The sequence below is a fragment of the Lynx canadensis genome, chromosome B2, assembly GCF_007474595.2.
Source record: "Lynx canadensis isolate LIC74 chromosome B2, mLynCan4.pri.v2, whole genome shotgun sequence".
Classification (NCBI taxonomy): Eukaryota; Metazoa; Chordata; class Mammalia; order Carnivora; family Felidae; genus Lynx; species Lynx canadensis.
The window spans coordinates 105,918,968-106,063,146 of NC_044307.1; the positions used below are offsets into that span (position 1 = coordinate 105,918,968).

At 36.6% G+C, this 144,179-nt stretch overlaps 4 protein-coding genes, 1 long non-coding RNA gene and 1 pseudogene across 8 annotated transcripts; 4 read left to right on the forward strand and 2 right to left on the reverse strand.

Annotated features, from left to right (window-relative positions):
* Nucleotides 1–11,520: 11,520 nt before the first annotated feature.
* Nucleotides 11,521–26,753, forward strand: RSPH4A (radial spoke head component 4A). Of its 2 annotated transcripts, XM_030316219.1 has the most exons (7): nt 11,521–12,325; nt 15,572–15,806; nt 20,493–21,233; nt 22,606–22,756; nt 23,840–23,957; nt 26,268–26,518; nt 26,727–26,753. In XM_030316219.1, exons 1-6 carry the CDS (start codon nt 11,649–11,651, stop codon nt 26,506–26,508), a joined length of 2,163 nt encoding a protein of 720 aa, XP_030172079.1. In that variant the 5' UTR covers nt 11,521–11,648; the 3' UTR covers nt 26,509–26,518; nt 26,727–26,753. The 2 variants fall into 2 exon arrangements, with proteins under 2 accessions (XP_030172079.1, XP_030172080.1); XM_030316220.1 differs by lacking the exons at nt 22,606–22,756; nt 26,727–26,753 and having other exon boundaries at nt 26,268–26,290.
* A 2,440-nt stretch (nt 26,754–29,193) lies between these two features.
* Nucleotides 29,194–56,102, reverse strand: ZUP1 (zinc finger containing ubiquitin peptidase 1). 3 transcript variants are annotated; one of them, XM_030316223.1, is made up of 11 exons: nt 55,849–56,102; nt 53,725–54,300; nt 48,292–48,369; nt 44,958–45,068; nt 43,225–43,346; nt 41,158–41,326; nt 39,465–39,653; nt 38,657–38,822; nt 34,658–34,809; nt 33,380–33,600; nt 29,194–29,425 (listed from the first exon to the last, which is right to left on the reverse strand). In XM_030316223.1, exons 2-11 carry the CDS (start codon nt 54,284–54,286, stop codon nt 29,378–29,380), a joined length of 1,818 nt encoding a protein of 605 aa, XP_030172083.1. In that variant the 5' UTR covers nt 54,287–54,300; nt 55,849–56,102; the 3' UTR covers nt 29,194–29,377. The 3 variants fall into 3 exon arrangements, with proteins under 3 accessions (XP_030172083.1, XP_030172081.1, XP_030172082.1); XM_030316221.1 differs by lacking the exon at nt 48,292–48,369 and having other exon boundaries at nt 55,849–56,101; XM_030316222.1 differs by lacking the exons at nt 33,380–33,600; nt 48,292–48,369.
* Nucleotides 45,618–46,318, forward strand: LOC115514640 (annotated as a pseudogene).
* Nucleotides 56,103–58,651: 2,549 nt separating the features above from the next.
* KPNA5 (karyopherin subunit alpha 5) lies at nt 58,652–102,285 on the forward strand. Its single transcript, XM_030316224.2, has 14 exons — nt 58,652–58,873; nt 64,841–64,974; nt 66,396–66,497; nt 66,617–66,716; nt 68,228–68,322; nt 69,288–69,419; nt 71,569–71,657; nt 81,675–81,774; nt 87,913–88,076; nt 89,898–89,976; nt 91,588–91,713; nt 92,298–92,425; nt 95,453–95,631; nt 98,718–102,285. Exons 1-14 carry the CDS (start codon nt 58,870–58,872, stop codon nt 98,903–98,905), a joined length of 1,620 nt encoding a protein of 539 aa, XP_030172084.1. The 5' UTR covers nt 58,652–58,869; the 3' UTR covers nt 98,906–102,285.
* Nucleotides 102,286–107,647: 5,362 nt separating this feature from the next.
* Nucleotides 107,648–113,218, forward strand: LOC115513402. The gene is made up of 3 exons (XR_003968681.1): nt 107,648–107,734; nt 108,325–108,457; nt 112,992–113,218. It is a non-coding gene; the product is annotated as an uncharacterized LOC115513402 (long non-coding RNA).
* Nucleotides 113,219–117,808: 4,590 nt separating this feature from the next.
* FAM162B (family with sequence similarity 162 member B) lies at nt 117,809–125,741 on the reverse strand. The gene is made up of 4 exons (XM_030316225.1): nt 125,576–125,741; nt 125,298–125,409; nt 121,644–121,752; nt 117,809–117,907 (listed from the first exon to the last, which is right to left on the reverse strand). The coding sequence occupies exons 1-4, from the start codon at nt 125,739–125,741 to the stop codon at nt 117,809–117,811; spliced, it is 486 nt and encodes a 161-aa protein (XP_030172085.1).
* Nucleotides 125,742–144,179: the final 18,438 nt, after the last annotated feature.

Sequence of the window (144,179 nt, forward strand, 5' to 3'; positions counted from 1 at the left end):
AGAATTATAGACCAATTTCCCTGATGAATATGAATGCAAAAATTTTCAACATACATTAGCCAACCAATCCAACAATACATTAAAAGAGTTACCACGATCAAGTGGGATTTACACCTGGGATGCAAGGCTGGTTCAATACATACAAATCAATGTGATACATCATATTAACAAAAGAAAGGACAAGAACCACATGATCCTCTAAATAGATGCAGAGAAAGCATTTGACAAAAGATAGCATCCCTCCTTGATAAAAACCCTTAGGAAAGTAGGGATAGAAGGATCATACCTTAAGATTAGAAAAGCCGTATGTGAGGGGCACCTGGGTGGCTCAGTCGGTTGAGCGGCCGACTTCGGCTCAGGTCATGATCTCGCGGTCTGTGAGTTCCAGCCCCGTGTCGGGCTCTGTGCTGACGGCTCAGAGCCTGGAGCCTGCTTTGGATTCTGTGTCTCCCTCTCTCTCTCTGTCCCTCTCCCGTTCATGCTGTGTCAAAAATAAATAAACATTAAAAAAAAAAAAAAGCCGTATGTGAAAGACCCACCACTAATATCATCCTCAAAGGTGAAAAGTTGAGAGCTTCCCCCTAAGGTCAGGAACACGACAGAGAGCTCATTCTTGCCACTGGTATTCAACATAGTATCGAAAGTCCTAGCCTCAGCAATCAGACAACACAAAGAAAGGCCTCCAAATCAGCAAGGATGAAGTCAAACTTTCACTCTTCGCAGATGACATGATACTCTATATGGAAAACCCAAAAGATTCCACCCAAAAACTTCTAGAACTGATCCACTAATTCATCAAAGTCTCAGGATATAAATGTCAATGCACAGAAATCAGTTGCATTTCTATACCCAATAATGAAGCAACAGAAAGAGAAATCAAGGAATTGATCCCATTTACCATTGCACCAAAACCCATAAAATACATAGGAATAAACCTAACCAAAAAGGTGAAAAATCTATACACTGAAAACTGTAGAAAGCTTATAAAAGACATAGAAGAAGACACAAAACCATGGAAAAACATTCCATGCTCATGGATTGGAAGAACAAATATTGTTAAAATGTCAACACTACCCAAAGAAATCTACATATTCAATGCAATCACTATCAAAATAACACCAACATTCTTCACAGAGCTAGAACAAACAATTCTAAAATTTGTATGGAACCAGAAAAGATCCCGAAGAGCCAAAGCAATCCTGAAAAAGAAAACCAAAGCTGGAGACATCACAATCCCAGACTTCAAGATATATTACAAAGCTGTAATCATCAAGACACTATGGTACTGGCACAAAAAACAGAAACTTAGATCAATGGAACAGAATAAGAACCCAGAAATGGACCCACAGACATATGGCCAACTAATCTTTGACAAAGCAGGAAAGAATATCCAATGGAATAAAGACAGTCTCTTCAGCAAATGGTGTTGGGAAAACTGGACAGCAACATGCAGAAGAATGAACCTGGACCACTTTCTTACACCATACACAAAAATAAACTTAAAATGGACGAAAGAAAACCTAAGAAAACCTTAGGAAGCCATCAAAATCCTAGAGTTGAAAACAGGCAACAACCTCTTTGATCTTGACTGCAGTAATTTACTCAACATGACTCCGGAGGCAAGGAAAACAAAAGCAAAAATGAACTTTTGGGCCTCATCAAGATAAAAAGTTTCTGCACAGCTAAGGAAACAATCAGCAAAACTAAAAGGCAACTGACGGAATGGGAGAATATATCTGCAAATGACATATTTGATAAAGGGTTAGTGTCCAAAATCTATAAAGAACTTTTCAAACTCAATACCCAAAAAACAAATAAACCATAGAAGAAATGGGCAGAAGGCATGAGTAGACACTTTTCCAAAGAAGACATCCAGATGGCGAACAGACACATGAAAAAATGTACAACATCACTCATCATCAGGGAAATACAAATCAAAACCACAATGAGTTACCACTTCACATGGGTCAGAATAGCAAATATTATTAATTCAGTCAGCAACAGATGTTGGTTGGTGAATGCAGAGAAAGGAGATCTCTTTTGCACTGCTGGTGGGAATCCAAACTGGTGCAGCCACTTTGGAAAACAATATGGAGTTTCCTCAAAAAAATTAAAAATAGAACTATCCTACAACCCAGCAATTGCACTTTGCTGCTCTCTGAAGTCCACTATGTTGGTGTGGGGCAGAATATGGTGCTACTCCAATCTCTCATCCTTGGGCTGGGAATCTTGCAGCCCTCACAGAATAGCAAGGGCATTCAGCTCACCCTGGGCCACACTCTTCTGTGTTATTTCTTTGATGCGGTTGGGATTCAAAACCCAAAGTCTGTGCATGGCACAGATCCCCTCCTTTCCTCCAGAGTGGACCCTCTCCACCCTGCTGATGAAAGGCCTTTAGCTGGCAACTACAAGATCTTTTGCCCTTGGGGAGGCAATAAACCCTTTTCCAAAAGTACTCCAGGAAGGCTACTATTCTCTCCCAGTGTACCCCAGAGATCACGACACCACATTATGCACTCCAGGATCAGCTCACTTCTCTCCAGGAGCATGCGCCACAGCTCAAGCCTAAGAGTTTGAGCTCCGAAACCTGGTTGCAAAAAAGAACTTCTGACGCACCCCGCCCCCCGCCCCAGTCCATGGTCCAGAGAGGTTTTCCTCCTGTGCTAACTCAATGCTGCAGTATCTCGATACCTCTTTCTCTCCCTTTTGTCTCTCCAGGGAAAGGATTCCATCCCCTCCATAGTGCCGCCATTTTTCTCTCCCCCAATTCACATCCACGCACCTCACTCTTTCCAAGCTGTCTTCCTCCAACTGTGGAGATCCTTCTGCACTCTGCAGATCGATTTCATGGGTGTTCCAAGTGACCTAACCATGGGCAATAAAATCTATAAAGACTGTGGAACCTGTGGGTAGAGTATATTCTGCTTCTACAAAAAAATGTCCCCTCATTACCACACTGTTGCCATCCTGATGTCCTTCTAACATGGCAGCAACAGTCTGCTCCTGAATCACAGAAATTAAGATGAGTAAACAATGGTTATAAATTAAATGAATAGTCAGAACTATGAGAAACCCAAGATGACCACTTGGTCTTTCCTAACTCTCTGGCAAATCCCACTTTTGGTTTTTGCATTCCTTTAGTGACCTTGGTGCATTTGAAAAAATTAGTTTGGTCCTCAGAGGCCTCAGACCTCTCTCTGGACTTTTTAAACATCTGCAGCTGGACTTCATTCAACTATCACTTACTGTGGGTTATCAAAATGTATTTCCTGGGGTGGACTTTCACAACATCCAAGTACCCACTTCACTGGGCAAACTATATAAGCCTCAATGAAAACCTTACAAATTTCTTAAAATTATCACTGTCAATAATCAGGCAAGGTCAACAAAACTAATGAAAAAATTATACTCAAGCAGAACAAGTACAGATTACATAGGGCCGATGTAATTAATGAACTGATGAATATGGATTACACTTTTCATAACTTGTTGTCTAAAGTGTTACTGGCTTTTAACCTTCTGTTTTTCCAGATTTAGGAAAATTTCTTCTCTTTAAAAAGTTTTTTTCAATGTTTATTTATTTTTGAAGGAAAGAAAGACAGAGTGTGAGTGGGGGGAAGGGCAGAGAGAGAGAGGGAGACACAGAATCAGAAGCAGGCCCTAGGCTCTGAGCTGTCAGCACAGAGCCCAACGTGGGGCTCGAACTCACGAGCTGTGAGATCATGACCTGAGCTGAAGTCAGATGCTTAACTGACTGAGCCTCCCAAGCGCCCCAGGAAAATCTCTTCTCTTAAGCTGCCAACAATTTGGTAAGATACACCTTTGTAAACAAAGATGAAACATTTATCTTTTTCTCCTACCTAATCCCTCCAAAATTTAAACAATATTGTTAGTTATTTACATAAATTCACTGAGAAATTGTTCCCCTTATCACAAGACACAATTAAAAAACAAATGCCTATCTTGCCAAGGCTTTGACTAAAATGTCATCTTTGAGAGATAGGTACATAGACTCAGGTGTCACCATACAGGTTTAAAGAACTGCTTCCAAAAATTGGCCTAATACCTTGCTTACAAAGCTCCAACAAAGCAATCTTTTAAAAAGTTTACATACCCAGTCACTATTCTTCCTGCTTTTACAAAAATAACCAGGCCAAGCTTAAACAAATTAGGCTTGTCATGATCGTTGATTTAAAAAAATGGGAGTTGGGGCGTCTGGGTGGCTCAGTCATTTGAGCATCCGACTTCGGCTCAGGTCATGATCTCACGGTCCGTGAGTTCGAGCCCCTCGTCGGGCTCTGTGCTGACAGCTCAGAGCTTGGTGCCTGCTTCAGATTCTGTGTGTGTCCCTCTCTCTCTGACCCTCCCCCATTCATGCTCTGTCTCTCCCTGTCTCAAAAATAAACAAACATTAAAAAAAATAATAAAAATAATAAAAACTGGGAGTAATTGTAGAGAGAAAAGTTACGTTTGTACCTTTGTCTACATTAGATTCGAATCCTATTAATTGTCTTTGAGATTTGGTTATACACCAAAGCTGGACTGGACTGGATCCTAAATTTGTGTAGTTTCTTCAAACATCTGGCTATGACTCTCCAAACTAGCATTTCCAATTTTCTCCCACCCTTGTAATTTGGAATCAATAAAAATAATAACTGCTCTTGAATCTCCTTGGAAGAGACTATATCAGGGCATCCTCACTGTCCAGATGGCAGTGACTTCGGGGACTCAAGCCTTAGATAGACACCTCACAGCTAAAGAAGGCTCCACATGGCGTCTAGCTCTATACAAATGCTGGAGACCTCTGAATCAAATTGATGAAGAAAACAAAGATGACAGCGAATGTGGACAGCTAAGTCAAGATTCCATACCAGGCCCGCATACTCATAAACATTATTTTGATTCTGGTCTTAATCTATTTCACATTAGACCTCCTTTACAACGCTGGCAAATCCCTTTGCTTTTGATAACTGAACACTTCTGACATGGCCAGATTATCGACATTTTCAAAACACTGCTACTCTGTATCTCCTTTCTTAAGTTAATTTCCCTCCTAAACCATGTCTACCCTACTGTTGGAACTACAGTCTATAATGACTCCATAATTTCTGCTTCTCCCGGGTCTATTTTTACTCGTGCTTGGCAAAAACACTACCAGGAACACACTGATTAAGTCCCTATTGAAGTAAAGGTTGTTGTGCAATTGGATTATTGGTTACACCTATTTCATCTGCGTAATCAATCAGAAACTTAGCACTGGGCACCCCTTTAAGTTTACTTCACTGACTAATGTGTATACCGGCTGCACACATAGTCAAGGGTGTTCAACTACAGGTGGTGCCAACTCCAGCAAAGCTGCTAGGTTTGTAGATTTGCCTGATCTCTCTAAAATCCTGAGAGATATTGCTAAAATGTTTTGCTAATGCAATAGCCGCCCAAGAAAACTCTTTGGACTCCCTTGCACAAGTGTTAATTAATGGAATTGTTCTTGGTTACCTCCTAGCTGAACAAAGTGAGGTTTGTTCTGTGATAAACACCTGTGGCTGTCCTTAAGTAAACACCTCTGATGAAGCAGAAACCCCTTGCTTTTACCCGACAGGCACAAAAACTATTTGGATTTCTAGTTGAATCTGTGACCCCTAATTGCAATTCTGGAATCTCAGATAAACTCTCATTTGAGTCTCATTGTGACTTTTTGTTTTCAGGTTGACATTCCTGTGAAGACCATGCTTTCCTTATTTCTCTTTCAAGTGGTGGCTATTTTTTCTCTCATAAGTGGGGGTTTATCCTTTTTCCTTCTTATTGCTGCTTTCAGATTATTATCCCACCTTCCTCCATAAAAATACCCAGCTTTGTCATGGATATTCTTATCATCTACCCATATCACTCATTGTACATCTTTAGTATAGTCATCTACCAACTCCTGCGTCAGTTCCCTCATTCTTTGAAGATTTTGGTTCTTTGATCGCTGAAGGATATCGTAGGCATACTCTTCCCTATTACTTCCACTAATTACAACTAAAAACTCTGAATAAAATACATAAAGCAGGGTCACCTGGTGGTTCGGTTGGTTGAGTGTCTGACACTTGATTTCACCTCGGGTCATGATCCCAGCATCATGGGATCGAACCCCATGTCGAGTTCCATGTCAGGCTCTGCACTGAGTGTGGAGCCTGCTTGAGATGCTCCCTCTCCCTCTTTCTCTCCGCCCTCCCCCCCCTCCCCCGCCCAGTGTGCTCCATCTCTCTCTGAAAAAAGGTTTTGTTTTTTTTTTTAACGCATAAAGCAACTATTAGAAGATTCTGAAGCGGGGGTGGGGTGGTGGAACAGACTAGCCAGAGATCACAGGACTCAGGGGATGACCCAGTGGTGATTTCTTTGTTGTTTTTGCTTTTTTCCTCTCACCTGTATCCATGCCTGGGTGCTAAACCAGCCCACACCTAGAACTTCCAATGGGCATACTTTTAAAAGACCTGAGAAAGTTCTGTTCTTCCTAGACTCGGAATAGAGAGACCCCACAGAACAGAATCTTTCTGACTCTACTCACTCTATCCCAGGCAAACACAAAGGAAGAAGCCCCATAGTCTCCTCCACACCTGTACTGCACAGTGGGTGGTTTGCTGCTGTTGACAGTCCTCCCCTGCATGAACAGGAGCAGAGATGATCCCCCCTCCCTCTCCCCTCCCTACTGGGCACTGCGTTTGCATCCCTCAGCAGACAAGGAAGAGACACTTCTCAAAGTGATAAAAGCAGTGTAAAAAGTGAAGTTGAATCTCTCATTCATTGTTGGTAGGAATGTAAAATGATAGTTTTTCTGAAAAACAATTTGGTAGTTTCTTATAAAGCTAAATACACACTTATCATATGACTCTGAAATTCTACTCCTACTATTTGCCCTACAGAAAGGAAAACTTTTATTCGCATAAAGCCTGTACGTGAATATTCATAGCAACTTTATATGCTATAGTTGGATGAATATTCCACTAATATTCCACTTTATATGATATAGTTGGATTAATATTCCACTAATTTTTGGAACTGTTTTCTATTTAGCCTTTGTTTCTTCTTTTTGCCTTCCCCTCTTTTTTCTGCCTTCTCCTATTTTACATGACTCTATTTTTTTTCTTTTTTTAGCACAACAATGATACTTAAAATATTTTTAGTAGGTGCCTTAGAGACTGCAATAAACATTTACAACTATTTAAATCCGCTTTCAAATAGCGCTATACCACTTCACAGGTAGTTCAGGTATTTTAAAAGATTATTCCCAGGTTCTCTCATCGCTGATTGCATTACTGTCATTCATTTTACTTAAGCATAAGCTATATTCATCCAACACATTATTATATTATTATTTTGATCAAACTGTTAGGTTAGATAAGTTAAAAGAAATAAAATTAAACGTTTTCTTTTACCTTCATTTATTCCTTGTCTAACACTTTTCCTTTCCTTGTGTAGATTTGACTTTCTGATCTATATCATTTCCCCGATCTCTGAGGAACTTCTTTTAACATGTCTTATCTACCGGCTGCAAATCTTCATCTCAGAAAGCCTTATCTCCTTCACCTGTGAAAGATAATTTCATTGGACACAGAATTCTAGATGAGTGCATTTCTTTTCTTTCAACACTTGCATATTTCACTCTACTCTCTTCTTGCCTTAATGGTGTCTCTTGTTTTCTGAGATTTATTTATTTATTTGAGAGAAAGAGAGAGAGAGAGAACATGAACAGGGGAGGTGCAGAGAGAGGGGGACAGATCCACAATGAGCTCTGTGATGCAGGCAGAGGACCTGATGGGGGGCTCAAACTCATGAACCCTGAGATAATGACCTGAGTTGAAGTCAGCCACTTAACTGACTGAGCCACCCAGGCACCCCTTGCTTAAATAGTTTCTAAAGAGAAGTCTGATGTAATTTTTATCCTTGTTTCTGTAGAACAGGTAAAGTGTTTTTTCCCCCTGGCTTCTTTCAAGATTTTCTCTTTGTCTTGTTTTCTGAAGTTTGAATATTATATGCCTAGATACAGATTTTTCAGTATTTATCCTGCATGTTTCCTTAGTGTCCTGAATCTGTGGTTTGGTGTCTGTTAGTAATTTTGGAAAATTCTCAGCCATTATTACTACAAATATTGTTTCTGTTTCTTTCTTTCTTTCTTTCTTGCCTTCTGCTATATTATACACTTACTAAAATAAGTGTATTTTACACCTATTGTAATATTCTCACAGGTCTTGGTTATTCTGTTCTTATTTTAATTCTTTTTCCTTTTTGCTTTTCAGTTTGAAAATTTCTATTAACATATCTTTAGACTCACTGATTCTTTTCTCAGCCATGCCCATTAAGCGGATGAGCCCATCAGGTATATTTTTCATTTCTTTTACACTGATTTTGATTTCCAGCATTTTCTTTTGATTTTTAGAGTTTCCATTTCTCTGCTTAGAGTATCCATCTGTTCTCCCACATTATCCACGTTTTCCTTTAAAGCCTTTGTTTATTTTATTTTATTTTATTTTATTTTATTTTATTTTATTTTAAAGTAGCCTTCACACCCAGGTCAGAGCCCAATGCAGGGCTCGACTTATGACCCTGAGATCAAGACCCTGGGCTGAGATCCAAGAGTCAGATGCTTAACCAACTAAGCCACCCACGTGACCCTATCATAATTATTTTATTTTTTTATTTTTATTGACTAAGTTTATTTATTTATTTTGAGAAAGAGAGAGAGTGAGAGAGTCCCAAGCAGACTTTGTACTATCAGCAAGGAGCCCAACGTGGGGCTCAAACTCGGGGAGTGTGAGATTTTGACCTGAGCTGAAATCTGGCACCTAGCCTACTGAGCCACCCAGGTGCCCCTATCATAGTTATTTTAAATTCAGGTCTGATAATTCCAAAATCTCTGCTATATCTGAACCCGGTTCTGACGCTAGTTTTGTCTCTTGAGACTATGTTTATTGTCTTTTAGCATGCATTGTAATTTTTTTTGTGAAAAGCTGGAATGTTGTATCAGGTAAAAGGAACTGAGATAGACCTTTAGTGTGAGGTGCTGTATTTATGTGGCTAAGAGTTAGGCTGTACTCACTGTTTGCTGCAGCTGTGGTTTCAGAAGATAAAATCTCCTCTAATGTCCCCGTTTTTGTGTCCCTGTTTTGTCTCTGTTGTCTTTTGGTTCCTCCAGAGAGTCCTTAGTAAATGGGTCTCAGGTTTGCAGTTCTTCCAGTGCAAGCTCCTATTATTACACAGAAGCCCTGTTGACAGGGTGGTGAGATGCAGGGAGAGAGGGGAAGAGAAAGGGGAAGCATTCCAAGATCCTATAATCAGGTCTCAGCCTTTTATAAATCTGTGTCTCTGGGTTGTGAGTTTCACAAATGTTTCTCAGCTTCCTTCCCCCTGTCCAACCTCAGGGGATATAAGAGGGCTAGAGGGGGCTAGATTTGGGTATCTCCCCTCAGGTCAGCTAGGCTTTAGTAAAAACCCCAAACAAACCCTAGTAAAAATTAGTTTCCCTTGAGGGCAGTCCTTGTTAAGGAGAACAGGGAGCTCTGGGCATTTTTCAGAATGGTTACTTTCCTTTGTCTCCCTGCCAAAAGCAGGAGGGCTTTTTCTCCGGTCTTGACAGAACCTAGGGAAACCTCTGGAGGGAAAACTCAACAGCAGTTCATTACAAGGGCAAATTGTATCAATGCTAAGAATGAAAAGTACAGGGTACTATGATAGTACATAATAAGGGAAACTGAGAAAGTCTGTGGGAGCAAGGAAGGTTTTCCTAAGGAAAATAACTTTTCCTAAGGGAAAACTTTTTTGGCAAAAGAAATAGCATGTGCAATTGCTCAGAGTTAAAAAGGAATATGGAATATTTGAGTGAATGAAGGAAAAATCAGGGTGTCTAGGTTGCCGACAGAGTGGGGAGAGTGGCTCCAGATGAAACTGGAAAGGTAAGGAGACCAAGAGCTTTGATAGTGATTCTAAGAACAATGAGAAGCAACTTTAGGATTACTGGAGTCAAAGACTGGCAATGAAGCAGGAAAAATAATGGACGTTTTCTGAAGGTTGTTCCTTTCAGTTGCCCTTTTCCCCTAATTTATCACTTTAGTTTTTCTTTCACTTTGAGTCTATGCCAAGGGTTCTAATCTAGGGAGTTAGACTTCAAGGAGTCCCTGAACCAGCAGAAATTATATGCAACATTTTGTGTGCACAGACACGTGTATTTTGTGAAGGGTACAGGTTCACAGTTTTATTGAAGAATTCTGCAATTCTCCCACCAAAATTGAGAGTGAGCGATATTATGTTCTTCCATGAAGTTAAAATTAATAACCAACATCTTGCTAAATGGAAGTTGTATCAATGTAAAGTGTCAAAACCAAGTATTAGTTCATTTAAAAAGAGAGGGATACAGGACAAATAAACGTTAAAGACTAATTAATATACAGTTTAGGGGAGTCTGGGTGGGTCAGTCGGTTAAGTGTCTGACTTCGGCTCAGGTCACCATCTCATGGTTCACGGGTTTGAGCCCTGCGACAGGCTCTGTGCTGACAGCTCTGAGCCTGGAGCCTGCTTTGGATTCTGTGTCTCCCTCTCTCTCTCTGCCCCTCCCCTGCTTGCTCGCTCTTTCTCAAAAATAAGCATTTAAAAAATTTTTTAAAATATATATACAGTTTATAGTCAAGGCCAGATATTGTCCCATCCTTTATACCTTCTTCAAGTTGGAGGTAATATAAATTAATAGTACTAGTCATGACCTTAAATATTGCAAAATTATGAATTCATACTTACATTATCAAAAAAGGATTAATTATGCCAATATAGTCTTAGGGTTAATTTGAATTTCAATTATTAGAGAACAAGTAACCCATGAGCTGTATTATTTATATAGGATAACCTTCTGCGTTGCCTTCGCCTTCAAGGTGATATTCTCTCTACTCTTCTGCCACACTACATAAGAGGGGGAAGAGCAAAAACCTGGACTTCCTTGTTTATCCTCCAGTCTCCTGAGTTTGGTTGGCGCAGATGAGACACATTTGCCTTCTAAGCGCGAGTCTTGAACTCTCCTAGTCCTCCCATCTCATTCATACCTGCACCTCAGGATTCCCAAGGTCTGTCTGTGCCTGGGTCTGGGTCTCTCTGCCAAACACACACACACACACACACACACACACACACACACACACAACACACACACGCGCGCGCGCGCGCATTCTGTAAATGCATTCTTTCTCCAGGAATGCACGACTCGCCCCTTTCCGAGCAACATTCAGATCCTGAAAGTTCTCCAGCGCTGAATCAGGACTCGAGGCTCCTCCTTCTTTGTTCCCGCTGCGCCAGACCGGTTCTCAGGTTTCCAACCAAGACTGGTCAACTGCAGGTCGGATTGGCTGCGATAGGAAGAGGAGCAGATGCTCCACCAAATCACAAATCTAGGATTTTAATTTTACTTGGTCTCCTCCCTAGAATCCTGGCAACTGGTGTGCTTTGTTTCTCTTAGAGGAGAAACCCTTCCTTGCCTGGGTTGCTAAGGAGATGGGACGCTGTAACTTGCTGAGCAGTTGGGACCCTGAAATCCTTTAACTGACCTCAGCAAAGCGACTGCCCTGCATTGCCTCTTTCCATATCTGCACTCCTCCTTCATCCAGAATTTTTTTTTCTTGACTCTTTCCATGGAAGACTCGACGTCCCCGAAGCGAGAAAAAGCAAACCAAGATCCGAGGGAAGCAGGGCAGCCATGGGAAGAAGTAACAGCAGCTTCTTCCCAAGGTCTTGAGTCTGGGTTATCTGAGCCCTTGGAATTGGAGCAGGGGCTGGAAACTGGACCCCAACCCAGAAGCCCTCCTCAGAGCCCACAGTCCAGAGCCAGCATCCCTCTGGATGACCTCACAGGACCAGGTGCATCATATCCACCTTCCCCTCCACAGGAGGCCTCTTACACTCCTTCTCCCCCGGCTCTGGCCAGACAGGACCTTGCAGCGCCATGGCAGTCAGACAAAACCACTAGTGTGAATCCCGAAGCTGGGACACCTCACTTCCACCATTTGGAACAATCGTCTGATAAAGGAGAATCGACTGCTTCTCACACATTCCAATCAGAGGGAAGCACCTTCCGACAGTCTCAGCAAACCAAACATGACCTGTATGGACCAGAAGATGTGAACTATAACAACTCTAAACAAAAAGAGCTGAGATTTAACATCTTTCAGGACGAAGACTCAAACAGTAACTATGATCTGGATTACGCTGAACCTGGGGTCTCTGAACTGGCTCCCAGCATGCTTGAGATCACCATTCAGAGTGCTAAGGCTTACTTACAGAAGACTAGTAGCAAGTCTGGCTTAAATTTGTAAGTCCTAAAGGGTTAAAGGGGTGTGTGTGTACGTGTGTGTGTGTGGATTTGGCAAAGAAAAGGGGGTGTGAGTATCTGTGTATGAGACTTTGTTTCTGTGGGTGAATGGAAATGTATTTGAAAAGTTTGCATTGGTAGGAGAGAGTTGGTGGCTTAATAACTCTTTGCATCACAGGACTCAAAATAGGTCTTTGGTGGCAATTCTTTTCATTTCTTTACAAACCCTTGGCACACAGAAATAAAACCTAGGAGTTATGGAATCTTGGGTTTACAGAGATGATGAAGATAGTGAAGTCCAAGAATCTCTCCAAGATGCTTATAAAAAGTAATTGTCTACCAGTGGTAGGGAGTGTGCATGGCTCTACTCTGAGCATCATGGTAGTTATATGGCTTGGTTTTGAGTTCCCCTGCAGGCCGGCGGGGCGGGGCGGGGCGGGGGGGGGGGCGGGGGCGGGGCGGGAGCGGGGGGGGGGGGCGGAGGCGGGGCGGGGGATCACCAATTATCTCACTTATCTCAGAACTGTCTTGATTTGAGCACTGAATATTCTGTATCCCGAGAAAACCCCCAGTCCTGGATAAACTGGAAGAATCGATCACAATAATTTTAAGTCTGAAGAATTCTTTATTTAATGTGAGAAATCTTGCCCCAAACCTGAGATTGACACTTTAAAATATTTTTTCTAAAGTACAGTTTTTAAACTATAATTTACTAAGCTTCAAGGATGTGATTTATCCTTAGTGGTTATTCTACTTGAATTTCTCATTTGAACTTATTGTCATAATTGTCTGGGTTAAATAACAAGCATAAATTTACAAACTTTGTTAAAATTCCAGAAAAAATCATACATACTTGAGAGTTAGTTAACTAAAATTTAAAACTGAACACAAACATAAAAATGGAAAATTTTCCTTTATGGAATTATTTTATAACCGATATTAATTAAATATCAAATTTTATTTTATTTCCAAATGCTAAATCTCTGAGGTAATAAATATCTTCTATAATATTCACTATTGTCTTCTAAGTACTTTAGAGCCTGCAGTTAAAAACCATTTGGTAAAAATGACTTTAACTCTATCTCTTATATGCAATTCTTATTTGACAACCATGAAAAATATTGTTTTTGTTGCAATTGAAACAGTCTTTTACTAAAATACAAGATCTGACATTGGTTTTGCTCTGTTGAATAAAATTAGCCTACAAAAAAGAATTCCTTCCTCCTTTTCTGCCATTCTATTAAAACAAATTATTAAACCTCCCAAATTGAAAAAGCTGTAACTATGAATTAAAATCCACATTTTATAATTTGACACAAAGGCATTTTCAGATGTGGACCTCTTAAAAAACCAATGCAATATCTTGCCTGAAGAACTATAAATAAAGCACAAGCAGACATTATATTAAAGCCTGAAAAATAAAATAAAATTTGGACTTAGAGTCCTCAATTCAATGGCATATATGGTCCCTACTGGAGCAAATCAAGAACTCCAGTTACAACCCAGCTGCCTAGTAAGCAATAATATTTTTATCCTGACTCATTCTCCAGGAGTTTCAATACTGAACAAATATTAAGGAAGCATGATGAAGTTTTAAACAAACTCCATTTCTGTTCACCTACAAGAATAGCAATATTTTGGGAAAGAAGGATTTATTCTTCACATGTATTTTTAAATGGCCCTTCACATTGGTTGCCCACATAATCTGCATATTTTTTCTTCAATATTCCTGAGACCCATTAGATAAATAAAGATATAAAGAAAAAATGAAAAATAATAGCTACGGGCAACTAGTAGAAAGTGGGCAGTTATTGAGTATCTATTTTGTTTCACTCTAATAAGGGAGAGGATGCATTAAAACAACAACATCAAAAACTTAGTTTTGGCCACGTAAGAACCTAATACAATTGCTGAGTGGGAAATATATCATCTACACAATTGCATAGCAGTGGATCGGTGATCTCAGAGAAGCCCATTGAATGGTTTTCAGGAATGACTAGAGTGATAAGTCCTCAAGGACAAAATACGTTTTAAATGATTTCTTGAGAGAAATTATATATATGGCACATAGCAAGCAAAAGCTCTCAGGTTAGGACTTAACAACTATGTGAAACTAATTTTGAGTAGATTTACCTCACTGGGGCAGACATTCTAATTGAGCTAATTATTAGAAATGAAATTGGAGACATGTAATCCTTATCTGCCAGAGGAGAAATTCAGGCAAGTTTGCAAATTGGACAAAAGAATTTCTATCTAACTGAAGAGTACTTTGACAGACATTTTTTGCTCTTAAATAGTAAATTCACACAGAAAATCTGGTATTTGAAAAAAACACACCTGAGCAGTATAAAATGTAATGAATTAACCACTTTTAGGCAGTTTCACTAATTCAGTTATGAAATAAGTACCTAGGACAGTGTTGTTGTTGTTGTTGTATTTAAATGTTTGTTTATTTTTGAGAGAGAGAAACAGAGTGCAAGCTGGAGAGAGGCAGAAAGAGAGGGAGACACAGAATCTGAAGCAGGCTTCAGGCTCTGATCTGTCAGCACAGAACCCGACGTGGGGCTCGAACTCACCAACCGTGAGAGCATGACCTGAGCCAAAGTTGGATTAACCGACAGAGCCACCCAGGTGCCCCCTTAGGGCTGTGTTTTTAATAGAATAGGACAAAAGTGTTAGAGTACACCACATTTTAATAAAGATGAATAATATTTGATGACATTTTTCAATTGTGTGTGGGGAAGGGTTGCAATATGTAATGTATTTCTTATAGGTCTAAAAACCACTGAAGTAGATAATTGGTCCAGGAAATGGAAAGGAAGAGAACATATTTAAGAGTCAACAGGATTTAGAAATCAAATTGGATTTGATGAGTGTAGGGGAAAGGGGATGAAAAAGAAGTTAAGGGAAAAAAATGTAAAATAAGGTTAATCTCTTAAATATATAACTAAGAGATTTCAAATCAAATAAAATGTGAAAATGTATCTGATGCAAAATATGTACCTTGCCATAATATGTGTTTTAATAAGTTAAATATTCATATCACATTGGAGGCATTTCTTAAGCAAAATTCTAGCATAGGTTCTTTCTGGCAGTGGTGAAATTAACGGTGTTTATCCATTTACGATATCTGAAGGCTTTGATTTCTTGAAGTTTCCTAGAAACCAACTAACAGAGTCTGCATGTGATGCTTCTTCAAAGGCTTTTTGACAAGGATATTATCTGGAATTTTCTCTTTTCGGGTAGGTATGATCATCTTTCTGATATGCTTGCCAAGGTCTTAGATGAGCGTCCGGAAAATGCTGTGGATATCATTGAAAGTATCAGCCAAGATGTGAAGATGGGACATTTTAGGAAAAAATTAGATACACTCCAAAATGAGAATGAGATGCTTCCAACATATGAGATAGCAGAGAAGCAAAGGGCTCTTTTTCTCCAGGGAAATTTGGAAGGAGCTGACCAGGAACTAGAAGATGAAATAGTAAGTCACTGCTGTAAATTTGAATAGCTCAGTCTTAGAGTTTTATTTCAGATGAGTGGGTGTGGGTTTAAATTCATATCAACTGTCTTTTATAGTTTCCTAAATAGTATGTGTAACCTCATTTCACACCATACACTTCCCTGTTACACTTTCTGATTTTTTTACATTGTGTTTCACAGGATTAGTTGTTTGTTATATGTTTGTGGGGTTGAGCTCCTTGATATCAGAGAAAATGATCTCTTCATCTTTTATATCCTCCAAAGTACCTGGGACAGATCTGGGTCTATAGCTGTTTCTTATTAATTTATTAAATGAATTAATTAATGTCAGATAGTTTAAAATTGGACTTTAAAACAAGTTGCATATTTTCCCCTTTAATTTACTAGAATAATTAGAAGTACCTCTAATGTCATTTGCATTCTTTTCCAAGGCAACTTCCTCATATTATGTCTTGATATTATGCATGTTACATCAATGGAGGCATGATACGAGGGGAGAGGGATAAGATAGTTATTTTAATCTCTATAGACAAAGCGTTGAAAATATTTACAGAGAAAGCTGGTGACAGAGATAAAAGATTATCATTAGAGAATAAAATTAGTTGTACTACAGAAATTTTAGCTCCAAATATTTTTAAATAGTATCAAGCATGCTGTTTCCTGTATGTCCATATGCTTGTCATTTATACTACTGAGTAATTTACACTATACATCTACTGAGCTTCCATGTTTTGTTAACCACTAGACTACTTAAATCTGCCTATATACTTGCAAATTTGATGTTTGGTGTAAGATAGTTTCAGAAAAGGATGGAAAGTTCAGTCAGGAAAAAGATAGGGGGGAGGGATCTAGACAGTAGGTACACCATCTAGGGCTCTGCAACCTTTGTGTGGGGATCCAACCTGACACAGTGGGATACAGGGTACTCAGAAGGAACAGGTGATGGGTGCCAAGGAGTTGACATCGGCTGCACCTTTTCTGAAAATATCTTATGCCAAACATGTGGTTAAATAGCCACATACAGTGATGATAAGTCTGGGGGCAATCAGCATGTAGGGATTAAGCAGATAGGTAGACACTGTTATGGAGGAGCTTATCAAAGAGAAGTCAGACTCCACTATTAGAATGGGGCATTGGGCCATCTATAGGCACAGTATTACAAAGTAGGGGTCTGCATCCTAAGACTAGGGAAACTAGGGGTGAGAACACAAACAAGGTGTTTTGGTCCTGGGACTTGAGCTCTTTAACCAGATTTCATAAATTCTTCCTAAGGAAGAGTAGGATTGGTTTTAGGGCCAGGAATAGCTGAGCCATGAGATGAAGATTAAAAGTTCTATCTCAAAGAGTAGAAAGATGAAGGAATAGAAAGACACATAGGTCTTGGGAGCACTGAAATGTGAGCTTTGTGACCAACTCATTAACTCATTAAGTTGGAATGCCGACTTAATGTTTAGAGTGTTCGTGCTTCTATTCCTGTCTTCGACCACATCAGAATTCCTGTTCCTAGTTTTAGCATTCATTTATTCATTTACCCATTAATTCACAAACATTGTGACTACCTACTGCATGCCAGGTACACATGAAAAAGATACACACATGAAATGATATGCACAGAAATGTATTTAAATGTTTATTTATTTTTGAGAGGGAAAACACAAGCAGGGGAGGGGGCAGACAGAGAGAGGGAGGGAGGCACAGAATCTCAAGCAGGTTCCAGGCTCTGAGCTGTGAGCATAGAGTCCGATGCAGGGCTCCAATTCACAAACCATGAGATCATAACCTGAGCCGAAGTCGGATGCCCAACCAACTGAGCCACCCAGGCAACCCATATACACAGAACTTCCTGACTTTAAGTTGCTCACGGTCTACTGAAACAAGCAAAAAGGACTGTAAAGGTATTTAATTAGTGCAATAATAGAGATAGCCTCATATGGTGGGGCAAACAGAAGATTTCATCTGAATTAGGATCCTAGCTCGATTACTTACTTGCTGTGTGACTATGAGTAAATGATTAAACCTTTACAAGCCTCAGGAGTAATCAGATGGCAACAACTCAAGGGGAGAGTACTATTTATGAAGGGTTTGGCACATACTGGGAGCTCAATGGATAGCAGCAATTGTTATTATGTTGTTTTGACAATCTATGAAACAGAATGGAATGACTAACTCCGCTACTGGGAATTGTCCTGGAGGTGGTATTTCATTTGGATCATGAAGGAGAAGTAGAAGTTCATGAGATAAAGACTGTAAGGAATAAATTCTAGGCAAAAAGAACAACAGAAAGTCAGGAAACATTATTTAATATTTGGGAAAGTGAAGCATGAGGGAACAATGAAAACCAAGCAAACAAGATGCATAAAGCCAGACTGCTCTTGTGCATTGTGCATTGATAAGAAAGTTTTTTTCTTCTCCACAATGGGAAGTCAGTAGAAGTTTTTACTAGAAAATAGCATAGCCTGTCTTGTGGTTTAGAAAGATAACCCTGGTGATAATGTGGAGGAGAAAGGAAGGAGAAAGATTAGAATAGGGCATTCAGAGCCTTCTGTGGCAGGACAAGTAGTCAGGATGGAGACTCATATGGTAGAAATAAACTAAAGAGGAGGTAAGAATGCCAACAGCTTTTTAGGTGGTAGAATCAATATGACTGTAACTAATTAAGTACAAAAGAAGAAACAAGGATAATGGAATTTTCTAATTTGGGAAACTGAGTGAATGGTGATGTTATTGGCAAAGATAGGGCATATACAAAAAAAGAGAAGATTTTGAGAGATACATGACTTCAATCTTAATTTGAGGTATATGTAGACTATTTAACTGAAATTTCTAGAAACTGGCTAGAAACATGGGTGTAGAACATGGGAGAAAAGTCAGAGTAAGAGAGTTGGGTTTTAAACAACCCACATAACACTTGAAGTAATGTGGGAGGAATATGCCAATCACAAAGTACTGAACGATGGCTGAAATTTTGAAAACAGCAATGTTTAGGACCCAAATAAGGAAAAGGAACCAATTAGAGACTAAGAATAAATAGTTACAGAAGGCACAGTAGGATCATGAGTGAGAGCCAGTGTAAAAACAGTATGGAGATTCCTCAAAAAATTAAAAATAGAAATACCATATGATCCAATAAGTCCACTACTGAGTACTTACCAAAAGAAAGCAAAAATACTAATTCAAAAAGCTATATGCACCCCTATGTTTATTGCAGCACTATTGACAGTAGCCAAGGTATGGAAGCAACCTAAATGTCCACTGAAAGACAAACGGATAAGGACACTGGAATATCACACAGCCATAAAAAATAATGAGACTGTCCCACTTATGACAGCATGGATGGACCTAGAGGTATTACACCAAGTGAAAGAAATCAGAATGAGAAATACAAATACCATATGATTTCACTCATATGTGGAATCTAAAAAAAACCCAACAGATTTATAAACAAACAAAAAGTAGAATCAGTCCTATAAATGCAGAGAACAAATTGATGGTTTCCAGAGGGAAGTGGGGGGGTGGGGCATAGGCAAAATGGGTAAAGGGGAGAGGGAGATACAGGCTTCCAGTTATGGAATGAATAAGTCACAGAAATAAAAGGCACAGTATAAGGCATATCATCAATGATACTGTAATAGTGATGTATAGTGATGGATGGTACTACACCTGTAGTGAGCATAGCATAATGTAGAAACTTGTCTAATCACTTTGTGTCTATGTGGAACTAATGTACCATTGTGTGTCAACTACACTCAAATTAAAAAAAAAGAAAAACAAGTGAAGGGTGCAATAGATGTCAAACGTGAAAGAGATGAGGATTGAAAAAAGCCTTTATGCTTATTTTGACATCAAAATTACAGTAGAAGTAAGAACGGATCATTTGTAAGAATAGCAAAGTGCTCTCAATTTCTCCTTCTTCGAGGTCTAAAATTTGTCTAAAATTTGCAAGTGATCCCTCTCTTAGTTACGGTTATTTTGTACTTTCTCACAGATGTTTTCTTACAGTCTACTTGAGACTTTGCTTTTTCATGTCTCTGTATTTCTTTTATGAAAATGTTTTTTAAATTTTCTTCCTTATGTTAAATCCAAAAGTATTTATTGTAAGCAGGGGAAAACATCTGACTCAATTATGTTTTCAAAGGAAGTCATGTCTGAGCGCTTATTTTATTATATTTTCCTTTTATTTATCTTGTATATTACCCTATATAGAGGGCTATATTGATTTTTATTTACCCTATAGATTACCATATGTATATAATAAATATTTATTATTTATAAAAATATGGTAACATATACAAACATATATAAACATTTTTTCCAAATATATATAGGAGGTAGACTATACTTTATTATTTCAGGATTGTAAAGAGCCCACTTAAATATTTTTTATAAAAAGAGGATGTTGAATTTTTATTATTCATAGTAGCTTAAATTACCTTTACTTAAGATACACACAGATAACAAGGCAACTGTTATATTGACAAGTATAAGACACAATAGAAGTCACATTTATAAGTAATAAGGGAAAAATTGACATACAGGAATTATCAGAGTTTGATCTAAATGTTGCAAGAAATGTCAAAGACATGGTGGCCAGAGAAAGTAAAGCTAACACCAAGATCTTTAAAAAGGAAACAGGAAGCAAGCAGTTCTCTTATAGATAAAACATTAACCACAGCATTTGTATCCCCAGGCAGAAAACGCTCTCCCAAATGTAATGGAGTCAGCTTTTTATTTTGAACAAGCTGGAGTTGGTTTGGGCACAGATGAGACTTATCGCATATTTCTTGCCCTCAAGCAGCTTACTGACACCCACCCCATCCAAAGATGTCGTTTCTGGGGCAAGATCTTGGGTCTGGAGATGAATTATATTGTAGCTGAAGTAGAATTCCGTGAGGGAGAGGATGAAGAGGATGTGGAAGAGGAAGATGTAACTGAAGAGAGGGACGATGCAGATAGCGAAGCTGATGAAGATGACGAAGACCAATTACCAAGGACCTTTTACAAGACCCCACAGGCTATACCAAAAGAAGAAAACAGGACGGGTGCCAACAAATATGTGTATTTTGTTTGCAACGAACCAGGAAGACCATGGGTGAAGTTACCCTCGGTTACGCCTGCACAAATTGTTACTGCAAGAAAAATAAAGAAATTTTTCACTGGGCGTTTAGATGCTCCCATCATAAGCTACCCACCTTTCCCGGGAAATGAGAGCAATTACTTACGAGCACAAATTGCCAGAATTTCAGCAGGGACCCACGTCAGTCCTCTGGGATTCTATCAGTTTGGTGAAGAGGAAGGAGAGGAGGAGGAAGAGGTAGAAGGCAGACGAGACAGCTTTGAAGAAAACCCCGATTTTGAAGGCATCCAAGTGATCGATCTCGTGGAATCCCTATCCAATTGGGTTCATCACGTGCAACACATTCTGTCCCAGGTAAGGGTTTTCCAATTCTCAATCTATCAGCCAATTGGCAAATATTTGTTAAATTCCCTCTACAGTGTACAAATGTATACAAAACAAAGTTCTTCAGACCCTAGACAAAGAAACCTTTGAAAAACCAAATGACGACACAGGGTACTACATAATTGCCAAGTAGTATAGACCTGGGATCTTCAAACAAATTTTTATTTCCAAACAGAAATAAAGTAAGTATTTCTATGAGAATTTGACAAGTTATGTAAGGATTTCGATTTATGTATGTTGTGAAATTATGTGCTTTTAAAAAAAATTTTTTTAACGTTTTATTTATTTTTGAGAGAGACAGAGACAGAGACAGAGTGCGAACAGGGGAGAGGCAGAGAGAGAGAGGGAGACACAGAATCGGAAGCAGGCTCCAGGCTCCAAGCTGTCAGCACAGAGCCTGATGCGGGGCTCGAACTCAGGAACCGTGAGATCATGACCTGAGCCAAAGTCGGACGCTTAACCGACGGAGCCACCCAGGCGCCCCATGAAATTGTTTTATATGTTAAACATAGATAGGTACTTTAGTTTTGGGAACAGTTGTTTTATTCTATTTCTCTAATACATGGAGCTTTTATACCAAGAAAAATAATATATTATAACAAAAATGAAAACAAGCAGTGCTATATAGCACCTCTTCTGCCAGGTGCTCTTAACAGCACTTTCTGTATATTATCTCATGTAATCCTCCCAACTGTATAAAAGACATATTATCCTTATTTCACAGATGGGGAAATTGAGACAGAAGTTTAGAAAATGTGACAAAGAGAATATAGCCAATAAGCAACAGGGTCAGATGTGAATGGGCAGAATGGATCCAGAGTCCATCCTCTTAATCACTGTGCTGTGCTGCCTCATCTGCAGGCAGAAAATCCTTACACTTTGATCTACGTAAGAGATACTCTAATATGTCTATGGATAAGAGTTAACTAAATGAAAAATAGCCCCAAGCTTCCTTACCTGACTTTATTATCACATTTAAAAATTTGTTATTACTACTACTAATCGTACCTTACCACTTTCATATAAACTATTTATGAAAAATTAGTAAAATGCATTATTTTTTTCACAAGGGTTTGGCTAATTTTAAAATATATGTTACATGTTCTGTAACTTTAAGAAGTTGGCAAATTTCTGAAATAAATTGTACAATTTTTTTTTTTTTTTGCTAGACATAAACGATCAAAAACCTAGCACTTGGCATGTATGTTGAATGAATAAACGATTGACTGGTTAAATTCCCACACAGTAGGACATCTTGCAGATAATTGCTTCAATCCAAATAAATATTCCAATATTTCAAGATCCTCATGAGATTACTAAATCTTGCGATACTCATTCCCAGGGCCGCTGTAATTGGTTTAACCCCATACAAAAAAGTGAGGAGGAAGAAGAAGAGGAAGATGAAGGAAAAGAAGAAGAGAAAGGAGAAGAGCCTGACTATACAGAACAGGAAGTGGGGCCACCTCTTTTGACACCAATCTCTGAAGATTTAGGTAATTTTACAGATTACATAATATACCGTGTATATTATATATACTATGTAGATTATATATATGCATATATGATATAGTATGTGTAGCATCCATATATATACTAGGTACTATAGTACATTTTTATATATGTATATATTACATACTATGTATATTATATGACAAATGGGAGTTGATAACCTATAAAAAGTGGATAATAACCAAAATTTCCTCCTCTTTCCCCTTCATGTGTTTTGGGATAATGGGGGATAGAGAATATAGCTGGCCTCACCGCCAACTTTCTTGGACAGAGGGTGGAGGAGTGATGCAGGGAGGAAACATAAATTGGCTGCAGGTCTTACTGGAAATGCTGACAGTTATCTTGCGTATCATTCTTGTCTTGCATTTTGCAGACCATAAAATATGGCCATAAACACATGACATAGTTACAGTAAAGTATCATATGAGGTACTGTGGCTTTTTATTTATTTTTTTTCAACGTTTTTTTTTTTTTTTTTAATTTATTTTTGGGACAGAGAGAGACAGAGCATGACCGGGGGAGGGGCAGAGAGAGAGACAGAATCGGAAACAGGCTCCAGGCTCCGAGCTATCAGCCCAGAGCCTGACGCAGGGCTCGAACTCACGGACCGCGAGATCGTGACCTGGCTGAAGTCGGACGCTTAACCCAGGCGCCCCTACTGTGGCTTTTTAAAATCTACTACTATCTTCATATTCTTGTTTCTTCCTATTCGGTTCTGGGGCATTTTGGCTTGTAATCCTCGTTCTCTTCCATAATAAGAAAATTTTAATCTTTTATTTGGTCATTAAATAATATTCTCTCCACCTCATAGGCCTCCTCTCCCTTAGTAAAACTTTTCCCTGTTGCACAGATGGACACACACACGCACACATACATGCATATAAATAATCAAATTTGTTGTTCCACAACATTCGTAAAATATCCTTCTGATTTTATGTTAAGCTGCTGATGTTTAATTTTTATGTCAAGTATGTGTGTTTTAAGATTTATAAAAAGAGCTTCTCTGTTACGCAGTAGATCCTTGTCTATTTAAGAGGTAAGCTTTTGAATTTCTCTTTGGTTTACAGAAATCCAGAATATACCACCTTGGACAACACGGCTATCCTCAAATCTCATTCCTCAATATGCTGTTGCAGTCCTTAGATCCAACCTTTGGCCTGGGGCATATGCCTTTTCCAATGGCAAGTAAGTGTCTGACGAATTACAAAGCCATTATTGTGATTATTTAAGTGCTAAAAATTGTAACTTATCACTGGAATGTTATGTTCCAGTTTTTTCTTTCTTTCTTTCTTTCTTTCTTTCTTTCTTTCTTTCTTTCTTTCTTTCTTTCTTTCTTTCTTTCTTTCTTTCTCTTTCTTTCTTTCTTTCCTTTCTCCCCTCCCTCACCTGCTTCTCCAGGTGAAGTACCAACCTGGGCTCAGGAGTTAGAGCAACCCCAGAGTAAGAGACAAGGCTGCCCTGAGTGGTTGTTCAGGGCAGTCATTCGCAATAACCAGGGGAGAGACCCAAGGCCAAGATGGGAGGGGGAAAGGGCATGGGGCAGTCTACTCAGAGTAGGGGGTAGGGAGAAGTGATACCCAGGAAGGTCCAGGCCGTGAGCTAGATGTCATGTTCAGCACTTGCACCTACATCTTCCCCATGCGTTCTTATCACAACTGAGAAGAGAGGCCCGCATTTCACAGATTAGGAAACTGGGCAGGGATAAAGAGAGAACAAAAGGCTGGAGGCAGTTGATGAAGTCCCCAGACTCCACAGTGGGTAAAATGTCGCTGTCCAGGATGAGCTTCCTCCTGTTGCCAAGATAACCATTTCCAGGGAGCCTACACCACTGCAGTCTGGTAAGCTATTTTCTCACCGGAGCTATTTTCTCACTGGTGTTCGTTTCTGGAGCTGTCTGGTGCCAGGAATGCTTGGTAAGGAGGAAGCGGGTTACTATGGCTTTAATTCATCTTGGCATGTCAAGTGTGTGTGCCATAAGATTTATTCAGATAACATCTGTATTACACAGTGAAGCATCAAATTTAGAACATTAGAGTAACTCAGACTTCTGTCCTTTTAATTAACCAATTAGTGGAGCTAAAATACGGCTTTTATTCTGTGATTAATAGACATACTCGTTTTCTAAGATTAATGGAGGTAATTCTATGCGGTGTTTAAATTAATCTCAACAGTTTTTGTTGGACATCTTGATAAAAAATAATTTAAAATATGTATTATTTAAACTATCACTTTCAAGAGAATCAGGTTCAAAGAGGATACTCAATGTCCTTTTATTCCTCACCCAGAACACACACTTCCATTTGTCTTATGCTTCCATTTCTCACCTAAGAGCCCTCTGTCAGAAGCTCAGCTAAGCTGGAGAGAGAGCTGAGCTGTCACATGTCAGAGATGCCATTAAAGCAACAAGTCCAAAATGAAAGAGTTAAGCTTGTGAACATTTACTGTGATAAGCAAGAGAAAACTCTGACTGTCCCTGTCCCATTTTCCCTTGTGGAATGGCACACTGATGGAAGGTCAGTGGATCAGTGTGTGTATGGGGGTCATCTCACTGAGGAGTCCCCAGATACCAGGCTTCTGCAGTTTTTATGGCCTTGAAGGCCCAGGAAGCTGGTAGAGGGTGGGGGGAAGGGCTAGAAGTGAAGAAGTACTCAGTACTGAGTCTGGGTGGGGAGAAGTGTCCTTGAGGTATATCTCCTTCCCTAACCCCATAAGGAGGCCGTGGCAGAAGCACCTGAAGACCTCTGCTTAAGGCCTCAGATAAGACCTAGAACAAAGGCACCTGTGCTAGGAACTCAACCACGCAAAGAGCACGGCAGGCCAGATGGCCCAGAGTCCTTGACCACAGCTTCCCTTAGAGACGTCGATGCACTGGCTGGGCATCAAGTCTGGTGTGGGAATGGCAGTCTTCCCCTGTGAGGCCTGTCGGGCAAAACTTGTAATTGCATACGGTTGGGCCTGAAAAATCACACACAGGTTTGTAACCAATCACAAGAATCCTCTGCCATACCAGCAACGTACTAGTTGTGGTCTAGGTGTAAAGTACAATTTGACAGGGTCTGGTGGCCTCTTAATCTGCTTAGGCAGTTTGGATCATAGTCATTTCCTGTGGTAGGAGAATCATTGAGGGGTATTTCATCTCTAGCACTTAAAATGTATTGTTTTAAAATTATGGGGGGCGCCTGGGTGGCGCAGTCGGTTAAGCGTCCGACTTCAGCCAGGTCACGATCTCGCGGTGCGTGAGTTCGAGCCCCGCGTCAGGCTCTGGGCTGATGGCTCGGAGCCTGGAGCCTGTTTCCGATTCTGTGTCTCCCTCTCTCTCTGCCCCTCCCCCATTCATGCTCTGTCTCTCTCTGTCCCAAAAATAAATAAACGTTGAAAAAAATTTAAAATTATGGGATTATGACCCTCTAAGAGTGATCGACTTTTAGAGAAGGAGCGATTTTCTTACCGAAAAATTATATAACAATCACCAACTTTCTTTTTTAAACTTTATAGAAAGTTTGAAAATTTCTACATAGGCTGGGGTCACAAATATAGTCCAGACAACTATACACCCCCAGCTCTACCACCAGTGTATCAAGAATACCCCAGTGGCGCAGAAATTACAGAAATGGATGATCCTACTGTGGAAGAAGAGCAGGCTTTCAGAGCTGCACAAGAAGCAGCTGTTCTTTCAGCTGAGGAAAATGAAGATACTGAGGAAGACGAAGAGGAGGATGATTATGACCAAGAATAAAATTAGCCAGGTTTGTGTAAGACTGATCCACATATACCTTACAGGGAACCGATTTTATTTTATTTTATTTTATTTTATTTTATTTTATTTTATTTTAATTTATTTATTTTATTTTATTTTATTATTTTATTTTATATTATTTTATTTATTTATTTTATTTTAATTTACTTTTATTTATTTAATTTTATTTATTAATTTAATTTATGTATTTATTTTAGAGAGAGAGCGAGCACAGAGAGGGGCAGAGAGAGACAATCTTAAGGTTCCACACTCAGCACAGAGCGCAGGGCTCAATCCCACAACCTTGTGATTATGACCTGAGCCGAAATCAAGAGTCAGACTTTCAGCCAACGGACTCATCCAGGTGCCCCGGAACCTGTTTTACATACATAACTGTAGCATATAATTACATAAATATTGGCAACTATTCCTGTGCAAAATGTCATTCCTTGAAAATGTCAAGTTTGGAATTTCATATGTGCAGCTATTAATATGTACTTGTAGAAGGAAGCTCAATGGATTTTCCAGAGGCTAGATGACATGTTCTTACATCACTGTTCTGATGACTACAGCTAATAGAAGCATGTGTATTCTTTAAAAAAAAAAAAAAAAGTTTTAATTTCTAATATGGCAAACCTGGGAAGATGTAATCCACAATATCTTCTTGGTGGTCTTTAATATATTTTGTGTCAATGGGAACTGTGACCAAAAATATTGATAATCACTGAATTAAAGCATGTACTTTTAACCAGTCTCTGATACTATATGCAAATATTGCATATGTATGTATGTGTGTGGGGGGCTTGGTTTTGTTTTGCTGGGGAGAGGATTTATAATTCTATCACCTGCCCAAAGACTGGGAACGCTCAAAATGTTAATACTTTTTACTTGTTACTTCTTAAAAAAATGCTCAGTCTGACTCCTTTATCCTAAAAAAAAATTGGTTTTATATGATCTGCACAGAGATGGCTAGCTGGGATATCCAAAGACTTAAGATTACTGTTTTTGTAGCACTGCATCTCTAAAACTAGTTATTATTTCCATTCCTAAAAATGTATTTTTAAGTCCTCTTTGTGCTGGACACTCTGAGATTACTTTTAAAAACTAGACATTGCTCCTGAAATCTTAGAGCTTCCATTCATCAAGGAAGGAAGTATAAAAAGAGAAACAGAAAATTAGAATAGGTTGCAACTTAGCAGCTACTGTGAAATAAATATCACAGGATACCACAGAACAGTGCTTCTTAAATCCTGTGACGTACCAATTTAAAAATTAAAATTCGACTCCAATGTCATTATTTTGGAAAATAAAATATCACAATTCTAATTTCTATAATTATCTTGTCAGAGTGCCAGTTCACAAAACACTGATCTATGCTTAAAAAAAAAAACACTGCTATCAAACACTTAGAGGGTGCATTTAACCTGGATTTCAGCCATGAAGAAAGCACTCCCAAGAGGTGGACAACTAAAGGGAGAAGGGTCGTAGGTAGCATAAGCTATTTTTTTGGCAAAGGACTCTAGGCTGGAAGGAGTGGAACTTTGAGAGTGGTGAGAGACGAGTCTGGAGGTAAGCAGGGTCCAGATTGTTGGAATCCAGGAGCAATGAAGGGTGAGACTCAGGTAGGAAGTGATAAAATCGCATCTATACTTTAGAACATTTGGCTTATATGTGGAAGACTAATAAAGGATCAAGACTGGGAGACTAATTAGGGGGTTATCACATTATCTAGATAAGAGGAAATGGTGGCATGAAACAGGATAAAGTAGAAGCCTGGTTACCAGTCTGAAGGACAGAGTATTAGAACGGATGATTTCCAGAATTTTCCAATTGGCATTATTATTCATTCTTAGGAACGCAGCTTTTACTATTTGATGGAGTAGATGATATTTATAAAACTTCAAGTATGTTCTTTTTATTCATGGTGTTGCCTTTGGTTGTTGTTGTATAATATCCATTTTCTTATCTACCGTCCCATGGCATAGTCTCCTGCCAATCAGATGTGCCCTCTCTAGAATCTGAATTTTGTACAGAGACATTCTACCTCGGCTCCTAGACGGATTATTCTGCTGTAAATCTAGCCTCTAGAACTGCCTTTGTTCCAGCACAGTTTCTTAGTTACCTGTGTCTTCTCTGAGCTCTTGACAATCTTTCAGTGAATTCCCTTCTGCTCAAATTGGCTCTAGTAGGATGCCTGCTTGCAACCTTACTTGATACATCCAACACGAATCTGAAAGTTTCTTTCCTACAGGACACATTAAACACGAAATTCCAATTCACAGTTGTATGGGTAAGGTATAAACACTTAACAAAAGCAAATCCCTCTGTTAAATATTAAGGTTATTTCTAAGTAATGAGCGGGGAATTTCATTATATATGTTTTACAAGAGAAGAGAGCAGAATGCTATAATGGAAAGAGCTTCAGCTTGGAAATGAGAAAGCCTGGGTTCACACCCTGGATTACAATCATTTTCTTGGGCAAATTACTAACCTTACAGACATTCAGCTTCCTCACAGGACTAACGGAATTTGTCTCACAGAACTATTTTGAAGATTAAACTAATTAATACATGGAACATACTAAGAATACCTAACACCACTAAGGACCTAATAAATATTACATATGACTATCATACAAAACCAGTTTCTAAAATACGGATAAGAGAGGAAACACAGAATTCATAATGCAAATGAAATAGTTTATTGAAATAATTACTGAACAATACTCAAGGTATGATTTAGACATTTTATAAATTAAATTACAAGTTGAGTATTTAGAGAATTCAGACTCGTAAGTTGTATTAGGGAGTTTAGTATCTCGATTTGGAAAATAAAGTAAAATTCCATAGTCACTGACATGCTTAATTCTTCAAGGAATCTTCTCAGCTGTAAAGACTTGAGATGCTTGTCTCCTGGCCTTGAAAAGGAATTTTAAAAAACTGTTAATTTTAAGCAAGAAGTCCATTATTTAGAATACATATTATTTATCGAACATAAAAAATAAAATCTGGAAATTTTTTCAAGATAATGAAAATTCCTTAAGAAAACTTACAACTTCAAACTTAGGTGATTAGGGATAAACATTTTTAAGGCCAAGCAAAAAAAGAAATTAAACAAAAATACCAGATAAAGACAAAACAGAAAGTAAAAAGAAAATGTCACTATTTTAAGGAATAAGGATTCAAAAGTAAAAATGCAGGGCCCCTGGGTGGCTCAGTCGGTTAAATGTTCAACTTCAGCTCAGGTCATGATCTCACGGTCTGTGAGTTTGAGACCCGTGTTGGGCTCTGTGCTGACAGCTCAGAGCCTGGAGCCTGCTTCAGATTCTGTGCCTCCCTCTCTCTGCCCCTCCCCGACTCACGTTCTGCCTCTCTCTCTTTCTCTCTCTCTCAAAAATAAATAAACATAAAAAAAACCATATTTTTTAAGTAAAAATGCTGGCTCACAGAAAGAGACATGTATAAACAGATAAAGAAATTATCTCTAAACGTGTTCTATCTTCAGAACTTGAGTTACATCAAGGCTAATTTACCAAGCTAATTTAAAACAAAGTTAAATCTAGAGTGCAAGGATTACACAATGGAAAACAAAGAATGCAGTGATGTAATTTAACCACAATGTATCAAAATATGAAAAGAATTGAGGAACATGGCTATTAAATAGATTTGTATGCATTACTGAACTGAAATGCATTAGAAGTTATTTTCTAACATAAATGCTTTCACCTAAACAAGTACTTGAACATCTACAACAGTTTGGAATTATTAGATACTCAAAATATGGTAGGAATGTATTAAGGTAATTATAAGACAGCTGCCAGGATCAAACAAATTTTTGTGAAACTTGATTCCTCTCCTTGAGTAAGAGCTGCATGATTATTACCATATTGTAATTAATTAAACTCCAAATATGAAGAACAAAACATAAAATTCAGTTACAAACATCTACATTTTGGAATATTTTAAAATACTAAATTTGGGGGCGCCTGGGTGGCGCAGTCGGTTAAGCGTCCGACTTCAGCCAGGTCACGATCTCGCGGTCCGTGAGTTCGAGCCCCACGTCAGGCTCTGGGCTGATGGCTCAGAGCCTGGAGCCTGTTTCCGATTCTGTGTCTCCCTCTCTCTCTGCCCCTCGCCCGTTCATGCTCTGTCTCTCTCTCTGTCCCAAAAATAAATAAACGTTGAAAAAAAAAAAAAAAAAAAAAATTAAAATACTAAATTTGGGGGCGCCTGGGTGGCGCAGTCGGTTAAGCCTCCGACTTCAGCCAGGTCACGATCTCGCGCTCCGTGAGTTCGAGCCCCGCGTCAGGCTCTGGGCTGATGGCTCAGAGCCTGGAGCCTGCTTCCGATTCTGTGTCTCCCTCTCTCTCTGCCCCTCCCCCGTTCATGCTCTGTCTCTCTCTGTCCCAAAAATAAATAAACGTTGAAAAAAAAAAAATTAAAAAAAAAAATACTAAATTTGTTCTGAAATTCCTACAATTAAAATCATAGTTCTCACTTAGGGAAAAGACGTTTTAAAATGAGCTATAAAAAAACAAAAACAAACATGAAATAAAAGTAAAGTCATTAATGTGCCCTTATTTAAAGGTGCAGGTTTCTACCTGGTGATATCCAGATCAATCAGTATTTCAGTATTTGCTGTCTTCCTAGAGTGTATAAAAGCACTGTTAAAAATGACAGAATAACTAACTGTAAGACACAGTGATTTACAAAAAAAAGGAAGAAACAAAAACATAGGCTTGAAAGCAACATGCAAAAACGTTTACTGATTTTTTTTTTTATTTTTCAAAAATAGCATCCTATGTTTTCAACAATGAAAGTGAATTGTTCACACATAAGCTTAATTAGCAAACATGAAAATGATGAGACTTTGTATTCTCACAGAAGAAGCAATATAGGGCAGGACTCTGGATGTAAATGGACTGAATCGGAATCCTGCCTCCTGTCACTTAGCAGCTGCGTGACTTTAGAAGTATAACAACTTTTCTGAGCATGAACATCCTCATTTGTAAAATGGAAATAATAGTGCCTACTCTATAGAGCAGTCATACAGCTATTAGTTAATATATGTGTAAAGTGCTTATGATGGTGCCCAGCATAAAATAAGCATTATAAAGTGTTGCTTTTATTAAAATTACAATTATATCATATTATCATTTCTTCTCTATCTGGCACTATTGCACATAGTCAGCCAAGTTCTAATTCTTTCAGTCAAAGACACAGCTACTCTCCATGACTCACAAAAAAAAAAAAAAAAAAAGGAATAGAGGAGCAGTAGCAAATGTACATTTTTAGTATTCTAATATTACTACTGTCTCAGTTTTCAAAACAAGAAAGTTAACAGCTAACTAAAGTGTTCAGCCAGGCTCCATGATAATATTTAACATGAAAACTATGCTTTCAAAAAAGTTATCTGTGTATTGATTATCAAGCATTTTTGTATTTTACAATGATTAAAATTAAGCAAAATAAACTCTTAACTATAGAGAACAAACAGATGGTTACCAGAGGGGAAGTGGGTGGGATACATGATGGGGATTAAGAGTACACTCATCTTGATGGGCACTGAATAATGTATAGAATTGTTTTATCACTATATTGTACACCTGAAACTAATATAACACTGTATGTTTACTGGAATTAAGACAAACCCAGTATGTTTACTGGATTTAAGAAGTCAAAAATAAATAAGTAAATAAATAAAATTTGTTAATCTCTAACTTTATGCAGCCAAATTTATGACAGGGTGAAAAAAATGAATGCAATTTTGGCATTTAAGTCACTGCAAAGAAACCTTTAAGATATCATAATTAAATGGAAGAACCTCTTAAAACAATCTTAGCCTTTATATCCCAAGTTGTGAGCCTGAAAAGATTGCTCTAGTTCTCTCATTTCAAGCAATTTCAGTCCTTCCTCCCATAATCCTGTTACTCTTCATAAATGCTCTTCTCTAGTCATCTCTTATCTCCTCAGAGGGAAACAAATCTATGTGGAGTACTCTAATAGGAACATTTTTTTTTTCTTTTAAGATTCTGGGAACTGTGCATTTTCTAGACTTGATATGCCACAACATAGCTTCAGTTTATACCAAGTGGAGGAGGGTTTTCAATCTCTAGAAATTCTTCTATAATGTACCAGTCAACACTTAACTTGTAAGGGATAAAGAGGCAACTGTACTGAAGTTGAATTCTAGAACTGTGTATTATCCAGTAAGTCCAAGTGCATAAAACAGAGCCTTAAGAATCACAAGAATCACATTTAATGAACAATAATTATATTAAGACCAATATACATTAGGTCTTCTTGGAATAAGTTAGGTTTCCTTAGACAATATATGTTGCCACTTTCATTACTTGTCTGACATTAACAATTACATATTATACAGTTAAATATTTTTATGAAGCTCTGAGTAAAGTATTGGAAAGTCATTAGGTAGGGCGCCTGGGTGGCTCAGTTGGTTAAGCATCTGACTTCGGCTCAGGTCATGATCTCACAGTTCGTGAGTTTGAGTCCCACATCAGGTGAGCACAAGCCCTGCTTCGGGTGAGGCCCATTTCTCTCTCTCCCTCTCTGCCCCTCGTAGGATTTTCTCTGTCTCTCTATCTCTGTCTCTCTTTCTCTCTGTCCCTTGCTCACTTGTGCCCTCTCCCTCTCAAAAAAAGAAAAAAAAAAAGTAAAAAAAGTCATTAGGTAGCATTTGAAATTTAAAGATGCCCACTCCAGAAATTAAATGATACAAAACCAATATATCTTTGCCAACTTAGTAATGCAGAATGAGATACAAAGGGATAACACTGATTTTAACTAAAAAATTTAAACTCCTGAAAGTTCAACTTGTTAAGCATCACATAATCAAATATTGAGATACTTACAACTTTCTCCTCTGAAGAAAGAACACCCTCTACTGCCACTATCTGGTATTGCTTATGTTTTAAATTTCCTACAAATTTCCGAAGTTGCTTGAGATTGCTAGCCTCCATGTCTTGCTTTAATAGTTTCTGCATTTCTCGAGAAGGACATCCAGGATCAAATATTAGTAAACATAATGTTCGGTTTTTTCTCTCTTCAATTCCAACAACTGTTCGACTATGACCTATCAAAAAATAAAATAACAGCTGTATATGTGTGTGTGTGTGTGTCATAACTATTTCTATATGTATAGACATAAGTTACTACATACACACACTATATTATATACTCTCTGTATGTAGTGTGTGCACACGTGTGTTTTGAATATAAATACTGCCAGTCCCTCTGACTGTAGGTATTTGAGCTCTCTCACTCTGAAGACAATAGTTTTAGTTCTATTTCCTAACCTTCAGTTTTGTCTTGTTCAACTTTTGTTTTCTAAAGGCTTCATTACAAAAAATTCTGTCTACTGTGCCATATATTTTAGTTTTTCTTTCCTAATCCCTTGATCCTTCTTATTCAAATGATCTCAGATGAAAGCATTTGAAAACTACCTACCATGGAACAAAACGTCTCATGATTCCAAAAGGTCAACAAAAATAAATTTATATACTAGAATTTCAATGGAGAGGGTTTGATCTTTATAGCTTATATTCCTAAATGATGAAATCCTCAACATTTACTTCTCCTATTCCTATTGATTCAAATCACCCATTCAACAAAATTTACCAACTATCCATGTGCTAGGCACTATTCCAGGAAGTTAGCTTTACAGAAGCAAACAGAACATTCCTGCCTTTGTGGAGTTTATATCCTAAAATGAGGAAATATCCTATAAACAAGTTAAATAAGTAAGCATATATTGTGTTAGATACAAAAAAATAAAGCAGGGAAGAAACACAAAAAATACCAATGGTGAGGGTTTGAGATAACAAGATAGAATTTTAAATACAAGGTGATCAGGGAAGGACTCACTGAAGCGACAGAGGTGAAGACCTAAAAGAAGTAAGGGATAAATAAGAAAGGAAGAGTGAAACAGGTGGCCCAGAATATGCCAGGGATAGCACCCTTCGTTACCCAGGAAGGTACTGTAATGATAATGTAGCTCTGAAAATCAGACTAAGGTCACAATACTCTCCCCCTCCCCATTATCATAATCTTAACCTGTCCTAAAGCAAAAGCCAATTAGTTGTCCTATAAAGGCATTATAAGTTACACTTACTATCTAGTGTTATACCAACCTTGATGCTGAAGATAGATAGGTGGCTTAGATGTACACACTACTTTTGGACTCCCTTCTCTCTCTGAAGAATAATAGTTCAATATCCATTCAAATAAACGAGGATGTGTACCCAAAGGGCCAGTTGACTTATGAAAATCAACAATGTGGCACCTATAAAAAATTGACAAAATGGATTTGGAGACTATTTTTTATTTTTTTAATTTTTATTATTTTTTTCAATATATGAAGTTTATTGTCAAATTGGTTTCCATACAACACCCAGTGCTCATCCCAAAAGGTGCCCTCCTCAGTACCCATCACCCACCCTCCCCTCCCTCCCACCCTCCATCAACCCTCAGTTTGTTCTCAGTTTTTAAGAGTCTCTTATGCTTTGGCTCTCTTCCACTCTAACCTCTTTTTTTTTTTTTCTTTCCCCTCCCCTATGGGTTTCTGTTAAGTTTCTCAGGATCCACATAAGAGTGAAACCATATGGTATCTGTCTTTCTCTGTATGGCTTATTTCACTTAGCATAACACTGGAGAATATTTTTTAAAACATTTTCATCAATGGAGTTATCAAATACAAAAGAAAGTTTTAATTTAGAACTAATTTGGTCTCATCAGTATTTTCCTAAGAAGAAAATGAATATAAATTTTATTGTCATTTTATGAATAATTATTTAAATAACTTCATAATAAGGTTGATGACTGATCTAAAAGTTACAAACCTTTTCTGACATAGAAATCTCCGTGAATAGTAAATAAGGACCATATTTGGTTTTTAAAAGTCCTCTTCATAAAACCTGAGACACAACTTTCATTCTAAAGTCTCTAAACCTGATGATCAATTAGAAGCTGACTTCTAATTTTAATTCTGCAATAGCCATTTACATGTGTCAAAAAGACCCTGAACATTTTTCCTGTTGGCTCTCACAAATTCCAATAATAGACAAGAAAATAATACCTGGAAAGATCTCAGAAAAACCCTGCATGTGCTCCCATCTGTACACCCACCCATCCCCTATTTGGCACTAGACCACAGTGGTATCCCTTCCACAAGAGAAAGTCAACCTTGAGTAAACAAAATTATTTTAACTAGAAGCACTGTTGACATTTCTCATCAATTATTTTCAAAAGGTCAGGTATAACCAAAAGCAATTACAAGGTTTACTGTCATTTTAAAGTATAGCACGGATACCCTGTCCTTGTCTTTCCTAACAATAAAATCTCCAAATACACCAAAACTATAATGGTTGCTATCTTTAGCCTTAGCAAGTTTTGTGTTGGTAACTTTCAACTGATTACTACTGAGTTTCAAATGCTGAAATGAATTTCTGGATAAACTGTTAAAAAGTAGGTACAGGGTTTTTGGGTTAGAAAATTGACCACATGTTTAGATTTAGAATTTGAATAGTGCCCTATAGAATATAATTCATAAACAGGAAAAGGAAGACATTTAAACAAGTAGTAAACAAATGCAGAGAAGGGCATCGAAAAGGCTTTACTCAAAGACTAAACTATTTCAGTCACCCTGAAAAAAGCTGGATATATCAGGTATTTTAGACAGAAATTTTCCTTTCCTTAAACCTGATTTAAAACTCAGTACATGACATATACATAACCTGAAAGTGTGAAAAGACTGGCAAGAAGAAAAAAAGAAAAATAAATAAATTTAGAGGGCATTAAAATCGTCCTTTTGATTTAAAAAATTCAAGAAAGTCCTTATACGAAGTTTTCCTACTTAAAAGTTAAGAAATATTTTTTACTGCTGAATCTAATCAATTAATATGATAGAAATGATGTAAAGCAAACATAAAGGAAAACACAGAGCCATGAAGCTTAATGGCAAACGTTCCATTAAAGATGATCACAAGCATCTATCTCTGTTCCCTCTTGAAAGCCCAACAACATAATACTGAAAGAGTAAATGATCCAAACACCAAAGACAAAGCAAATGGAGACAGACAAAACTGCCCTGCATTTTTGGAAAATGAAAAGCAGAAAAGAAAGCATAAAAGTGAATGCAAAGAAATAGACAACTGTCTTAAAATTCCAGAGAGGCTAGAAGCTTAGAGGCACTAAGTATTAGGGAGAGTAGTAATACAGCTATAAATGTGAAATGAATTGAAAGTTTGCATAAAGAAGGCAAATCTCTCCTTAAACACCCCCTCCATCAATGCAGGAGCTCAAGGCAGAAGAGTGAGAACTCTTCTCTGAATGGCCTCTGAGAAAACATCTCTTCCTATATTGAAATTTGAGAGTTCCCCAACCAAACAGCAAGCTTCTACCTAATAGTCTGCTCATCTGCTAGTTCCATGCAATCCTACAGGACCTTTTTAGTGCCTCATTCCTCACCCTAGGAATGGACAACTAAGGATTTATAAAAGTTAGAAGAAAGCCCTCAAAATGCAAAAGACTAAAATAGACATGAAAACAAATTAACACAGAAGAAAGTACAAAATGCAAGGAATAGAAAGAAACAAAATGTTGGAAAAAAATTTTTGCAACATAAAAGACTATGATGCTATGAAATTACCCTTAAAATTAAAAAACATGATTGCTAAGATACAAATTTGAATAAAATAGTTGGGAGATAAAGTTGAATAAATCTAGATAGTAAAACAAAAACAAAGATGAAAAATGAAACTTAACCAATAAACTTAATATCGAGGTTCACTGGCCAACTAACAAAGTTCTAGAAAGAAGAATAAAAAAAATGGAGAGATCATAATTATCAAACAACAGTTAACCTCTGAGCTCTTAGTACATGCCAGTCACAGTTCTAAGGACTTTATGACCTCATTTAATATTACTACAAATCTATGAGGCAGTTATTTTTACATGTTTTTTTTCAATGGTGGCACAAGACTACAGACAAACTAAGTCATACAGCTAATAAGCAGGAAAACTAGAATCAATTGTAGGCAGTCAGACTCCAAAGTCCAAGCTCTAAACCACTACACTGAGATCTTACAACTCATAATTCCAGATTCAGAAGGAAAAACAAATGCCCAATACAAGGTATTGAAGCCTCACATTCACAGTGAAATTTCGTAACAGCAGGGCTAAGAGATGATGCAAAAAAGCTTTCAGAGAAAATAAGCAGGTTACACATAAAAGGATGAAAATCAGATGACATCTTACCTTCTCAATAGTAATACTGACTGCTAGAAGTCACTAGGGTAAAAACTTAATTTGATCTGAAAATGACTTTGAATTTAGAAGAATATAGCCACCCAAACTATCATTTAAGTAATTAGGACTAGGCATCTTTCCTTAGGAACCTAATGAAAGATGTGTTTAAGAGAAGAGTAATCCAAAAAAGATAAAGACATGGAATCCAGAAAAAAATCCAGACTCCACTTCAAGAAAACAATGAAGAAATGCTAGATGATTATAGCTTTCAAGGGGATCTAGGAGGCAAATAATCCAGACTAGAGCAAAGACAATAGAGGACTTCAAGGAGGAGGTGTTCAGGAATAGGAAAGCCTCAGATTACATTAAGTGGAGTGTTTAGAATAGCTTGAGACCATGCATGATGCAGTCAATAGTAAAAGGGGAAAGAAAAGGCAATCCTTAATTCAAGTAAATTTTTTAAAAGCTTTTCAGGAAAGGAAATAAAATCAGCAATGAATAATATTAATACAGTCATGATGTAAACTCTGACTTTAACTTAAAAAAGTGAAATTTAACTAAATTACAAGGATTGAGGGTGACCACAGGTAGGACATGTCAGAGAAATGCAGCAGACATCTAAAACTGATAAACCAAAAAAAGAAAAAAAAAAGGCCCTGAACACATATTATTTAGAAACAATGGGAGTAACAGCTGCCTCTGAGAAACAGGACTTGAGAACAGAGAGGAACATGAGATAGGGACTGAACTGTTGGTTTTCAGTATAAGTGTTTCAGTGCCACTTAAATTTTATTTTTTAGCGGTCTCTCTGATAAACGAAAAAAACAACAAAGGAAACTTCCCAGAGATGGCAATAACCTTAACTTGGACTTTTAGGTACATACTTTACCCTTAGGGAGGTCAGAAGTGTATACACTTCACATGCTCCGATCCAGGCCTTTGTTCCCTGTAACCTGTTATTAAGTTGAGAGGCACCCTGAGGATCAAAACCTTCCTTCCATGCATCTTCAATCATAGACTGGATTTTTGGAATGCAAGGAATTGACATACCTAAAATTATACAAGCAAACATGTTACATGACAGTTACTGAAGTACTGAATCATACCATTTAGCTATATGCCATATACTCCACAGGACCTACAACACACTTTTTAAAGACCATCATTCTTGACATTTTTATTACAACATCTTCTCTTTCTCCAACATGAATTCAGGCTTTTAATGTAAATATCCACTAAAATGCTTCCTCATTAAAGCTATGAATTGTGAATACTATTTATTAACTCATTCCATATTATATGTATAGTTGATCCTTGAACAATGCAGGGGCTGGGGCACTGACCCCCGGCACAGTCAAAAATCCGCAAGAAAGTTTTTGCTGGTCAAAAACTTCACTACGAATAACTTACTGTTGACTGGAAGCCTTATGAAGAAACATAAACCTAACAGTCAATTAACACATATTTTATATGTTATACATATTATATACAGTATTCTTACAATAAAGTAAACTAGAGAAAAGAAAATCGTAAGGGAAAAAAAAAGAAAAGCATAAGGAAAATACATTTACAATACTGCACTGTAAACAATTCTGTATAAGTGCACCTATGCAGTTCAAACTTGTGTTTTTCAAGGGTCAACTGTATGTTATCGTATCAGCTGACAGGTTCAGAGTCTTGTATGTCACATACCTTTCAAGCAATCATCATAAGCATCATTTCGCAGTAATGATGAAAGTAGCATTTGGAAATTTCTGTAACCACAACCCCAACCTTTGTCACCAAAAGATGAATGAAAGTGATCCACCTCTGTAGAAAGCCACACACGCCTCACCTCTGTGGCAGCATTCTGATAGTATCTATAAAGTGCTTCAATAATTCCTAAAATAGAAAACAGATTTAGAAGATTTAGAAGCGTAAGCTAACATTTTCTATGGCTGTCTCATATATTTCTAGTTATCAGTCTCTCCCTCAGGGGTCCCTTCTAAATCCTGTCAATTCCATTTTATGTTTTTACTGTTACAACCTTAGTTCATGTCTTTCTTATTACTATGATACAAGTTTCCTAACACTAGCACACTACTAATTACATTGAATTGAAATTGATCGCACCTTTCATTTCTGCACCTACCAGGCCGAGCACATAAAAGTGTACTATTGAATGAATGATATTATTATCTATTATTATACATACTGCTAGACATTACTCTCTCTGAAGCTCAGTCCTAATCAATTTGCTCCCAATTTAAAAACTTCAATAACTTGCTATTATCTATAGAATGGTCATAATCCATGGTATATGAAGCCCCACAACAAGCTATCTTCTGACTTACCTTTTTTCAAACCATTCTTCTTGACATAATTTTGGCTGTGGCCTAACCGAACACATTAAACGTTTTGCCCATGGAATTTCCATTCAATTATAATATCTGATAAGCACTTTTTATATACCTAGCACTATGCTAAGTGCTAAAATTACAAAAGATATATATAATAATGTTCTTTGAAATCTCGTGGACTCAGACTGTTATAGTAAGTGCTACAATATGGATAAACAAGATGTTAGGACAGGGTATATCAGACTCTGTCCCTTCCCTCCATGCAATCCTGTAATACCAAAATACCCTACAGGGTATTTTGAAACCCTACAGACACTCCAAAGATCAAATGCTCATGTCTTTATAGACCCCTTTCCTGATTCCAAAACCCAAACACAAAGGTCCTCTTTCTCTGAACCCTCACCACATTTATTTGCTGTGCCTCCTACGCATTAGGTATATTCTGTCACGGCAGAACACTACAGTTTTTTGTGTATACTGTATTTACTCTACAGATTCTGTGAAGTTTATGGGCAGGAAGGTCTTAATTGGGTAGCTGATACTTTGTCCTACAGTATGTGGCACGAAAAAGGCAATCACTGGATTCTTTTCATTTGAATTGAGGGTATCCTATGGGAAAATGGGTTTTGTCCTTAACAAGATGAGAGTCAATAAATCAAAACAATTAAATGAACCAAGTGTTGTAGTTGTGCCTAGCATACGAAAGATAGAAATATATGTAAACCATTTCCAAGGAACTTTAAAAGATAAGACTTAGAATCAAGAAAAAGAACAATTAAAATGCTATATAATTGATTATTAAATGTTACAGCATGGAATGGATACTTATATTGATAAGGAGATATTTTTAAGTGATTAATTCATCATAAAAATAGAAGTACAGAAATTTAAAAAATGGTTTATTTTGAAATAATTATTTGAACAGTCTCACCTAAAAGTAGATAAACTATGGCTTACAAAAATTAAGCAAAATTCAAATAATTCTTATTATTACTTCGTTGACATATGAAATATTAAAATAATGGTTTGGATGTTTAAGAACTCACCAGAAGTTTTTGTTTTTCCATCATCAATACCAATAGCTAGTGATTCCATCATATCAGCTTTTCTTCTATGAAATTCAGATGGATGCATTCTTCCCCTATTGACTTCTATCTCCATATTACGTAGTTGCTGTTGTTTGTATCCTCCAGAATTATCTAAACCATATTGTCTCTATCAAACATAAAAATGAATCACTTAATTTTTATGCCTCTTTACCTCAGTGAGGATGGAAACGTACAATTTTATTTGGAAATGCATCTTGAAACATTCTGGTTTATAGACTTTTATACAAATCAACTTAAAGATTTTTATTAAAGATAAATACACACACACACACACACACACACACACATCCCTGAGTTAATGACAGCCTTTCTCTATAAACCACCACCAGAGCGAGAGATTTGCTTTCCTTGTAGTAGGGAAAGTAGTGAATCCTGTCTTCCTACTAAACATACTGAAAAAGGCAGATGAGTTCTGAATATAGCACTGATTTATTGAAGAAAATTTGTCAGTATTTGTTATTTGATTCTGAGGCTAGTTTATGAAGGCTTACTTAATCCATACTTCATTCAGGCAATAATTCTACATAGTAAATTAATTGGGTTTTTTTTTTTTTTTTGCATACTGGATAGAGAATCTCAAATGTATAACACAGCCTCTATGGAAAAAGTTTTGAAATCTAAACAACTTGCTAAGTTACATAACAAACTCCCTTAAATACTGGAAACCTTGTGTATTGATAATGTTGAAAATTATGTAAGGTAAAAAAAACTGAGGAAACGCCAACTTATTTTCCTCCTCTGAATCCTAGTGGGAAAATGTTTTGCAAATAAATGAATCACCAAGGAGAAAAATAGCCTAAATCAGATATTCCAAAGCGAGAATTGCACAGTCCTACGTGAGGTATCTGAGAAGACAAACTCAGAAGTCAAGTAAATCTGAGAAAATTATGATTATGTACAATGCACATTAGAATATTAAAGGTTCTGAGAAATCTTGAAGTATACAAACCTGCTTAACTGAATACTTTCAAACCTATTCAATCATAAATCCTTTTTATTTATACATAATCCTATCAGCACATGGAAAAAGAACATTTAGAAACTCTGAGCATTATTAGCACAGATAACACCATAGTCCACAGCAATTAGGATTGAAAAAAGTAGAAACATCTATTAAAAATGTAAACGCATTCGGGGCACCTGGCTGGCTCAGCAGAGCATAAAACTCTTGATCTCAGGTTGAGTTCAAGCCCTGCTCTGAGCATGAAGACTACTTAAAAAAAAATAAATAAATAAAAAACACATATACATATATATATAGCTGCTGCCAGTTTAGTTCAGCAGATACCACCATCAACCTAAGATAAAGCCTCAAATATCATCAAAAACGCATTTTCCATTAAAAATTGCTCTTTTTGAGTGCCTGAATTGCAATCGTTAAGAGTAACACTCAGATGGGAGAGTAAATTGATTAGCATTGAGCTTCAGAAAGAGTAATGTTTAAAAATCTGTACAAACAGTTAAATTCTGAGTCTCAGTTCCCTAATTTGCCCTATCAATTTACATGAGTTTGAATCCAGGCTATGTAAGCACTCTTTGTCTCCATTTCTTCATCTGTCACTTATGGAGTTGTAAAGATTTTAAGATACTATATATGAAGTGCTTATCTCAATACATGACCAGAGTAAGTACTTACAAATGGTGGCTGTTATGAATTATAAAATGTATATGTAAAAAAAAAAAATACTTTGGGGGGCGCCTGGGTGGCTTAGTCAGTTAAGCATCCGACTCTTGATTTCAGCTCAGGTCATGATCTCACTCTTTGTGGGATCAAGCCCCGTGTCTAGCTCTGTGCTGCCAGTGCAAAGCCTACTTGGGATTCTCTCTCCCCTTCTCTCTGCCCCTCCCCTGCTTGTGCTCTCTTGCTCTCTCAAAATAAATAAATATTTACAAAAAATATTTTGTATATCAACACGGACAAAAATAATAGGCTGCAGTCTTGACAGACTGTTTGAAAAGAACTCCACCAAAGCAAAATATTACATTGTTATTTAATCTTTGTACCTGCAGCTTCTGAAATTCTCCCATTTCTTGTTGTGATTCTTCAGATCTCCTCTTTCTGTCTTCTTCTTGTTGAAGCTGATGAGCCAATTCTAGATCTCTAGAACACTGGACTCTATCTATGCCTATTAGATAGTTTTAATGTTTAGAATAAAATAACTTCTGAATATAAATCTTACTTATTATATGTTACTTCATATTTTTAAATGGGAGTATATGCTATTATTTTGATATTTATTCATGACTGTGATGTCATGGAAGCACTATTTCTGGCAGAACGTGAACAGCTTCCATAAGTGTAGAACCTCCATGTAAATCCCTACTATTCACTGGGTAGTTAGGCTGTGACAAGCATTTTTCATTAATTACCTCATTTGATCCTCGTAACAAACTTAGGAAGTTAGGTATTCTCTATTAAGGAAACCAGAACTTGGAGATATTAAGTAATACTCTTCATTGGTGTTCTTTACTAACACAAATAAGGCAGGTTGGCATTTAAAATAAACTGAGGGGAGAAAAGGAAATAATAAAGAGCATAAAAATATGTTTGCAAAGTGCCGCTTAATTACAGTCTGATCTCAAACAAATAGTACAACTTTGTAACATTTTGCCCTGTTTCCTCTCTAGCCAATATCCCACAGATCCATTAGTCAGTAGCTTCTGGCCAGCATCTTGTTTCCCTGACCTCCAATTTGATAGTTTAATATGTATTTGAATATTCTTTCTTTCCTTCCAAATCTCTCAGCTTCTATCACATCTTCCTATTTAGTTATTTGGTCCCCACTTTCACTGCTAGAGATAAGCAGTTTCCAACTGGTTTTTAGAGTATTTTGATGCTATCTACAGTGATTCACTCAGGCCATACTTTTCATTATCCACTATAGGCTTACAGAATAATTTATGTACCCGTACAAAGTCTATCATAAACAAAATAAGAATTAGTGGACATTCAGCTTCAGAGAGTTATTTTCCCACTGTAGTTAGGAGAGAACTACCAGAATGGGAGGACTGTTCCATCTTTGTTCCAATAATTTTCATTTGGGGATTAGGCTGAGTGAGCAAGGAAATGTTGTCCATGAAACTCACTGACTGGTATTAGGAACAATAATAATGGACACTAAAGACCCCTGAATTAACAGGAGATAACAATGTAACTTAAGAAACTAAAACCCAATAGAATACAATTGGTTGCTCTTAGGGTCTTATTTCAGTGGAACTCTGAAACTCATATAGAATCTTTCCACTTGTAATGTACCACAATGATTACTTAATCAATGCCACTATTTAAAAAGATAGGAGGCAGAGAAAAAATTGTAGAGTCACTAACAAAACTAATAAGCTATAGTATTAGAAACTAGGCAAATTGGAAATGAACCTGAAAAACGTTTAAGTCATATAGTTCATATATACTTTTTAAATTTTATGTGCCATTTGACAGCTTCCTAGTTCATTAAGCCTTTCATGAAGCCTCAACTTCATCAAACAGATTTTTAAAAATTATACCATATATCACTATTTTCTCAATATTGGTGTTCTGGGGCAAAACTCTGGGTACACACCACGAGTTTAGTTGTTGGTTACAACAATTCATCCCATACAACTTTTCTGTGAAACAACTTCTAAAAAGTTGAAGCTACATTACTTTTTTTCTCTATATCACTACTCCAAAAATTAGATGTATCGTAGGAAGTAGAAATTAAACCATGAGATTCTTATTTTGAAATATATCAACATACCTTGTCCAAAGCTGCTTTCTTCCAAATGTAAGTCAACATGTTCCTGGAGAATATGGTAATTTGTACAGATGAGCCCACATATAGGACAGTCATACAGTGGTTGATCATGGTCTGTTTTAGAGATATAGTTCAGTTGGTTTTATTTTTAAAACTTTTAGATTTTTCACCCTAAGTCAAAGAATGTCCACTGCCCACTAACCTTATTAAATACATCAAAGATCTCTGTAGTTGGATTTAAAGCTATTTTCTACTTCTAGGGTCAAAATGGAAGACTGAACAAAAGCACAAATCTCTCTTACCACGATAATAAAAGAAAAAGTTAATAATAAACATGCAGATCTATAGTCAGAGCAAGAAAAGAAAAGTGTAAAGGAAAATCAAAATGGTAAGTAGGGGCCATTTTAGGAACTAAATTCTCAGTACCCTCCCCCCAAACTAAGTGGTGAGATGTGAAATTAAGCATAGAGCATTCAGCATAAAGCTTGGAATTGGGATCATAGCCTGTTTGGGAGCAGAAGATCAAAGAGCTGCATTTATCAAGCAGTACTGCAAGCAGAGAGGTGCAGCTTGCCCAGGACAGAGGCAGTACCTCCCCAAGGCCAAGACCTTATGTCAGTCATGAAAGAGGAACCCATAGTGAAAGGACTGAGCTAAGCAACCATGCATGTAAGGCCTGGTCTGGAAGTGGAATAATAGTATTTAGAAAGTAGCTGAGACTGCTATGAAGCTGTTTATTTTCACAAAGTAGATGTGACTCGTCTCATTTTAGCTGGATCAGCTGACTTTAAAACTGAACTAAGTCAATCTGATATGTCTGGTCAGAGGCTGCAATCAAAAGATTTAAAATTAGTTGATATACCCCATGGCGGTGAAAATGAAAAACAAGCTATTGAGTTATCTACTGATGTTCCTTCCAATGAAATTCATTCAAAAAGAGAAATTAATTGAATACTTGGGTGAAATCAGCCAAGAACAGACAAGTACTGTTTTGGAGCCGAAGATACATTAAAGGTTTTGGAAGTGGGAGCTGTAAAGATTCTAACAGTTTATGAAAATCTGGATATAATGAGAAATATTCCTTATTGTCAAGGCACAGAAGAGGAGAAAATTCTCTAACTGCAGAATAAGATGATAAATCTCATTTCACTGACAGGACAGGTATATGAGCTGATTAAGAACATGTCCCTGCTGGAATGGTTTGCTCACAACTATAAAAAATTTGGAGCTACACTGGAAATTGTGATAAGAAAGATCCCAGTCTGTGAACGGATTTGGTGGAATTGGAAGAATCTTGCAATACTGAGCTGAGTTCCACAGAACACAAAGGAGGACACGATGAATTTTTTTACTTTGATAACTAATAGGAAGTTGACATGAGTCCCACAAAATGTGCCTCACCCTGCAGCATCCAACCCAAGCATATCCCTGCTGGAATCCAAGCAGATCCCTGCCTTAAAATTGGGCCATTTTCAGAACTTAATCCAGGAGCATCAGATACTGAAAAGAAAACCAAAACAAACCCAGATCCACCCCTACACTTGGTTTTGCCATGGTGCCAACATTGCAACCTACAACTAAGTTCCTAAATGCTACTTTGGACTAATTTAGAAAGAAACCCAATTTTTACTTTACTTGATGATGAATTGGTTGCTCTTGAATTTTCTGGGAAAAAAATTTTTTTAACCTTCATACACATAAGCAAACATGATTTAAGTGCTATAAATCTTCAAAAGTTAATAGAAGTGACATGAAAAAAAAGAAAGAAATGCTAAAGATCAAACACTTGGGCTCATTAGTAGGCTGAATACGGCTGAGGAAAGAATCTCTGTGTGTGAGGATATGACAAGAGATATTTCCCAAAATGAAATGAGAAACATAAAATTTCCCAAAACGTAAAGAGAAAAAGATAAAAAAAAAAACCCTAAAAAACAAAAAAAACCCCTCAATATCCCGCATATCCAAAAACTGTGGGACAACTGCAAAAGGTGTAACATACACAAAATAGGAACACCAGGAGAGAAAGAAAGGAACAAAAGTATTATTTAAAGCAATGATGACTGAGAACATCCCCAAATTAATGTCAGACATCAAACTATAGATCTTGGAAGCTCAAAAAACACCAAGCATAGTAAATGCCAAAACAACTACTTCTAGGCATATCATATTCAAACTTCAGAAAGTCAAAGATAAAAAGTCTCGGAAGAAGCCAGAGGAAAAAAAACACCCTACTTATAGAGAAACAAATATGAAAATTACATATGACTTCTCAGAAGGCATTCAACTAATAAAAGACAGGAGTGAAATATTTAAATTTTCCAGAAAAAAAAAAAACTCTACCAACCTAAAATTCTATATCCTTCAAAATAATCTGTCAAAAGTGAAGGAAAAATAAAGAATTTCTCAGACAAATAAAAATTGAGAGAAATTATTGCCAGTAGACCTGCCTTGCAAAAAATGTTAAAAGAACTTCTTCAGAGAGAAGGAAAATGATCTTAGTCAGAAACATGGATCTCCATAAAGGAAGAGCATCAGAAAAGACATAGGTGAAGGTATAATAAAAACTTTGATTTTTCTCATTAATTGATGTAAGATGTAAGACTTAAGTTTATTCAAAATAAAAATAGCAACAATGCATTCAATTATTTGTGTGTGTGTGTATATATATATATATTTATATATATATATACGTATGTATACATATGTGTGCTTACATTTATGTGAAATAAATGACAACGATGACACAAAGGACAAGGGAAGGAATTAGGAATATTTTATTAATATAAGGTCCTTGTACTCATACAGTGATACAGTGTTACTTAAAATTAGACTTAGATTAGTTCTTAATAAAACTGCAAACTCTAGGCCAAGCACTAAAAAAAGTAAAAACAAGGATAACTGATATGCTAAGAAAGGAGAGCATTAATTGAGCAAGTGACATCTCTTGCCTGTTACCAGGAGTAGAAGTCCAAACACTGCATCTTGAGACCAAAATCACCAAGGAAAACACGCAGTCAAGCGATGGAGAGAATATTTAACTCATAGTAAACATAGAGAAACACACAGAGAAGAGAAAGAATAAGATCACCTTCAGTATTAGACATTAGTCTGCAATGGCCCATGGGTCTCTTCCAGCAGCCATCACAGGGCAACTGGTCTCTACACACTGCTCTTATGTCACAGAATGAAGGACAAAGGACAGATCTAGTAGAATGAAGGAGACAGGATAGATCTAGCAGGTGCCATATGACACACATGCTTAAGCAAAACAAAGGAGTATACTTGTTGCCTGAAACAGGGAAAGCTATTTCCAAACACAGGCTGTGAGGACTCTTACCTCTTGATAAGGAAGTATTCTGGGCCCAAGGTTCATTCTTATGTGGCCAAGTAGGGGTAGAAAGACTGCATGCATGAACTGTCTTTCCCAACAGAGATAAAATGAAATCATATGAAATGCTCAATTAAACCACAAAAGACAGAAAAAAAGTAGAAAACAAAAGAAGCAAAGAACAAGGGCAAAAAATAGAATACAGTAAAAAATATGGTAGATATATTAGTTCCACTGTAGGAATAATCACTTTAAACATCACTGGTCTAAACATACCCATCAAAAGACAGACTGTCAGAGTGGAATAAAGTACAAAATGTACCTGTATTTTGCCTATACGAAATTCACTTTAAATATAAATACACTTACAGATTAAAAGTGAAAGAAAGAAGAAAGATGCAGCATGCTAACACTAATCAAAAACAAATACAAACAAAGTACCAGGAGTAGCTCTATTGATTTCAGAGAGGGCAGATTTCAGAACAAGGAATATTATCCAGGATAAGGGGGGGTACTACATAATGACAGAGGGTTCAATACTCCAAGCAGACATAATAATCCTTAATGTGTATGTGCCTAACAACAGAGTGTCAAAATACATGAGGCAAGGGGCACCTAGGTGTCTCAGGTGGTTAAGCGTCAGACTTCAGCTCAGGCCATGATCTCACGGTTTGTGAGTTCAAGCCCCACATCGGGCTCTGTGCTGACAGCTCAGACCTGGGGCCTGCATTGGATTCTGTGTCTCCTTCTCTCTCTGCCCCTCCTCCACTGGCACTCCGTCTCTCTTTCTCTCTCAAAGATAAACATTAAAAAAACTACATGAGGCAAAAATTAACAGAACTGGAAGAAGAAACAGATGGATTCGCTATTATACAGTTAGAAAATTTTTAACACTCCTCTTTTAGAAGTAGACAAATCCAGCGGGAGGAAATAAGTAAGGATATACAGTAATTGAACTCAACTGTACCATCAAGCAACTGGATATAATCGACACCTCTACACAAGTCCATCCAACAACAGCAGAATATACTTTCTGCCCAAGCTTGTATAAAACATTCACTAAGAAGGCACCTGGGTGGCTCAGTCAGTTGGGCATCCAACTTCAGCTCAGGTCATGATCTCACAGTCTGTGAGTTTGAGCCCCGCGTCAGGCTCTGTGCTGACTGCTCAGAGCCTGGAGCCTGCTTCAGATTCTGTGTCTCCCTCTCTCTCTGTCCCTCCCCTGCTCATGCTCTGTCTCTCTCTGTCTCAAAAATAAATAAAAACATTAAAAAAAAATTTTTTTTAATAAATAAAACATTCACTAAGACCACATTCTAGGCCACAAAACATAATCTAGGCCATTACATCTTAAGAAATTTAAAGAATTAAAATGATACAATATCTTCTCTCAGACTAAAATGGAAATAAACAAAAAGTAACTAACAGAAAGAGCTGAAAAATCCCCAAATACTTGGAAATTAAATACACACCTAAATAATGTATCAAAGAAATCCCAAGGGAAATTTTAAAATTTTGAACTAAATGAAATTTAAAGGGTGCATGGGTGGCTCAGTTGGTTAAGTGTCCAACTTCAGCTCAGATCATGATTTCACGGTTTGTGGGTTCAAGCCCCACATTGGGCTCTGCTGACCGTGCAAAGCCTGCTTGGGATTCTCTCTCTTCCTGTCTCTCTGCCCCTCCCCACTTGTTCGTTTTTTCTCTCTCTCTCTCTCTCTCCCTCCCTCCCTCCCTCTCTCAAAGTAAATAAATAAACCTAAAAAAAAAAATGTAGCCTTTAAAAAAAAATAAATGAAAGTGAAAGTACAACTTAAAATGTGTGCAATGCAGCAAAAGCAATGCGTAGAAGGAAACTTAGAACAATGAACACATGTATCAGAAAAGAAGATAAAGCATCTAAGTTTCCACTTCAGAAAACTATAAAAAGAACAAATCAAACCCAAGATAAGCAGAAGAAATAATGAAGAAAAAAAATTAGAGCAGAAATCAATGAAAGAGAAAACAGAAAATCAACAGAGAAAACCAATGAAACCAAAAGGCCTCTAGTCAAGCTAAGAAAAAAGAGAACACAAATTGTTAACTCTGAAATAAAAAGGGGGCATCACTACATGTCCCATGTACATTTAAAAGAGAATAAAGTTATAATATGAACTATGACATAAATTTGTAAACTAGATGAAATGGACCAAGACACGATCAGGCAAATTAAAAAAAAAAAAAAAAAAAGAAACCCTTAGGTAAAAACCTAACGAAATACACAGGCTACACATGAGAAAAAATACAAAATTCTGATGAAAGAAATCAAAGAACAACTAAGGTGAGAGATATTTCTTCTTCAAAATAGGAAGACTCAATATTGCCATAATGTCTATTTTTTCCAACTTGATCTATAGATTCTATGCAATTCCAATAAAAATCCCAGCAAGTTATTTTATGGATATCAAAAAACTGATTCTAAAATGTATATGAAGAGGCAAAAGATTCAGAATAACCAATACAAACAATATTGAAAAAGAACAAAGTCAAAGGACTGGCACTACCTGACTTTAAGACTTACTATAAAGTTATAATATCGAGATACTGTGGTACTGAAAAAAGAACAAATAGATCAATGGAACAGAGCAGAGAGCCCAGAAATAGACTAATAGCCCAGTCAACTAATCTTTGACAAAGAAGCAAAGGCAAAACTATGCAGCAAAGAAAATCTTTTCAGCAAATGGTGCTGCAACATGGGGACATCAAAATGCAAAGAAAATGAATCTAGAGTCAGACCTTACATCCTTTGAAAAAATTAACTTGAAAATGGATCATAGACCTAAACATAAAATGCAAAACCATGACATCCCTAGAAGATAACAGGAGAAAACTTAAATGACTTAGGGTATGGCAATAACAACACCAAAGGCAAAATGAAGGTATAACATAATCGATAAGGTAGACTTCATTAAAAAACAATTTCTACTCTGCAAAAAACAATGTCAAAGAGGATAGGAAGTGAAGCCACAGAATGGGAGAAAATATTTGCAAAAGATACATGTAATAAAGATCTGTTATCCAAAATATACAAAGAACTCTTAAAAATCAGCAGTAAGAAAACAAAATACAAGATTAAAATGTGGGCCAAAGACTTTCACAGATACTTCACCAAAGAAGATATACAGATGGTAATTAAGCATTTGAAAAGATACCCATGTTATATTAATGAGCAGCACTTAAAATTAAATTGAGATATCACAACACAAATATCAGAATGGCCACAATCTGGAATACTGACAATACCAAATGCTGATGAGGATGTGGAGCAACAGGAACTCTCATTCACAGCTGGTGGCAATGCAAAATGGTGTTGCCACTCTTTCAGAGTTTGGCAGTTTCTTGTTAAAATTAAACACACTATTATTACACAATCTAGTAATCACATTCCTTAGTATTTACCCAAAAGAATCGAAAATTTCTGTCCATACAAAAACCTGCACCTGGATGTTTATAGCAGCTTTATTTCTAACTGCCAAAACTTGGAAACAACCAAGATGTTCCTTGGTAGGTGAATGGATAAATATACTCTGGTACATTCAGACAATGCAATATTATTCATCCCTTAAAAAAAAAAAAAAAAAGAGCTGTCAAGCCATGAAAAGATGTAGAGAAAACCGAAATGCACATTACTAAGTAAAAGAAACCAACCTAAAAAAGCTATATACTGTATGATTCCAATGACATTCTGAAAAAGGCAAAAATACGGAAATACTAAAAAGATCAGTGATTGCCAGGAGTAGGTTGGGAGTAGGGGAGGAATGAGTAGGTGAAGCACAGAAGATTTTTAGGGAAGTGAAACTACTCTGCATGATAACTAAAATGGTATTTGTTATTACACATTTGTCAAAACTTGTAAAATATATAACACCAAGAGTGAATTATATAGACCTTCCATTAAGGTATGGAATGGAAACTGTCGACTTAATGGACACTGTTGACTTTGGGTGATAATGATGGGTCATTGTAAGTTCACTGATTATAACACATGTATCACCTGATACAGATAATGATAGTGAAACAGGATATAAGTATACGGGGACAGTGAGTATATGGGTATTCTCTGTACTTTCTACCTAATTTTGTTGTGAACCTGAAATGGTTTTAAAAAATAACACTTATTGGGGCGCCTGGATGGCGCAGTCGGTTAAGGGTCCGACTTCAGCCAGGTCACGATCTCGCGGTCCGGGAGTTCGAGCCCCGCGTCAGGCTCTGGGCTGATGGCTCAGAGCCTGGAGCCTGTTTCCGATTCTGTGTCTCCCTCTCTCTCTGCCCCTCCCCCGTTCATGCTCTGTCTCTCTCTGTCTCAAAAATAAATAAACGTTGAAAAAATAACACTTATTAATTTTAAAAAAATGAATCTAAATACTCTCCTTACCCCTTTTAAAATATTAAATGCAACTTAAATGCAACACAGACTTGAGTGTAAAATTCAAAACTATAAAACTTCTAGAAGATAGGAAAGGTGACTTTAGGTTTGGTGATGAGTTTTTAGAAACAACATCCAAAGCACAATCCATGAAAGAAGAAATCAAGGAAGTTGCACTTCATTAAAAGTGAAAATTTCTGCTCTGGGAAAGACATTGTTAAGAGAATGAGAAGACAAATTCCAGGCTGGGAAAAAATACCTGTGAAACACATATCTGATCAAGCACTTGTATCCCAAATAAATTATTCTTAAAACTCAACAGTAAGGAAAAAGAGAGGATTCTCAATGTACTGTATGCATCAGCAACAGAGCCTCCAAATACATGAAATAAAGCCTGATAGAGCTGAAAGAAAAAATAGACAACTACACAATTATAATTGTGAACCACAACAGCCCACTTTCAAAAACTAGTAGAACTACTAGATAGGAAATCAGCAAGGATACGGCAGATCTGAATACAAACAAAATGATCTAAGTGACAAATTTAGAACATTCAACCCAACAAAAGCAGAATATACTTTTCTTTCCCAAGTGTCCATGGAACATGTACCAAGATAGATCATATACAGTATCTCGGGAGATAAAAGAAGCTTCAATACATTTAAAAGAGCTAAAATCACAGAGTGCATTCTCTGATCTAAAAGAGTCAAACTCAGAACCACAGGAAATCAGAGCCCAAGCCAGTTCAGATGCCACTGAGCTAGAAGTAAAAGAATGCCCCTTGGAAAATGACTAAGTGTATTTCTCCTCAGAAAGGTTTTAAAACTACTCTCAATGTAGTTGAAACACTTATTATCTGAATCAAAATTCTTTTCCATAATAGTATTTTTTATATTGCAATAATAGCAAATGGATATTACCATAAATATAAACTGAATTTCAAAACACATTGGCAATAATTTGATTTACAAGCCAACTTTTAGGATACCACATATTAAACCAGGACTACTGTTACTTATTACATAATATTAACATCTTACCTTCTGATGGAGTGTCTAAAAGATTAGCATGTTTTGTTTTCACATGATTTTCCATATCTTGACTACAATCTTCTATTCTTCCACAGAAGGGACATTCTGGAGGACTATATGTTGTTTCATAAATTGATCCTTTTATTTTGGATAGGTCACACTCTTTTTCCTTACTTTTGAGGAACTTTCTAGCCTCAGTTAAGTTCTCTGAATAAAAGGCTTTCTGTTTTAAAGTACCATCATTAGGCAGGCTTTGAGCCGAAATTTTTGGATGATTAGATGCACAAGCTGAATGGACACTAGAATTAACTTCCATTCTACATTGTAAAGTGTTGTCCTTCCTGTTATCTGAAGTTCTATACTGTATTGTATTGATCCTTGCAAAGCTTCTTTCGAGTTCATTCTGCTCAAAATGAGCAGTTTCAATATGAAAACACATTTCATCATAATTCATGCCTGACAACTTGCAAAATGGACATATAACTTCATTTTCCATGTGAACAATTAGAAGGTGAGCCTTCATGTCTGGTTCTGAGGTTACTGTTTCACCACAAATATCACAAGAAAGCATAGTACATCAGGGAGCTAGAAAAAAAATGTAATACTATGTTAAGTTTGAAAATAAGACCGAAGAAAAAGAAATGCACTTTATAAAATGATTTGGAACACATTTTTAACAAGTATTTACTTAAAACTGGATTGTTTAGATGAAGATATCTTCAATGAACTTAATTGTTCCTCAAATATACAAACTTATTTACAAATCTGAACCAAAATTTCACTACTATATTTCAAGTTTATGGTTTCAATAAAACAAAGGCAGTAATAATTCAAATTAAAATACATAATATTTAAAGTATTTAATAATTTTTTTAACATTTATTTATTATTGAGAGACAGAGAGACACAGAGCGTGAGTAGGGGAGGGGCAGAGAGAGGGGGAGACACAGAATCCGAAGCAGGCTCCAGGCTCTGAGCTGTCAGCACAGAGCCTGATGTGGGGCTCGAACTCACAAACCGTGAGATCATGACCTGAGCCAAAGTCAGACACTTAACCGAATGAGCCACCCAGGCACCCCAATATTTAAAGTATTTCAAAAAACATGTCTGGTCTGAGATAAAGGAAAAAAAAATGTTTATAAAATTGTCCAAGTAAGATAACTCAGTTCAGGGAAACTCAGTTAAGGTTTTTTACAAAAAACAAAAAACCTTATCACCTAAAGTATCTAAATACAGAAACTTAAAGTTGTTAACAATGGGGAGGGTAAATAAACACATCTTAACTCAGTAGTTAACAGTTAAAAAGCTTTAGGTACATCAAAGTAATTTAAGTACATTATCATCATTCTATCTGGAGGAAACCCTGGCTCAGATAGGTCACCACAGCCAGAAAATGGTTAGGCAAACCTTTTGAGAGGCTGTCCTCTCAACTCAAAGTTGACCATGGTAGAAAAGAGCACCAATTCCAGAGCCAAGAGACCTGGATTACAATTTCAGGTTTCAAAATTTTAGGGTAAAACATCTCATCTCTTTGAGGCTCAATCTATAAAATGAACTGTACTAAACTGGCAGTCTTTTTAAGGTTTTATGGACTAATAAAATACTGGATGCCGACAAAATGTGATTTTGTTAGAATTTTTAAAAAGCCATCACTGCCACAATCTTTGTCCAGTTAAGGATTATTTTAAAACAAACAGGAAAAGAAAAATAAGGAAATTCCCATCAAATAAATTTAGTTTCATAAGAACTCCCTACATGGTCCTTAATTTTCTTATTCCCCTTAAGACAAGTGAAAATAGTCTTCGATTTTAGAACGAAATTCTCCCAAACCACCAGCTGAACCAACGTCATGCCTAGACTTTCTTCTTTTCCCGGGGCTGGGGCACGGCTAGACTCAGAGGGATACGCCTGAACTCCCAAATAGTGTGATCAGACAAGTGGGTGAGAGATGTAATGAGGCTGGTGACAGATGCCAGGGTAGGTAGGTGGTAAGAGAAGCCGTAAGGGCCGAATGCCGCAAGGCCAAGTGTGCCCAAAAGTCGGCGCCAACGTCCAGGAACCAAAACCAGCGCAGGCACTGAGTGGGTTAAAGTTTAGGCTGGGGGAATAAGGGTTGGGACCGTTAGTTCCTACCGGCCCGAAGATCCGGCCGCGGCCACACAGTCCTATGCTTGGCTTCCTCTTCGGGTCCGCAGCTAACTCCTTCTGGCTCTCGGGCAGAGAAGGGCACGCGCACCGTCGATTACCTTTACCGGCCTGAAAGACTGAGGCAGGCTCTCCCTATATCCAGAAGTTCACAGTTAACCAAGAAAAAAAAACCTGACGACTCCAAAATACTTTCGCTTCCACACATTCAAAAAAGCTCTTCCTCTGTCCCCGGGAAGGAAAAGGCTCCCAGCATGCACCGCTCCATGCCAGTCTGGGTTGTAGTGTTTTCTGGGAGTTGTAGTCTTTTTGCATCCTCTTTCCCGGGTTCGGACTCTTAATTTACTAAGAGGCACACGAGGCTCTGAGAATTTTCAGAATGAATTTGTACGACGGGTCCTAGGACATTACACGAATCCATAATAACCTAGGGCCTGACTACCGCTGTGTATCGATAAAGGGCTTATAATCCTACTATGTTCCAAAATCCAAACTATGCTCCACAGATGGAGGATAACTAAGATGAGTTCGTGCCTCAAGGTTACAAGATCACACACACCTTATTTTTAGGGTTCAGTTTTCATTTCATTCAATAAATATATAGCGAGTGTCTATTCGAAAGGCATTTTGCTTGGAACTGGGGCTGCAGAAGTCTTCAAAATATACAAAATGAACACCCTTTGAAGCTTACATGCTAGTGAGGCAGAAAATAAACAAGGAAACGAACTGATCATGATAGGTGCTATGAAGAAATAAAACTGAGTTATTTATAGAGAGGACTAATGTAGTTAGAAAAGGTCTCTCTGAGAAGGTGAGTGTTGTGATAAACTTTGCACCAACAGGAGGAAGAGCATTCCAGGCAAAGAAAATAATTAGAGCAAAGGCTGTAAGATTGGAGCAAAAAGAACATTTTGTGACTTGAGCAGAATGTTCTCGAAGGAAGAGTGGTTACTATATAAGGTCAGAGTTGTAGACAGGGGCCAAATCATGTAGGCTCTTGGAGAAAACTATTTTAATATTTACATAGGAGAGTGGCAAAACCTGATGATGTACAGTATATTTAGGGTTTTGTAGTTAAATATGGCAGATAGGACATGTACATTTATATTCCCTGCCTCTCGAAATCTACTAAAATGACAGAAGACTAAAAACAAAAATAAATGCTGATGAGATTTTAACAAAATTTGAAAGCTAGGAAAAGGATAGATGAGTAGAAACTAACTTGGATAAGAAGAGAAGTCAACAAAAACAAGTCACTTCATACACCAGAACTCAGGAAATGTTCAGAAATTAAAGACCTGACACATCTGAAAACCATATTAAAACCGGCCTGAAAAGAGGAACATTTTGCTGAAAAGTCTGAATAAAGAGCAGTTAGAACCATCTCCAGATTTCCTCCAACACTAGGTTGCCAAGTGACTGATCTTTCCATCCAAGACAGAAGGCTACAGGTTTGGTTTTATGAAGAAAATGAACCAGCAAGGTTATAATGTCAGAAATGCACAGCTAAGTGGAGGGGGGCGGGGAGGAGTCAAGGTGTTGGACTGTAAGTGGGGAAGAGTGAAAGCTAAATACTGAATTACGAGGCTCCTAGCCATTTCCCCCAACACATTCTGATGTCTGATATGTGTCTTCCAGTCAGGAGATTAAAAAATTCTTCTCCAGGGAATATCATTGGTCCAAAAGATAAGACCTACAGATAAGGAAAGTCCTTCAATGAAACAGCCAATATCCCAGGTTATTACTCTGTAGGGAGGACAATTGGCAAGCAGACAATGGGCTGTTATACAAATTTACAATAGTTTTCTTTAGTGTCTCATTCTTAAATATGAATGGATACTCAAGGATCACTAGGCATTAGAGTACAGCCTGTAGCAGTAAAGTTGAAAACCAAATGATGAAAAAGGAAAAAACAAAACTCTGAAGAAACAGAGACAACAAATGAAGGAGGAAAAAAATACTTAAAGGAAACTACAATTAATATCTTCAGAGAGACAAAAAAAAAGATATTTAATCCCTGAATCAAAAAGGAAATAGCTCTTGGGATTAAAAACACAATAGCAGAATCTATGTATGTATGTATGTATGTATGTATGTATGTATGTATCTATCTCAATAGAGAGCCAAAAGGTAACCACGAAATTCTCAGAAAAGAAAAAAAGAACAAGAGATAGAAAACAGGATCTTCTTCAGGGCAGCTATCATGTGTTATCTACTATACTCTGTGCCCAGCATCACTTCTGGAAACAGATCTTTTCAATACTGTTTGTTGAACTCCAGAGTGGATTACAAAGCTTATGTGTGTTATAGTAATTTAGAGTTCTTTATTTGGAATTATTCATGTATCAATGACTATTTTTTGGTCAAAAATCCACAGATATTATAGAATCCAAATTCTAAATAAATGGCAAATTGAAAAGCTTGAAACAAACCAGCAGGACATAGGAAGAGGTTTAATGAAGCTGAAGAAGGAAAGAGCCTCAGTAAAGCTCCACGAGGTTGGAATTTTTCCAGAGTGCACACTATTTCAGCTCCAATATCTAAAACAGTGCCTAGCACAGATTAGGCTCTCCATCAATACGATCTTGTAGGATGAGTGACTGAACAAACAAACCAAAAGAACGAATGAGTGAATGAATGAGAGCTCCCATAGAAGACTTAGGGCAGTAGAACTCATTGCTGCCACAGCTACCGCGCCCGATTGAAATCCCGGAGTCAGCGCAGGTACCGGCTCCTCCTTCGGTGGGTGGAGCTCTGCGCTCGCTTCTCTCCGCCCCTCTGCCGGTCGGTGCAGCCGCCGCCACCACCGCCGCCGCGGTCGCCGCTTGCAAGGGCTTCTGGGAGCCGAGTCTCGGGGTCTCGGGGAAGGGGCGCAGGTAGCCGCCATTTTGAGTTGCGAACCTTGTCGCTACGCTCGACGCTAGGGGCGGAGTGGCGACCCCACTGTTACCTGCAGCGGACGCCGCAACCGGGGACTGGGAAGTTAGGGCAGCGGATCGTGCCACATTAATGGGTAAGTGGGAGTGATACAGGCCAGTTTGGGTGAAGCTTGGGTTTGGTCCCTTTGGGGGTTGCTGGTTCCAGGGGTCACTGTATTTAGCCCTTTCCTTGCGAAGGTTTGAGGACCAGGCCATTCTGCCAGGGTTTTTTGCAGGGTTCCCTAAGGGACACATTGGTGGCGGGGGCGTGGCAGCCGGACCTTTTCCTTGCTGACGCGACGGTGCGGGGGATTACAGATCCTCGCAGCCAGCCGGGCTGGCCCTCGGAAGGAGACTTAAACGGCCGAGCTCATCCTGCCCGGTGCCGCATCACCGTACCTTGGTAGCTCCGTTCTCGGAGGTACACGGTCTGGTCAAATGTTGCCATTCAGTCCTGGGACTTAGCGTCTGTGTGGGTCCGGCAGCTTATTAGAAGTTCCACAGTGTCCAGAATACCGCACGCTTGGCCCCGGGGGCCTACTTGTCGCACGCTCGCGGTCCGCCAGCTTCCCTCCTCCACCTGGATGTCGACGCGGGACTGGGTGGGATAGATGCTTCTAATAGCTCCGTTCCAAGATGAAAATTTAACAAGTGTTTCCTCGGTAATGCATGAGAGGCGAAGGATTCGAAAGGTGTGCAATGAGATAGTGATACTTCAAAAGAATATGACATCGGCATTTACTCTTAGTCTTTTAAAAGCATTTTACGTCTGACTTGATGTCTCTTAATTACAGCACTCAGTAAGCGATTTTCTTTTTTGGTAAACAAGAAACAGCCTTATCCTTTAGCTCTTTAAGTACTGGTTGTTTGGTTATAGGGGCTGTAGTCAGAACACTTACCCCTTTGTACCAGCCTTATATTTTTACTAATACGCATCCAGATCCGTAGAAATGGAGGCTTTAGGGGCACAAGAAATTCCGTTAATATATATTAGAAGAAGTTCAAAATGCAATTACTTGCCCAACCTCAAAACAGTTTTTCAAAAAGCTGAGTGAAAAATAAGCTTATAACTGGGAGAAGAGAGAGAGAGAGAGAGAGAGTGAAAGAATCTCTGTTCTGCAGTCTCAAAGTATCTGAATGGCATTTCTTATATTTAAAATAACTTGTATGAGATGGTAACCTTTGAAGTAGTCTTTAAAGTTATTTTGCAGAAAAGGGAACAATCCTCTCTGGTGAGGTACCTTTAGAGATTGTTCTTGGACTATATGTCTCCTTTAAAGCAATTGCAGTGAGGATGCAGGTGTTAAATAGTTAGTACCAGAAAAAGGAACAAATGATACATGAGTTGTTGGGGGTAGATTTTATTTGGTTAACATTTATATTAAAGATTTTAATGTGGGCACCTAGATTAATGATTAATTAGAAGTAGTGTCCAGTGTGTAGGCTGGAGAGGCACAAGGTAACTGAAGTAGATGTGGGGAGAAAATACTAGAGCTTGTTTCTTTACCTTTTAAAACTATTCTATAAAAAATTTTTCTATTTGTGAATTTTGTAATGGGAGAGATTATTAGGCTAGTAATACTTGTATATAAATAAACAAACATTGAGGATGAATACACAAATTTATTTATTTATTTATTTATTTATTTATTTATTTAGAAGAGCACAAGTGGGAAAGGGGCAGAGGGAGAGGGAGAGAGAATCCCAAGCACGCTCTGCACTCTTAGCCTGATGTGTTGTGGGGCTTGATCTCATGAAGTGTGAGATCATGACCTGAGCCCAAATCAAGAGTTTGATGTGTAACTGACTGAGCCACTCATGCGCCCCTGCACAAATAATATTTTGCATACGTAAGGATATGTGATCAAAAAAAGATTAGAGGCCGATGGCCTCGAAAAGCCTAATGTGTAGGTGATAAACGTTAAGAGGCTTATTGCTATGAACATTTCATTTTGCTAAAATATTTTATATTTATTGAGCATAAGTCAACAACTAATGTTGAAGTCCAATTTGTTCTGTAGTGAACTCGTCTTTTTCTCATCTCAGAGCCAAAGCTCTTATTAATGAGCCAGAATGTTTATATATGAAATACTTAGGGAATACTGCTGCACACTGTTTTTATTAATAAAGTTAGGTTGAGCTGTTTCTAATGATAAGTGTTTGTAGGTCCACACAGTATTATTGAAATCAATTCATTAATTATTTTAAAGAAGGATTTTGGTCGAGTATAAATATACCTTAATTGCTATGATGTACATGTGTTAAGTTCAGAGGCACAAAGTATCTTTCAAATCATTCTGAAGTGCTCAGCCTATTCCATTCTACTTTTAGCTCCACCACTAATGAAATTTCTCTCACTGTCTTTACCAGTGACCTAATTATCAAATCTGATGCCTTGTGTGGCACCTGGCTTATTGTAGGCACTTAGATTTGCTGGATGAATCAAAGAATGAATAAATCAAGTGGTCTGTTTTCAGTGCTACTATAAATTAAATACAACCTTGTCTTTTGAATTCTCTTCTCTTTCCTCTTTCTTCTGGTTCTCTTATTTCTCTGACCTATTTCTTTTTGGTCCTTTGCTCCTTTTCCCACAAGAGATAAACATCCTCAAGATTTCAATCCTTGGTCACCTTTCTTTTATAGCCCTACATGATCTTGGATTATCAATTAGGATTCTTCCTGGGGTTTGACCCATATTTTTAACCATCTATAGGTCTAAATCTCCTGTATGTGTCCTAAGTATTATAAATTGAACACATTTAAAATGAACGTTACTATACATGTATTAGAATGGCTATAATTAACAACAACAAAATTCTGGCAGTACCAACTGTAGCAGAACAAAGAGCAACAGGAACTCTTACACATTGCTGATGGGAGTACAAAATGGTACAATACTTTGCTGTTTGGCAGTTTCTTATAAGATGGGAGGCATAAACTTACCATGTTATCCATCAGTCCTTCTTCTAAATATTTACCCGAGAGAAATGAAAACATATTTACACAAAAACCTGTACATGAATATTTATAACATTTATTCATAATTGTACTAAATTAGAAACAACCTAAATGTCCTTCAACTAATGAATCGAGCAACTGTGATATAAGCATGCACTTGAATACTACTCAACAATAAGGAATGAATTATTGATATATGCCAACAATATGGATCCCATAGCTACACTATGCTAAATGAAAGAAGCCAATTCAAGACTATACACTGTTTTTATTCCACTTACTGTGAAATTCAGGAAAAGTCAGAACTGTGGAGATAGAGAACAAGTCAGTGATTGCCAGGTATTAAGGGTGGAAGAGGGGCTAATTGGAGCAGCATGAGGAAGTTTTTTATTTTTTATTAAAAAAAATGTTTTCTAATGTCTATTTACTTCTGGGGGGGGGGAGGGGCAGAGAGAGAAGGAGACACAGAATCTGAAGCAGGCTCCAGGCTCTGAGCTGTCAGCACAGAGCCTGACCTGGGGCTCAAACCCACGAACCGAACTGTGAGATCATGACCAGAGCCAAAGTCGGATGCTCAACTGACTGAGCCACCCAGACACCCCAGCATGACAAAGTTTTTTAGGGGTCATGGAGCTGTTTGTATCTTGATTGTGATGGTTTTATGCTGTGCATTTGTCAAATTCATAGAACTTTATACCAAAGGAGTGCTTGTTTTACTGTATGTAACTTTAAAAAGAAAACAGTTCATTGTTTTCATCTCAAAAACAAGCTAGCACTCAAACAAAACCATCCCTCTGATACACCATCTGTATTCCCTGTCTTGGCTTATTTTGTCATTGTACTGAAATAGCTCAAGCTAAAAACCATGGGGTTTCCTAAACTCCTTTTTCTTATTCACCTCATATTTCTTATATTTATTTGGTCTCTTATTCTTTTTGAATCAATTTCTGCAGTGTTTCTGGAATCAACAGTCTTCTACATTTCCATTGTAACTATTAATTTAGTTCTGGTCTTCATCATCAAAGTTCAAAACAATCTTCTCTTTAATTTCTTTAATTCTGTTCCTTAGGATCAAATCCAAATTTCTCAACCTCATTGCAGGAACCATAGGTGTTCTTAGTTGCATTTCTAGCTTTATCTCCTGCCTTTTCTCCCATGAATCTTGTTTAGGCACACTTAATTTCTTACTGTTTTGTGATTATGCCAGTTTTCTGCAAGAACTCTGCCTTTGCATGTATTCCCTCTGCTTGAAATGCTTGTTCCTTCCCTTTCCCTTTTCATCCTCTTTCCTGGCAAATTCTTGCTCTTCCTTTAAGATAACTGTGAAGATTTTCAGAGCTCCCTGAGGCACAGTTAGCTGCTAGGTCTTCTGGGCTTTCACGGGATTCAATGCATATGTTTCAGCTACTCTACTAATTACAGTATAATTTGCTACTTCATTAGTCTGTCTTTAACATCAGAGATAGCAGATAAATGCCAACCTTCTTTTTCTTCTGTTTACTTCATAGTGTTAATTGATCACAATATTCTCTTTGGTTTCTGAAAGTAAAATTATTATATTATTTTAATTTTTTTTTTTCAACGTTTATTTATTTTTGGGACAGAGAGAGACAGAGCATGAACGGGGGAGGGACAGAGAGAGAGGGAGACACAGAATCTGAAACAGGCTCCAGGCTCTGAGCCATCAGCCCAGAGCCCGACGCGGGGCTCGAACTCACGGACCGCGAGATCGTGACCTGGCTGAAGTCTGACGCTTAACCGACTGCGCCACCCAGGCGCCCCTATTATATTATTTTAAATGTAACATGTTACATAAAATACTGTAAGTGCATTTGTAAGAAAATGTTTATATAAATGTTAATGTTTTTAAATACATTTATAATAAAACTACTTAAAAATATGTAAGTATTTCAGCATTTAAAAAGAACTAATTATTACCATAGTACTGCAAACTAGTATTGCAGTCATGACTGAAGTCATGACCCATGCGGCCTTAGTTTTTTTTTTTTAATTTTTTTTAACATTTTATTTTATTTTGGGGGGAGACAGAGCATGAACAGGGGAGAGGCAGAGCCACCGACTGAGCCACCAGGCGCCCCCAGGCGCCCCCAGTCTTAGTTCTGAAGGCAGCACTTTAAGTAAATAAAAGAAGCCAGACCCCCAAAAATATTTGACCTGTGCTTATTGAAGCCTAATACCATGTTCCCTTGAAAATAAGGTATTTCATTCTGGCCATTTCTTGATCTTGTTGGGAGCATAACTTAGGAGGTTTTTTTTTTTCAATTCTTTTTTTTTTTTTTAAATGTTATTTTGGAGCCGCCTGGGTGGTTCAGTTGGTTAAGGATCCAACTGTGGCTCAAGTTACGATCTTACGGTTCATGGGTTCGAGCCCCATGTCTGGCTCTCCGCTGACAGCTGAGAGCCTGGAACCTGCTTTGGATTCTGTGTTTCCCTCTCTCTCTGCTCCTCCCCTGCTTGTGCATGCACACACTCTCACTCTCAAAAATAAATAAACATTAAAAAATAAAAAGTTTTTTTAAAAAAATTATTATTATTTACTTATTTTGAGAGAGAGAGGGAGAGAGAGAAAGAGAGAGAGAATTCCAACCAGGCTTTGCCCTTCAGTGCAGAGCCTGATGTGGGGCTCCATCTCACAAACCATGACATCATGAGCTGAGCCAAAATCAAGAGTCAACTGCTTAACCGACTGAGCCACTCAGGCACCCCTAGAAGTTTTTTACCCAACTATTTCATGATTGATAATTTCCTGGCTGACAGTGAATATAAGACGTTTCCTACTTCAGAAAGGTTAAAACAGCAGGCTTTGTGGAGTGCGTCTTAAAACCAGTGAAGTTAGGGTAATGACTTTATCTGTGTTTAGACCAAAATCTATTATTTGTTTGATAGTTTAGTCCTTAAAATATTTGGTCCTTTTGCTCCAATTTTGTTATGGGAATGAGGGAATGTATTCTTTGTACATGATCTTTAGAATGGATTTTGTAATTCTATTTAAGCAGTAAGCATGAACTTAGTTTCCCTAGAGTAAACATTTCATGTTGTTTTGAGAGTTACAAGTACCTGTTTTCTTCTCTCCTAACCTTAAGATGCCATGGCTAGTCCAGGGAAAGATAACTATAGAATGAAAAGTTATAAGAACAAAGCCCTAAACCCCCAAGAGATGCGCAGACGAAGAGAAGAAGAAGGAATACAGCTTCGAAAACAAAAAAGGGAAGAACAGGTAGGTGTTTCAAAATATTTAATTCTGTTTATCACAAAACTGTATAGATTTTAGAAGTTGCGTTATTATTGCTTATTTTTAGATAATTTTAAATGAAAAAGTGTTTTAGGAAATTGAATATAAGCCTATCCTTTAATTTGTTAGACTCCAGGAGTAATTCATGAATCAGAAACCTGTACTATTTTTAATCATTGAGAGGAACAGCTTTTCTGTTCTATTGATAAACCTTTTCTGTTAATTATATTTTATCCCAGTGCTAAGGATTTTTTACCCTTAAGCCTGTTTAGATCACTTCTGTTTGTCATTATAAAATTCTTCCCCCAAAAATATTGTATTCATTTGTTGCTTTGTGGTTTTCACAGTTCTTGCTTTTAAGTTAATTGTAGTCATCTTCCTATGCTGATCATACTGTTCCTTCTGTAGTCTCATCAGCCAGCTAGATCTCTAAGACTTCTCTGTTCTGAATTTTGTATATGTGACATAAGGAATAGAAACATCATTAGAAAGAGTGCCTCTCAATGCTTTTCATTCCAAGTTATACTTAAGTTCAGAAATATTTATAAGTAATTAAGAGGGTATAGTCTTCACATGCGTAAATTAAAACTAATGTGCAGAAAGGGCTAGCAATGAAGAAAGTAGAGAAAGACCCTGTTTTATAAATATGATTTGTCATCTCCCTATCTGTATTATCTAGCACAGTCCTAACTATATTATAGTAGGAACTCAAAAAAAAATTAAAAAAAATCTGTTGAGTGAATGATTAGAAGGAACTATACTGGCTGAAGAAGAGTGGTAATTATTTAGCTATCAAAAAGAATATGATACCAGAAATTTTCCTCTCTATTTTGATGTAGGAAATGTATCTATGCATCCTACTCAGTGACTTCTCTATGCTTTATTTCTTTTATCTTTTTTTTCTTTATTTGTTTATTCACTTCTGAAATAATAAGGATAGGGCCATCTTTCCTGAGAGGAGTTCTCTATTCCTTACTAATCTGATATACTACGTGTGTTAATATGCCACATTATTTTTCTCAGGTAACTGATTTGCTTTTTTATTAAGATTTCTTGGAAAAATTTTTGAAAAATTTTTAGACATCTCATACACTAGTGTGAGCATATGTGCTTTTACCAGTACTATAAAACATAAATGTGTACTGCACTGAAGGGACCCGCCATTGGTAAAAGATCTGAAATTAAGAATGACTTAGAGCAATCTGCAGCATAGAGGCTAACCTAGCTTGGAAAGTTTAACTTCTCAAAGATTATTAAGGTCTTCATGGCATAGTGATTGAGAAACACCTAAAATATTTGGAATTTTAAATGATAAGATTATTAGTTTGTTTTGTACACTTAAATGAAAAATATAATTCTATGGGAATTCAGTGTTTTATGTATAAAGTGTTTGTTCTTTATTACAGCTGTTCAAACGCAGAAATGTCTCTTTGCCCAGAAATGATGAATCTATGCTAGAAAGTCCAATCCAGGATCCAGATATCAGTTCCACTGTACCTATTCCAGAGGTAGATATTACAAAAATATATTTCAGATTATACTTCAATAATATTTTGGAGGTAGTGGATACAGCAAATATTATTCATATAAAATATTTAAATGATAAATTATATTTTCTGTGTTTTAGGAAGAAGTTATCACCACAGATATGGTTCAGATGATTTTTTCTAATAACGCTGATCAACAGCTTACAGCAACACAGAAATTTAGAAAGCTGCTTTCTAAAGGCAAGGATTATTATTTTACGAATTGATTTTTAATAAGCAATTTAATTTAGTACATTTATCTTATAAAACCAGAAAATTTAATCATTTAATAAAAGAAGGCTATGGGTCATTACTTTTCCTAGATCAACATGATAAAATAAGCTTTAAAATTTGCTAATGTTAATGGATAATGAACTGAACTTGTAATGACACAATTTAAAATTGATGTCACTTTTTTTTTCCCTCCAAATTTTTATTTAAATTCTAGTTAGTTAACATATAGTGTATATTGGTTGCAGAAGTAGAATTTAGTAATTCATTGCTTACATATAACCTCCAGTGCTCATCATAGCAAGTGCGCTCCTTAACCCATCACCCATTTCAGTATGCTTTTTTGATATTACAAGATTCTGCACTAGAGTTTTATTTATTGGATTTTTTTTAAGGCACTCTTCTTTGTACGTCTTAATTTTTCTTTAAAATGTACTTTTAAATAAGATATATTTTTGGAGGGGGTCCCTGGATGGCTCAGTCGAGTAAGCGTCCAACTCTTGATTTTGGCTCACGTCATGATCTCACAGTTAGTGAGTTTAAGCCCTATGTCAGGCTACACAGTGATAGCGCAGAGCCTGCTTGGGATTCTCTCTCTCTCCTTCTCTGTCTTCCCCTCCCCTGCTTGTGCACACGCACGCTCTCTCTTTCTCTCTCAAAATAAAAAACTTTTTAAAAAATGTCTATTTTTTTTAATAAAATTAATTAAATTTTTTTTTTAAGTAGGCACCATACCCAGCATGGTGCTTGAACTCACTCAAAACCTGGAGCTCAAGAGCCTTATGCTATACTGACTGATAAATAAGGAACACTAACTGAGAAGTTGCTGAGGAACCATAAGAATATACTTTTTGTTGAAACCAAGGGAGAAGAAAGACTTTTTGGTACTTAGGTTGCCAATCGCTGAAGTATCTTGGTTTTATTTTTGCGTATCTTTGTTTGAAAATTTCCTAGAGATTTTGTGGTTCTCAAAAGTCCTCTGCATTTCATGAAAATTTATGAAGAATACTAATAGTTCAGTAGCATTTCTGTAAATAATGGATTATACTCTGACAAAATGGAATATAACTTGACTGGAAAGCATTAGACAATGGTTGACAGGGAAGGGGACATCCCTGGAAAGTGGAGTATGCTTATGAAGAATTAGAGGGAACATTATCTTTCAGTTGGTGTTTCGAATGTTAGACTGAAATACTCCATGCTGTGAAGGTGACCTTTGAAATAGCCTTCAACTTACAAAATTAAATATTTGTATAGGAAATATTTTAGGATTTGTGTTACTGTGGTCAATGTAAAAGAATTTGCTTTGCAGTAAACATTGCAATTAGAACATTTATTTACTTCAATTACATATACCTGAGGCTTTTAAACTTGGTCAGTGAAACCTAGGAAAGTTTTTTTGTGCGTCCTGTTAATTGACACTGGGACCAGATTATTGTCTTTTTGTGTCATGTAATAACGTAATTCTTTTTAATTTTTAGAACCTAATCCACCAATTGATCAGGTTATACAGAAACCAGGAGTTGTACAGAGATTTGTGAAATTTCTTGAAAGAAATGAAAATTGTACTTTACAAGTGAGTTCTAAAGTTTTCTTTCTTAATTCTTTCCAGAAATAACATGTGATTAAAGTTTCTAGTGAAAGTAAGTTCTACAGTACTGAATATATTTAAGCATTCAGGAATAAAGGGAGAGGTGGTGCCACCTGTCTGGCCCTGGTCATGTTTGCAATGCTGGTTTCTCCTAGGAACGTTTGTTCTGTTAAACAATTTTGGAAAAAGTATATAAAATCATTCTTAATTTAATAAAAATTTTGTAGCTGTCAACCTTTAATAAATTTTTTGTTTTAGAAACCTCAAAATAATAATGGGTAAATTTTTTTGACCCTTTAGCTAATTAGGGTTGTAACATTTTAGTATAAGCTCTTTTACCTCTTAAAATATTTTTATGTGATTAAGTTTTTTTTTTTTGAAAAAAAAAAAAAAAGAACGAATCAATATAATTTACTAATTATAAAAAGTTAGGTTTGTCCAAAAGAGCATTGCTTCTGTTAGAATACCTGACTCTTTAATACTAAACATTAGTTTTGTGAATTATAATTTCAGATGTGTTCATTTATTGTTCATGATTTTATACATTTTCATTATATTTTTTTCAGTTCTTATTTTTCCAGATTGAGTCTTTTTTTTAATGTTTTTATTATTTATTTTTGAGAGAGAGAGCAGGGGAGGGGCAGAAAGGACAACAGAGGATCTGAAATGGGCTCTGAGCTGTCAGCACAGAGCCTGCTGTGGGGCACAAACTCACAAACCTTGAGATCATGACCTGAGCCTAAGTTGGACGCTCAACCGACTGAGCTACCCAGGCGCCCCAGATTGAGTCCTTTTTTAAAATTAAGAGTTTTTATTTATGAAATCTGATTAATTTTACTAGTTGTAAATCAGTCTTCCAGGTTGTTCAGCTAAGTCTTTACTCTCCCTCTTTCCTTTCTTTTTGACATTTCTTTGGTGCTCTCACTTACTCTACTTCTATTTTTCCTTAGTTTGAAGCTGCATGGGCATTAACTAATATAGCATCTGGAACTTTTCTGCATACCAAGGTAGTGATTGAAACTGGAGCTGTTCCAATTTTTATCAAACTTCTTAATTCAGAACATGAAGATGTGCAAGAACAGGTATATGTTTCTAATATGAATGGTTATGTTTACTAGATTTTCATGTTTTCTTGAGAGTTGCATGTGCATTTCATTTCTTAAAACACAGTAATTTCTATTTGGTGTCAAATTAGGATGAAAGTAGAATGCACTGTCTCAGGCATAATCCTGGGTTCTCTGTAAGTATGATCTCAACTATCAAAAATTACTATTCCCATGTATAACAGAGCATACTGAGACCCAGAAAGTTAGTAATTTACCCAAAGTCACAGTGAATGGCTGAACGAAGTTTTAAACCTGGGCTGGTCTGACTCCTCATTCTTTGCTTGTCCATAGATTATTTTGTTGTTGTTGTTGTTTTTTTTTAAATATCACATTATTTTTAATAGAACTGTTTTAAAATAAACATAAATAAATTCTCATAGTTGTTGTAAGAGGGAAATTTTGATCACATATGATTTGTACCAACAAAAGAAAATAAAATGTGGTATTTTTGTTTTGAACTGTTTTTATGGCAAATTTATCTGTTGTCCATTCATCTGTTTAGTTTTATATATACAGTATATGGGGTTTTTGCCCCCACATAGCATTGTTATTAGGAGCCTTTTCTAATGACATTAATTATTCTTCCAAGAAGATTTATTGATTACTCATTATCTAGTCAGATATATACCATAATTTGTTATCTATCCCTCAGTTATATTATACATCGTGTTATTTCTAGCTTATTAATGTTACTGATATGTGAGGAACATTATATATCAATCTTTATTTGTCTCTTGATTATTTCATTAGGAAAAATGACTTAATTATGGTAAAAGAAAAAATTTTAAGTTCTTATTACATATTTCAAAGTTGACCTCCAAAAAAGTTATATGTATTGATTTCCCCACCAATAGGATATCGATTCCACAGGGTGAAAAATATCATTAATTTAAAAGAGTTTTCTTAAGGTAGCTATATATGGCTTACTTGGTTAAAGCACCTATCTCATAAAAGATCTTTTTTTTTTTTAAGTTTATTTTATTTATTTTCAGAGTGAGACAGATGGGGAGGGTTAGAGGGAGGGGGGGAGAGAGAGAATCCCAAGCAGGCTCTGCAATGCCAACACAGAGCCCCAACGCAGGGGTTGAACTCATGAGCCATGAGATCATGACCTGAGCCAAGATCAAGAGTTGGACACTTAACCGATTGAGCCACCCAGTGCCCCTTATAGAACGTTTTTCTTAAAAAAATAGAAAATAGGGGCTCCTGGGTGGCTCAGTCGGTTAAGCATCCGACTTCGGCTCAGGTCATGATCTCGCGGTCCATGAGTTTGAGCCCCGCGTCGGGCTCTGTGCTGACCGCTCAGAGCCTGGAGCCTGTTTCAGATTCTGTGTCTCCCTCTCTCTCTGACCCTCCCCCGTTCATGCTGTCTCTGTCTCAAAAATAAATAAACGTTAAAAAAAAATTTAAAAAAAAATAGAAAATAAACTTAGGTCTAGAGTTGATGTTAAAAATATTAACTCATGTTTTAAATGTTAAAACTTTGTCAATTGAAAAACGTAACTTATGTCTACTTGTGTACTTACTTGAAATTTGAATAAGAATATAATGAAATGATGATTTGTATTTGTAGAATTTATCATTTAATTGAAGTTTAATAAGTGAATCTTTATTTCCAATTATTTAAAAAAATTATGATGAACCTGGACTAATTCTAAACTTATTTTCAGAGATCAATCCCAAGCCAATTCTTATATTAGCTTTACCTCACTTTTCTGTGTTTTGTGTCTCTTTCCCTTTTTTTACAAATCAGTCCCTTCCCAGTGAGTGGATTCCTTGGCATAAGAGCAAACCTCTAGTATAAGTAATTAAATAATTCACTCAATTAATATATCTTATCTGAATCCATGTAGATTCGGAGTAGACAGTCTCTTTGTTGAACAGAATAAACATTTCACTAGTATGTAATGAAAAAATTGTTTAATGCCCAATCCTTGAGTTTGACTAAAAATATTAGTAAATGGCACTTTTAAACTTTTCTTACTGTCCATCTAGAATGTTTTGTTTTTTTAAACATCTTGGAAGCTATTACTTTGTTCATTCTGTACTAAAATCTTATTTGTAAGAGAAAGCATCGTATTTAAGATATTGATGTAACAGGATATCTCTTTCTCATTTTTCTAAGGCTGTTTGGGCACTTGGCAATATTGCTGGTGACAATGCCGAATGCAGAGATTTTGTTTTGAATTGTGAAATACTTCCACCTCTTTTAGAGTAAGTACTTTATCACAAATGAATAATAGTTTTGGGAAAAAAATTATATTCTGCAGTATATTTCTGTATACACAATTACGTTCTTCAGTGATGCTTTTAAATTTGGCTTCTGTTTAGCTGTACCAAGAGTAATAGCTTGAAAGTAGATTAAAAGTGTTTCTACTTTTATCGTATCCATCTTTATTTTTTCTTAAGCAATACTTAACAGTGTTCATTGTGTGCTTGATGCTTACTGTGCTGAAATAATTCTATAAAATGAGGATATAAGTAGTTGCACTACAATAAAAATTTAAGTTTTGCTAAAGCATGGAATCTTTAGTGCATGAACAGATGATGTATTTAGGATATCAGGTTTTTATATTTGATTTTGAAATGTTCAGAGAACAAAGATCATAAGAGATTTTTCTTTCAGAGTTAGAATTTTACTTAAACGATTTATCTAGTGGTTTCTTTTTCAAATACATTACACGTTTTTTTTAAAAAGCAATTATTCTAAATCCTTTACAGAAATTTCATAAAATTATTTGAAAGTTAAATTCCTTTATTCATCCTGGCTACCTATCACTAAAAAGATCTTTTTTTTAGGCTAATTGCCACTGGCAAGTAGTGAAAAAGAAAAAAGCTAGTTGAGATGGTTGAAAGGAAAAATTTTGTCATTTCTGTGCTGTTAGTCATTCTCTCCAAGCTGAAAAATTGAATAGGAAGAATAAACTTTAGATACTAGTTTGCAAAAGATATTTTATTCTTTTAGAGAGAGTAACTTTCCATGAATAGAGTGATTTCTCAGCATTTCACTCAATAACATCGAATATTTAGTATGTGCAGGCCACTGAACCACTTGCTATGTCATTAACTTTGGGCTTGTTCAAAGTTAATGTTCCAAAGTGTTGGAGAATTTAGCTGAGCTTAAAATAAAATACTGATTTAGAGTTCAATATCAGAGTTATTTTGAATTTCATACTGTTAAAAGTATCTCTTAAATTTTCAATTTGAGATTTTTCTGGCCTGATTATAGGGTTTGTAGATTAATTGAGCACTTTGTTTCTTTTTACTTTTGCTGTCTCATTTTCTTATTTGTTAGTATTTCAAGTTGGTAATGGTTTATGAAATAATATGTAAGCATTTCTTAATTCTGATTCCTTTAAATGTTTAAGGAAATTTTAATCATGACCAAAGAAACAAAACAAAACAAAAAAATAAAGCTCTAAAGGAGAACAAAAGCACCCAGCTAAATAGTTATAAACATAATAAATTTCAGAAAAAGAATAGGCTTAAAAAGTAAGTTTCAGTTTCATTAAAAAATTGAGAAAGATAGTGAAAAAGAAATTATGTCAACTTAGCTACCAGATGCATACACTTTAGTTGGGCAAAAGGATGAAAGTTATTAGCTTAAAAAAGATTATGGATTATCTGTTGTTCACATTGAAGTTCACATTTTAGTTGATAAGTAAATGTAAAACTTCTGTTAATGGTTTTATCAATTCTGTTTGAGTTTTAATTTGTTTTACTTTACTTCATTTGATATCAGTAAATATAACTTTTCAGTAAACATAAACCTCTCGGTAAATGTAAACTTCTTACTACTATAGACTTCATATACTGACACATTTGTTGTTTTAATTTAGTTCAACTTTAATTTATATAATAACCCCATTAATATAGTTAAAGAAGAGTAGTATACAACAGAGCTTGGACAACTGCAGTCCTCAGGCCAAATCTGGCCTGCTTCCTGTTTTGTAAATTAAATTTTATTGTAACATAGTCATTCCCATTTGCTTACTTAATATCTATGGTTGCTTTCATGCTATGTCAGCACAGTTGAATAGTTACTACACAGAAAGGTGTGCAAAGCCTAAAATATTTATTTAAAAAGTTTCTCAATCCCTGATATAAAACGTCAATATAATTATTTTATTTCTAAATGTGTTATGATTTTAGGAGGTTTCAAAGACTGTAGGAAGACATGTAGAACAGATTTTGTTTTTATATATGATAAAAGATAATATAACAAAATTTACCATTTTGACTGTTTTAAAATATACAGCTCACTGGCATTAAGCAGTGTTTTGTACCTATCACAATTATTTAGTTCCAGAACTTTTAACACCCCAAGCAGAAACTGCATTACCCATTAAGCTGTCATATCCTATTTCCTCACAGCCTCAGCTCTGGGATATCACTAATCCGCTGTTTCTGTGGATTTGGCTATTCTGGATATTTCATAAAAATGGAATCATACGTTGTGTGACCTTTTGTATCTGGCTTCTTTCACTTAGCATATTGTTTTCAAGGTTCATCCATATTATAGCATGTATCAGTACTTCATTATTTTTGTGGCTGAATAATATTCTATTGTATTTTGTTCCCTTATTCATCAGTTGATGGTCATTTGGGGTTTTTCCCCCCACCTTTTGATTATATAGTATTCCTATGAACATTCATTCTTTTTAGGTATATACCTATGAATAGAATTGCTGGGTTGTATGGTAATTCTATCTTTAACTGATTAAGAATCACCAAACTGTTTTCCATAGCAGCAGTACCATTTTACATTTCCACCAGCAATGTATGAGAGTTTCAGGTTTTCCATTTTCTCATCAGCACTTGTTATCTGTTATTCTGATTCTGATTTAAGGCTGTAAGGCGGTATCTCATTTTGCTTTGATTTGCATTGAACATCTTTTCATAGGTTTGTTGGCCATATGTATATTTTCTTTGGAGAATGTTTATTAAGTCTTTTGAATATTTTTTTAAATTTAGTTATTTGTCTCTTTGTTGTGTTACAAGAATTCTTCATAGGGGTGCCTGGGTGGTTCAGTCAGTTATGTCCAACTTAGGCTCAGGTCATGATATCACGGTTCATGAGTTCGAGCCCCGCATCAGGCTCTGTGATGACAGCTCAGAGCCTGGAGCCTGCTTTGGATTCTGTGTCTCCCTCTCTCCCTGCCCCTCCCCTGCTCGCGCTCTGTCTCTCTCTCTCAAAAATAAATAAACATTAAAAAAAAAGATTTCTTCATATATTCTGAATAGATTCTTATCAGGTAAATGATTTACAGTTTGTTTTGTTTTGCGTTCTCTGGGTTGTCTTTACTCTCTTGATAGTGTCCATTGATTCACAAAAGTTTTTTAAATTGATGAAATCCAATGTATCTGTTTTTTCCTTTTGCTGCTTATGCATTTGGTGTCGTATGTAAGAAACCATTGCCAAATTTAAGGTTGTGAATATTTGCCATTATGTTCTCTTCTAAGAATCTTACAGTCTTAGCTCTTATATTTACATCTTTGATCCATTTTGAGTTTTTTTTTTTATATGATGTGAGTTGCATTTGGGCATTCACTTATCCCAGCATGGTTTGTTGAACAAAATATTCTTTCCCCATTGAACAGTCTTGACACCTTTGTTGTAAATGAGTTGACTATACATGTGTGGGTTCATTTCTAGATTCTTAATTCTGTTCCATTGATATATACATCTGTCCTTATGCCAGTACCATATTGTTTTGATTTCAGTACCTTTGTGGTAGATTTTGAAACGAGAACACGTGAGTCCTTCAATTTTCTTTTTTTGGTTAAGGTTGTTTTAGCTATAGAGGGTTCCTTGCAATTCCATATGAATCTGTTTTCAGGGTACAGAACTGATTAAATTTATTCCTAAGTATTTTATTATTTTTTTGATGGTATTTAGGTGAAATTTGTTCCTGGATTTCTTTTTTGACTTGTTCGTTGGTAGTGCTTTGTGATCTAACATACAGTATATCCTGAGGAATGTTTAATGTGCACTTGAGAAGAATATATATTCTGCTGTTACTGAGTTGAATGTTGTATAGGTGTCTTTTATATTTAATTGGTTTATAGTCTTGTTGAAGTTCTCTGTTTTTTTGCTGATCATCTATCTAGGTGTGCTATCCATTACTGAAAACAGTGTATTGAAGTTTCTAACTATGATTGTTCAACTGTGTATTTCTTCCTTCAGGTGTAACCATTTTTGCTTTGTATACTTTGCTGTGTTGTTAGGTTTTATAAGTTTTAAGTGTTATACCTTCATTATGGATTGATTTTTTTTTATCAATATATAGTATTCGTGTTTGTCTCTTAAAATAACTTTTTTTTAAGTTTATTTATTTTAAGAGAGAGAGTGAGCGAGCAGGGGGGAGGGGCAGAGAGAAAGAGAGAATCCCAAGCAGGCCCCACATTGTCAGTGCAGAGCCAGACTTGGGGCTCGAACCCATGAACCATAGGATCATGACCTGAGCTGAAATCAAGAGTCAGTGGCTTAACCAACTGAGCCACCCAGGCACCCCACCTTAAAATAACTTTTAACTTGAAGTCTGTTTATCTGATACTAGTATAATTAGTATTTATCTGATTCCATCCTTTCACTTTCAGCCTCTTTGTGCCTTTAAATCTAAAGTGAGTATCTTGTAAAGTTTAATATAGATGGCTTATAGATTGTTGCTTGTTTATTTTTGGTTTTTTTTTTTTTCAAAAATTTTTTTTTCAACGTTTTTTATTTATTTTGGGGACAGAGAGAGACAGAGCATGAACGGGGGAGGGGCAGAGAGAGAGGGAGACACAGAATTGGAAACAGGCTCCAGGCTCTGAGCCATCAGCCCAGAGCCCGACGCGGGGCTTGAACTCACGGACCGCGAGATCGTGACCTGGCTGAAGTCGGACGCTTAACCGACTGCGCCACCCAGGCGCCCCTATTTTTGGGTTTTTTAAAAATGTATTCTGCCAGTCACTGCCTTCTAATTGAAAGCTTTAATCCATTTGTAATCAGCATAAATACTGACAAGGAAGGACTTCTGCCATTTTATTGTGTTCTGTATGTTTTAGATCTTTTTTGCTTCTCAATTCCTTATTGCCTTCTTTTGTGTTTGATTTTTTGTGGTAAGATATGGTATTGATTCCTTTCTCATCTCCTTTTCTGTATATTTTCTAGTTATTTTCTTAATGATTAATCCAGGGAGTACAGTTAACATCTTAAACTTACAATAACCTTGTTTAAATTTAATCTCAATCTTATGAAAAAACTTTGCTCCTGTATATTACTGTCCTACCTCCTTTAAGTTGCTATTGTCAAAAATAACATTGTACATTGTATGCCAGTTAACATCGACTTATAATTATTACTTTATTTTTTAAATCCTATAGAAAAAAAAGAAAAATTACAAATCAAAACTACTACCTTTTATATTAACCTATATAGTTATTTTTAGCAGTGTTCTTTTTTTTTCTTCTGGTTTTGAGTTACTGTTTACTGTGCTTTCAGTTTTAGTTACTTTTGTAAAGCAAATCTACTAGTGATGAATTTTCTCAGCTTTTGTTGTACAGGGAATCTTTTACTCTCTCTTTGATTATTTTGAAGGATAGTTTTACATGATATAGAATTCTTGTAGGATATAGAATTCTTAGTTGACAGCTTTTTTTTTTTTCCAGCAGATTAAATATAAATCTCATTGCCTTCTGTCCTCCATGGATTTTGATGAGAATTTAGCTGCTGGTCTTAATGAGGAGTTCCTAGTTAGACAAAACAAAGTCAAGCCCCCTGCATCAGTCCTGCAGGCAGCACCCACACAGATCAAAACGGACAGACACAATTTCTTGGAAACACGTCTCTTTAGCTCTATTTTTAGAACCAGGAACTCACAGTGGGAGCTCTAGCTTTCTTCTTCAAGACTGTTGCCAGGGAGTGCCTGGGTGGCTCAGTTGGCTCAGCTGAAGCCTCTGACTTCAGCTCAGGTCATGATCTGTCGGTTTGTGGGTTTGAGCCCCACCTCAGGCTCTGTGCGGACAGCTTGCTCAGAGCCTGGAGGCTGCTCCAGATTCTGTCTCCCTTTCTCTCTGCCCCTCCCCTGCTCAACTCTGTCTCTGTCTCTCTCAAAAATAAATAAACATTGAAAAAAAAATGTAAAAAAGACTGCTGCCAGAGTGGGGAGGGAGTTGGGCAAGGGTAAATTATGCTGTTTAAAGCCTACCACATTTTAGCCCTTTCCTATTTAAAAGTTTTCTTTGTAAACTTTTGACTGTTTTCGAGTTCTTTTTTTTTAAATATGAAATTTATTGTCAAATTGGTTTCCATACAACACCCAGTGCTCATCCCCACAGGTGCCCTCCTCAATGCCCATCACCCATTTTCCCCTCCCTCCCACCCCCATCAACCCTCAGTTTATTCTCAGTTTTTAAGAGTCTCTTATGGTTTGCCTCCCTCCCTCTCTAACTTTTTTTTTCCCTTCCCCTCCCCCATGGTCTTCTGTTAAGTTTCTCAGGATCCACATAAGAGTGAAAACATACGGTATCTGTCTTTCTCTGTATGACTTTTTCCACTTAGCATAACACTCTCCAGTTCTATCCACGTTGCTACAAAAGGCCAGATTTCATTCTTTCTCATTGCCAAGTAGTATTCCATTATATATGTAAACCACAATTTCTTTATCCATTCATCAGTTGATGGACATTTAGGCTCTTTCCATAATTTGGCTATTGTTGAGAGTGCTGCTATAAACATTGGGGTACAAGTGCCCCTATGCATCAGCACTCCTGTAAATTCCTAGCAGTATCCCTTGGGTAAATTCCTAACGGTCATAAGATAGATCTATTTTTAATTTTTGAGTAACATCCACACTGTTTCCAGAGTCGCTGCACCAGTTTGCATTCCCACCAACAGTGCAAGAGTGTTCCCGTTTCTCCACATCCTTGCCAGCATCTATAGTCTCCTGATTTGTTCATTTTAGCCACTCTGACTGGCGTGAGGTGATATCTCAGTGTGGTTTTGATTTGTATTTCCCTGATGAGGAGTGACGTTGAGCATCTTTTCATGTGCCTGTTGGCCATCTGGATGTCTTCTTTAGAGAAGTGTCTATTCATGTTTTCTGCCCATTTCTTCACTGGATTATTTGTTTTTTGGGTATGGAGTTTGGTGAGCTCTTTATAGATTTTTGGATACTAGCCCTTTGTCTGATATGTCATTTGCAAATATCTTTTCCCATTCTGTCGGTTGCCTTTTAGTTTTGTTGATTGTTTCCTTTGCAGTGCAGAAGCTTTTTATCTTCATGAGGTCCCAATAGTTCATTTTTGCTTTTAATTCCCTTGCCTTTGGAGATGTGTCAAGTAAAGAAATTGCTGCGGCTGAGGTCAAAGAGGTTTTTTCCTGCTTTCTCCTCTAGGGTTTTGATGGTTTCCTGTCTCACATTCAGGTCCTTCATCCATTTTGAGTTTATTTTGTCAATGGTGTAAGAAAGTGGTCTAGTTTCATTCGTCTGCATGTTGCTGTCCAGTTCTCCCAGCGCCATTTGTTAAAGAGACTGTCTTTTTTCCATTGGATGTTCTTTCCTGCTTTGTTAAACATTAGTTTGCCATACATTTGTGGGTCCAATTCTGGAGCCTCTACTCTATTCCATTGGTCTATGTGTCTGTTTTTGTGCCAGTACCATGCTGTCTTGATGATTACAGCTTTGTAGTAGAGGCTAAAGTCTGGGATTGTGATGCTTCCTGCTTTGGTCTTCTTCAAAATTACTTTGGCTATTTGGGGCCTTTTGTGGTTCCATACAGATTTTAGGATTGCTTGTTCTAGCTTCGAGAAGAATGCTGGTGCAATTTTGATTGGGATTGCATTGAATGTGTAGATAGCTTTGGGTAGTATTGACATTTTGACAATATTTATTCTTCCAATCCATGAGCACGGAATGTTTTTCCCATTTCTTTATATCTTCTTCAATTTCCTTCATAAGCTTTCTATAGTTTTCAGCATACAGATCTTGTACATCTTTGGTTAGGTTTATTCCTAGGTATTTTATGCTTCTTGGTGCAATTGTCAATGGGATCAGTTTCTTTATTTGTCTTTCTGTTGCTTCATTATTAGTGTATAAGAATGCAACTGATTTCTGTACATTAATTTTGTTCCTGTGACTTTGCTGAATTCATGTATCAGTTCTAGCAGACTTTTGGTGGTATCTGTCGGGTTTTCCACATATAGTATCATGTCACCTGCAAAAAGTGAAAGCTTGACTTCATCTTTGCCAATTTTGATGCCTTTGATTTCCTTTTGTTGTCTGATTGCTGATGCTAGAACTTCCAACACTGTGTTAAACAACAGCAGTGAGAGTGGACATCCCTGTCGTGTTCCTGATCTCAGGAGGAAAGCTCTCAGTTTTTCTCCATTGAGGATGATATTAGCTGTGGGCTTTTCATAAATGGCTTTTATGATGTTTAAGTGTGTTCCTTCTATCCTGACTTTCTCGAGGGTTTTTATTAAGAAAGGATGCTGAATTTTGTCAAAAGCTTTTCTGCCTCGATTGACAGGATCATATGGTTCTTATCTTATTAATGTGATGTATCACGTTGATTGATTTACGAATGTTGAACCAGCCCTGCAGCCCAGGAATGAATCCTACTTGATCATGGTGAATAATTTTATGTGCTGTTGAATTCAATTTGCTAGTATCTTGTTGAGAATTTTTGCATTCATATTCATCAGGGATATTGGCTTATAGTTCTCTTTTTTTTTCTGGGTCTCTGTCTGGTTTGGGAATCAAAGTAATGCTGGCTTCATAGAATGAGTCTGGAAGTTTTCCTTCCCTTTCTATTTTTTGGAACAGTTTGAGAAGGATAGGTGTTATCTCTGCTTTAAATGTCTGGTAGAATTCCCCAGGGAAGCCATCTGGTCCTGGACTCTTACTTGTTGGGAGATTTTTAATAACTGATTCAATTTCCTCACTGGTTATGGGTCTATTCAAATTTTCTATTTCTTCCCGTTTGAGTTTTGGAAGTTTGTGGATGCTTAGGAATTTGTCAATTTCTTCCAGGTTGTCCAATTTGTTGGCATATAATTTTTCATAGTATTCCCTGATTATTGCTTGTATTTCTGAGGGATTGGTTGTAATAATTCCATTTTCATTCATGATTTTATCTATTTGGGTCATCTCCCTTTTCTTTTTGAGAAGCCTGGCTAGAGGTTTATCAATTTTGTTTATTTTTTCAAAAAACCAACTCTTGGTTTCATTGATCTGCTCTACAGTTTTTTTAGATTCTATATTGTTTATTTCTGCTCTGATCTTTATTATTTCTCTTCTTGTGTTGGGTTTGGAGTGTCTTTGCTGTTTTGCTTCTATTTCCTTTAGGTGTGCTGTTAGATTTTGTATTTGGGATTTTTTTTTTTTTTAATGTTTATTTGAGAGAGAGTGCTTGCAAATGGGGGAGGGGCAGAGAGGGAGAGAGAATCCCAAGCAGGCTCAGCACTGCAATGCCCACTAGGGGTTAGGCTCCATCTCACTGATTGTGAGATCATGACCTGAGCTGAAACCCCAAGAGTTGGATGCTTAAGTGACTTAGCCACCCAGGTGCCCCTGTCTTCGAGTTCTGATAAAGTTGATTTTGACAAAGTTTGCAGATTTTTTTGTTGTTGTTTATATATTTTTTTCTAGTGGGGGACAAGCTGCAAAAGTTACCTTCTCTACCATTTTTGCTGATGTCACTACAGAATAGAGGTTTTTTTTTTTTAAACCTAGTTTCTGTATAGCTGTGGCGGGTTGCAGATCAAATATACTGAGAGACAATCTATTCAGAACAAAACATCTCTTCTCAGTAGCTGATCTGCATTTGATTTGACCCTGTGTACATACCTTGCTTTCTAAAAGTATAATGTATTTTTTTCATGGTTAAAAAAAAAAGTAATCTAATACTCTTTTTAAAGTATATAGAAATGAGTCAGTTTTTCATGACACCCTTTATTTTGACATGTTTTATGTCTTGTAAAAAATCTATTCAGATCATAGATTCCAATTTTTAAAAGTAAAGTGGTGATATATATTTTTATTTCTGGGGATATAATTATTTTTAAAATTCCCCTTTCCTAGTTTACCACTTGGGTTTGACTACCTTATGAAATATATTGCGAATTTTTATACTTTATGATACAAAATAGCTAAAGAGAAAAAATGAATGTAAAGTGACAATTTTCTTTTTTCTTTTCTTTCTTTCTTTCTTTTTTTTTTTTTTTTTTTTTTTTTTTTTTGGCAGGTTATTAACAAATTCAAACAGACTAACAACAACCAGAAATGCTGTATGGGCCCTCTCAAATTTATGTAGAGGGAAAAACCCTCCTCCAAACTTTAGTAAGGTATGAATAAAATATACAAATTAAGGAATCTATCTATATAAATGTTTAAATCTCCTTATAATAGATTTTTAGAGATTGAAGGAAACATTATGCCTTTTTTTGGTAATTATTTTCTTTATTGACCAGACAATATTGAGATATACAGTGGAAAAGAAGTTTCCCTTCTGCTCTTACTTTACCTCATGATTGCCCCTCAGCAACCATTGTCACTTTGTCACTTGATGTTTATGTACGTTAATGTTGACTTTAGAAATCCACTAGTCTAGTTCTTTTCATTTATAGGAAATTGAAGCCCCTAAAAAGGTAGGGGTAATTCATCCAGGTCTACTCTTAGTTGTAAAATCTGAAAAGTAATTAGTCCATGGTGGCTTCCGCTTTCCCAGTGTACTTTTTATCTGTTTAGAATATCTTTTTCCCCATCTCCTCATATTCTGCTAAAAGAGTAGATTATTAATATATTCCCAATTTAGTTCTATTGTCTTACCAATAAGATGCTGTTAAAAAAATAGAATGTAGGTAAATTTCTGGGCTATCATTATACTTCTTCTGAATTCAGTATTAATTAAAGAGGAACAAGAGCTCCAAATCTGGTGTGGATTTAGTGATAACGTTTCTGGGGGCAAAAAATAATAAATTCCTTATTCAAAAATATGCATAAATTAGTATGCCTTCTCATTTATGCTTTAACCATTCCAGTTTTAAAAATGGATGATTTGGCCACATTTCATGTGAACTGCCAACACGACTTTAAAATCTCATTGGTACCATGATTCTGTTGATCTTTCTCCACACCCCATAGCATGTTATGGGTTCAATCATAGTTCATAAAATTCTTATACTACCATCTATGCTTATTCTATTTCATGTTTGTTGACAAGTGCATAATATGACTAAAGAGCTGGTTTAAAGCATAGTAAAGTATGCTAAAAGGAGGAACAAAATTATTATTTTAATCAGAAATTTGGTTTAATAGATATATATCTTAGAAAAGTTTTGCATAAGTTGTACCACAGCTCCTCGAGGAAGCATATTATAAAACAATGTTGCAACAATGGCCTTATTCAGTATAAAAGGATTTTTTACAATTTTCACTTTAATAGTGAAAGAAGAAATGAGTATTTGGACTGTGTATAATACAAGGAAAAGAATGTTATGTGGTACACAAGTACCCCCCAAACAGCCTTAAAAAAAAAACCTATATAAAAAAGCTGATTATTTGTCATGGTCATTATAGAATTGGAAGGAAAGAAAATGTTCATATTTTATCTAAGGAGATGATAAGGGTCCATTCAACTGATGGTGGTGAATCTTTCACCAGCTATTTATATGTTTAGACTTGCATGTAGAATTTGCTTGCTAATTATATTTATGGTTTTAGCAATCATAGTAATCTATTTTACCTCTTAAAAATGCTATTTTAATTGAGATTTTACTCCGTGAACTTTGGTTTATGCATTGCTTTTCATTTTAAATTTCTTTCTTTAAAATACATTCCTTTTAAGCGTGTGGGGTTTTGTTGCCTTCCTCTGCTTTTAAAATAGTGTGCATCTGTATGTGTATATTTTTAAATAATAATTATGAGATAGTTGTAAATATATAATTAGTTTAAAATACCATGTTTGATTTTTCCTTTTTCCCTATTAGTAACAGTATTGAATTATTTTTTTAAATATATATTTATTTATTTTTGAGAGAGAGAAGGAAAGAGAGTGCACAAATGGGATAGGGGCAGAGAGGGAGAGACAGAATCCCAAGCGGCTCAAACTCATGAACCATGAGATCATGACCTGAGCTTAAATCAAGAGTCAGCTGCTTAACCTACTGAGCCATCCAGGTGCCCCTTAAAATATATTTTATATGTATATATATGTGTATGTACATATTTCCCATTTCATCTTATAATGTATTCAAAAAAACATGTATTCAAGAGTTGAGATTTAATAAAATTAGTAGTTTTTACTGTTTCTACAAGTTAATTCTTAAATGAAACTGGGTTTCTCTCCCCTTCTAAGTATGTGGAGGTAAAAAATTCAAAGATCGGTGGTACATTTTGGTACTACTGCCTTGATTTATACTGAAGTACTGATAGTTTTACCCACCATTGCTTTTGTAGCTTTAGTACAAATGTCAACAAAGTGAAAAAGACCCATTATGTGTTAGAATAATTATGAAAATGGTTTTGGCATTAAAGAGCCCCCTGAAAGTTTCAGGAATCCTCCGGGGGTCCATGGACCACACTTTGAGAACCATTGGCCTACAACTTAATGCTTAGTATCTGCTTAATATGTACCTAATTCCCTTTTCTTCCTTAAATGCTTGCTTATAAATCACCTTTTCCATGAGCTCTACTCTGATTACTATATATAATAATGTAATCTGTCACTGCCTCCAGCCACCGACTTCCACATTTTAATCTAATTTTTTTCCTCAGCATCCTTTAACATAGTATGTGTTTTAAAAATTTTTTACATATATTAATTTAAAAAAATCTTCCATTAAAATATAAACTCCTTAGAGTTAGGAATCTTTGTCTCTTCTTGTTTACTTATATATCCCAAGCTTATAGTGTAATTCACATTAAAAGGGCTTAAGACTTTTGTTGCGTACATTTTCTGTGATTTTTCTATGAGAGATTTTTCCTGTATCGTTGACTTTTTTTGAAATTTTTATTTTTACAATCATATTTTATATTTTCAAGATTTTGTTTTGTTTTGTTTTCTGCTCATTTTTATATAGACTTCTTCTATAAGCTTCTTTTATGGACCTAGCAAATTGTGTATCTGTGAGGATTTACAGTTTTTTTGAGCTTTTCTTTTTTCTGGTGTCTCTGTTTTTTTGTATGTTTTTGTTTTGTTTATGGTTTGTTTGTCTTAGTCTCATTTTTACTGGGGGATCTCCTCATTTAACTGGTGGTCTTGGGTACTCTGGACATACTTAGGAAGCAGGCAGTAAAAGCTAAATGGAAAATGGGTAGATAGGTGGGTGTTTAGACTCATCATTTCATGGACTTCATTACAGAGTAATTGGACAGCAAAACCATGTTTTCTCTGAGGAACTCCAAATTTCAGTATGCTTTCTGAGATCATACTGTCTCCAGAGACGATTTTCCAGTCTCCTGCTGGAAAGTAAATAGATTGGGTTGAGGTGTGGTATATAGATAATACTACTGGAGATGTGAGAATTGGGTATTGGAAGAGGGCTAGAGGATTTCTTCAGCCAGTATGTAAACTTTTACTCTGGAATTTCTGGTCCTGTGCTTTATTTCAACCTTGTCTATGCCTGATACCCCAAAGTTCAGTTTCTGTAGTTCACTTTTTGTTGTTCAGCTTCTCCTTAAAATAAACCTCTAGTCTTTGGTAGCATTGAGAATATTAGACACCTACCTATATGGTAGGGACCCAGAGTCTAACCCGTTTCCCATTTAGGTTTTTAAGCTCTTTCTGTTTTACCACTGTTCCTCTTCTGTGTTTTCTGTGATACCTGGTACCTCTGATTCTTGAGATCTTTGGGATGATAGTTGGATGATAAATTAGGTTTCTTCTTCTTTTTTTTTTAAGCTTCCTTCTTATTGGTAGCTACCTCTCCAGGCATTGAGGTGCCACCTTTCCCTCCTCATTTATAATCATGTCCCCAATATATTACGGGCAGGATTACAGATGTCCACTGCACTCCTCAGAGATAGAATTTGTATTTCTCTTTCTTCTTTTCCTTGTTCTGAGAAGACAGTGAATCAGAAATAATTTTATTTTGCTTCCTTTATTTTTTTTTTTTTTAAATTTTTTTTTTCAACGTTTATTTATTTTTGGGACAGAGAGAGACAGAGCATGAACGGGGGAGGGGCAGAGAGAGAGGGAGACACAGAATCGGAAACAGGCTCCAGGCTCTGAGCCATCACCCAGAGCCCGACGCGGGGCTCGAACTCACGGACCGCGAGATCGTGACCTGGCTGAAGTCGGACGCTTAACCGACTGCGCCACCCAGGCGCCCCTATTTTGCTTCCTTTAAAAATATGTCGCACTTTACTGTTTTTTAAGTCAGTACAAAGATATGGATTAGCTATGCTGAATTTTTTAACTCAAAAATTTATATTTACTTTAAAAATAATTTACACATTTCTCTGTTCAAGGAAGAGAAGGTGGTTGGCAAGGGTGAAGGCATGATTGTTCAGGAAGGATCCAGTTGTGCAGATTTGTTTTACTAACTTACAAACACATCTATTTTGTAAAGAAACTATTTCTTGTTCCGGGGCCCTAGGGTCATCCTTACAGGAGATGGCCCAGCAGAGAACATTGATAAGTATTTTTAGAAGGTTATAGTTTATGTCCTGGCAGGCTTTAAAATTAAGGTAAAGATGGGGCGCCTGGGTGGCTCAGTCGGTTGAGTGTCTGACTTCAGCTCAGGTCACGATCTCATGGTTCGTGAGTTCGAGCCCCACGTCAGGCTCTGGGCTGATGGCTCAGAGCCTGGAGCCTGCTTCCGATTCTGTGTCTCCCTCTCTCTCTGCCCCTCCCCCATTCATGCTCTGTCTCTTTCTGTCTCAAAAATAAACATTAAAAAAAAATTTTAATTAAGGTAAAGAGAAAATTCATCTAAAATACTAGAGCATGAGGGGCATCTGGGTGGCTCAGTTGGTTAAGCGTTTGACTTCGGCTTAGGTCATGATCTCACGGTCCATGAGTTTGAGCTCCGTGTCTCGGGCTCTGTGCTGACAACTGGAGCCTGGAGCCTGCTTCAGATTTTGTGTCTCCCTCTCTCTCTGTCTTTCCCCTGCTCTCTCTCTCTCTCTCTCTCTCAAAAAATAAGTAAACATTTAAAAAAATTTTTTTAATAAAAATAAAATACTAAGCATGAAAAAGCTATCATTACTCTTTTTTTTGTAGCATATCTAAATTTAGCATACAGCCCTTTTCTGAGATAGAAGGGATACTTTAGGTTGCTGATAAAAAACAAAACAAAACAAAACAAAAAAAACTTCAAGGACGCCTGGGTGGCTCAGTTGGTTAAGTGTCTGACTCTTGATTTCAGCTCGGGTCATGATCTCACGGTTCATGAGTTTGAGCCCTGCGTCGGGGCTCCACCGTGACAGCCTGGAGCCTGCTTAGGATTCAGTCTCCCTCTCTCTGCCCACCCCTGTGTGTGTGTTTATGTGTGTGTGTACATGCATGCTCTCTCTCTCTTTCTCCCTCAAGAATAAACAAACATTAAAAAAAAAAACTTTAAGGAATATAGAATCAATACTGATTATGGCAATAAAAAGAGCCAACCAACATCTCAGTCTCAGTGCTTACTATATGCCAGCACTATTCTAAGATGCTATGTGCATTCTTATAATTTAACAGGACTGCGTTATTCCTGTTTTATAAATGAAGAAAATGGGTTTCAGAGATGTTAGGTAATTTGCCCATGGTCACACAGCTAATGAATCTAGGTCTGTCTGACCTAAGAAAGGAAAGATCATAAATTTATCTAATTCAGCCTTTGTTTCACAGAATTGGAAACTGAGTCTCAGAGATGAAGTAATGTGCTCATTGCACAGCTAATTAGTTGTAATATTAATGCTAGAGGGCTTAAGTCTCTGGTGTGTGTGTGTGTGTGTGTGTGTGTGTGTGTGTGTGTGTGTAATTGAAGATTCAGGGTTTCATTACATTAAGAAGTAGAGTTTAGTAGTGACTTCCATTTAAAAACCTTTCAGATTTCTTTTTGTATTTTCTACACCTTTAATCCTCAACTGTTATTAGGTTTATTTCCAATAATGTACATATGATGAGTAGGTTGAGATTCATTTATGTTGTATCATATTCCATGATTATTATATTAGACACTTTTAACATTTTTACTTCCCTCTGTTTTGATATGCCTTTTTTGGGTGTGTTTGTGTATGATTTAAACATAGAGCATCTCAAATATGTATTTCATTACCCTAAAAAGCTTTAAATTACCACATATCTTATTTAAGATTAATTGGAAATAATTATATGTTCATATATCTGATCATAATTTTAAAATAATAGAATGTGTTAATTTTGCTGGTACTTTTGTATTATTAAATTTTTGTTTTAAAATGAGTTTCTGCATTTGCCTAAGGGAACTTGGTCTTAGAGAAAATTGTTAAATATTGGCTCTCTTATTTTCTTCCAGGTTTCACCTTGCTTAAATGTCTTGTCACGATTATTGTTTAGCAGTGACCCAGATGTATTAGCAGATGTGTGCTGGGCCCTTTCTTATCTCTCTGATGGACCCAATGATAAAATTCAAGCAGTCATTGATTCTGGAGTCTGTCGAAGATTGGTGGAACTTTTGATGTAACTATAATTTATGATAAATAATTGTATGATTGTGTATTAAGTCTAGCAGTTAGAGTAATGGCCTTGTAAATATCTCAAGCGTCACCATCTTCAGGAAGGATTAAAAAGCCATCAACCCCACTTTTCAGAACAGCTATAATGCTGAAAAGCTATAATGCTTAAATTTGTATCTCATATCCTCTAGTTGGAACTAATCATTTCATTAATATATTTCATTAATTTTAATCTTTTAATGAGTGGGAGGGATTTAATTCAGCAGGTATATATGGAATTCCTATTGCCTCTAGTGTTGTACAAGATATTGTTAATGAAGTATAGAACACAGTACTTGTTCTTACAGAACCTGTAATCTAGTTAATTGTTCATTACAATAGCTAACTTATGTAAAAGTCCATGTAGTGAAAACATTTAGTATTTCACTTGTGTTAGTATTTCTCTTGCTGGGCTGTTATTGCTACCTTCTTTAAAAAGAATATATTTTCTATAAAAGAAGTTAAAAACTTGTAAGACAATTTGTTTTAAAAAGATAGTTTCTTGGAGTGGCTGGGTGGCTCAATTGGTTGAGCATCTGACTCTTGATTTCAGCTCTGATCATTATCCCAGGGTCGTGGGATCAAGCCCTTTGTTGGGCACTGTGCGGAGTTTGGAGCCTGCTTAGGATTCTTTCTCTCTCTTCCTCTGCCCCTCCCCTGCTTCCTCTCTTGCTCTAAAAAAAAAAAAAAAAAAAAAAAAAAAAAAAAAATATATATATATATATATATATATATATATATATATATATATGAATTAGCCAGATCAGAAGATTGGTCATGTGTGGGGAGATTATGATAAAAGAAGCCAGTTTCTTATTCTAAGAGAATGGAAATACAAATATGGAAGGGAGGAAAGCCAGAATAATCTTGTGGTATTAGATTAGAACTGGAGATTTGAATGTGAACTCATGGCTTTTAACATAAAGAGATGTAGAAATAAATGTGTGTGTGTGTGTGTGTGTGTGTGTGTGTGTGTGTGTGTGTTTATCCTCTTAAAGAGCCTGGGAGTAGAGATACATCTATATTAAAAAGCTGAACACACGAAATCTTGGTTTTTACTACTCTTCATTAACAAGAACCAAACTAACATATTGAATAAAATATGAGTCCATACTAAAATAAGTAGGTAGATCAATAGATAAAGTAGAAAGGACATACAGTTGAAATAATGGTATTAGAAAATCATCATTGGCAACAATATGAATAATAATTCAAACAATACACATCAAGAAATGGTGAAAGTAGTGGTAAAAGTGGGATAAGGAATGGGATTTTACATAGTATAAAAGTATATCCTCTCCAAAATATTAATTATAAAAGGAAAAACAGTAATGTTAAAGAGGAGAAATGTGACAAACATCATCCTAATTGACTGGAGTTCTGCACCACTATTGTAGAAAAAACAGGTGTCAGATGCTATACTGTGTAATGAAAAGACTATAGCATTTGTGATGTCCCAGCTAAAAGTAGGTGATTTGTGTCTTAATCATGAGGATACATTGGAGGAAAAACAGATAACTGGCTTATGATCATCAAAAATGTCAAGATCATAAAGAAAAAAATAGGAACTTTTTTGTATTGAAAGAGACTAGAGACATGACAGCTGGGTGTAATACATAATCCTGGATTAGATTCTTTATTACAAAGGTGTCACTGGGGTAACTAGTGAAACTTGAATGGGATTTCTGGGTAAAGAGTATACAGGTATTTTTGTACTATTTTTGCATTTTGGGGGTAAATTTTAACTCTCATATATCATGTAAGTTGGTATTTTTATTATTTTTAGGCACAATGATTATAAAGTTGTATCACCTGCATTAAGAGCAGTTGGTAATATTGTGACTGGTGATGATATTCAAACACAGGTGAGTTCAGACTTTAATATAAATTGTTAACATAATGGATTTTAAGAAATTTACCTAGTTTCATACTACTTTGTTACATATTAATCAAGACTTTAGCATTGCCACAACTATATAGACATGTACAATGTAATGGTAATAAGCATATTCTTGGTAATAAGTGATTAACCTCAAATACCTCTGTGTGAAAGCACTATCCTAGATATATATTGATGTAAAGAAGTATAAGATAGAAGGTAGGCTCGTGAGGGATTTATGATAAAATTGAGGAGAAAATACATATTAAAACAAAGTAAATTGCCCAAGTTTAGTATATGTTTGACGAGAGCTGATTGGTCAGTAAATGCGATAAAAATTTTAAGAAGAGATCACTGTGCTGAGAAATCTGTAGATTCCATAACGGAGTTGTAATTAAACTGTATTTTAAAGATGGAGAAGAATTTAAGTAAACCAGAAGAGATTTATATGACCATAGGTATAGAAGTAGATGTGTGAGTTGTGTTTAAGAGACAATAAGGTTGACTGGAAGAGGAACTATCAGGGAGAGAGTGATTGATTATAAACAGGTTAGAAGGGGATTGGTTAGAAATGGGAGGGCCTTTTTTAGTAGATTGAAGATCTAGTTTATGAATGGAAGGAAACATTTCCTGGATTAGTAACTACATGTGTCTGTGTCTGTCTGTCTTTTGGAGAATGGTGACATACCAAAAAAAAGGTGTGATGTCAAGATTACATCTGGGGCAGTCTTTTTTGAAGATAGGAACTTAAACTCTGTAACACATTCAGTTCTCCTTTGCCACCATTAAATAAATTTTATTCTAATTTACATATTGTCTTTCAGTTTTAGTTTATTCAAGTCCTATTTAGGTACTTACACATTAGTTATTAAATAGGCAATTCTTAGTAATTGATAGTTTCTAATTTGAAATAGCTCTTTAAATGAGAATGCCCTTTTAAACATACACTCTTCAGCAGAATTTTCATATACTGCTTCGTGCATTTTTCACCAAGTAAATTTAATGCAAATCATTGTGGGTATTTTGAAAATAGGAACATAATTATGCCATGGAATTAATGTAAAGAGACAAAGCAGAACATACTATTTTATAAAAGAAAAGTGGAATAAGCATTTTAATGAAAAAAATTACCTTATTGTATACATTGAGGTTTTTTACATTTATAGAATCAGGTACTTTCGACCTGTTTGATTTTTTTTTTTTTTCCATCATTTCATTTGGTAAAACTAGGGGTCGGATACTGGCCAGTCACTAAATCTCTCTTCAAATTGTTGTATCAGTTGAACTCTTGAATGTATTCCTAAACTTGAAGGGCACATCTCTGAATGTACTGCTAATTTGCATTTTGGTGGTTTGACAAGGGCACTTTCTGCACCTGCATTAGACCAGATTTGGCAAAGAGGGAGAGTAGAAGATAGCAAAAACCTAAGTTTTACTTTGGAAGGAATCCCTTTTTTCCCAATTCAGTTTTTCAGAGTGGTTTTTATATTTCTAAATAAAATCATTAGTATATTTTTGTGTGGATTTTTTTCATTTGTTTTTTTTTGTTATTGTTTTTGTCATAAAACTTTGTTTCCATTTCTGATTTTTGTTTTAGGTAATTTTGAATTGCTCTGCATTACCGTGTCTCTTACACTTGTTGAGTAGCCCAAAGGAATCAATCAGAAAAGAAGCCTGCTGGACTGTTTCTAATATCACTGCTGGAAATAGAGCTCAGATTCAGGTAAATACCTTTCAGATCTAAGAAAACAGCAAGATTTCATAAGTCAGTGTGGACAAAAGTCAGCATTTTACCAGTGATTTTTTTTTTTTAGTGAGTTACTTAAAAAGATCTTGAAAAGTATTTTAAAGAACATAGCCTTTTCTCCTCTAAAATAATAACATTAATTTGTAGGAGTCTAGTGAGGAATTGTGTGCGTGTGTGTGTGTGTGTGCGTGCATGTATAAAATTGCCCACAGTGCTGGACACATATGGCTACTCTTTAAAAAGGATGGATTTATATTAGTTTTAAATAGGTAGTGATCTTCCTTTCTAAGCTTTTAAGTAGTGATTTATTAGGATCTTACCAAGCTTCTTGAGTCAAAAATTATCCATTTTGATAAATTATCCACCTTGTACTTCATCATATTTAAAATTAATATTCTGTTAATATATTCTCCAATCATGAAAGTTTGTTGAAAGATTAGAAAGATTATCAGAGGTATTTCCAAAAAGCCTGACATTTTAAAACCAATGAGTCTCTCCACTTACTAATATGTTTAAAACAGTATTTGCATTGATTATGCTGTATCATTTTTCCTCCTCAGGCTGTTATAGATGCAAATATTTTTCCTGTTTTGATTGAGATTCTTCAGAAAGCAGAGTTTCGCACCAGAAAAGAAGCAGCTTGGGCTATAACTAATGCAACATCAGGAGGCACTCCAGAACAAGTAAGGTATGATAAAAATTTTTTTGATATTTTTTAAAATGTCAATAGAACTAAATGAAGTACTAAATACATTTTATTTGTTGATGAAACTAAAACATTATTTCTAAATCAGTTAGTAAGCATTTTAATGTGAAATGAAAGCATTTGTTACATTAGGTATATTCATTCACAGGTTTTTTTTTTTTCATTAAAGGATAATAACACCATTCTCTTTGACAGAGTGTATTTAAAAAATCAGAGATTAAAAATCTGAAAAAGAACAGTCTATATTAATTTGCAAATTTTTTTAGACCATTAAAGTCACATACATGTAACTTTATTATATAGAAATGGCTAATGAATTTGAGCATCCCTTATCTAAAATACATTGAAATAGACATTTGTTTGTATAGTAATGTTCTCCTAACTGGTTATTAGCCTTATCTATGGATGGTATCTTTTATTTTTCATTACTAGTATTCTTTCTTTCTTTTTTATGATAACTTTTTGAATCTAAGCCTTTTATTGTTTATTTACTTGTTTATTTTACTAACAACATAAATAGGTACTGTGGGCTTTGAAGTCAGGATGCTTTCAAATCCTGTTCCCTCAGTAAAAGTTGCATGACCTTGACAAAGTCATTTTACCTGTTTAATCCAGTTTCTTAATTTTTTTTAAATTTAATTATTCATTTTGAGAGAGACAGCAAGCAGGGGACAGGCAGAGAGAGAGAGAGAGAGAGAGAGAGAGAGAGAGAGAGGATCCCAAGTAGGCTCTGCACTGTCAGCTTGGAGCCCAACATGGATGGGGCTGAATCCCACGAACTGTGAGATCATGACCTAAGCCAAAACCAAGAGTCAGACACTTAACTGACTGAGCCACCTAAGCACCCCAGTTTCTTCATTTTTTAAATGAATTTGATTAACACATAGTACTTATGGTAGTATCTTGATAATTAAATGTAATTCATACATTTAAATGCTTAACATGGTGCTTAAACATTAAATTCTCTACTAAGATTAGCTGCTGTTATCATTATTATGTGTAATCATCACAGCTTTTACGATCAGAATTCTTGAGTTTCTTTTTATCTTGTGCATTTACCCTCTTTTCCCCCATAGCAAGGTTCTACTTTGCACTTGTCTAAAAGCCTAACTTCCTACAGAATCTTCTTGTTCTATGGATTTGTCTGGAAACTCAGGACTTTTTAGGTTTCTTGAAGTGCCTATTTAGGAAGTATTTTCTAATTAGTATTTTATTTATTTCTTAATTTATAAAAGAAGAAGTCAGGCTACTAGCTACTTTACAAATCACTGAGAAGGTTTTGTCTATTATTGCCTACACTTGTACTATATCTTGCTGTCTTAGATTTATATTTCTACATGTTGATAACATCTCTCCTTTTTATTTTCCATTCTACTGGTTTCATTACATTTCCATTTCATTATGTTATGAATATAAGCAGTAATAAAACAAGATCTTTCCTTTGTTCTAGCTTGCATTTTTTTATATACTAATATTATTTTTATGTGCTTTGGGTACCAAAGTTTCTTTGTTCACCTATAAATAGTTGTGTTTTTTCAGTTTATATTCATTATTATGTCGTCCATATGTAATTACTTAGATTTATTAGTGTGAATAAAGTGTCCAAACCAAGGTGATTATTTTTCTAACCATTTTCACCATTTCATTAATACTACATATATGGGAAGAGATCTTAGATTAATTTCAGCATGCATACCACTAATATTTATTGAATATCTGATATTGCCAGTTGTTGTGCTACATCATTTCAGTTATTGAGTGTCAGGAGTATATCAGATACTTTCATGTATTTTATGTCCTTTAACTTCATACCTCTATGAGATATTCATTCAACAAATATATTTATCAATTTTAGTATAGTATATGACAAGTGAGTGCTCTAGTGAAGGTATATACTTTTTTTAAAAAAAGAGAGTGGGGGGTGCCTGGGTGGCTCAGTCGGTTAAGCGGCCGACTTCAGCTCAGGTCATGATCTCGCGGTCCGTGAGTTCAAGCCCCACGTCGGGCTCTGTGCTGACAGCTCAGAGCCTGGAGCCTGTTTCAGATTCTGTGTCTCCCTCTCTCTGACCCTCCCCCATTCATGCTCTGTCTCTGTCTCAAAAATAAATAAAACGTTAAAAAAAAAATAAAAATAAAAAAATAAAAAAAGAGAGTGGAAACTAACTTTATTGAATTCTTAACTGTATTTTTACAGCAACACTCTGAGCTTGGTACTGTTATTATCCCCATTTAAAGATGGGGAAACTGAGGCACAGAGCAGTCACTCAAAGTCACATAACTAATAAGGAGTGGATTTGGCTCTTGAAGCCATGCATTCTGGCTTCTGCACATGCTTTTTTCCTTTATGCTTAGTGGACGTTTTGCCAAGTGAATAAATCAGTTACTTTATCTTATAGAGAATGGAAAAGAGCTAATAAAAACTAGAAAAGGACAAAGTATTAAAAAATGAGTAGAATAACTTTTGTGAATATTATATGTTAAAATTATTCACAACAGAGCCTGTTTTGCTCCTAGAAGCCTTCTGTGCTTCTGAAACACAGGAGATACCTTAGAACATCAGCTACAATTGTTTTTGTGGGAAATTTGATTTAAATGTTCCTTTTCCCTCTCCATTTCTGCATACTCCCATGTGACCCTGATATGTGTACATAGGCTCACCTTTAAAAAAAGAAAAAAAAGCACCTTGAAGCCACTATTCTTAGTATTCATATTGCCATGCAAAAACAGACCCAAGTACCAACTTGCTTATGTGTATCTTTTTGTAATATTTGTAATATCATTTATGACTAATTATGTTAAATGAGAATAGGAGAGTAAAAAGAAGTTTCAGGTTCCTATGTAGATGAATATTTAAATGTTTTCATGTTTGAGTTTATATATGAGTACTTTTCTTAATTGTTTATGTAACATTTCACTAAAGAATATTTTCCTATCATTGTTGTAAATATTTAAGTCTTTTTAAAATTTTTTTCCTCTACTTTTTTTTTTTTTTTTTTAATTACTCTGAAGGTATTTGGTAGCCTTAGGTTGCATTAAACCCCTTTGTGACCTATTGACTGTTATGGATTCTAAAATAGTCCAAGTGGCTTTAAATGGACTTGAAAATATTCTACGTCTTGGAGAACAAGAATCTAAGCAAAATGGAATAGGCATTAATCCATACTGTGCTCTCATTGAAGAAGCATATGGTAAGCAGTCAGTTCAAAATTTATCATTATAGTCAATTCTTTTTGTATTTAATTGCTGTTTAACATTATGTTGGTTTTAGGTATACAAGATAATGATTCAATATTTGTATATGCTACAAAATGATTACCATAGTAAGTCTAGTTACCAACCATTATTGTACATAGGTATAAAGATTTTTTCTTGTGATGAGCACTTTTAAGATTTACTCTCTTAGCAACTTAATAAATATGTAATAAAATATTCTTAACTGTATAGTCCCCATACTGTACACTATCTCCCCATGACTTATTTATAACTGGAAGTTTGTACCTTTTGACCTCCTTCATACCTATTTTGCCAACTTCTTCACGGGCAACCACCAGTTTGTTCTCTGCCTCTAGGAGCTTGGCATTTGTTTTTGTATATTTGGATTTGACATATAAGTGAGATCACATGGTATTTGTCTTTCTTTGTGTGACTTATTTTATTTAGCATAATGCCCTTAAGGTCCATCCGTGTCGCACATGGCAAGATTTCATTCTTTTTATGGCTGAATAATATTTTATTATATACATGTATACCACAATTTTTTAATTCCTCTTCCATCAGTAAATACTTAGGTTGTTTATATATCTAGGCCACTGTAAATAGTGCTGCAGTGAACATGGGGGTGTGGGTATCTTTTCTAGTTAGTGTTTTTGTTTTCTTTGGATAAATACCCAGAAAAGGAATTGCTAAATTATATGGTGTTTTTTTTTTTTTTTTTTGAGTAGTTTAATTTTTTGAAAACCCTCTACACAGTTTACCATAGTGGCTGCATCAGCTTACATTCCTACCAGCAATGCACCAGGGTCCTGTTTTCTTCACATCAGTGCTTGTTATTTCTAGTCTTTGAGAACTGATTCTAACAGATGTGAGGTGATATTTCATTGCAGTTTTTGTTTATGTTTCCTTGATGATTAGTGAGGTTGAGCACCTTTTCAACCTGTTGGATATCTGTGTTCTTTGGAAAAATATCTATTCAGATCCTCTGCCTATTTTTTAACCAGATGGTTTGTTTTTGGTGTTGAGTTTTATGAGTTATTTATATATTTTGGGTATTAACTCCTTAAAGTATATGATTTGCAAATATTTTCTCCTATTCTGTAGGTTGTCTTTTAATTTTGTTGATGGCTTCCTTTGCTGTACACAAGGAAGAGTAACCTTGCGTTTTAGTTTGATGTAACCTCATGTGTTTATTTTGACTTTTGTTGCCATTGCTTTTGGTGTTAAATCCAAAAATTGCCAAGACCGATATCAAAGAGTTTATCAGCTGTGTTTTCTTTTGGGAGTTTTAGAATTTCAGATCTTACATTCAAGTAATCCATTCAGGGTTTGTTTTAGTGTGTGGTATAAGATAGTGGCCCAGTTTCATTCTTTTGTATGTAGCTGTCCAGTTTTCCCAGCACCATTTTATTTATGTTTATTTATTTTTGAGAGAGAGAGAGAGAGTACAGGGGAGGGCAGAGGAAGGAGACACAGAATCTGAAACAGGCTCCAAGCTGTCAGCACAAAGCCTGATATGGGGCTTGAACCCACAAACTGTGAGATCATGACCTAGCCGAAGTTGGTCACTTAACCCACTGAGCCACCCAGGCGACCCCCCAGCACCATTTTTTTGAAGAGATTATTATTTCCCATTGTATGTTACATTCTTTGCTCCTTTGTTGTAATCTGGTTGATGTTATATGTGGGTTTCTTACTGGGCTCTCTATTATGTTCCATTGATCTGTTTTTATGCAACTAAGTTTTGATTATTATAGCTTTGTCATATAGTTTGAAATCCAGGAGTATAATGCCTCCAGCTTTGCTGGTTTTAAGATTGCATCTGGCTATTTGGGGTTTTATGTGGTTCAGTACAAATTTTAGGATTGTTTGTTCTGTTTCTGTGAAAAGTACCATTGGAATTTTGATATGGATGATATTGAATCTGTAGATTGCTTTGGATAGTGTGGACATTTTAACAGTACTAATTCTTCCAACCCATGAGCACAGAATATCTTTCCATTGATTTGTGTCGTCTTCGGTTTCTTTCATTATAGTTTTCAGTGCACAGGTCTTTTACCTCCTTGGTTAAATGTATTCCTAGGAATTTTATTCATTTTGATGCACTTGTAAATGGGATTATTTTTTAAATTTCACTTTCTAATAGTTTGTTATTAGTTTATAGACATGTAGTAGATTTTTACACTGTTTTTGTATCCTCCTACTTTACTGAATTCATTGATTAGTTTTAACTGTTTTTTTGGTGGAGTCCTTAAGATTTTCTATTATAAAACCATGTCATCTGCAAATGATGATAGTTTTACTTCTTCCTTTTTGAATTAGATGCCTTTAATTTCTTTTCATTGCATAATTGCTCTGGCTAGTACTTCCAATACTATCCTGTAATAATACAATTGAAGAGGTTCATCTGTAATCAAATGAAAAAGATTTTCAGTATCACTGAGACTTGTGTGTAGATTGTTTTTCTTGGAAGCAATGAAATGAAGTGCTATAGATTCTGCTTATCTTGTAAAAATAGACATTTTCAGTTTCACTTATAGGTTGTACTTTTGGTAAATTATATAATAGATGCACTGGATTTGCAAATAGTATTCATTCCATATTGGTATCTTCTGGTTCATTCTCTGAGATAATGTGTGTGTGTTAGTTTGCTCACCTTTTGGTGTGTTTTTGTTTTGATGCTTTCCATTTTTGTGCCTTTTATTTAGCATAATTACTTTGGAAAGGACCTGTGGACTTACATAATCTAAAACTGTCATTTTAAAATTGAGACACTAAATTACAAAGGAACCAAACTATTTGGGCAAAATCACACAGCTAGCAGAGTGAAGACTGTGATGTTTTTACCCCTGGGCCTGTGCTGCTTCCTCATACCGCACTGCCTCATGCTCTCATTCTTAAAGTTTAAGGCATAAATGGTGTTAGCTATCAGTATATGCAAAAATTAGATAAAAATAACAGCCCATTGCTAGTGAACTGACAGATGCTGTGGATTCATTATTTCAGTTCAAATTTATGTTGAAACCTGTGTAACAATTTTCTATATATATGTATATAATAGGTCTGGATAAAATTGAATTTCTGCAAAGCCATGAAAATCAGGAAATTTACCAAAAGGCTTTTGATCTGATTGAACATTACTTTGGTGTAGAAGAAGATGATCCCAGCATTGTACCTCAGGTGGATGAAAATCAACAACAGTTCGTGTTTCAGCAGCAGGAAGCACCAATGGAAGGGTTTCAACTTTAACTTGGTGGGGGAAAAATTAATGGCTAAAAAGGGTAGTTTCAGATATCTCTTCTTTGTTACAGTGTCAGTAGGAATGTTTGGTGTGTTTTTACTTAAAACAGAAAAGAAAAAGTTGATGCACTTTTAAAAAGCAAAACAAAAGTTTCCATTCGGATGCAATCTTTTGTTATAGTTTTGTTTTTATTTTGGCGTACCTGTATTTGTGTTTCTGTTGTTTTACCTATTTTTTGTATCTACTTGTGAACAATTAAATACATATAAAATTATTTAATAACTTAAGCTTGAAAAGGAGAACTTTGGTAAAGTATTACATAATGGTTCTGAATTTTTTCTAGCATCTTGGAAGCTGCGCATTAGCAGTTTTGCGTTAGCAGAATTGCATTCTGGCAGTAAGTCTGACATGCCCAATCTATTAAATCTACCTCTATCTTGAAGCAAAAACAAAAAAGCTTCAGAAGCATGAAATAGTGTAAAAGCTAAATTAGAATGTGAAAATATCTGTTACCTTAAATTATAAATCACTGTGCTGTAGGTTATACTTTGCAAAAAAAAAAAAAAAAGTTACAACAAAAAACCTGTAAAATTTATTTATAAAACATAGAAGTATTGTACTGATAATCAATTAAAATGTGGCAATTGTGAAGAGAAAAGCTGTTCTTCATGTTGAACACATTAAAATGATTACACAACATTTAAATATTTGTTTTTAACATACAAATGCTATTAATATTATTATATTTTGTATTTTGACCAAATATGCTACCATTTTTGAAATAGTGTTTTATTATTTTTTCACTCTTCATTTTAAAAAGCATCATGATAGAGATGCCATCATGAATCTAAAGTAGTGCTGCATAGCAAAAATAATACTGTAATTCTTTCTCTGATTTTTCAGAGCAGTAATTGAAAAGTTTCACTTTCTGTGTAATAATAAACTTGGGTACTTGAATGGCAAAATTATCCTGAAGAAATCACCTTGTTATGTGTTAAATTATATTACATGCACTTAATGTTTGGACACTAAAGGATGACACTAGTGAAAATTGCTAAGGATTCTTTAATATAGTTGAAATCTGTATTAGGGATTTTTTTTTTCATAATACAGAGAGGGTCATACCGCTGCTTGTTGTAAATCAGTGTATTAGATTACATTTGTAGCAGATCGGTCAGTATAATGTATCTGTTTTACCTATTAACAGCAAAAACCTCTTCAAACTGTGAAGCTTTTAAAAAAAAGTTTCAATGGGAAAATTCTATTTATTTATAGATACATATGTATAGGGTGTCTGTGTGTTGTTCTCACAGTGCTGTACTTGTTAGAGCTTTCTAAGCAGATATGGTACTGTTGAACTGCAGTCTTTTCATTTATGGTTATATGCAGGCTATTTACATTTCCAATTATATACCTAAAATACTTATTTAAAAATTAGTATACAACTGTCTTAAGATGGGAACTAAAGCATTTTTGATATGATCCATAGCCTATTCTGTAAAGAAAGATTTCATTTATGATAGCGTTTATAATGTTTCTGCTGGAAATCAGAGGCATGTTACAAGAAGAAAATGTATATAGGAGTACTTTTAAAACTTAGTATGACACTTTGTAAATTATGTATCATGAAACTGTGCTTTTGGCAAGACACTTAAAACCTACAGATATAAAATACAGGTTTAAATGGTGTCCATAATGCTGACTGTATCTGCCAAACCTCTTTTATATATTGTTAAGTAGAGGATTGTATCTGTGCCCTTTTTATTGTGGTGGAAGTTATAAAGTTGAGTAAAAAAAGGTTTTTGTTGTTGTTGTTGTGTTATGTGTATTCAAAAGAACAGGGTAGTTATATCAAAGATTACCAAATTGATGGTGAATTTATGAGGTAAACTCTTCTTTGTGGTAAGATGGTTCTAAGTATCAGGTGACAGGGTATTCCACTCTTTGTAATCAACCGAACTTAATAATGCAGTATAATTCATAAACTAACCAGCTGTGCCTGCTTTTATTTTGAGGACCCTGTAGTCATATTAATAAATATCAGAGTCAAGTCTTTCAAACAAAGTAGTTCTTATGAAAGGAAAAATAATATATGTGTGTGTACACACCCTCACACATAAAATGATTTTTGAGGGGGCAATTTTTAAATTTTGCCAGTGAAACCTTATATCTCTAAATACAGAATATGACCATATTATAAGCATCTAAATATAAAATTATATTTAGATCTGTTACTTGGATAATTAATTTGATTAGATTTGAATGCAAGGAGTAGTATCTAATAGTTGGGACCAGCTATTGACATGGTGATGACTTTATTGAACCAAGACTAGCAAATACTTTGTTATTAGAATTTTTTAATATATGTCAACTCCTTTCAAATATAATTTTTAAAATGCTTCAAAATATATTTTCATTATTCTTCACTGACCTTTATGGAAAAAAAAAAATTGACTTTCTTTCCTAATAAGACTTCTTATATTTAAATCCAAGAGAAACTGTGCCAAAAAAAAAAAAAAATTAAAACATGTTATAAAGGGGAATGCATACAACATTAATGCAAAAAAACCAAGAAAATACTTGAAAGAGCCTTTTACATTGATTTAATTAAATTCATTGTTTCATTTTGTCTGAATTTGAATTTTTACTAGTTAATCTATGCAATTATGCTTACTTGTTTTATATTTGTAAGTATTTGACTCACTAGCCTGGTGTTTTTAAACAAGTTTTATTTTGAAAGGTGTTCCTAGAACTTAATTTTTAATGTCATTTTGTTCACTTACTGGTAGCACCAGAACAAAAAGCTGAAAAAACAAAAACAAAAAAATCTGCTGGCACAGAAATAATATCATTTGGTAACTGTAAAACTTACTTGCAAGATAAAGGTTGATTTGTTGAATAAAAGACTAAAAGAAACATTACCTTTGCCTTCATATTTTTTCTTAAGAAGGAGCATTATGGAAAAGGTAACTACTACAAAGTCTAGTGAGTTTTTGTTGCTGTTCTGAATTCGGCAATCTCCTGGCTGCTTGTGAAACTGAAATCAAAGTAATTGTTAACCTTTACTCTTTTAGTTCATAGCATTACTGTTTTATGAAATGTGACATATTAGGAGACAATGTGCTAGGGCTCTAAAAGGATAATGTGTCTTTAAATTCTGACTGGGGTGTGGGATGAAGGGAGGATATTCTTGTCTAACTAAATAAACCAACATTTGAGCAGTATGCAATATTATGAAATGTTACAGCACTATATTAAAAATAATAAAATACTATTTTACAATTGCAATTATATAAATGTGTCTATTTTATTTGTTCTTACTGATGCTATTGTATTCTTATTGGAGCAAAAACAGATGCCCTCATGATTATAATTCCATCTACTTTATAAAAACCATTAAGAATGTTGTTTGTAACCTATCTGATAAAGCAGTATGTTGTCTTTATTTTAGAACTTACATATTCTGCTATACATTAGATCTGTCTTTGTATTTCAAGCTTTGGCAGTTTCACGTGTTTTGAGATTATTTTTTTCCTTTTCTGTTATTTTAACGCAATACTGTGCATTTATTTAAGGGGAAGAGTTTTAAACCAGATAAATAGAAATTGGAGGGAATGTCCAGTTTAACTTTCTTAATGTACTCTGGGACACATGGTCCACACAGTAGCCAAGCCTAAGCCTCCCTAGCTTAGAGCTTTTGTTTGCTGCTGCTGCTTGTCGCTTTGCCTGGCTTCATTTCTTTCAGTATTTGAAACTATGTTAATCACAGAGTAGCGAAAGGGATTGGATCGGTTATATTTAGGGTACCTTACTTCCAGTAAGGCAGTCTGCAATTTTAGTGGCAAATGAATTTCTGAAAGTGCAATGTAGAGGTCAAACAATAGACTGTGCCATTCCCTTCCCAGAAATTCCTAAGTATATCCTTTAATGATGTGTTTGGTCAATTTAATGTACGTTCTTTGATTTTCTTTTCATTCATATTTGAAGAGTTGACTAAGTTCAGTGAGTACATGATTCCCTGCTTTTAGCACATCAAATAAATTTTATATTTCAGTAGTTTAAGTTTTAGGAGACCTTTACATCATATCATTATTATTAGCACTTTAACATTCCAATTTTCCATTTTGTTATGAAATAAAACTTTGAAATAATCGTACTAGCTGGAAAGCACCACCAGCACTAAAATGTTGACTGGGGGCAACCCCACCAAATAAACAACTTGGAATGCTCAGTAGTTAATGCACAACCATTTTAATTTTGAGACAGTAGACAGTTTGATGTGTAATGCCCAAAAGTGCCTACTATTTAAACATTGAGTGTTTTGGGGCGCCTGGGTGGCGCAGTCGGTTAAGCGTCCGACTTCAGCCAGGTCACGATCTCGCGGTCCGTGAGTTCGAGCCCTGCGTCGGGCTCCGTGCTGACTGCTCAGAGCCTGGAGCCTGTTTCCGATTCTGTGTCTCCTTCTCTCTCTGCCCCTCCCCCGTTCATGCTCTGTCTCTCTCTGTCCCAAAAATAAATAAACGTTGAAAAAAAAAAATTTTAAACAGTGAGTGTTTTACTACTGTTACTCAACACAGTGTTGGAAGTCCTAGCCTCAGCAATCAGAGAACAAAAAGAAAAGGCCTCCAAATGAGCAAGGAGGAAGTCAGACTCACTCTTCACAGATGACATGATATGCTATGTGGAAAACCCAAAAGACTCCATCAAAAAACTGCTGGAACTGATAGATGAATTCAGCAGCATTGCAGGATATAAAATCAATGTACAGAAATCAGTTGCATTTCTATACACCAATAAAAGCAGCAGAAAGAGAAATCAAGGAATCAATGCCATTTACAATTGCACCAAAAAACATAAAATACCTAAGAGGTGAAAACCCATTAAATACCAAAGAGGTGAAAAATCTATACACTGAAAACTGTAGAAAGCTTGTGAAAGAAATTGAAGACACACAAAAAGGAAAACATTCCATTCTAATGGATTGGAAGAACAAATATTGTTAAAATGTTGATACTACCCAAAGCAATCTACATATTCAATGCAATCCCTATCAAAATATCACCAGCATTCTTCACAGAGCCAGAACAAACAATTCTAAAATTTTTATGGAACCAGAAAAGACCCTGAATAGCCAAAGTAATGTTGAAAACAAAAAACAAAAACCAAAAACAAAGCTAGAGACATGACAATTCCAGACTTCAAGCTGTATTACAAAGCTATAATCATAATGACAAGTATGGTACTGGCACAAGAACAGATACATAGATCAGTGGAACAGAATAGAGAGCCTAGAAATGGGTCCACAAACATATGGCCAACTAACGTTTGACAAAGCAGGAAAGAATAGTCAGTGGAAAAAAAGACAGTCTCTTCAGCAAATGGTGGTGAGAAAACTGGACAGCGACATGCAGAAGAATGAACCTGGACCACTTCCTTACACCATACACAAAAATAAACTCAAAACGGACGAAAGACCTAAACCTTAGGAAGCCATCAAAATCCCAGAGTTGAAAATAGGCAACAACCTCTTTGACCTCGACCACAGCAAATTCTTACTCAGCATGTCTCCGGAGGCAAGGGAAACAGAAGCAAAAATGAACTTTTGGGGCCTCATCGAGATAAAAAGCTTCTGAACAGCAAAGGAAACAATCATAACAACTGAAAGGCAACCAATGGAATGGGAGAAGGTATTTGCAAATGACGTATCAGATAAAGGGGTAGTATCCAAAATCTATAAAGAACTTGTCAAACTCCACACCCAAAGACCAAATAATCCAGTGAAGAAATGGACAAAAGACATGAATAGACACTTTTCCAAAGAAGACATCTAGATGGCTAACAGGCGCATGATAAGATGCTCAACATCGCTCATCATCAGGGAAATACAAATCAAAACCACAATGAGATGCCACCTCACACCTGTCACAATGGCTAAAATTAACTCAGGTAACAACAGATGTTGGTGAGGATGCGGAGAAAGAGGCACCCTTTTGCGCACTCCTGGTAGGAATGCAAACTGGTGCAGCCACTCTGGAAAACAGTATGGAGCTTCCTCAAAAAAATTAAAAATAGAACTGCCCTACGACCCAGCAGTTGCACTACAAGGTATTTAACCAAAGGATACAAAAAGGCTTATTTGAAGGGGCACATTCACCCCAGTGTTTATAGAAGTGCTATCAACAATATCCAAATTATGGAAAGAGCCCAAATGTCCATTGACTGATGAATGGATAAAGAACACGAGATATATGTATACAATGGAATATTACTCGACAATCAAAATGAATAAAATCTTACCATTTGCAACAGCATGGATGGACTAGAGTACGTTATGCTAAGCAAAATTAGCCAGATAAAGATAAATATCATATGATTTCACTCGTATGTGGAATTTGAGAAACAAAACAGATGAACATAGGGGAAGGGAAGCAAAAATAAGAAAAAAACAGAGGGAGACAACCCATAAATGTTCTCTTAAATATAGAGAACAAACTGAGGGCTGCTGGTGGAATATTGAGTGGGGGGATGATGGGCTAAATGGGTGATAGGCATTAAGGAGGACACTTGTTGGGATGAGCACTGGGTGTTATGTGTGCCTTCGTTTTTTTATGTCATGTTTATGTATACCTAAAATATATAGTTTCACTTCCCTGTTTTTGAAATGTATAAAATGGAATATTTTATATATTCTATGATTTTTTAGCTCAATGTTAACAATTTTTGAGATACATCCATATATACATATACCTATGGTTCTTTTTCTTTGCTGTATATTATTGCATTTTGTGACTATATCATGATTATCTGGTAAGGCAAGTCTTCTGTTTTTCAGGATTGTCATAGCTCTTTGCATTTCCACATAAAGAATTCACTTCTTAAATTCTGTGAAAAGCCCCATAGGGATTTTGGCTGAAATTGCATTTAATCTAGAGGACAATTTTGGAGGAGTTAACATCTTAATTATACTTTTACTACTCATTAGCAAATTATAGCTTACCATTTACTTAGAGCTTCCTTGCTGTATTTCAAAAATCTTTTTTTCAGTTTTCTTCACAAAAATCATTCACATCTTTTAAGTTTACTCCTGGGTAGGACCCTCATGTTTTTCATTGTTGTAAAGCATTTCTTGTTAACTAAAAATTTCCAAATTGTTCCTGGGGTATAGAACTCCAATTGAATTTTGCATATTAATCATATCTAACAACCTTGCTAAATTAGTTCCAATTTGTAGATGATTTGGGGGTTTTGTAGATAATATTAACTGTAATGACATTCATTTCAAATCCTTGTTTCTGTTTCTTGTTGCATTAAGTTATGACCTCTAGTATGATATTGATTAGAAGTAATAGTAGCAGGCATTTTAAGCTTGTTATTATTTTCTTAAATGCATTTAATGTTTCACCACTAATGATGTAGTAGGTGAAATTTGTATTTGGAGATTCTGTGTTATCAAATTTGCCCACTCCTTAAAATCAATACCCCTGACATTTTCATGGTCATTTGTGGACATTGTGCATAGTGGTGAAAAAATCGAGTAACCCAGGACACATGTTCCCAGCTGAGGTTGAACAAAGCAATGCTTTGCTCTCTTATTTCAGCCTTCATACTACAAACAGCTATCCTTTCATGACCTATTTAGTGCCATGTGTCTTGTGTTTTTTGTTGTTGTTGATTTTGCTGTTTAAAATGGCCTCCAAGTATATTGCTGAAGTGCTGTCTAGTGCTCCTAAGTGCAAGAAAACAGTGTGACTGCTTTCTGTTTGTTTGTTTGTTTATTTATTTATTTATGTATTTATTTATTTATGTGACTGATGTGTCTTTTTTTTTTTTTTTTTTTTTTGAGAGAGAGAGGGCACAAGTGAGGGAGGGGCAGAGAGAGGGAGAGAAAGAATCCCATGAGGGGCAGAGAGAGAGAGAGGAAGAGACAAAAAGTGGGACTCACCCCAAAGCAGGGCTGGAGCTCACGAACTCACCTGATGCAGGTCTCGAGCTCCCCCAAGTGGGACTCACAAACTGTGAGATCATGACCTGAGCAGAAGTCAGATGCTTAACCAATTGAGCCACCCAGTAGCCCCTTGTGAGTGATGTGTCTTAACAGAAAACACATTTGTTAGTTACGCTTTGTTGAGGCATGAGTTACAATTCTGTAGGCTGTGAGTTCAATGTTAATGAATCATATATATATAGTTTTTAAAGAGAAACACCTATAGAATAGGGTGTGTATTGTTTGGTTGACAAACATATTGCCAGAGGTTCACAGGAACCTAACCCTGTATTTCCCCTAGGAGTAATGATTCAATACTTGCTAATTCAGTGTTTGCAGCAACTTTATACAATAACTACCATGAATAATGATAACTGACTGTATGTTTTTTTGTAGATAACTTCTATCAGATTTAAAATGTACTCTTTTTTCCCTAACGTAAGGTTTTTATTTTATTCTGTTTTTAACCTGAATGGAGTTGAAATTCATCCAATTTTTCTCTGCATCGTGAATAAACCTATGGCTTTCTACTGTTAATATGTTGAAAATAGACTTTCCAGTATTGAACCTATTTTAAGATGTACCCAATGTGTCAGTTATCATTTTATTGCTTTTAAGCTCCAAATGCACCCTTCCCCAACCTACTTTTTGATATTGGTCCAGGACCTCGTAAACATTTCTCCTTTGTCCGTAGAAGGCCCTGGAGGGACACTGAAGGAGGAAAAAGTTTCATGACCTATTCCTAGTTTGCTTTTCCTAGCTTTTGTTCCTATGATGCTCAGCCACTGTGCAGAAGACTACAGCAGCTCACCTCCAGCCTAGTGTCAGTGCTACTTCTGCCGGCAGCTTCCTGGTGAGTTTCATTGGCACCTCTAGTCCGCTTCCCAACCAGTTCAGTGGCACTCTCACAGGCAGCCCACTGGAGACTTACCCCAGTGACCCACCTTGTTTTCTAGCAAGTTGCACAGGCTACCCCAGTGACCCACCTCATTTTCTAGCAAGTTGCACAGGGTGTCCCAGGTAGTTTCACTGGTGCCCCAGCAGGCTTGCAGGGAGCCTTGCAGGCATCCCAGTGGGCAACTTCTCAGTGAAATTAAGTAGCCCTTGGAAGCAACTTTCTAGGGAGCTCCTCCAGCACCCCTTGAGAGCAACTTACTGGTTAGTTTTGTTGGCACCTCAGTGGACAGTTTTCTGCTTGCCAGCCTCAGCCTGAGACACCCAAAGAACTTTTCTGCCATCCAGTAATGCTACATACCAATGAGGTCCAAATCTTAGCCTTGCTGGAGGGAGACCTATTCCAAATTGATTACTTCCTTGGATACTGACTTTGCCTCAGACATAGTGGCTGTTCCCTACATATCCTGTTATTTATCAGACTTCTCTTTACCAGGAGTAGCCAATCCCTCATTACTAATCTCTTTACATTAAATTGTCCCTGTTCAGTTTTAGGTGCTGACAGCACTCTGGCAACCATGTGAACATTCCTAAAACACACAAGTGACACAGTACAAGAAAGGCAAAGATTCTCTTTGTGCCCAGGGAAAGCAGCGTTATGACGGGAAGCAGAGTGGCTATGGTAGGTAGACTAAGCCAATTTTCTGGAAAAATTATGAAACTACAAAGAAGATTGTGCTGAGGCTTGAATGTGTTTAGCCCAACTGCAGATCTAAGAGAATGCTGGCTATTAAGAGATGCAAACATTTTGAACTGAGAGGAGATGAGAAGAGAAAGGACCGAGCGATCTAGTTCTAAGCTTCATATTTTGCTATATTATGAAGACAATAAAATCTTGATGTAATGTTCACCTCAAAAATTTTTCCTGTTCAGGTATCAAGGACATGCTATTTTCTTTAAAAAAAAAGTTTTATTTGAGATATTCACCTACATACCATACAATGTATCCACTTAGAGTATACAATTCAGTGGTTTCTATATTCATACAGATGTGTAACTATCACCATAATCAATTGTAGAACATTTTATTTTGTGACTCACTTCTTTCACTTAGCATAAATGTTTTCAGTGTTTAGTCCATGTTGTAGCATATATTGATATTTCATTCCTTTTTTATTACTGAATAATATTCCATTGTATGGATATAACACATTTTATTTATCCATTTATTGGTTGATGGACATTTGGGTTATTTCCACATTTTGGTTATCATGAATTGTCCCCTTTAACCAATAACCCTCTATGTTTGGTAATATTCTTCGCTCCGAAATCTACTTTGATATTAATATAGCCACTCTTACTTTTGTTTTAGCATAGTATATCTTTTCCATCTTTTTACTTTTAATCAATTTCCTCCTTTATAAAGTGGGTGTCTTGTACTTATCTACTAATCCAAGATATGGATTTTGCTTTTTTATTCTGAGAATCTCTGCATTTTCATTGGAGTGTTTATAAATCATTAACAATTATCATGATTATTGATTTAATTTAGACCTAACTATTTGCTTTTTGTCCCCTTTTCTTTTCTGGTCTGCTTTTGCTTTTTCTACACAGTTTTGGATTAGCTAGGTATTTTTTAGTTTTCCATTTCATCTCCTTTGTTGACTTATTAGCTGTAACTCTTTAATATTTGTTTTTCATTTTTTATTGGTTGCTTTATAAAGGATTTAAAATAGCCATTTTTCACTCTGGCTACTTTCAAGTAATACAGAAGCATATAACATATAACACTGTACTTTTGAGCACTTGAGATGTGGTAGTACCACTGAGAAATCGAATGTTTAATGTTATTTTATTTTAATAAAGTTAAAAATAAAAACTGATAACTTTACTTGGTTATTAGAAAACCTAAGTATATTTGGCACAACTTAGGTATGGGAATTTTTGTTTTGACTATACATTTTATGAAGTGTAAATATAGACTATTTCCAATCAAAATTTAGTCTTTGAACTGAGATGTAAAATCCATGTTGGGTCTTAAAGATTTAAAAAGGAAAAAGTAATATAAAATACGTTATTAATTATTTTTATATTATGGTTACTTGCTAAAATACTATTTTGAACATACTGAGTTAAATTCCATTAAAATTCATTTTACTGATTATTTTTACTTTTTAACATGGCTATTAGAAAATTATAAATTTCCTATGTGGTGTTATTTTTCTGTTTGACAACATTGGTATAAGCAGCTTGAGTACAGTATACTTCCGTTGTCTCCTTCTCTGCCTTTGTTCTGTTGTCATACATTTTTCTTCTCTATATGTCATACTCCCTAATACATTTATTGTTTAACCATAAATTTTTGCTTTAGTCAACTATTCTTAAATTTTTTTTAATGTTTATTTCTTTTTGAGAGAGACAGAGACAGAATGTGAGTGGGTTAGGGGCAGAGAGAGAGGGAGACACAGAATCCGAAGCAGGCTCCAGGCTCCGAGCCATCAGCACAGAGCCCGATGCGGGGCTCGAACTCACAGAGCTGTGAGATCATGATCTAGCCGAAGTCAGACGCTGAACTGACTGAGCCACCCAGGCACCCCTTTAGTCAACTATTCTTAAAGGAGGTTTAAAAATGTGTGAAGTTTTTTATATTTGCCTGCATAGTTACCATTCCTAGTGCTCTTCAATTCTTTGTGTAGATGTAGATTTCTATCTGGTATCATTTTCCTTCTACATGAAGGACTTTAACATTTTTGTATTATAAGTTTGCTAGTGGTGAATACATCAGCTTTTGTATGCCTGAGTAAGTCCTTACTTCATCTTCATTTTTGAAGATTTTTGTTGGATGTAGAATTTTAAAAACATTTTTTTTTCCCTTTAAGATGTTGCTCCAGTGTCTTCTGATTTGTCTTTACCTGATAAGAATTTTGCTGTCATTCTTATCTTTGTTCCTTTGTAAGTAATGTTAACTTTTTCTTTGACTGCTTTAACATTTTTTTCTTCATCACTGATCTTAAGCAATTTGATTATGATGTGTTTTTGTTTGCCTTTTTTCATGTTTCTTGTTCTTGCAGTTAGCTGAGCTTCTTGGGTTTTTGAGTTTATAGTTTTCATCAAGTTTGGAAACATTTCAACTCATTTCTTGCAATATTTTTTCAATTCCAATTCCATTTGTATTAGGCTGCTCAAAATAGTCATACCTCTAATACAGATGCTTTGTTCATGTCTCTCTCTCTCTGTGTTTCATTTTGGATAGTTTTCATTGCTTTGTCTTTGAAGCCACTAATCTTGTCTTCTGTTGTATCTAATTTGCTCTTAATTCCATTAGTGTATTTTTCATGTCAGACTTTGTATATTTCCTCTTTAACAGTTCTACTTGGGTCTGTTTCATATCTCCCATATTTCTTCTTATGCTCAAGCTTTTCTGTACTGTGTTGAACACAGCAGGTATGATTATAGCTGATACCTTGTACTTATCTGCTAATTCTAATGTGCTCTGTTTTTGTTTTTCTTCTTTTTCTTCATTATGGTTTATATTTTCCATTTGCATGCATTCTTTTCATGTCTGGTAATTTTGTGCTGGAAACCAGGCATTGTGAATTTTACTTTTTTGGCTATTAGATAAGGATTTCCTGCATATATTCTTAAGCTTTGTTATTGGACACAATGAAGTTACTTGAAGACACTTTGATCCTTTACAGTCTTGCTTTTAAACTTTGTAAGGCAGGCACAGAACAGCCTTTATTTTATTCCTGAGGCAATATCATTCTGAGTACTCTGCTAGTCTGCCAAATATGAGAGTTTTTAGTTGGGCCAGTGGAACTCAAACCATTCTTGGCCATGTGTAAGCTCCAAACAAAAAATTGTTTCTCCTTATTCTTTCAACTGGTTCTTTTCATGACCATGGGTAGTGGTCACTCAGCTCAGGTGTCTAGAGCTCTCTGCACAGCTTTAGCATTTTGGTTCCCTACCCTGTGAAATCTAATTGTCTTATCTTCCCTGGCTTCCTGACCCTTCTCTTCAACTCTGAGAAAATTCTAGGCTCCACCTAGGTTTCCTGTCCACACCTTGCAGTCTTGAAACTCTCTAGGCAGTGAAGTGGAACAATTACAGAGCCCAACTTACTTATTTTCTCTTTTTCACGGATCACTGCCCTTCATTGCCTGATGTCCAATGTCTGGAAACTGTTGTTTCATGTTTTTGTGCAATTTTTCAGTTGTTTCAGGCAGGAGAGTATCTTATTCCTATTACTCCATTTTGGCCAGAGCAGAAGATGGCATACCAATTCATAATGTTCTTTTTAAAATCTCTGGCTTTAATCCCTGTTATCATTTCTAAACTGTTTTCTTGTACCTTTCATCTCTTATCTTGACGACTCTGCCAAATTCAGTTACATCAACCCTCTATATTCTATGTTTTAATTTACTTCATTAGTTTCTGCTGTTTTATAATTTCCAATCTTTTATTCCCTTTGGGTGTATTCTATATTTCTGTTTCTAATTTCTTAGAGATGTTTAACACATTTGTTAGAAACCTTTCATTCCTAAGAAATGCATATTGAGGCTATTAATTTACTTTGAATTACCACTTCAGCTGCATTCCACAGTTTTGATATATAGCTTTTTCTTATCATTCAATTCTAAGCATTTTTAAATTTCTACTATGATTTATTCTTTGATCTGTGAATCATTTAGAAATGTTTTAAAATCCTCAAACTTAAAAAAAATTGTGACAATAAATGAACAAATAAGTAAACAAAAACATTATGCTATTAATTTCTAAGTTGGGATAGGATTACTCTTATAGTTTAACAGTTGATGAAATGTGCTTTATGTTTTAGTATATGCTGTTTTAGTGAATGTTTCATGCATGCTAGAAAAGAATGTATATTATTAATTGATTCACATTTTTAATATATTTACGAGTCAGTGAAATTTGTCAATTTCTAAGAAAGGTATGTAAATTTCCCAAGATAATGGTGGGTTTGTCCACTTTTCCTTGTAGTTCTGGCAATTTTTTATGTATTTAGATGCTGCATTACTTTGTGCATACAAATTTATAATTGGTATAATATTTTTCAAGTTCAAATGAGAATTTGTAAATTTATGTGCCAAAAGAACAGAATAGTTATTACAAAATGTTAGTTTCAGATTATGTGATAACTGAATTTGAATAAAATAAACTAGTTGAAACTTAGCTGAAAATATTTTATTTTTCAGTTGTTGTGGGAACAATGGACCTTACTGCTGAAGGCTGAAGACACAGAAGCCCCATTATGCCAAGATGAAAATGTAATCAGAGTGAAGGTTCAATCACAGCTTTTCATGGTGAAATCTATACCAGCGCACTAGAGAATGGCCACTATCCAAAAAGGCAGCCAGTAGATAGAATGAAAGAGTGCAAAACCTTTGGTCTAGGATTTACTAATGTTAAAAAGAAAAATAGATGACAGGGGCGCCTGGGTGGCGCAGTCGGTTAAGCGTCCGACTTCAGCCAGGTCACGATCTCGCGGTCCGTGAGTTCGAGCCCTGCGTCGGGCTCTGTGCTGACGGCTCAGAGCCTGGAGCCTGTTTCCGATTCTGTGTCTCCCTCTCTCTCTGCCCCTCCCCCGTTCATGCTCTGTCTCTCTCTGTCCCAAAAATAAATAAACGTTAAAAAAAAAAAAATTTAAAAAATAAAAAAAAAAAAAAAAAAAAAGAAAAATAGATGACAGTGAACAGGTTGGTCAATAAAATGATGTAACTAAAACCAAGCAGAAAACAACAGAAAAAACCCTGTTCTCAATCCCTGTTCTAGGTAACTTCACTGTAAACATCTTTGGTGAAAGCAGTTTCCCTTCAGACATTTTCACAGCACAACTAATGGGCTGTCAGCAATTTTGCCTTAAACGGTAGAATAACTGGTTGATAGTTTGGTTTCATTCTCTATTGACCAATCAACCACGTTTGGCAAAGTTAAAGTATTGAAGCTGGATGTCCATTTGTTTTCATTTCTCCATTCACAAAATCCCCATCTTTGTATTCTATATATCTTAGTCCTCATAATGGTCTATACGTATTCTGTTGTTTTAGTTGTGTACTTTGTATACAGTATATTACTGCTTTCAATACATTCTGCATATCTTTGTCTTCTCTTACCAGAGTTTCTTTTCTTTATTCTGACTACTGATATATCTGGATTCATTTTGACCATGTTATTTTGTTCTGTTTCCCCTTTTTTTCTTTCCCTTTTTCTCTTTTCTCCCCCCTTTTTACCTTTTGATTAATTTCATTCATCTATTTTTTTAAAAATCTCTACTTGTTTGAGAGTTCGTATTTTCCTGTTACCCTAGGAATCTTAACATATATATTTAACTTAACAAAAATCTAAATAGTTTTGCATTCCTCTCAATCAATGCAAGAACCCTACGCCTCTACAATTTATAAGGTAGTTTTTTTTTTTCTGAGTCAGAAGTTAGATATTTTTAGGATATACCGTCCATTTTTACTTTAAGTATTTTTACTTTTTTTTCTTTTTCATCCATTCCTTCTCGAAGCTTAGACCCTCCACTGGAGATTGCTTTCCACATTCTTGTCCTTCGGACATAGCCTCTTAGCTCACTTATTCATTTTCTGATATGGCCAGATATCCCAGGATCATCTTATATATTTCCTGTACCACATCTGGGATCAGCCATTTCCCTAAGGAGGCCTCGTTTCTGTTAGTATGCAATGATATTTGGAAATCAAGGTCTGTGTGCTAGGAGCATACAACCACTTGGTTGCCCATTGCTAACTAGGCCTTTTCAATGTACAGACCTAGCAAAAAATGTATTTTTTAATTACGCTTAATCAATGTATATGAAGTTTTCTTACCAATATCAATATTATTGTTAATAATATACTTACTGAAAACAGGGGTTTGGTTTTTGGGTGGAGGAGGAGACTTCTTCTTAAAGGTCAAATATATCCCACTAGAGATTTTTAAAAAACACTTGAAATATTTACTCTCCATGTGCCAACTTGATACACAAGTTTATTCATTTGATTTTGTTTTAAAAGTTGATTGCCTTTTTTAAAGAACGTAATGTTTTTATCATTATGTGAGACATCCATACTGTCTAAAGTAAAATATATAAAACAAGATATATTCAGAAAAGTTTAGCTTCTATCACTCTCCTCTCCCACATATTTCCTTCCTTATCCTATAAGTCACATTAAAAATATTTTTTTCAGTTTACCTTTCCATTTTTTTAATGTTTATTTATTTTGAGAGAGAGAAAGGGAGAAAGTGCATGCAGTGGGAGAGGGGCAGAGAGAGAAGGAGAGAAAGACTCCCAAACAGGCTTCATGCTATCAGCAAAGACCCTGACATGGGGCTTGATCCCACCATGAGATCATGACCTGAGCTGAAATCAAGAGTTGGATGCTTAACTGACTGAGCTACCCAGGCACCCCAATCCTTCCATTTTTTAATGTAAAAATACGTTTACATATTTCCTCCCTTTATTAAACGATAGCATAGCACACATGCTTTTCTCTAATGCACTTTTTTCACTCAAGTATATTCTGTAGCTCATGACATAGCAGAATACAGAGCTCTTCATGCTCTACTGTACCAGCATAGTACTCCATTGTGTGGACATACCATTATTTGTTCAATTAACCCCTTAGACATTTAAATTGTTTTCAGTCTTTGCCACTGTAAAGAGTGTGGCAATGAATAACACTGTAAATTTCTAGCTCAATAAATATATATGCAATGTTGCTAGATATTGTCATATTTCCCTTGTGAGGACTTCCTTTCTCACTACCTTGGAAACATAGGATGTTGTTCAAGTCACTTTTCTTTGGGACAGAGAGAGACAGAGCATGAACGGGGGAGGGGCAGAGAGAGAGGGAGACACAGAATCGGAAACAGGCTCCAGGCTCCGAGCCATCAGCCCAGAGCCTGACGCGGGGCTCGAACTCCCGGACCGCGAGATCGTGACCTGGCTGAAGTCGGACGCTTAACCGACTGCGCCACCCAGGCGCCCCAAGTCACTTTTCTTAAAAGCAGCTTTATTGTGGTATAATTTCTATACCGTAAAATTCACCCATTTAAGTGTAACGTTGCGTTTTCATAAATTTACACAGTTGTGCATTACTACAATCGGTTTTAGAACACTTTTATCACCTCAAAAGCTTCTGTTGTGTGCTATTTTAGCCAAATATTTGGTATGGGTTTATTGGTGGGTGGGCATAACACAGATGGCCTAAATTCTGACCCCAAATACATGATAAACTTTTGGTTAGGTTTTTTTTTTTTTTAAGTTTTATTTATTTTGAGAGGGGCAAAGACGGCACATGTGGGGGAGGTGCAGAGAGAGAGACAGAGAGATAGAGATAGAGAGAGAGAGAGAGAGAGAGAGAGAGAGAGAGAGAGAGAGAGAGATTGCCAAGCAGGCTCCATGCTGCCAGCACAGAGCCCAATGCAGGGTCCGAACTCACGAAATGGAGAGATCATGACTTGAGCCAAAATCAAGAGTTGGACACTTAACTGCCTGAGCCACCCAGGTGCCCCTTGGTCAGATATTCTTTAAGGACTTTTTTTCCTACTTTTCATTTAGATCTAAAGATAATACATAAGTTTCTCTCCTGTCTCTCATTTTCTCTTCTCCTCTCTTGGAGGCACTGTGATAGTTGATTTTATGTGTCAATTTGAGTAGGTTAAAGTATCTAATTATCTAATTAAACACTCATCTAAATGTTGCCGCGAAGGTATTCTGGAGAAAAGAAGGGGTTAACATCTATAGCCAGTTGACTTTTAAGTAAAGAAGATATCTTCAGTAGTCTGACTGGGCCTCATCCAATCAGTTGAAAGAACCACAGAGCATAACTGAAGTCTCCTGAGGAAGAAAAAACTACTTTTGGACTGTAGCCTCAGTTCCTGCCAGAGAGCTCCCAGCCTGTTGGTCTGCTCTACAAATTTCTGATTTGCAGTGCCACAAACCTATAAGCCAATCCTTTAAATAAATCTCTCTCTCTCCCTCTCTGTGTGTGTGTATGTATGTATGTATGTACGTAGACACACACACACACACACATAGACATAATATGCAGTAAATGAAATTATACTGTTTCAACTACCTAGGTTTATGACTAAAAATTATAGATTCCAAATGAAAATTATGTGAGGAGGAGATACATAATTTTAAAGTTGTTAGGCCATTGATTGACACGCAATTTTTCTTCTTTAATGTCTTTGTCTCTTTAAATTACTTATACAATTACTGTTTTGGTATTTTTGTCATTTTAGAATAGATTTTTAAATTAATAGTTCTTAGTTTATAAAACTTTTCAAACTTATTTTATCTAATTGCGGGGAATAATGTGAAAAGATTAACCAGAGGTATTATCCAATTACCAAATAGAGTGGAACTTTGGTTGAAAATTCGCTTAGATTTCCAAAGAACCCTTAGTGAGCAACATACACAGAGTGCTCAGTTTAGGCTTATCTGTGATGGCCAAAGACTGGACCAAATATCCAGATAAACTATGGCATATTCATACAATGGAAAACTATAACAAAATGAAAATGAATAAACTCATGGTACACAAAATTTTTGGATTGATCTCACAACATAATGTTGAATATCAGGATCCACCTTCACAAGTGCATATTGTGTAATTCTACTTATATAAAGTTCAAAACCAAGCAAAACTAATCTATGGTGATAAAACAACAATGGTTACCTTGGGAGGGTGATGACTGACAGGGGGGCAGAAAGGAGGTTTCTGGGGTACTACTTGTGTTCTGCATCCTGACCTGGGCAGTGATTATGCAGGTGTGTCCATTATGTAAATATATATCAGACTGTATACACTTTTGTGCACTTTTCTGAATATAGTTATACTTCAATACAAATTTTCCTAAAGAGTAAAAATAAAAAAGACTTTGAGCTTCTTTGCACCAAATAAAACCATGGCAATTATCTTCTTAAATATTGTTTTATCTATCTTTTATTGTTTTTGATAATAGCAATGATATTCTGATTAACACTTTGTTACTTCGAGTTTCATTTAGCCTTAGCCTGTTCAGCCAATGCAGCTTCTTTACGCCACTTAGCTTTCTTTGCCAGATTCCAACTTGTTAAGGACTCGTGTCGTTCTGCAGCCTAAAAAATACACAACAACAAGAAAAATTAAATAAATAAGTAAATAAATAACAAAGCAATGTGACTCTCTGGAAAAATTTGTGTTTTATTTATTTATTTATTTATTTTTGAGGACTGATATATATTTTTTTCAATATATGAAATTTATTGTCAAATTGGTTTCCATACAACACCCAGTGCTCATCCCAAAAGGTGCCCTCCTCAATACCCATCACCCACCCTCCCCTCCCTCCCACCCCCCATCAACCCTCAGTTTGTTCTCAGTTTTTAACAGTCTCTTATGCTTTGGCTCTCTCCCACTCTAACCTCTTTTTTTTTTTCCTTCCCCTCCCCCATGGGTTTCTGTTAAGTTTCTCAGGATCCACATAAGAGTGAAACCATATGGTATCTGTCTTTCTCTGTATGGCTTATTTCACTTAGCATCACACTCTCCAGTTCCATCCACGTTGCTACAAAGGGCCATATTTCATTCTTTCTCATTGCCACGTAGTACTCCATTGTGTATATAAACCACAATTTCTTTATCCATTCATCAGTTGATGGACATTTAGGCTCTTTCCACAATTTGGCTATTGTTGAGAGTGCTGCGAAAAATTTGTTTTAGATAGACATACACAGGAGATACTACTCTGTGAAAAGGAGAAGAGTGACTTAAAACGTCTGTCACAAATAGTATCCAAGAAAAATGATCCTCTGGTATAGAAAAAAAAATTATTTAAGTTGCTGGACTTCTACTCAATAGGACAGCTGATGTCAGCAATCTGCCCTGACCCTGTCTTGGCACACAAAGACATATTTTGGGGCAAAAAATAACAAAAATATTTTCAAATGCTTACACTCAAAAATCAGTAAAGGTAAATCCTCAGGTATCAGGAATGGAAAAAACTAAAAAGGCATGAACTGGTGGGAAATAAGAAGGATTGAAGCCAGGATGGGAAGGAATGGTTTCAGGAAGGGGACATTAGGGAAAAATATTGGTTTTAACAGCTGTGAGCTGGAAGTTTAATCTCTACACCAACAGGTGAGTCTAGAGTTTGGATCTGGAGTTGGAAGTATCAGGTACACCAGTGAAGTGACTAAAATTCCTCTCACTAGCCCAAGGAACTAGCAAGGAAACTAAGCATTTATCTGGGGCAGCGGTGGAAGTGGGGGTGGGGGGGTGGGGATCACCTGTGAAAAGAAAAGCTGATCAGCATCATAATTAGGAGGCAAGAACTCTAGCTAGAAAATGGATCTGAGAAAATAATCTAAGTGCAGTACAGAGACACAGATAACAAAAAAGTAGAAACGACGGTTAAGAGACTTGGAGAATAGAATTAGAAGTTCCAACACACATTCATGATAGGTAGAGAGAATAGACAGAATGGGTGAAGGGTCCGTATTTGAAGTTATGACAGCTTAGACTTTTTCAGAATTGAGGCCAGCTATAGATCCTCAGCCTGAAGAGCACACGAAGTCCTTAGCAGAATAATTTAAAAAAATAATAGATATTGATGAATGCCTAATTTGCACCTCACATTTAATATATCCAAAGTACAGGACTTGGTGTATTTTGCCTCTTGTGCCTACCAGTTCTTTCCCCAGCCATCACCCATCTCCAGCAGCACCATCCACCTAGTTGCTCAAGTCAAAAACCCAGGCTTTTTGACTTCTTTCTTCCCTTTTCTTGTCTTTTCCCATATCAAATTTACCACAAAGTTCTATCCTTCCTACTCCCACAAATATTATTTCAAATTGCTAACCTTCTCTTCACCTCCAACTATCACAATCTCACTTAAGATATATGCATTAGTTATTTAATCAGATCAGGGTGATATCAGGATAGATGGTGAGGAGTGGTCCAATGGCAGGTATATTTTATTTTTAATTTTTTTAATGTTTATTTTTGAGAGAGAAAGAGACAGGGCATGAGGTGAAGAGGGGCAGAGAGAGAGGGAGACACAGACTCCAAAGCAGGCTCCAGTCTCTGAGCTATCAGCACAGAGCCCGATGCAGAGCTGGAACTCATGAACCATGAGATCATGACCTGAGCTGAAGTCGGACGCTTAACCAACTGAGCGCCCCTGGTAGCTATATTTTATTTTTTTTTATTAAAAAAAAATTTTTTTTTTTCAACGTTTATTTATTTTTGGGACAGAGAGAGACAGAGCATGAATGGGGGAGGGGCAGAGAGAGAGGGAGACACAGAATCGGAAACAGGCTCCAGGCTCTGAGCCATCAGCCCAGAGCCTGACGCGGGGCTCGAACTCCCGGACCGCGAGATCGTGACCTGGCTGAAGTCGGATGCTTAACCGACTGCGCCACCCAGGTGCCCCGATGTTTTAAAGTGGAGTCAACAAGATTGCCGATGTATAATGGCTTATTCATGAACAGCTAGAAAGATGACAAAATAGTGAGCACCTGGGCAAGGCCATTTTGGAGGGGGTGGTCACAGAAGGTCTCTGATGAGAATGAGAATAAGCTAGCTATGGCAAGGCCAGGGGAAGGAAGGAAAGCCTAGTGAAGAGAAAGGGCTTGGTATATTAAAAAAATAGAAACGAACTACTGTAGATGGGGCATAACAAAGAGAAGACGTTAAGAAACAAGGAGGGTCCAGATAGTATCAGCCTCCAGTCTGTCATTAAGGAGCTAGAGAGTCATCAACTTGGTGGACAGTAATTTTACCTAGAGTAGGTTATAAAGAAGAGATGACCAAATTTCTTCATTTCCGTGTTTGAATACTTAAGAAATATTTAAGAAATTTGCCATTTGATGAGAATAATTTCAAAGCACAAGTTCTCTGCCAAGCTAATAGAAATGAAAGGATATGTATATAACATCAGTAAGCTAACAGTCCTCAGGCCCTATGTGAATTACTGGGCTCAGATACTCTCAAAAACCTGAAAAGTAATGATAGGCAGAATCACAGGAATAGTCACAATGGTAATTGGCTACACACTCCCAGAGAGTGAAGAAGTATAGATCCAAGCAAACTCTTCCGTGTGACGAAGTTGTCAAAATCTAGTTCCAACTTTGGCGGCACTATTAGAACACGGTTCATGATCAAAGAAGTTGCAGTCATGCTCTAGTGCATTCAGTTGCAAATGCCCAGTGAAGAGCGACTCTGATAAACTGGAGTGTTCAGAGAGCTCAAAATAGAGAAATTAAGACTGGAGAAGAGAAGACTCATGGGGATGTGTTAGTTGTCTCCCAGTATTGTGGGGCTGCTCTTCATGGTAAAAAGTGCTCAGCAGATGGATTTGGGGAAGCAAGAAACAAAATTAGAGAGCAGTCAGCTCTTAATTTCTCTCTAGAAACCACATACTGAAGACGGCAAAGAGAGGGCTCACATACAGGATACTGACAAGCCGGCCTTGAACACTTCCAACGATTGCATTTCCATTTCAAGATTTTATGCGATAACTATGATTGAGTTCATGACTTAAGGAATGATCTAGTCTGGATAACTTTCATGCAGCAAACTTCTTGTGCAGATTTTAACCAGGCTATTAACTGTCCTGTTTTTGTTTTTATCTTTTAATTGGAAACGAGCTTTTGTTCCTCCTACCCATGTATTTTGCATTTGTGGACTCAAAAAATTTGCTTCCTGTAGAATAGATATATATGGGCAGCTCAAGGTGTCTAAGATGCAATCGTGCTTACATTAAAAGCACAGCAATAATCCCCAAACTGAGAACAAAGCTCATAATATTGCTTAAAATTCACTAGTCCAGCTTTATTTTAAAGAGATACTCACCCTTTTGGCTGATGCTATCACTGCAAAACAGGCGATAATTGTGAGTCCAATCATTATGTAACAAGCTTTCACCCGAGCTTTGTTTCTTGCAGCATCTATCATTTCTGGCCTAAACCAAGATGTGCATTCTGTTAATCATATTGAAATAATATTATTTTCTGACTGACATGATAGACGATCATTTGTTATGTAAATGTTCCAAAGATGTCTCTGAATGCAAACTGCAGATGTGGAAGACATCCAAATGCTAGCCCATTATGTTACCAATTTCAAATTAACAGGTATATTTCCATCTTAATTAATGTTAGTCACCATGAAACCACAGTGTAGTATATGTAGTTTCTTTTCTTTTATAATGTTTTTTTAACGTTTATTTTTATTTATTTTGAGGGAAAGATAGAGAGTGAGCAGGGAGGGGCAGAGAGAGAGAGGGAGACAGAATCCCATGTAGGCTCCACACTGTCAGTGCAGAGCCCGATGTAGGGTTCTAACCCATGAACCGTGAGATCATGACCTGAGCCAAAATTAAGAGTCAGATGCTGAACTGACTGATCCACCCAGTCTCCCCAGTGTATTTAGTTTCTAATTGCTCAAAATATAACTACTAGAGATTATGGCCTGACTCCCTATCTTTTTTTTTTTTTTTCCCACAGATCAGGGTAAAGGTAAGAATTTAACCTTATACATGTCTCGAATGACTTGTGTTCATTCGACCCCTCTGTTATTAAGCGGGCTTCATTTTTAGTTTTAAACAGGTGTTTTTTAAAACTCATTTTTGGGGCGCCTGGGTGGCTCAGTCGGTTGAGTGTCCGACTTCGCTCAGGTCACGATCTCACACTCCGTGAGTTCGAGCCCGGCATCAGGCTCTGTGCTGACAGCTCAGAGCCTGGAGCCTGCTTCAGATTCTGTGTCTCCCTCTCTCTCTGGCCCTCCCCCCATTCATGCTCTGTCTCTCTCTGTCTCAAAAATAAATAAATGTTAAAAAAAAAATTTAAAACTCATTTTCATCATTTTGCTTCCTCTCTAGCCTCCGGATCTCATCTTGCCCCCTCCCATCCTATCCTGATTAAAGAGACTATTACACATTTTGTGAAGATGATTATTAAAGGAAAGGTGTTTCCTTCGTGGCTTTTGCATGAAGTTTTCAAAAGAAGTGATCAAAATTACAAAGATTTATTGAAGAAAAAGATAAACCATCTTCTTTTTCTTATTATTCTGAAATTTTAAGTACTTACTTGAATACTAGGTAGTCTTATTAATAAAGTTATAGGCAAGTTGTTTAAGATTTTAGCAGTGCTATTTAACAAAGCAGTGTTATGAAAGTAATCATGCCTGTGGGCTTTTTATACTGAAATAAACTTTAACATTTTGGAATAATATGAAGTGGAAGTTTACAGATATACATAATTAAAGAATGATTCTTGAGAATGTGTTCAGCAGTATTCTTTATTATCTAATGTCAAGTTTAAATAGAATGTAGTTGCACTGAAAACAAAATTTAGAAAGACAGGTTGCAATTTTGCTTACAAATGAAAAAAATTTTTTTAACTTTTCCACCATTTTAAAGAGCACAGAAAACCAATATCTAACTCTTTTCCTTAGATTTTCGACAGATTAATGTACGTTTTAAGATGTTAGTTGTAAACAGGTGAACATATGAAAACATTATTAGATTATATTTGTTGCTGACTTTTGTTCCAGATGGAACCTAAAAGATATGATCTTTTTTACCCATCCATCTGGCTTTGATCTGCTATACCAAATTAGTTTAGCTCTGAAAAAAGAAGAAAAACACAGTTATTAAATATCATTAGGGTATGGTATGATGATTATAGTTCATTATTATTATATGCCCATTAATTAATTATATGCCCATTAAGAGCATGTACAGTGAAAGCTGTTTACATTGTAAGTCTAACAGTTTAGGAGGCACAGCCCTCCTAAAACAGCAGTGCCTTGAAATATATATATATGTAACAGCAAAATGAAAAATATTCAAGTACTTTCATGTTTCTGACCCAAAACTACAATTCCTTTCTTAGGCATCTTATTCAAAGTTAAATTTTCCTGTTTATAACAAGTCTTTTGACTATGATCCTGGGGCAATTAAATTATTTCTATAAAATGGGTCTCTTCACACGTAGAGCTATATTAACGCAATACTGGGTCTACTGTGTTTTGACGAGCATTAGTTTGCACTACTGCAAGTTCTTTACATTTTTTTCTTTTTCTAGTTACCAGTTTATTTGTTTCTATTTACTATTGAAGTATTGATTACTCTGTTGTAGCACTAAAACCCAAAATTCCAAAAAATCAAGCATGGTGTTTTAGCTTCTCTGAGGATAATTTCGGCTTTGGGCTAAGTCTGTAGTTTGGAGTCTATAGATTTCAAGGAAAACAATATTTTTTTATAATATTAAGAAATGTCTCTGTGGTTGAATAAATGCTAAATACAGTTTTCAAATTCTGCGTTATTTTCAAATTCCATGTCTATTCCTCATTGAATAATTTGATCCAAGAAAGGGACAAAAATGTTTGAGAATTCATTACTGACTGAACACTTCGCATCACATGTTTTTTTTTCCCATTTATTTGAGATGCTTTTGATAACTAGTAAATAAAAAGTAATAAAAGTGTAGACAAGTACAGCTGAAACTTACGTAACAGGTGTTAACTATACTTCAATTAACAACATGTAAATTTAAATTTAAAAAAGTGTAGTCGATATGAGCAGAACAAGATATAGGCCCAGTTTCCATTTTCCATTCTAATAGGCATTGCTTACATTATGTAAATATAATATACAGGACATCTGAAATCCTTATTTGATATTACAGTTTTAGTCTCCCCATTAGAAAAAAAAAGATCAGCTTAAAAGGTAATAGATTGATTTTATCCTTCCTTCCTCCCCTTTTTTATCCGCTCCCTTGTGAAAACTCTGGAAAGTAACTTGGGCTTGCATGCACTGAAACTGTAGAAAGACGGTTTTTACAGGTTAACTTTACCCTTGGGGTGAAACTGTCAGCTTGAGTTTTATCATTTAAGCGAACCACTATCTTGGGTTTGGGATGGTGAAGAGGCCAGCGATGCTGGTGTCCCAGAGTCCTAGCCCGAGTAAACCCGGCGCTCCGTGGGCTGCAGAGCCCTGTATAGCAGGTGTCTCCCGCCCCAAGATAGGAGGTCCTATAGATGGGGCTTCCTCCCAGAGACTCTCCAGTCCTCCCGGGAGCCATGATCCTTCCTTGGGTGGAGCAGGGATCTGCTCCGCCGGCAGAATTCCTCTCCCTCTATGGGGACCCCTCAGGAACCCGGGGACGCACTGGCGGACCATGTCTTCCGTGTGGCCTAAGTGCTTCGCTGCCTTGCGACTAGGAGCTCGCTGGGAGCGGGTATCTGGGCGACGCTGCGAGTGCCCACTGAACTTCTGGGTTTTCACTCAACTTCAGCAATCTCCCTGTAAGCTTATGTGCCCACTGTCCAGTCAAGGAACTTGACATTTAACCTCACTACGGGGAGGCTGGGGAGGCACATTCCTTAAGGGGGTAGATGTTGTGGCCTCCTCCGCTCCCAGGAGAGCCCAGGTCCGGGGGTGGATGGACCCAGCACCCCTTACAGGCGCAAGACACCAGGCGGCGCGGCACAGGCCACACTTACGGGATCCGAGGCGGGATGTCCTCCATCGTTTTGAAACGTCCGGTCCACAGCAGGATTTTCTTGTCGAATTGCGAAGGCTTGTACTCGGCGGGGACCCGGTGCACCTTCCCTGCTGCGAAAGCGACAGGGGTGGACGGAGGGACCGACAGACCGACGGCACAGTGGCTCAGTGCGCACCCACGCCTCCACCTCCCTCCCTCACCCCAGCCCCGGCTCCACGCCGGCCGCTCCGCATCCCCTCCCTCCCAGGTCGTTCCCAGTCAGGACTCCCCCCGGACCTTGGGGCCCAGAGCCGCTGGGGGCACGGCTGCTACAGTAGCGGGGCAGACCCCGAGGCCGCGGAGGCGCTAGGGCCCGCCACGCGGCTTCTCCTTGCGCTACCGGGGCGCAACGGAAGATGCGCCCCAGACCGAGGCGCAGGGGGCTCCCGACAGCCGCGAGCATGCTGCGCCCCTTCCCGCGCTCCCAGCCGCCGGCGGAGGACTGCTCGGCTCCCCGGCCCGGCCCGGCCCGCTCCGCCCCGCGTCGCTCCCAGGGGAGACCCCGGGGCGCAGCTGCAGCCTCTGGCACGCGCACACCCGCTCCCGGTCTCCGCCCCCCGGCCGGCGACCTCGGACAGGGGTGCCACGGCCCTGGGGGGGCCGATTCCCTCCCGGGCGGGGCCCCGGGGGAGGCCTGCCTCTGCTGAGACTGCTGCCTGCAGCTCATTTTAAAGGCATTTCTTCGTACCGAGTAGAAACGCGTTGCCATCAGGCTTTCACCCTTTGGTTCCACTGGTTGGCGCCAAGAGAATCAATCTAAACCCTCTCCTCCGGGAAGAACCAACAGTCCTTCAAGGGCAGGACAGCCAGATGGTTTCCAAGTAAGTGTGAGGACGTTCAACACACTTCTGAATTCCGTGAAGACTGATTTTGAAGATGGCTCTTCACCCCACACTCCACTCCCAGACTTTTCCTCTTTTCTACGCGGAACAGCCTCAGTTGCTACAATTTATTTTTCTCTATCCATTTCTTCCTAAGACCACAGACTCTCCAAATGTTCTTCAAAATGAGCCTTTCTTCTACCCTCCACCATCTTCCCTCTGCAAAAAGGGGGGAGAATCTGCTGTTCTCTGGCATCTGACGGGAAACAGAGACTCAGAAAAAGGGCTTTTAGGAAAGCTGTCTACGCTGAAGGAATTGACTTATCCGTTTACTCATCTTCCAGGGGCAACAGACCCCAGCCAGGGGAAAGTGATCTTCAGGACCCAGCACCAGGCCCAGCTCACCCTCATCCTGGTTCCACAGACAGACACTTTTAGTTGCATCTCCAGATCTTTCTTTTCTTCCTAACCAGACTGTCAGGCTCGTGAAGACAAGATCTCTGCAACTCCATGTGTCTTTCACTTAACAAACAATGTTTAACAAAAGATTCCTACCTCTATACAGAAGTATGCATTTAAGGGGGTGGGCTTTGCCTTCATACAAAGGTTGAAACCCCTGCTTTAAGACTAAAGAGTTGCACAATCATGAGCAAATCATTTGTGTCATCAGTCTTGGTCTCCTTTGTAAAAGAATTCTTACTCCTCAAGTTCATTCATGCAATGACTAAAAAAAAAAAAAAAACCTACCAAATCCCAGCTACTTCTCAGAGCTGGGGATAGAGCACTGAACAATGTCAAGTAAGGATTAGTAGATAAAGAAACACATAGCAGGGTGGGGGGAGAAAAAAAAGTAAGCAGGGGTGGAGTGAGAGCTATTTGGAAAGGGTGGCTAGGGATGATACCCTTGTAATTGTACCTGGCATATAACAACATTTCAAAAGATGTTGTCATTTCTTCCCCATTCACAGCTCTTGTCTCACCAGTCCCACAACACAAGGACATTTTAATTTGTGAAATCTCATGTAGGGAATTGTAGGAGACTATGATGTTCCAAAAGGTAAGGATTTTATTTTATTCATCACTGTATCCCTAGGATGTAGCTGAAAAATTGACACTTAGTAGATGCTTAATAAATATTTGTTAAATGAATAAATGAATGCAAGTCTTCAATAATAAAATAGACTGGGCTAGTTAAGAAAAGACTAAAGCACTTGAGAATGTGCTACACAATGAACTGAATGAATTCCTGCTTGACAAAGTATGTTGTCATAGATAATATTTGATTGTTTCAGGAATATACTACTTGAAAATTCTCCCATTATTAAAATGTATTATTTTTCCTTTTAAGATTTTATTTTTCTTTGTGTTTCAGAGAAGAAATATCCATAGAGCTAGAGAAAAACATCTCTGGGAAACAACAGTTCATTAACAGTTCATTGAAGAGTATTAAACTAGCCAAGTAAGTTTATTTCCCTGGAAAGAACCAAATGTCAGGCATATACACATGATTTTCAATGTCAAGCTTCTCTAGAATTGCAGAGTGACAGAGCAAGAGAATAAGAGGTTCTTTCATGAGAAAAAGAACAATTTGCATTCTATTCCCTATTCCTTATGGGATTAAAATATCACTATTTGGCAGTGGTCATAAAATATAGCTGCATGAGATGTTTTCTTTAGTTCTCGAGTTGGATCAAATTACAAAACAAAAACCAAAAAACAAAAAACAAAACCTCAAATCAACTTCTGGTGGAAGAAAAAGCTAATCATAGCTAACTATGTTCTATTCTTTTTTTCTTTTCTCTTCTTTTCTTTCTTTTTTTTTCAACCAGGACAGTTTACATTCAACAAATATTTACTGAGTGCCTCCTATGGGCTGGGCACTGTTCTAGGATCTGAGGTGGCAGCAGGTAAGCAAATAATAATCTTTGCCCCTTACAGAATTTACTATTAATCCATGGTGGTTTTGATTTACCCATTCTCTACTATATTATTTTTCAATCTCATGATTCATCTGATTTGTATATACTATTTTTAGTTTTGTTCCTTCAAAACTGATTAGTTTTTTGATTTAGTATGGTTTTGATTTTTGATTAGTATGGTTTATGTTTCCAATTCTTATGGTTAGTTACCTCTTAGGATATACTGTTAAAACTAGGAATGCATTTTTTTTTATTCTTTTCTGAGAGAGACAGAGCCTGAGTGGGGGAGGGGCAGAGAGCGAGAAGGAAAGGAAGAATCCGAAACAGGCTCCAAGCTCCAAGCTGTCAGCACAGAACCCAACCCGGGGCTCAGACTCACAAACTGTGAGATGATGACCTGAGCTGAAGTTGGATGCTTAACCAAGTGAGCCACCCAGGCACCCCGAAAGGCATTTTAAATAAAGTTATTATATAGACTAAGTGGAAAGTGTGGGTAATTTTTTTGTTTTGTTTTGTTTTTGTTTTTTTAGAGAGAGTGCACTTAAGCAGGGGAGGGAATCAGGGAGAGGGAGAGAGAATCTTAAGCAGACTCCATACCCAGCATGGAGCCCAATGCGGGGCTTGATCTCATGACTGACTGTAGTATTATGACTGGAGCTTAAATCAAGAGTTGGACATTTAACCAGCTGAGCCACCCAGGTGTCCCAAGTGTGGGTAAATTTTAAATTATTTAATTATTATTATTTATTATTGAGGACTGTGTGTTTGCTATGGGGCTAAGGCACGAGATGTCACCATTGCTGCAGAGCTGTTCCTGAGATGCTCCCATTCTGGCTAGGGTGATAGTCCCTCATCAGTAAATGCCTTGCTCCCAAATGAAGGGTGGGATAGGACCTTAACTAATTTGTTTTCCAATCCCCTACTAATCTTTCTGTAGGGAAAGTTCTAAAGAAACAGTTTACCTGCAGACCCAACTCACATTAGTGCCCAGTGCTTCAGGCAACCTTATCTAAGTAGGGGGTCCAAGCGAGAGCCCAATGACCCAATAGGTAGTAAGCATAGGTTTAGTACACAAGCAGAAAGTCAAAATGAGATCTGAAAAACCAATAATGAGATGATCCAACATATGGATCTCCTTGTTGTTCCTTTTAATTCCCTTTTCCATTGCTGGAATTCAGTCTTTCATTCTCTCTCAACCATGCTGTCGGAATGACCTCCAAAGCATTTTCCCCACCTCTGGTCAGTTCTTTCTGTAATCTTTTCTCTGTCTAGTTTCCAGAGATAATTTTTCAAATCATGGGTGCAATGATGTAAAACTTTCATGGGACCAGTCTCGCCCCTATTCCCTCTCAGACCCTGCACTCCTATCCACAGACTACAAAGAGGACCCTGAAAAAAATCATAACGAGGCAAGGAGGACTCTTTCAAAGTCTCCTGCTTTGATATTCTGCATGGTCTGACTTACATTCTCTGTCTTCTCATATCCCTAGACATTTAAAATGTCACTAATCACGGGTCGGTAGGACACATAGAATTATTGTGCTAATACTGATGCACAACAGCTATTGATTAACATTACAGTTTAGTTCTAGCTTGGAGAGCTGGGTCTGCACTGTGTGTGTAACCAGTGCTCATCAGGGTGTGGCTGGGTTCTGACTGGTTGAGTCACATGTTGTCCCACTGTCCTAAATATTACTCTGAGAAATACATTCAGAAGAAAGCAGGTTGGATTAACTGCTCCTGCACTGTTCAAAACCTTTTCTGTGTCCAATAATACATACCTTCTATTTGTTCTGGAAATAGCAGATCTGAAATGCATGCATACTTATTAAGTACTGTTTATGCAGACTGCCCCAGAATAGTCATTGAAGGGGCAGGTGCCATGGCCATGTCTCTCACATTCTTTGGCTTAAAGGTTTTTTTTTTTAATTTTTTTTAACGTTTATTTATTTTTGAGACAGAGAGAGACAGAGCATGAACGGGGGAGGGTCAGAGAGAGGGAGACACAGAATCTGAAACAGGCTCCAGGCTCTGAGCTGTCAGCACAGAGCCCGACGCGTGGCTCGAACTCACGAGCCGTGTGATCATGACCCGAGCTGAAGTCGGACGCTTAACCGACTGAGCCACCCAGGCGCCCCAGGTTATTTTTGTAGTCTACTTCAATGTCTCTTAAGACTGTTTCGTGTGTCAGAGTGTATGCAGTTGCCTAATCACTTTATAGTGGGGGCAGCCTCTGGTCCCCAGTGATCAATTTCAAACTCCAAAATTCCTGGTAACAATCTTGTGTGACGAAGTTAGCATTTTACAATCCCAAGAACTGAATCTGATATACAGTTTTCACACTTTAAGCACAATGATTGTGTGATTCAAATCTGCATGCTTTGGTAGAGTTTTGTGACGACTTACTTGTGCTTTTCCAGCTCCCTGTCCCACACCATCTTTCTCATACACATATAGAAAGAAGTGGTCTTACAAAATGAATCAGACCCCTTATAAATGTGTACTATAATACCTTTCCTAGATAGTTACAATTAAAGAAGGTTGTTCTTTCATAATGTGAATGATGCTGCCCCCAATTCCCTTAAGATAATTATCTCTTATCCTACATGCATTGTGCAGTTCTTCATCAGCTTCTCTCAGCTGCTTATTTCTCTCTTGACTTCTACATTCATGTTATCTTGGAAATTGGGAACTGGTGGGCACCTGGATGGGTTCAGTTGGTTGATCATCTGACTCTTGATTTTGGCTCAGGTCATGATCCCAGGTCATGGAATTGAGCCCCAAATTGGGCTCCACACTCAGCATGGAACCTATTTAAGATTCTCTCTCTCTCTCTCTCTCTCTCTCTTTCTGTCTCCCCCTGCCCCTCTTCCCCACTTGTGTGCTCTCTTTCTGAAAAAAAGAAAGAAAGAAAGAAAGAAAGAAAGAAAGAAAGAAAGAAAGAAAGAAAGAAAGAAAGAAAGAAATTGGGAACTGGCCTGTTTGAATGTTTTGTCTTTTCAGGGATAAAAAAGTCAACATATCAGAAGAATTGTTTTTTCTCTTTCAAACCTTTTTACTTGGGGTACTTATACTGACTTCTGATTTCCAGTGTGAAGTATAATAATATCTAAGCATGGCTAATTAAAAGGGCAGTGACGAACTTCTGTTGTTATTCATACTTTTCATTACACCATTATCTACAAATGGAAACAATTATTATTTATGATCATGATAATGAAGATTCACGACAGAAGACAGAATTTGTTACAGATGATTAGCGCAAATGATTTAAATTATCAGAGCTCTCTAACAAGAGGTCTGGGTTGGGTTAAAGGACCAAACTCTAGGGAAGGTTTTTATGGTTGAAACTGATAACTAACAGAATGTTAGAGGTTAAAAACCAGCTATTTTATTTGTTCATTAATTTCTTCATTCTTTCTTTCAACCAGAAAGTATAGATTAAACATCTATTCTCCTGGTTTTGGAATTTTCATTATAACCTCTGCTGTAGTGAGGATTCTTGACGTATCTCCTTGGGGGTGTGTGTCCAATAGTTTGTCTTGGGGTGTTTACCTAGAAGCAAACTTTCTGAATCTAGGAATAGTCTCATTTTGGAAACTAAATGTCTAATTTAGTGTCATGATAAATATTCTGGGCTTTATTTAAAATGAAACTGGCCTCCCTGTCTGAGCTCAGGTCTGTTTCAAGCTGGAAGGCTGCCATGAGGATGGGTGTGTGTGTGTGTGTGTGTGTGTGTGTGTGTGTGTGTGATCAGCTTCTTATCTATCACCTCTCTGCTTTACGCTTCTCTTCAACCTCTGCTTGGCCCTACCTCTCATCTCCTTTACTAGGTCCCCCAGGGCTCCCTCAGGTCTGGAAAAGAGAAGGGGCAGGAGAAGAGGAGAGGGACAAGAAAGGTCTTACTTGACAGATTTTTGTGTGTGATCTGATGTAGGCGCTCTCAGTCTCTGATGCTGTCAGCAGCTGACTCTTGCTCTTGGTCAGGGTGGTGGCACTTTTTATAGGTTCCTGAGAGATACTGTCCACAACCCTCCGCCATACCAGTGGAGTTTGAGCTTGTTCCTGGTGCACGTACATCTCTTTTCTGCTGCCAGACAAACAGCTTCAGTCACAACCTTCTGCCTTTAAATTTCGTAGTCAAGGGTCAAACTGCAGAGTATGTGTGTCAAGTTCTCCAAGAGGTTCTTCCCAAACTTCTCTCACTTGGTTTGAAGTGAGAGAGAAGAATTTTTCCTCCACCACCCTCCTACCAATCCTGGAATGGGAATGAGGGAAATTCCAAAGCAAAATCTAGACTGGTGTTTGACTATCTGGGTATCGTGGGCTTGCCAAGTTGACACATAAAATTAACCATCACAGATGTCTATTAGAACTCCAGTAGGAGGTGATATGAAATCTGATGTGAAATCGGCATATGAATATACAAGTGTAGAGTTTAGGACATGAATGGAAGATCTTTCAGCATATGACTGGTATTAAAAATCAGGGGTTGATGGGATCACCAAGAGAGTGAGTATAGATAGCAAAGAGGACCAAGGACTGTGTCCTGGAACATTACAACATTAAGAGATCAAGGACTAGAGGAGGAACCAGCAAAGGAGAGTGAAACAAGCATCTACTTTGACTGGAAGAAGAAGGAAGAAAGAGTGCAATGTTTTCGAACCAAAGTAAAGAAACTATTAAGGAGGAAATGTGGTCAACCGTATCCAATACTACTGAAGTTCAGGTAAAATTGAGACTAAGAAATGGTGATGTTACTATTTAGCAACATGATACCTTACCAAGAGTGCTTTCGGTGCAATGGTGGGAGATAAAGCCTGACTGAAGTGGGTTTAAGAGAGAATGGGAATCCCTGAAAGTGTTGGGATGGCTGTTGTCCTGGCATAATTATTATTAGTGCTTTCTTTCATTCCCAGAATGTTCCTGTTTGCATGATAAAATATATGTTTACCCCAGAGGAGAGAAATTGGAGACAGAGGATTTAAATATTCTCTTAAAAGGAAATTTGGAATACAAGTGACAGAGCAGAAAACTCCTCAGACATTAAATAAACAATTGTTACTTGGTTTTAATATTAAATTTTAGCACATAATGATTAATAGGTGCCCAATTTAGTAGTTTTCTCCTCATCTCCGTTAGTCTGAAGTAAACACGAAGGCATATTTAGTAGCTCATGAAGAAGCCAGCTGCAAATCACTTGAGAATATATACTGCAGACATGTTTGTTCTTCAATTTGGTTATTCCCTATGCTCCTGTCCAGCTCATCTTCTAATACTCCAGGAAGAGCAAAGTTTGCATCTGGGGAAGTGCAAATTCTCCTGTGGTCTCAGTATCATCAGCCCAGCGGTAATGGCTAAGGGTAGATACATCCCCAGTAACATATGCCATGGCACTTGTAGCATGTTTTTGGCCTGATGTTAAAGAAGCTTGTGTTTCTCACCAGGTCTTATTTGTTTCTGATGCCCCAGCTCCTCACATAATTCCTAGAAGGAAATCATAGTTATGATCAGAACTGGGCAACAGAGGCTTTGCACCAGGAAATCCAACTTACATGATGCAAAAAATTTCTAATAAAGATTGTTAAAAATTTTTCAGTTTTAAATTTTGTTTCATTTATATGTTGACAACATAAGCACTTCTATAGCATCAAAGAAATACTTGAATTTAGTACTGAGTGAGCACAGAGTTAAGCTAGGAATACCAGATGGTGTTTAATGCTTATTATAATAATCAGTGAGCCATGACATGAATTATGGAACATACTTGAAATGTCAAAATGATTTTTCCTGCATCAAGGGTGTATATTGTAAACATTGGAAAATCTTCAATGAATGAATAAATGGTGAAAAAGTTTCCAGTTTTTCAGTGAAGATTTTGTTCGTATGCATTATAATTAGAATATTTGGGGGGGGAAGGCAATTTCTATAACCATGTTTCACCAAAGGAGAAAAATGTGTGAAAGTTGAAACTGAGGATTATTGCTCCGCTAATATTAAAAATTGTATTTTTTCAAACAATCAATTTAAAAACAAAACAATCAATTTAAAAGTCTTTGCTAAGACTGTATCTTACCATTTATTTACTTGTTTATTTGTTTATTTATTTATTTATTTATTGATGTTGGTAGACTAATAAAATATATAGTTTAATGCCTGTATTAGTCAGTATTGGGATAAATGGAAGCACCAGTATTAGTGTTTATCAGGAAGTCGTTCTAAAAGTGTTCTATGAGGATCTCAATTCCTGTTATTCTGTGGTCTATAAATAAAAAGTAAAAACATAATTGCCCACCAGGTGGCAGTAGTATGTCAAATTGTTCTACAAACGCACCAGCAGTGTAGGGGCACTTTACTAAATTCTTGGGATATGAAGGAATTGAGTTCTGTCCCTCCCTTCAACTAACTCAGTCTCTTCTGCAGCTGAAATATATGTGCTTTGTGTCTTTTTTTTCTTTTTTTTTTGGTAGTAAAAATTGTAAGTATAGACTATTCTCTTGAGTTAGAAGAAAGTCAGGCTACCATAGTTATTTTGCCAGTGTGGAATCTGAGCTACCAAGTGGTTTTGTGATATTCCTGGAATCAAATTATGAGCATAGTGTCATTCCCCCTCTGAGCCAAAAGTAAACCTAATAGACATTCTGTGATGGTATTTCCGCTAAAAAAATATGTGGTTTTAGGCATTGTGGTTTTTTCATATTTCTCAGCCTCCAGACAATTAAAACTGGTATTTATTGATTAGAAAGGAATTCTACTTGTAAGGTAACTAGTCACATCCTAACCAGTGTCAACAGAGTTGCAAGTTGGTGGGAACAATCTTACTCTCATCATCTGTACATTTCAATATACTCCATTAGGATATTTGAATATATTGTATATTGTTATAATCATATTAAAGGTAACGCAAAATTATCCCATTCCCATATCCTCAACACAAATATTTTCTATCTCTCCATGCTTCTTTAGAATCTTTATCTACATTTATACACAGTTCTAATTAAAGTACTCATAACATTTAAATTTTTTCACTTAGTTCATAAACCATATTTTATCTTTTAACTTCATCTTTACATTTATCTTTTTATGTGGCATCTTAATATTTAGTTACAAAGAAATGTTCTAATTTATTTTATTTTTGTGGTGGATACAGGTTGTATGTAATTTTATATGTTGTAGTTTATAGAATGTGTGATGTTCTGGGTGGCCTGAGTTCAGATATTTAATTCTGTCTGTAAATATTCTCATATTTGTCAAAACATGTTCTGAATTTGATTCCCAACACCTGTCACGAACCATGTAAATGTGTGTGTGTGCATGTGTGTGTGTGTGTGTGTGTGTGTGTGTGTGTGTGCGCTTGCCAAGAGTTTTATTCTGGGAAACTGACTTAAGGAAATAGTTCAAACAAACTAGAAAGTCTGAGTAATACAATGTTAAAATGTTTCTTCATACTTTATTTAAATTCTAGGAATGTTAGCATAACTTTATTTTTTGTAACTAATGTTTTTCTTTTCTCTTTTTTCTTTCTGCATTTCTATAACCAAATAACTGCCATGAAGTTCACTTGGGTGTAAGGTTGAGATCTAAATCAGTTTTCTCGATATTTCACTACAATTATCTTTCTCTATTTATTAAGTAATGTTCACCTTCCTGGAATTATGTGATTCCTATTTCACTGAACATTTAAACACAATATATAAATTGGTTTATTTGAGTTTTAAAATTTTTATTTATGTTTGTTTTTGTTTTAGTATTGCATCATTTAATTATTGTTACTTTATCTGGAAGGGCTTATGATGCTTGGCCACTTCTCTCACCTTTATCATTATTCTTCTCTAGAATATTCTTTACCATTTATTTTTCTATTTTTATTACATAAAACATATTTTTATGATTTTCATTGGGATAACACCAAATCAACAAATGGACTGGTTAAGAAATTATTTTTATTAAATTTTTATTCTGAAACAAAACATGATCATTGTAATGAAAATTCAGACCATAGTAAAACATAGAAAGTGAAAGTCTCAATCACACACTATTTAGGGAAAACTCATATTATCAGTTAGATACCTGTCTTTCCAATCTTTATATATATTATCTATGCAAAAACTACACTATTCTGAAACTGGTTTTCATTACTCACAATGGATGGCAGTCTTTTAATATCTGTTCATATAAACTTGTCTCACTTTTTCAAATGGCTGAACAGTCTTTTATTGAACAAATATATTATAATTTATTTAGCAAATTCTTTATGGACCTTTAATTTTTCAACTTTCTAAATTTTTTTTTTATTATTACAAGGATTGTTACGAGTAACATCCTCTAAATAAATACATCTCCCTGTAGTTGAGAATGTATTCCTGAGGTCTAAAATTATAGCAGAAGGATTGCTAAGTCAGAGACTTCCTTTAATTGTGATAGATAATTCAGAAATTGGCCCCTAAAAAGTTGCTCTGAGGGGCGCCTGAGTGGCTCAGTCAGTTAAGCGTCTGACTTCTGCTCAGGTCATGATCTCCAGGCTCATGAGTTTGAGCCTTACATCTGGCTCTGTGCTAATAGCTTGGAGACTGGAACCTGCTTTGGATTCTGTGTCTCCCTCTCTATCTGCCCCTCCTCCACTCACACTGTCTCTCTCTCTCTCTCTCTCTTTCAAAAATAAATAAACATTTAAAAAATAAAAAATAAATAAAAAGTTGCTATGAATTATCCTTCCATCTTCAACATCTAATATTTCCTATTTCCAAACCAAACATGTCAGTTTAACATATTTTGAAGGTCTGAGAATACCTGTCTTTTTATTTTGGGTAAACATTCTGTGGAACACCTCCTTTCCTCTTGTTCCATATGTGGTTTTGGTTGATTCACTGGAGAAACAGGTTTTTATGATTTTAACCTGGTATTTTGACTTAGATGTCTGTAAAATTATTTAATGTATCTCTTCAAAAGTTTAAGTATTTTAGGTCAAAGGCATGAAAATACTTACACAACTCTGGAAATCTTTTCCTTTCTTGATGTTTAGTGCACACAAATTTGTATGGTCAAGTAGCAAGTTACAGAGTGTGGATTCATATCATCTTGAATTCGTTTTCCAAATAGCTGTGGGACTTTAGGCAAGACACTTACTCATACTGTTCCTTAATTTCCTTCTTGGTTATAGTCACCAACCTCACAGGTTGTTGTGAAAACAAATAATAACAGTGATGAGGATAGTAATAATATTTTGAATAGTGATTTATAGCTTTCAAAGCACTTTGGTGCACATTATCTCTTTTGATCTTTATAATAACCTTATATGGTAGATAAGACAAGAATTTTATCATCAGTTTTTCACATAAGAAAACTAAGGCACAGTTAAGATTTGGTAAAATTATCAACAAATGTTTCTTTGAGAAGTCAAAGTTATTACACAAAGGTAATACCAAGGGCAGGGAAATACATACGTGTTCCTAGCAAGGAGCATTAGGGAATACTGTCTGTGTATGGCATTTCTTTTTCCAACATTCTAAGGATGTTTGTTGTGAGAAAAAGACTGTTCTGTGACCAGCTTTTTTTTTTCCCTTCACATTTTACACCAAAACTCTTTGTATATAGTTATACAAGGAAGTTTAATTACTAAAAAATAGAAATGTATGTGTGATTTATAAATGCTTACGTTGTATAGAAACTGAGAATTATCAGACAGGCATTGCTTTTACATGGCACTTCATCTCCCCCATGCCCAATGAAGATAAGATAGCCAAGTGTTCTTCCCTCCATCACCACTGGAAGCCTTGGCTATGCATCTAACTGTAGCTTCTGTTTTCTCTTTCACTAGAAATTTATTACCAGCACTGATGTGTACACATGCATATATTTTTGGTTTCTGGAGAGGAAGAGCATACACCTGAAAGAAAAGAAAGCCTTGAGGTTCCTTGGTGGCTCAGTCATTTAAGTGTCTGACTTTGGCTCAGGTCATGATTTCGTGGTTCATGAGTTCAAGTCCCACTTCAGGCTCTGTGCTGACAGCCTGGAGTCCGCTTCAGATTCTGTGTCTCCCTCTCTCTCTGTCCCTCTCCTCTCACACTCTCTCTCTCTCTCTCTCTCTCTCTCTCAAAAATAAATAAACATTAAAAAATTAAAATAAAAAAGGAAAGAAAGAAAAGAAACCTTGACATTAACAGAAGCATAGCTAAAGTTCCAAAACTTGGATTACACTTTTTGAATCTATTGTTCCGGTAAATACTTTCAAATGTTCCCTGTTTTCCACAAACAGAATGCAAAAAATATCAAATCATAAAGTTCTTTATCAGTGGAATGGTTAATAATTTGTCTCTGTAGCTTGGTCTCTGTCAATAATAAATAACTCTTTGGGGCACCTGGCTGGCTCAGTCGGTTAAGTGTCCAACTTTGCCTCAGGTCATGAGTTCAAGCCCCGCATCAGGCTCTCTGCTGTCTGCACAGAGCTTGCTTCAGATCCTCTGTTCCCCTCTCTCTCTGCTCCTCCTCTGCTCTCTTTCTCCAAAATAAATAAACATTTAAAAAATAACTCCTTTGGAGTATTATATTTCCCATAGAATCAGATTTGCAGTACAATGTGTATTTCTCACTTGGCGATTAAATATTTCAGTAATTTAATTACATTATTTAGCTCGCTTCCCAGGAAACTGAAATCTGGAAACATGTATCTGACACTGCTTTATTGGGGATACAGATGGGAAATAAGTAAGGAAAATTTTTTTTCATAAAATGATAGGTTTAAAGAGTGGGCAGCCTGTTCTTTTCAATTACAACAAGAAATAGTTATTGAGAGCTTACAAAGTACTGGAAATTTTGGATACCAAAGTAGGTGAAATAATATCCTTGTCCTGAAGGAGTTCACATATTAATCTAGTTAGAACTATAGAATTATAGGCTGAAAGGAGGTTTGAAATAAATTCATCCCTTTGCCTTTCATTTTACAGATAGAAAAATGTAACCATTGATATGAAGTGCAAGTGTTTTAGTCATTGTTCGTTAGTTTAAAATAATAGAAATCCAAGAAAAATAAACTGAAGAAAAAAGGAACATTTTCTATCTTTTATAGCCAATAGTTTAAGTATAGTTCAGCTTTTGGCACAGCTAGATGAAGGTGCTCAAGTGATTCTCTCCCCCATCCCCCACCTCCACCCCCTCCCCTCCCCCTCCCCTTCACCTCCCTCCTCTTGCCTTTGGCCCTCCATTCCTCCCCTCTTATCACTTGACTCTGCTTCACTTTAATTTTGACCTCATTATCTCCTGTGTCAAACTGGTCTCGTTCATGGGATAGGAAAGATGATGATTGGAAGCCCTATCACAAACCAATATCAGGGAGTCTTTCTGTCTCCCTGTAAGGGCAGAAAGGACACAGAAGGACTCTTATGGCTCAGTTATGAGCCACCCTTTGCCACTGTGGTGCTCCAAGATTGACAGTCCTTCCAGAGGCACACAGAGTGGACAATTCTTCAAATAATTCTGAAAAGGAATGGGGTCTGGTAAGGTAACATAGCAAATACAGAAGGAGCTGAGATCAGAAAACAAACCTCATAGGCTATGAAGTTTCCAACATTACTGCGGATTATGCCTGTCGAGGGCTCTGGTGTCCACTTCTCTTGTCTGCCATGATGCCCAGAATGAATGGTACAAGAGCATTCCTAGCCTTGATTTCAGTTATTATCTGTCTTGTTCCATTCTATGTTTGATTTTTTAAAAAATACTTATTTTAAGAATTTTATTAAATATGTTTTCCTTTTATAAAATTCACCTCAGATTTTGGAAATAGGTGGTTGCAAACATAATAAATAAACCGTACCCATCAATACTTTTCCTGTGCTTTTGACTGACATGGTGGTCTCTTACTTACTAGATGTTCTCACTTCTATTCAGTCTCATAAAAGGACAAAGCAGTTTTTCTGATATTCTGGATTCCATTAGTTTTATGTGGTAACTTCCAGAACCTGGCTTCAGGTTTTCTGTTTTATCTGAGTATTTACAATGGATAGCCCTTTAGATGAGAAATACTTTTAACACAGGCTCACTAGTTAATTTCACACTGGATTTTTTGCTTTTGGCTTGTACATTTTTTTTTGTCATGCCTTCTGTGTCTAACAAGCAAGAAACATCACATTCACATATTTATAGATATTATAGGATGGCTATTTGCAAAAATGAGAAAATATTTGATTTGTTTGTTTTTAGGTAGGTCTGGAATTTTCAAAATTTCATTTTCTCATAATCTGATTTTGGCTGGAGATGTAATGCCAGGTACCAGAAAAATTATGTAAGAGTACGAGTTGTAAAATGGAAGAAATTTCTGTCACCTGAGATTTTCCTACAAGGGGCTCTTGGATGTGAATATATCTACTTGCTGTGTTCAGTCTCCCAAGCTTCACAGTCTTTGTGGCTTGGCCAATCATTAAAGCAGACAACAGGCAGCCCACACATGAGTTCATCAGGCTCTTTGCTTCTATTACATATTCTCTAAGCCTAAGAAATCCAGGGCTGAAAGTAGCTTCATAGTGTTGGCCACCAACACTTCTTCTGCCTTGTTGCTCCGCCCTCCTCAGCATGCAGGTCCCATCTCATGGTCCAAGATGGCTGCTCCACTTCTGCATAGGAGTCAGCAAGAAGAGGAAAGGAGCTGCGGGAGGGCATACTCCTGTCTTTTTAGTAAGTTCCACTTACCACTTCCATGTTCAGTTGTTCATGTGTTTATACTTCACCTTCTTTTAACCCAAGTTTTGGGGATTCTGCAATTAACTTTTCTACTTTAACTTTTTGGAAGTCTTACGTTGCTGATAATGGCAGTAAGGGCCTATGTAAAGGTTTGGCTGAAAGGCAGCTTGCGATTCTAGTATCAGAGGGGAAGATTGGAAAAAAATATCATTGAGTTGCTATGCTGATCAAGATATTAAAGACACTTATGAGGACATTAAAGTTACTTATGCAATACATATCGAATACTAATTTGGGGGTGGCCTTGTATAAAACGCAGAATGCACAGATCATAATTACACTTGTACCTTGCTCTTGAGATCTTCAGAGCCTGGGCTAACCAGCTTCAGATTTCATCCTGCCAGTAAAGGCTATGGTGTGATGTGTACTCTTCCCTCATCCCTGAATTTTAGCAATAAGATATTTTACTATGTGTGTCTCTGTGAGCAGAGTAAGAGGATAACTATATAGGCGAGTTTGTCACTTGAACTCTAAATGTTCCCCCACCCCCAGATCAATTTGTCTTGATCAATGGGAAAGTTTCTGTCTGAATAATGATTTGGACTTGATTAAAACAACCTGTACATAAAAATAGAAAATATATTAGGGGCACTTAGATGGTTCAGTCGGTTAAGCGTCGATTTTGGCTCAGGTCATGATCTTGCAATCTGTGAGTTTGAGCCCCATGTCAGGCCCTGTGCTGACAGCTCAGAGACTGGAGCCTGCTTCGGATTCTTTGTCTCCCTCTCTCTGCCCCTTGTCTGCTCACACTCTTTCTCTCTCTCTCTCTCTCTCTCTCTCTCTCTCTCAAAATAATAAATAAACATTAAAAATTTTTAAAAATAGAAAATACATTTAATTGGAATATATGTGTACACACATGCATGAATATATATAAAATCACAAGTGTATGTATATATTTAATCACTCTCTTTTTTAATATACACATATATTCCATGTATGTATGCATGATTTATTTAGAATTAAACTATACTTCTAAAATAAAAAATACAGAGTATTTAGCTACAAATCACACACAAAAATTAAAAATAAAACAACCTGTAAAATGTTGACTACTTACATCATGGTGAGTTGTTGGTTGGTCATAGAGTTATAAGTTCTTTTTTGTGTGTGTTCTTTTTGCTTAATTTTATTTTCTTATTTTTGAATAATATTTAGATATCGCCTTTATAATAAAAAAGAAACACTTGATTCCAAAAGAAGTAAGCAAACTTAACTTATACCAGTTGAATCTTTTTTTTTTTTTTTTTTAACGTTTATTTATTTTTGAGACAGAGAGAGACAGCGCATGAACAGGGGAGGGGCAGAGAGAGAGGGAGACACAGAATCGGAAGCAGGCTCCAGGCTCTGAGCTGTCAGCCCAGAGCCCGACGCGGGGCTCGAACTCACGGACCGCGAGATCATGACCTGAGCCGAAGTCGGACGCTTAACCGATCAAGCCACCCAGGCGCCCCACCAGTTGAATCTATGAGCCTCAAAAGTTAACAGAGAAATGAAAAGTACAATAGTCATTTTCTTAGTTGTTTGTTTTACATGATGACAAAGATATAGTTTGGGCATCAAGAAGTTCAGAACTTAATTTCTTATGTTAAATAGCATTTTTTAAAAATTCTGGGATAATTGTTGAAAGTTATGTAACTGTAATAAAAGTCACAACTCTTATGAAACAATATTCCTTTCATTGTTGTATTGGCACAACAGTGCTGAGATTTCTGTTTTGTGTGATCACACTCAAGAATCTGGAAGCTCTCCTATAGCTTTGCTGTCATGTCAAAACTGTTTTCATATCAACAGAGCAATGAGTCAGTGAAATCACAAACAGAATACTCTTTTCTTAACACTTTCATGTACATCAGGATATTTTTTACCCTTAACAATTTTATGAGTCGTTTTCACAGTGTTATACATGAATACATTTAGGATAAGCAGTAAACTAGGATTAATGTCGTGTGTGTGTGTGTGTGTGTGTGTGTGTGTGTGTGTGTGTTTAACATTCAATCCATGTTGGGGTAAGACTGTGGAAGATCCTTCTTAGGAAGGTAGGGGAATTTAACTTAACTCTGAAAATGATAGGAGATTATTCAATTTTTCTGAATAGGAGAATAACTGTGGAACTAACTTGAAAAAGATTGATCTGTGATGATGTAGTCTATATATTAGAAGAGGAATCTTGGGGTAGAAACTAGTTTGGACTGTTTCAGCAACAGAGGTGTGGAGTCATGAGGGCCTAAACTGTGATGATGATAGCCGTGGTAGTAGAGAGGAAAGGACAGCTGAGAGCATTGCTCCAAAAGAACTGATTGTTCGCCGTAAAATGGTGAAAACACCAGAATGTAAACTCCTCGAGAGGAGACAACATGTCTGGATTTTATCACTGTATATTCCCCATGCATAAAATCATGCCTGTTACATGGTAGGCCCTTGGTAAATGTTAGTTGTGTAAATTAAAATAAAAACAAGTAGGGGCACCTGGGTGGCGCAGTCGGTTAAGCGTCTGACTTCAGCCAGGTCACGATCTCGCGGTCCGTGAGTTTGAGCCCCGCGTCAGGCTCTGGGCTGATGGCTCAGAGCCTGGAGCCTGTTTCCGATTCTGTGTCTCCCTCTCTCTCTGCCCCTCCCCCGTTCATGCTCTGTCTCTCTCTGTCCCAAAAATAAAATAAACGTTGAAAAAAAATTAAAAAAAAAATAAAAACAAGTAAATGCAATAGAATGTAACAGGTGCAGTGACGGAGGCAGAAAATAAGGCCTGGTAGAAGGAGAGATGCTAGAATTGTGTCTGGTGGATTAGCTAGAGTGTTCCAGGAGGACAGGGCAGAAAGGACACCAAGGCCAAGAGGAGAGGCAGATTCTGAGGCATGGAGCAGCATGGTGTGTGTACAATCACCAGAAGGTGGCCATTTCTCAAGGGTAACATACAAGGTAGGAAGGGACAGCAGTTGATACTGGACTTAGAGAGCCTGGGCATCAGGATAAGGAGTTTTGACTTACTGCAGGTTTTAAGACAACCAAGTAACGTAAAGAGGTTTTTATTCTAGAAATACATCAAGTGGAAGCGAGCGGAAGGCTTAGGGAGACCTTCTCTACGTTTGAAATAAAATGAGAGACCAGAGTCAAATTAGGAAGCTATCGTAACCATCTATGAAAGAGATGGTAAGGGGCCTAGATTAAGAAAATAATAACAGGAATAGAGATCTTGGCAAAGTTCTGAAAAAATTCAGGAGTTAGAAGATAACAGGTAATGAATTAAAGGTGTAGAAGGGTGAAGCAGATGGTAGAGTCGAAGACGAATAGGAGGAACCTCAGGGTTCCAGTGAGTCCACATGTGGTACGACATGCTGAGAAATGGAAAAAAGGAGGAGGAGCCAGGAG

Coding starts and splice junctions, on each gene's coding strand:
- FAM162B (XM_030316225.1), bottom strand. CDS start 125,741: ATGCTCGCGGCTGTCGGGAGCCCCCTGCGCCTCGGTCTGGGGCGCATC. Junction 125,410..125,575: donor CAGCGGCTCTGGGCCCCAAG/GTCCGGGGGGAG, acceptor TCGCTTTCGCAG/CAGGGAAGGTGCACCGGGTC. Junction 121,753..125,297: donor GACATCCCGCCTCGGATCCC/GTAAGTGTGGCC, acceptor ATCTTGGTTTAG/GCCAGAAATGATAGATGCTG.
- ZUP1 (XM_030316223.1), bottom strand. CDS start 54,286: ATGCTTTCTTGTGATATTTGTGGTGAAACAGTAACCTCAGAACCAGAC. Junction 48,370..53,724: donor TTTAGACACTCCATCAGAAG/GTAAGATGTTAA, acceptor TGGGAAAGACAG/TTCATGCATGCAGTCTTTCT. Junction 38,823..39,464: donor TTATGATGATTGCTTGAAAG/GTATGTGACATA, acceptor GTATAATTTTAG/GTATGTCAATTCCTTGCATT.
- KPNA5 (XM_030316224.2), top strand. Junction 64,975..66,395: donor AACAAAAAAGGGAAGAACAG/GTAGGTGTTTCA, acceptor TCTTTATTACAG/CTGTTCAAACGCAGAAATGT. Junction 89,977..91,587: donor GTGATGATATTCAAACACAG/GTGAGTTCAGAC, acceptor TTTTTGTTTTAG/GTAATTTTGAATTGCTCTGC.
- RSPH4A (XM_030316219.1), top strand. CDS start 11,649: ATGGAAGACTCGACGTCCCCGAAGCGAGAAAAAGCAAACCAAGATCCG. Junction 21,234..22,605: donor TGCAACACATTCTGTCCCAG/GTAAGGGTTTTC, acceptor ACTCATTCCCAG/GGCCGCTGTAATTGGTTTAA. Junction 23,958..26,267: donor TATGCCTTTTCCAATGGCAA/GTAAGTGTCTGA, acceptor TAAACTTTATAG/AAAGTTTGAAAATTTCTACA.